Source organism: Callionymus lyra, chromosome 4 (genome assembly GCF_982586985.1).
Source record: "Callionymus lyra chromosome 4, fCalLyr1.hap1.1, whole genome shotgun sequence".
In the NCBI taxonomy this organism is placed as follows: domain Eukaryota; kingdom Metazoa; phylum Chordata; class Actinopteri; order Syngnathiformes; family Callionymidae; genus Callionymus; species Callionymus lyra.
The window spans coordinates 10,683,243-10,827,421 of NC_141821.1; the positions used below are offsets into that span (position 1 = coordinate 10,683,243).

At 41.0% G+C, this 144,179-nt stretch overlaps 3 protein-coding genes and 1 pseudogene across 14 annotated transcripts in view; all 4 read right to left on the minus strand.

Annotated features, from left to right (window-relative positions):
- Positions 1-17,547: 17,547 nt before the first annotated feature.
- On the minus strand, positions 17,548-76,331 carry arhgap12b (Rho GTPase activating protein 12b). 5 transcript variants are annotated; one of them, XM_087788745.1, is made up of 18 exons: positions 76,238-76,331; positions 70,441-71,217; positions 31,063-31,344; positions 29,698-29,838; positions 29,538-29,618; positions 28,396-28,518; positions 26,544-26,609; positions 26,260-26,321; positions 25,017-25,098; positions 24,787-24,879; positions 22,444-22,647; positions 21,705-21,807; positions 21,519-21,638; positions 21,340-21,438; positions 21,058-21,135; positions 20,064-20,198; positions 19,881-19,986; positions 17,912-18,612 (listed from the first exon to the last, which is right to left on the minus strand). In XM_087788745.1, the coding sequence occupies exons 2-18, from the start codon at positions 71,125-71,127 to the stop codon at positions 18,438-18,440; spliced, it is 2,637 nt and encodes an 878-aa protein (XP_087644871.1). In that variant the 5' UTR covers positions 71,128-71,217; positions 76,238-76,331; the 3' UTR covers positions 17,912-18,437. The 5 variants fall into 5 exon arrangements, with proteins under 5 accessions (XP_087644867.1, XP_087644871.1, XP_087644868.1 ...); XM_087788741.1 differs by lacking the exon at positions 24,787-24,879 and having other exon boundaries at positions 17,548-18,612; XM_087788742.1 differs by lacking the exon at positions 24,787-24,879 and having other exon boundaries at positions 22,444-22,644.
- Positions 76,332-78,370: 2,039 nt separating this feature from the next.
- On the minus strand, positions 78,371-95,411 carry LOC148081737 (kinesin-1 heavy chain-like; annotated as a pseudogene). Its single transcript, XR_015710882.1, has 24 exons — positions 95,254-95,411; positions 92,592-92,679; positions 92,457-92,530; positions 92,287-92,391; positions 92,177-92,225; positions 92,053-92,108; positions 90,281-90,368; positions 89,203-89,327; positions 89,021-89,125; positions 87,800-87,945; positions 86,807-86,955; positions 86,192-86,391; positions 84,587-84,655; positions 84,307-84,513; positions 84,089-84,232; positions 83,279-83,467; positions 81,984-82,101; positions 81,717-81,929; positions 81,547-81,648; positions 81,423-81,483; positions 79,906-79,977; positions 79,615-79,716; positions 79,319-79,532; positions 78,371-78,498 (listed from the first exon to the last, which is right to left on the minus strand). The product of XR_015710882.1 is annotated as a kinesin-1 heavy chain-like (transcript).
- Positions 95,412-99,520: 4,109 nt separating this feature from the next.
- Positions 99,521-118,042, minus strand: gfod1 (glucose-fructose oxidoreductase domain containing 1). Its single transcript, XM_087788746.1, has 3 exons — positions 117,376-118,042; positions 103,189-103,382; positions 99,521-102,278 (listed from the first exon to the last, which is right to left on the minus strand). Exons 1-3 carry the CDS (start codon positions 117,626-117,628, stop codon positions 101,544-101,546), a joined length of 1,182 nt encoding a protein of 393 aa, XP_087644872.1. The 5' UTR covers positions 117,629-118,042; the 3' UTR covers positions 99,521-101,543.
- Positions 118,043-119,890: 1,848 nt separating this feature from the next.
- The window catches only part of slc12a7b (solute carrier family 12 member 7b), a 51,953-nt gene continuing 27,664 nt past the window's right edge, over positions 119,891-144,179 (minus strand). For 3 of the 7 annotated variants that reach the window (XM_087788747.1, XM_087788749.1, XM_087788752.1), the window contains exons 3-26: positions 143,067-143,198; positions 142,427-142,573; positions 137,388-137,442; positions 137,123-137,253; positions 136,055-136,296; positions 134,736-134,947; positions 133,572-133,739; positions 133,256-133,354; positions 132,577-132,634; positions 132,329-132,503; positions 132,151-132,269; positions 131,982-132,080; positions 131,796-131,915; positions 131,615-131,719; positions 130,360-130,528; positions 129,383-129,578; positions 129,128-129,297; positions 128,934-129,065; positions 127,773-127,880; positions 127,515-127,631; positions 125,650-125,825; positions 124,503-124,517; positions 123,896-124,029; positions 120,349-121,702 (exon numbers count right to left, since the gene is read on the minus strand). In XM_087788747.1, the coding sequence (XP_087644873.1) occupies positions 121,611-121,702; positions 123,896-124,029; positions 124,503-124,517; positions 125,650-125,825; positions 127,515-127,631; positions 127,773-127,880; positions 128,934-129,065; positions 129,128-129,297; positions 129,383-129,578; positions 130,360-130,528; positions 131,615-131,719; positions 131,796-131,915; positions 131,982-132,080; positions 132,151-132,269; positions 132,329-132,503; positions 132,577-132,634; positions 133,256-133,354; positions 133,572-133,739; positions 134,736-134,947; positions 136,055-136,296; positions 137,123-137,253; positions 137,388-137,442; positions 142,427-142,573; positions 143,067-143,198 (3,171 nt within the window). In that variant the 3' untranslated portion in view covers positions 120,349-121,610. The other 4 variants (XR_015710881.1, XM_087788750.1, XM_087788748.1 and 1 more) reach the window with 4 other exon arrangements.

Genomic DNA, 144,179 nt, shown 5'->3' on the forward strand with positions numbered 1-144,179 from the left:
TGAGGGAGGACGTCTTTATCTCCGAGGGGGTTGATCGGATTGTCATTGCGCCGCATTTAGCTCCTAGCATGAACGTCGGCCGCGAAAGAATTACCCTTCAGCTCCAGAAACGCGAGACCGTCGCCGGAGATAGCCGAGCGTGGTGAGACCATTAGACCGCTAGTCACCTCTAACCAGTCGAACGTCCTTGCCTTTTGAAACGAGTGGTCTTAATGAAAGATATATTCCCTCTCACACAGACACAAACACACACACACACAGGTAGAGCGTATCTGGAGTTTGACACCGAGGTAGTTTTATGCTTTCCTTTCAGGGTGAGATTTAGGTCTGACTTTCACCACTTCCCCTCCCCGTTACCACATCGGGACTCGAGTTGCGCTATGAAAACATTCGGCTCGACCACAATCACCTCGCAACCCCTGCCTCTACAAACACACACACGCCGGAGACACATGTGTGTCCAGGACCCTGGGCCCGTCCAGGTACGGACCGGGCCCTCCCACGCCGCTGGGACAACACGGAGCCGCTCTCGGTCATGGCTGGAATAACAAAGAGCGGCCGAAGAATTCAATTAATCGCTCCGGTCTTTGAAAATCCACCACCCACCTACCTGAACACACAAACACACACACCCTCACCTCCCACTCCACTTTCGTCCTCCCACGTGCAAAGGAAAACACACACACACACACGGACATCAGTCCGTCCTCTCTGCTGGGTTTCGGTGTGTAATCCTGTTGTCCGGTCATCAACCCACCATCGCCTTCGAGGCGGCGCGTGATTGGCTGCAGCATATCGGCGAATAAGCCCATTAAAAAAAAAGTGCCGCATACCTTCAAACGTGGTTACAGTGATGATGTCAGATCACAAGGTAGGGCAGAGGTGCGCGGTAACATTTCTTCAAATCAATCAAATGCGTCTTTCTTTGTTCAACTCTGGGTCACCAGAGACATTCAGAACCTCCATCACAAATTAGTCGCACCGGATTATAATGCGCACCTTCAATGAATGGTTTATTTTTAGAACTGTTTTTAAATATTTTGCACCGGATTATAAGGCGCATAGAATAAAAGATACAGTCAAACGTGGGGTTGCGTTATGCATACACTAAAAAAAAACTGTGCTAAAGGGAACGTCAACAAAACAGTCAGACTTATTAAGCGTTCTGACAACTCCGTTCACTCCCATGGTAACGATGTTCAAATGATGTTTAAAAGGCCTTAAGCAGCAGCGCGTGAGACTGGTGTTGTGAGAAGACAAATGTTGAAAGAGCAGCAGAGAAGTTGAGCGCGTGCATGACAGCTAGAACGCACGTGTATGACTGGTTCAGTGATTTTGCGCAAAAAATAAATGTTTTGTGTACAACCAAGACACACTCGCTCAAACCGGTGGCAGTAATCTTACTCCATAGGCATGATGTGACGTGCATCGTTAATCCCACCCTGTGATGACACAATGACGTGATTCCGCCCATGGCGTGTCTGCTCAGAGTCATGAAAGTGTTTGTAAACAAGTCACCCACCAGGTAATGTTCATGTATAAGACGCTCCGGATTTTAAGGCGCACCGTCGTTTTTTGAGAAATTTAAAGGCTTTTAAGTTCGCCTTATAATGCGGAAAATACAGTAACTAGTTTTTAGTAATTTTTACATCTCGTATTGGAGACTACATATCGTGTCACATTTTCCAATCTAGGTGGGTCAAACTCAATTACACGAGGGGCCAAACTCTACAAAACAAAATGTATATTTTGTATGATTCATAGATGTTTCATTCTTGCCACCAACACACAAAACGTGTCCTACAACAAGAAAACCAAAGTACTATTTAAAAAAAAAAGGAAAATCCTCAACAAGATGCCCATTTATACTCGTATCATTATTCTCAGAGGTCTGTAGGTGGCGCTCTGAGTTTATAAACAAGACAAGGATTGTAGAAGGGTTGGTGAGGCCTAATAAAACAGCTGATGAAGAATCACAATGCAGTGTCTTCATTTTTAAAGACCACTAGATGGCACTCTCTGCTATTTAATCTTTATGTTTCGATCCAGCCATTCAATAATGACAGCGTATCATGATACCTCCTCAACTGCTTCATGAAACCTAATCAACTCGTCTCTACCAAACAGCAACCCCGCATTTACTTAAAGAAACAAAATCAACAATGTTAGGTTTTACCGAAATATTCAGAATCTAGGATGAAATGTACAAGTAGAAATCTTGGCGATCTACTTTCGAAGTTAATTGGGTCGATTTTAACTTGTGGAGCAGATTCTGGCTTCCTTTTATGAATTGTGCCTCGTTCCTCGTTGAAGTCCGGCTCGGTTTTCGGTGTGACTCGGACTTCACCGGGGCTGCCTCTCGTCGCAGGTCACGCCGATAATAATTACGGACAGATTTTCAAAGCGCGGCCAAGGCTGGCGAGGTTTTTTTGTTTTGCATCGATTCAAGATGTGTCAATGGAAGCGCCTGGCAACTTGTTGCTGGAGTCCATCATGCTGTTCCCCTAGTGGCAGTAACCAGTCATTACAACTGTTTATTTTCATGAGGCATTGTTGCAGTGTATCATAGTGTGTCATGGGTCCATCTGTGAGACTAATCCAATACCGGACCAGGAATCTTTCAGCACAAAAAAAGTGCAGTAGGTTTGTCGGAAAGTCCAACTTTTTCCACCTTTACAAAAGTGTCATGACGTGACGTGTATGACGGCGTTTATTACACAATGTTTTAGTTGGACTCCTTCTCCCAGTGCAGTCCCGGTCTCCGAGGACGGGAGTGCTCCGTGGACCAGGAGGGGAAGACGAGTCATGCAGAAAATATCCAGATGTGGTTCTGAAGCGGAGAGTCGACATCTGGACGCAGATAAACTCGCTCTGGTCCTTCACGTGCTCGCATCATCGCCGACTGACCCCCCAAACCACCCCCCCGGTCTCCACTACATCCTCAGGTTTACTAAGATGTGGCGTCTTGTGCTGACTCCGCAGAAAGGAGTTTGTGGCCGGTTCAGAATCTTCACCACAAAAACACTGTTGATTTAGCGCAGCAGTTTGTGTGGAACCGAATTTGGACTTTCTCAAGAACAGTATACATGTGACCGTGAAAGAATATTTACTTAATATTAATGTGGTTAAAAAAACCCGCTTACAATTCATGTATTCTCCGTAATAATATGACCGCAGAATGAATTAATCTGTGAAAAATAAAAGGAACTGTGCAAATGAGTTGTTTTAGGAAAAGATTCATGTTTTTAAAAGAAATTATTGGTCCAATCTTAACTCATTTATAGTCCTATTTCACATCACTTTTCATTTTGCCTTCACCTCATGGTGTCACTTTTTGTTTTCGGAAATGTCCCGATGTCCAAAATATACTTTTAACCTGCTGACCTAAGAGGTGTTGACGATGAGTTGAATACACTTGACCCTTTTTTAATCCTCACAGCAAAGACATGTAACTTAACATCTTTCTCTCGGACAGTCTTGGATCCATTTATTAGAGTCAAAATATTATCAAAACCACGTTTACAAGGTTAAGTTCACCCAAAATTCATCATTCACTAATTTTCTACTCATGACGACTAAAGGTTATTTTCCGATTAATCTGTTTATAGGCAAAAATGCAAGTCCATTTTAAAGTAGCGACTAGTGCTAAAATCACTCAAAGAGTATAAAGAAGTTTAACGTACATTCTGTCTATGTAGCAAGTTTAGAATGTACTCGGATACACGAGTAAACATCATGAGCGCTTCCACTCTACTGCTACTCTACTGTCTATTCGTGTTGTCGAGGAGTTAGTAAGTAGTAGTTATTTGTAAAGCTTCTTTCTAGACCAGGGTCACAAAGCGCTTGAACAATCGAAAGCAATACACAGTACAAAGAACTTGAAAGTTATAAAATAAAGTAATATCAACCAAATGGCAGCAGTTACCACATGCTACGCAGCTAAAGGAACAATGAAATCTCGCAATACCACAAGATCCAGGTCGATAACTGAGAATGAGAGGATACAGTGGACTCCAGCATCTTTTAAAGCTGATGTTTTGACATATTTTGGTTTGAAAACAAATATATGTAATATATGTTGTTTTTTTGTTTTGTTTGTAACAAAAATTGTGGAACTCCAGAGTATTTAATATCTAATCCTGGCCTCAATATGGTGAATTTGGTAACAGCGAACAACTCAGATGGACTCCATTTATCGATTAAAATATCACAATGGTTTTTGTTTGTTGCTTTTTGTGCTTTAAAATCACATATCATAGTTATAAAATAAACTAATATAAACTAAATGGCAGCAGTTACCAAATGCCACGCAGCTAAAGGAACAATGAAATCTCACAAATCCCACGAGATCCTGGTCGATAACTGAGGACGAGAGGATACAGTCGACTCCAGCATCTTTTAAAGGTGATGTTTGGACATATTTTTCTTTCCAAACAAATTAAACGCCTTGTCAAGAGCCATGTGGTTTGTAAATTCAACGCCAGAGTCAAGTACTCAAACAGTACTTCCACAGTATTGCATTATATTGCATCGTTGCCCCGGTAACATAATACGATGCGTATCACCAGATATTTTTGAGAGGTTATTGAAATATATTGAGCCTCCAAGAATAAAAAGATAGTATCACAATCAGACTCATACTTCAAAGATTGAGATTTCGTTGAGCCCGGGACTCTAAAGCGATTTGAGATCCTTTAGTAATCATTGAACCTCTGTGGGAGGAAACCGGAGTCCCAAGAGGAAAACCCAATGCAAACTTATTTTCGTTTTTTGTTCTTCTTTTAACTCTCCAAACAAAAGTTGGAACTCAAGACGCACCATTCCGACTTCTTCTTCTCCAGCTCATCCTGAAGCACTCCAGTACCTCAGTTAAGCAGCACTATTACTCCAAAGTGGATTCTCACCAAATCTCAAATGATCTCCAGACTCATCAGCACAAATCATCTCCGGGAACGCATTAGTGGCACGTCTCGCCCAGCCGAGGCGGGTGAGGAGTGTTTTCATATGTTTGTATTGAACCGCTGGGACGCCGCCGCCGCCGCCGGGAACCGAGCTTAAGAAAAGAAAATCACGGAAACAGGCGACTAAATCAAACACACTTTCATTTGCGCGTCTCATCACGATCAGTCAAAGCAGAAGCGAAGACGAGGGAGGGTCTTCGTCACGTCCCTTCTGTCCCGTCGTCAGCGTTTGTCTACATTTCCTCCTTTTATTAGGACACCCGAGGCCTCGTCCATCAGCGCCGCTGACCTCTTGATCCCTAGCCGAGCCCCCCGGTGTGCGGCTTTAGGACCCCCCCCTCACACTCCCCTCTGGGTCTGCTGCATCCCACAATCTTGCGGTTTGACTGAGAAGAGAGGGGGTGCGGGGGGGCCCAGAAAAAGACGCCAAGAATTAAGAAGGTGCGTGAGGAAACATGAGGCAGTGACCCCGAGAGAGCTTAATCCTCGCACACTTTACACCCGGAAAACATGCTGGAGTCTCGTCGCTCTCCGACAGATGGCTCAACATTGACAAATCAATTAAGCTCCACCTCATCATCAGGGGCACCGTCTCCACCCCCCACCCACCCCGGGGTCTCCTGGCTCGGCCACTCCTCCCCAACCCCCTGCTTCCAGGAAACAGTCAACTAGGGCAACGAGATGAAGATAAAAAGAAGAAGTAAAAAAAAAAAAAGGACTGGCAGCACATGAAGCGTCAACATGGAGGGCGTCCATGCGAACGTGGACCGGACCGGACGGGAAGCGATTCTGTGTGTGTTTATAAAAACCCAGTGGAGGCAGATCCGCCAGGTTCCGAGGAGCCAAGTGTCCTGGTGCGTTTCTCCAGCTCGGCGTGGAGGTGGAGAGGGAGGAAGAAGATGAGGAGGAGGAGGAGGAGGAGGAGGAGGGTGGACGTTATAGGAGAAGTTAATCCAAGGAGAATAAGCAGCACAGCCTACAGCAGGTAAGCATCTGGGTCATGGGAGAAATGAACAAGTGCTTGTTACTGCCCCCCAGTGGGCACGGGGGGGAACTGCATGCCCGGAGACACAACAAGGTCTAGTTTAATATAGATATTATTGTCAAGGACCAGCTTTAAAGGTGAGGCGGATAAATAAAGCACCGCTGGATTAAAACCAAATGTAAAAAACAACTGATTTACACTGGATTAGCACTAGTATTTATTGCTTTTATGTCTTGATGTGCATTTGTTTACAAAACAATGGCCCGTCAAGTTTTCTTTTCACTGCTACTCTGACGTCACCATCGTCTTCACCTCCACCGTGCCTTCACTCTCTTCCTCATATCTCCTGATCCGCGTCCATTTAGTCTGACATTTGTTTTATTTTTTCTCTATATCGTACCTTTGATCTGTTCCTGACAAAAATCGTCATCAACATCGATTCAATCTGTAATCCATCCATCGCCAGCAAACAAAAACAGCTCATCCCTGATGTAATCCTACCCTCACCTTGAATCCATCTAGAAACACGACCGTCCCAAGCATCACCGTCATAACCTCTGACCTCAACATTCCTGTCCAAGGATCTGATCATGCAAGTGACTCGACTCAAGCGACATTTACTTTTCTATAGAGTCGGCAACGACGGAGCACATGTTTGCTGTGGGATTAATGCAGGATCCATCAGTGGATATAATCCCACAGGCTCTGTATAGAATCACAAATAAAGCCTGGATTATCTGCTGCACTCTATAGTTTTATCTTCATCCTTTTGTTTTTTTGATGTCCATTTCGGAGACTCGTGACCCGCACATCACTTTTTACATCCATGAATCTAATACACAAATAAAAAATAAAAAAAATACAATATTTTTGAACAGTTGCAAAATGTCAAACCATCATTAAAAAAAAAAAAGGAATGACAAAAAAGCAGACTAAGTGTGATATAAATATGTATTTATATTATAATCCTCCCTGTGTGAGCCATTGTTGACGTTTGAATCCAAGTGTTTTGGACACAGCGCCATCTGTTTGAATACGACAGCAAAGGTTTATGCCTTTAAAAGCAAAATAATGTGAATTTATATTCATTTTTGCTCACCTTTATTACAGGATATTTTAGTTAAAGTTAAAGCGCTTAAACAATCACAACAAAACTCAATAAAATATCAACATAAAAGATCAAGATGACACTGAGAACAACACAGGAGTCTCAGAGAATCTCTGGTCCTGAACCGTGGTCAGGAACCATCAGTAGATTCTGATCCACAGACCTCAGAGCCCGAGCTGGGGTGTAATTCTGGATCAGATCACTGATGGAAGGTCTGACCATGAATAGATCTGAAAGTAAGAACCAGAATTTTAAAGTTGATCCTGAAAGAAACTGGCAGCCGGTGAAGAGGTTTAAGGATCGGAGAAATGTGAGTTCTTCTACTGGAGCAGCTCAGAATGGTCAAAAGTCCGATTTTTTTTTAAACATCATTTAGCATTAGATACCGGTTTTAACCCCAACAGTACTTGTATGTAAAGCGCTTGGATTTGGTTGAGTTTTACATATGCTTTCAGTAGCTAATCCAGTTAGTTATGTATGCTGTGATTAGAAAAGTAGAGCACCCTCTACTGGCCACTGGAAGTTAACGCCGATTCTTAATAAAGCTTCATAGCGACTGTGACGACATGATTTTGTCAACGTTAGCTGCCGGTGACAGTCGAGGAAGGTAGGAGGGAAGTTTGTCATTTGAGGGGAAGGGGGATGTGTGGGTGCCCTCCTGGCTCGACTCGATACCCCCCCCACACTTACTCATCCGATCTGGGGGCAGGAGCGAGAAGGAGAGAGCCGAGGGTTGGCGAGACCCCTGGGGAGAGATTAGCGCTGACAGCACAACAAAGAAGAAATATGCCGGGGGGGCCCTTTCGTCTACTCGCACAAACTCCGACGTAATGTACGGCTCTGGGCCGCGCCAAGCAGGATCAACGCAATATATGATCGACCCACTTTGCGGCTTGCTCCGCTGGCAGTGATGTAAAAGCGAATTATGCCCATAAAAATGTGCGAGCTAATTAAGTAAGACGTTGGCACCGCGGCAGATCCAATGAGCTTATGCGGGAGCTGGCAACGGCCGAGGAGGCCCCCGGCTCCGAGGAGTCCACCTGCACTCGGGGAGAAAGTTTTCTCGAACATCACTTCATGATGACACCTGAACCTGAGCGTCGAGGTCACTCGCGAGACTAGAACGATGTTGCGGTCTCAGCGGAGAGAGACCGGCACGCTGCTCACACTCCGGAGCCAAGAGCTGATTATACGACCGTGAGCGCATCCTTCTTCATCGCCATCCAGAAAACTTCACCACTAAAGAGAATCACAGTCATGTGAATCAGCTCCTGATCTACTCTGGATCAGAACCAAACACACTAACAGCTCCTCTACCGAGTTGAGGCTCCACATTCATTATGTTGGTTTGTGAAGGTAAACACACTTATTCATTTTATCAGCACATGGAACTCACAAATCCATAATACAAACACATAATGAAATAATAATACAATTTAAACATTTTTACAAATGCAAGTCAAAATGATGGATTTTTAAAAAACAGAAATGGTGTCATGAAAATATGCAACAATGTGATTCTTCCTTTTAATCTTATGATGTAAAATAAAAAAAACACTAACTATAATAATATAATAATAATAAGTATTTTTAATTGTATTATATTAAATGTATAGATTGAAATAAATATGAAGTACATTATTTTTTAATAATTAAAGATTGGAGTCATAGAAGGAGTCATAGAAGGAGTCATAGAAGGAGTCATAGAAGGAGTCATAGAAGGAGTCAAAGAAGGAGTCATAGAAGGAGTCATAGAAGGAGTCATAAAATGACTCATAGACAACAAGCTCAGACTTCAGAGCCACAGAAGTACTGAAGGCAGAATAATTCTCCTCCTCGTGTCATAACCAGGTGAAATCCTCTCATTAAAGGAACAGTAGTAGTTTGGGCTTCTTTCACTCTTGTATGCAAGGAGATAATTTCCCCAGACCCTGATAGCATCTGCAGGTGGACCCAGGAGTCGGGAAGATCCGAATGAAACTTGTTGCCGTGTGGTGAGGAGCATCCGTCAAGTGTGTGTGAGAGCAGCTGTATCTGTCCGCGGGTAAATAGATAGATCTCCTGGAGAGCAGCCATTATCTGTCACCGGCCGCTGATACAGTCTCTCCGTGTATTTATTGCAGACTTAATGGACCTGATTGTATTACCTCGGAGGACGAGAACATCCATCGGCGGGTGAGCAGCTACTCTCAGCATCCTGCAATTACCTTATGTAAATCCTGGCCCGGAATGTTGATCCACGGCTATTTAAAATGCATTGAATTTCCATGGAAAATGATCCATTCCTGACGCCCGCGGCTCATTAATAACAACCCGGAGCCACCGGTGACATTTGGAATCTACTCACAGGCTGGCTGGGCTGCAGGAACAAGGGTCTAGACGAGAGTGCTGGACTAAATGATGGACACGTGCCGTTGAGTCGCCCGGGATTTAAGGTCCTCTCTTCGGATCATAAAATTAGAGAGACTGGATTTACGTTCAGGTGGAATCTTGCTGCCGGTGTTAAGCGTCCTATAGAGAGAGGAGCATGTTTGTGGATCTCAAGAGTGATCGATGCTTCCTCGACTGACACCAGTGTTTCTGTTTGTTTGAACCTTCGAGTCTGAACCTTCAAGAAGCATCTTTATAAGGACCTTCTCTGAAGAGATTCAACTCCATGTCACTCAGTACGTTGTCACACGTCCATCCATTTATTTATTCATCCGTCCATCCTCACATCCTTCCATTCAACCACCTATCCATCCTTTTATCCATCCATCTATTCATTTATCCATCCATCTTTTCTTTTATCCATCCATCTATTCTTTTATCCATCCATCTATTCATTTATCCATCCATCCATCCATTTATCCATCCAACTATTAATTTATCCATCCATCTATTAATTTATCCATCCATCTATTAATTTATCCATCCACCTATCCATACATCTATTATTGTATCCATCCATCTATTCATTTATCCATCCATCCATCCATTTATTCATCCAACTATTAATTTATCCATCATCTATTAATTTATCCATCAATCTATTCATTTATCCATCCATCTATCCATCCATCTATTCATTTATCCATCCATCTATTAACTTATCTATCCATCCATCCATCCATCCATCCATCCATCCATCCATCCATCCATCCATCCATCCATTTATCCATCTATCCATCCATCTATTAATTTATCCATCTATTAATTTGTCCATCCAACTATTCATTTATCCATCCATCTATTCATTTATCCATCCATCTATTCATTTATCCATCCATCTATTCATTTATCCATCTATTCATTTGTCCATCCAACTATTCATTTATCCATCTATCCATCCATTTATTTATTCCTCCATCCATCCTCACATCCATCCATTCAACCACCTATCCATCCATTTATCCATCCATCTATTTATTTATTCATCGATCCGCACTTCCATACATCTATTCATCAATCCATCCATACATACATCCATCCATCTATTAATGTATTGATCCATCCACTCTTCCATACATCTGTTTATCAATCCATTCATCCATGTATCTATCCTTCCATCTATTCATTTATCCATCCATTCACATATATATTTATCAATCCATCCATCCATGTATTCAGTTATTCATTCATTCATCCATGTAACCACTTATCCATGCATTTACCAACCATCTGTTTACTATAATACTTTACTTTTTTATAAATCAATTTAGTTGGACAAAAAAACACAACAATATTAACCCCCTGCTGGTGAAGCTAAACTTTGCAACACTCTGGCCGTACGAAGCAGAATGTTTACGACTAGAAGTGTCATTGTGACTTGACATGAAGGTGTTCAGGTGATCTATGGAAGACTTTTGTTCGACTTACTTCTCAAACTCAAGAACTTTGAGCAGCTGTTTGTCCACCATCCTTCCTCCACCTGCTAATGTGGCGCAGGGAAGTGCTGAGTTCATCCATCTTTAATGTCCCATAATGGCTTGTTCTCATTACCTGCCCACACCTCAGCCTCAGATGAGTGGGCCGGACCAGACCAGAAAACCACCGGCAGCATATGGAGCACTTCAAACACTCACCGGCTCCTGCGGTGGCGCCCATGAATTATAGAAATGATCTAATTGTTTTCTCGTTTGGAAAATTTGGGGCGGGGGTGGGGTCTCCTTTTTGGTAGACTCAGATTTAAGAGGCCTGAGGTTTCCATGAGGGGGGGGAGGGGGGGTTGTTGGTCTGTGGAAGTGGTCTTGCCTGTCAAAACAGAGCCAGGGCTGGGAGTCAGACCTGTTGCAGTAGATGAACACGTGGGTCGGATGGGTGTGATGGGTGGGATGGGTGGGGGGACTTCAAAGAGCTCATGATCAGACGACCAGGGCGGACTTTGCAGATTCAGACATAAAGCTGAGATTCTTATTTTAGCAAGACTGAGAAGTTCAAACATTTTAGGCTTCAATCCTCTTATCTGGGGCTCTTGTTCTTAAGTAAGGGGGGAACCTGAGAGCCCGGAGTGAAGCCGGGATCAAGTCTTGCTGCAGTAGAGGCGTTAAGACGAAATAAGTGTTCTTGTGTAATCTAAACAGACGCTTACGTTTCTGTGAGGATTTCAATGTATCTGATTCCCTGCTCTTTAAATGACTGACCGTGGTCATGACCCAGAGTTCACTCACAGGTGAGTGAAGAAGACAAACGCTGATACTGAATCAACTCCAAACAAAACCTTCACAGCAAAGATTTAGCCTCGACCAGAGCGACCTCTGGTGGACACAAACAGCATCATATATTTCACCAGCGAGGACCCCAAGAGACCGCAGACCTAGAACAACACATAATTGTAATTTATTCCTTTGAATTTCATTGAATTATTTTCATCCGTTTTTGGGATGCTTCGTAGATGAACATAGATAATCGCAAGTTATGACTCGTGGGTTTAAATTGGGTGAGTCCAAGTCACATAAGGTCCAGCCCTCACTGAAGACTTGCCACTTTGACCACCGACACACCTTCTAGCCTGGACATAGAGCCCCTGCCCTGATTCTTACATGGGTAAGAATATGTATCTTTTAGGGCAGTCACTCCCAAATACTTAGCCAAGGACCAGAACCGGCCCACGAGCCATTGAATACGGGAAAGCACAAAAAGGAAAAGGAAATAATTAAATTTATTCAGAAAAAAGACAGGACTCTTGACATGACAACACGCTAATTTGGTCAAATTGACTCCAAAAAACGAGTAGTAAAGAAGGGTAAAAATAAAGTCTATATCGAACCATCTGGTTTCAGAAAAAACCTACCTAGAACTCGTGTTTATTTAGTCATAAAATGAATTGTATATTATACATTTAACATTTCCCATTTAATTTGTGTTGTGTCGGCTAATTTGAAGGCCGGTCTGTGAAAATAGTGCAGAAACTAAACCAGTTCAAGGTGCAACAATTTTTTTTTTGCTCTAGGCTTTCATTCACTATCTGTGCCAAACTAGTAATTTTTAAATGGTGCTCTGTATAAAGAACGACCTGAAAATGTGTAGAATAATGTAAATTACAGCTGAAATGTTTTAATAATAAGATTACAAATAGATACTGTATGATTGTTTAACGCTTCGTGAGTCTGGTCTGGAAAAGAGCTCGATAAATATAAATTACTTACTTACTTATTTACAGTTCTGAACGTATATTCTGGGTCCAAATTGTACATGAGAAACTTCGTCTGGCAAGTTTTGATGCAGAGTTGGTGCTGACAACTCACTGCCATGAATTTATTTTTAATAACTGTTGAAGCTTTTAGGAAACGAAAAAAAAAACATTAATGTAAATAATCAAATGGCACCAAACTCTATCTCCTCATTTACATATGTTGCCATTATTGTTTTTTTCAGAACCGGTGCCATTATGGTACCAAATGTCAGTTCCCACCGTTTCCTGGAGACTCCTCAATACCATCAATCAAATGTAGCTACAGGAAGTCAATAAGATGTTTCCTGAGTCTCTTTCTGTCCGAGGAAATGGATTGAGTGTAAATAAGTATTGATATCTGCTCTTCTCAGGATCCAGCAAGAGAGTCATCACACATATAGAACTTCATAACAAATCTAATGTTTTCTTGTCCGATTTTGAAATAAGTTAATAAAATCCTTGACTCAACACTGTTCTCTCAACAGCCTCCTCCTCTCAGCAGACCCGAGGATGTGCTCCGGTAGAACGGTGGGGCGTCAGAACCGAACAGAGCCGGGGCGTCCGTGAGCTTCTCGATCAAACGAGGCGCAGCAGCAATTACCTAATTACACATCAATTCACCCGCAGCAGCCCAGCTGACTCGCCCAGGCCCGACCCGACGCCCGCCCAGATCCAGATTGATGAGATCACGCGGCGTAGGCGGCACCGCCATCGAGAAAAATCACAGAAATATTCAGCAGCGCATTTGATGATTAACGCTGGAGAATCGATGGTTCAATCAGAGCAGATCACTACTGATTTCATTTTGTTAAGTGATCCAAGAGAGGTTGAGGTGAAAATGCAGACTCACCTTTTCTCGGCATCATTGAGGAAAACAAAAACACACACTGCCATTGTGTTAAGCATCAACAAGATCAAGTGCTGTTTTTCATCAAATCACAGATGATTTACTGAAAATGACAACTTTAGTAAATATCAGTTCAAGCTAACATCTGAAATTCAGACATTAAAGACCTAATGTGTACACATTTAAAAGAGGTTTCTAGCTCCCCCTTGCTTCAAAAAGGGTCACTGCAATGTCATAAATTGTCCCTTTTGTTGTTGTGTTTACATTTGTTTTACAAAACAAGACAAATGCTCTTGTCGCATGAGATTCTGGTTTTATCTTCCTGGTAACTTGAAAAGGTCTCTCAGTACCTCACTCACTCATCTTCTTAGTACAAGTAATAAATTAAAAAAAAAAGCTATACATAGAGTCTTGACTTTTTAGAATTCAAGAAATAACAGATATATGGGGGGGTGTCAACATTTACAATTATTTTCCGTATGTGTAGTCGAGGGTTTGGAACCGTTGCGTAAAAGGTACTTAATTATTGTCCACATAGCAGATCCATCACTTTAATTAATTTACCGTATTTTCCGGCCTATAAGGCGTACTTTAAATCCTTTTATTTTCTGAAAAATCAATGGTGCACCTTGATGCATTATTTTGGTTTTACATACTGACCACAAATCCTTTTTATGTGGCAGACAGCACTCAGAAATCCATTCAAATCATAAAAACTATGAAGCTGATCTGTGAGTCACTGTAGTATTCCTCCTTGAGGAGTGATACTACAAAACCGTACTACATTTACTTAGTAATTTATGAAGATTTGTAACCCTGTTTAAATACTATAAACACTCCTCTATGAACCAAAATCTTTCACTTGTCATATATTTTATCAATCATTTATAAAAATAAATTGTGTTGTTACACATGTCTCCAAACTTTATTGACATCGAGTCCGGCATCAAGTGACGAAAACCCCTCATTGGTCAAGAGCAGCATAGTGTCACTTGTAGGCATGAATACATCAGTGAGAAATGAAAGTGGAGGAGAAAAACAAACGGTGTAGAAAGTCATTGATTTATGATTTGATATCCTTGCAACTGTTTACACGCGTAGACGTTAACACCTTTGATTTACAAGTGTAAGAAGTTAAATATTCATTCAACAGTAACAACTTCTAACCCGAGTATTCCTCTTTCAATGACTTCAACAAATGCTTATTCACATATATATTTATCCTACACAGAACGTTTATTTTACAGAAACGGATGGTATTTATTAATATTTACTGTAAATAAGTTTAAGTATAGAGACTTTTATTTTGACCTACAATTTACAAGTTATTTTTCATTCGTGCTTTGTTTGTGACATCAGGAGTCTCTTCTACTTCTGCTGCAACAAATAAAGCAAAATAAATCTCCTTTTTTAATATAGTTTCTGATCATATCACGGCTTCAATTAAATCATTGCAATGCTTTTAGAAATAACATGTCAGTTCACCTTTTTTTTAATTAAGATAAAATAAAACAAGAAGTTCCTTCGATAATGAGCAAATGATAATAAACGAAAAAAGTGTGGACTGTATGAAATGCGTATTTAATTTCCCCGTTTTTTTATTGATAAAACAAATAATAATAATAACATTTTTTTTATCAGAAAGGTCTCCATCGACATGGTTCTCCTTTTCAGGCTGTGTGTATTTAAAAGTAAATAAATGTAACGTTGCAGTCTGACTTTGTGTATTTTGAATAACTTTATTGGAAAAGCTTGATTGACAGGAGAACAACATACCCGGAAACCAAACACCTTTCCTCAGCCAATCAGAGTCTAATGATGCCTTCACTTACCTGAATTTAAACTAAACACTAAAACTACCAGCCGTTACTAAACGTATATTAAAGGTGTTGTTAAAGCTTTCGTTCAACATAAATACACGTTGATAAAATGTTCATTCAAGCCAACACTTTGTGTTTGTGTCATATTAGTCACTTACCGAGACTCTTTCAACAGTCCGACCTGTTTTCTCTCCGCGTCATAGACGTGCGTCCATTGAATGAAAGGTGTGTTTAATCCAATAATCCGACATATTCCAGATTAAATGCTGCCAAACTTTTTTAAGAGTGTAGCTTTTTTTTGAGAGGTAAAATTCGTATACACCGCCGCTCGGCTGAGACACGATTGCGCATGTGCACAGATAGTGAACAGGTGAGATAAGCCGCTCACTGAAAAAAAAAAAAACTTTCAGGCCTACTAGCGATTATTTTTATCTATATTTCTGTTACGTAAATTTAGTAAAATTAAATAAATAATAAATATATATATACTCATACTGAAAATACAGCTGTAACACAGAGTAAAATATTTATTATATGTACTTTTCTGTTCATCAATTTAATGCCTTTCAAGTAAGTAAGTAAGTAATTTGTATTTATATAGCACTTTTCCAGTTATGATAGCTTTAAAAAAACAAAACCAGAATGCAAATAGTAGGTATTTTTGTTTTAAATCTTAAAATAAATGTGAATTTCACTGGACAACAATGATAATGACAATTTTTGAGGCTAGCATGCTAATACGCCTCAACAAGCACCTGCTGATGCTAAACTAAGCTTCTTCATGCATTTGTTCTCAACACAGCAGATTTTTTTTGTGTTTTTCAAATTCAGTCCCACGTGTGTTTGTGTTAATCGTTTAAGGCTGTAGCTCCCAGAAAAAACTATTTTGACAGAAACAACTAAAATACATTTGATCATAGTGTTTATCCCTCACGTCACCTTCCAGCAGTAACATCACACACTTATAACAATGTACATTAATACACAAACAAGTATTTTAAACCCACTTTCATCAATAAATATGTGCGATATTCGATATTCATGTCCTGAATTGTGATATCGATATTAATGCCATATTCTTTTCTTTCACCTACAAAAACAATTGCCCTGCACGCACAAGTACTGTAGGGTAGTCTGGGGGTGTAGAGAAGGAAAACGATGCGATATTTCCCTTTAGTTTATTTCTGCGGTTCGGTGCCGACGTGATCGGAGAAAAATATCACTTATAACGCTCAGTTTGGCGGGACTTGCATCAGTTTCCTGTGAAACTGAGCGACATCAGAGAGGAGCCGCCGGCGTGTCGCGATGTCATCAAATCAATAATAATTCCACCTCCTTGTACACGCATATATAACACTTTATAAATGACCTGATACTAACAACTTAGCTCATTAGCATATGGTGAAGACGGACAGGTTTACACTTGTTTGGAAGTTCACGATCTTATAAGAAAACAACTGAGACGAGAAGTTCTTACAATATGTTGCTTTATCAAAGGAGGTTGAAAGAGATGAGTGACTGGATCACTAGTGTTTAAGTAGATCATAAGTTAGTATAACTTCTGTGTATATACTGAGCTAAGTCAGCGTTCCGTCAAGATGCTTCACCATAGCAACCGAGTCTAGCAAGCTGCCCCGCATAGTTCACGGACAGACGGAGACGTAAACATCAACGAGACATAGAAGTACAAATTGACAACTTTATAGAACGTGAACCTGATTGGTCGAAGTGCGCATTTAAGAAATGCTTGATTTATACAACAATGATAAATTGTCTCACATGTTTTCTATATGCATATCGCACGTGCCAATATCGCGATATCTATATTTTTTCTATATATTGTGCAACCCTACTTTTAATCCGTGGACAATCATGTACAAATTTTACTTTTTTCAACTATTAATGTCAACTAGTGATGGGATGGTGAGGCTTCATGACACAGTTGATGCAGTATCATGATACAGTGTCTTCATTTTAAAATGGCCACTATAAATCTCTGCTTTATAATCTTTGGCTCTGATCTACTAATTTAATGAAACCTGGCATCAAATTCGAACCAAGACTGTAGGCACTGTATCATGAAGCCTCACTGACCCTTCCCTAATGTTAAATGTAGCTTCTTCCACCTGCTTTATTTCAAGTCATCATAAACAAAAACGCTTTGAAAAGACGATTCACAGTTTGAACATTTAGTTTCTTTATTTCTCACCAACAGCCTGAAAGTTACATTCGAATGTGCAGCCGAGACGCTCCGACACACGCGTGTGCAACAGTCTCGCTTTTTTTTGTCGTCTTCACGAGTGTGTGTTTGGAACTGAAATTTACAAAAGAGTCGAACCATCTATTCACATCTAGAACACGTTAACAACTAAGCTTCCGTTGCTGTACACTCGACCCCCCGAGAGCTCGCCCCCCCGTCCGGGTTTCCTCGCTCGCGCCCCCCGGATGCTAGTACATGTTAGTGGCGGGTGAGGGGCCGCGGCGTTGGGGGAAAAAAACCTTCGGACGACACGACAATTTTGAACGACGATGCTCAGTTGTTTTTTTTTGTAATTTCATGTAGCGGACACACACACACACAACACAGGTACGTCCTCACCCTCCAGGTGAGAGGTTTAACACTGGTCGATATGAGGGTGGGGGGTCAGGAGGGGGGTGACACCGTCTGTAATCCAGTTCGTTCAAGTGCAAAAAGACAACACTGATTAGGTTTCCCACAGAATCCAGAACCACGTGGGGGGCGGGGCCAAAAGAAGGGGGCGGGGCTTCACACACCACAAAGATCCAGTTCAGCTCGTAAGCGCCTTCAATACCACAGTAGTTGCACACTATCTCCACAAGAGGGCGCAGAGATGGCTCGAAGATGACCCTGCGAAGGGGGTGGGGAGGGGGGGGGGGGCGTCCAGTGAGACTGAGGGGTACTCCAGCATGAGGGCGGGACTTCACCTCCAGTGATGAATCCACCCCAAAACTATTAAGTGCAATGCCATGCTTGTGTAAACGGTCAATGTTTGGTCCACAGTCAGAGAGGAGGAGGAGAACCAGCCGCCGCCGCCGCCGCCTCTACCTGCCGAACACGCTCTCGTACTCCAGCAGGATCAGCTCCACGATCTGGTTCTGGTACACCATGTGGATGGCGATGTTGCCCGTCTCCGTCTCGGGCCGCAGCAGCGTGGGTCCGAACACGATGGCGACGCTCTGGGTGGTCATGCGGTTGGCCTCGCCGAGCTCGATCACCCTGGAACAAGAACGCCGTCGTTAAATCAGGAGACGTTCACAGAGAGGAACATCGAGTCCTGCAGCGTCAGCGAGGACATTTACAGCTCGCACGGCGAACAAGTTACAGCGCCGCCGCCGCCGTATAAATGCAAATCACTGCAGGCGCAAATGTCATCGTGAACAAACGACGCTGCAGATCAACCTTTGTGTGGAGGGAGAAGAGAAACTGTCACTGGTACCGGAGAGTTTATGATTCAGGAATTCAAACTGTCGAACTCTCAATCATGAAGGTGAATATTAAATAGACACACACACACACACACACACACACACACACACACACACACACACACACACACACACACACACACACACACACACACACACACACACACACACACACACACACACACACACACACACACACACACACACACACACACACACTAACCACTGTCCCAAAGTGTGCATTGTACAAGTGTTTTCTAACTAGCCTTAAAGTGTAGAAAATAAACATGCAAGTAGATATACTTATTTATTTATGTATAAAGTGCCATCAGAATATTGAATGGTTGAATTTAACATTTTAAATATTAAACAATTGTTGTTTATTTTATTATTCAACCATTTGTAAAACGAAAAGGTTAATTATTAGAATAATACATTTTTTTTTAAATCAAAGAGTTTAAATTTCAATAATTTCAAAATTATTTATAAGACTTATCCCAAAAGGTTTCAGTATTTTAAGTGTTAAATTCAACAATTCAATATTTCGGTGGAACTGATATACTTCCATAAATAAAACAAATATTCTTCTACAAAGTATCCGCCACCATGACTACAATTTTGTATTTAAAAAAGAATATTGTTAGCATGCTAATAAGAAACAACAAGAGCAGAATAAAAATGCGTCTTTGATTTTTTAAAATAGCAAAGCAAATGCTATACTATCATAGCTGCTGTTTCAAGCCTAAAATGAAGTTTAGGAAATATTCCACATGTTTTGCATCTTGACTTCGGAGTTTATTTATGCTAGCATGCTAACATGTCCCAGCGTACACAACACCGATAACAGAAATGCAGCTTTATTTTAAAAACTAACATATATACTTCCAACGCAAAATAAAAACATTCAAGTCTCAATACATATATTTTAGTTTTAAAATAATGGTGATAATGATCCATTTTAGATCACATATCTTCTACACCCTGTGTAAGTGAACAAGCTTGTCAATGTGCTTCCAAATAAAAATAAATAAAAGCGACCATCTTAAAAGTGCTCAGTACCTGCGCAGGTGTTTGAAGAGAACCTGCATCGTGTCCTGGTTCGGTTTTGGCAACTTCTTGATCAAGTCTCGGATTGAACCGACCCTCTGTTTGTAGTCGGAACACTCTGGAGGAGAGAAGGTGCGTCAGTGGCGCCATCTGGTGGACACACGTGTTCCTGCGTAAACATGCAGGAGAACTCACTGATGGCCTCGACGAAGTCCTCGAAGGAGTTGTAGGTGAAGAGAGGCTCGGACAGCTCTCTGAAGAACATCTTCAGAGCTCCGGTGGTGACGTGGATGTCCTCCCACTTACTGTCGTTCAGGTCCAACTGCTCATCTGAGCCACAGAAAGTATAGTTATATTTTCTGTTATTTAATAATTAATTAAATGTATGACCAAGATGATTTGCATGAAGAATATAGAATATTATAGCCCCTCATGTAAAAATAAATATACTAAATAATGCAGTAAATAAGTAATAGAATTAAAGTTATTTTCAGATAATATTTGAGGTAGAATTGTACAGTTCTTTTGATAAGAATTAATAAATTAATGACTATGTAATTAACAATTAATTAATAACTTTGATATTTAAACAAAAACTACATTTAAAAGACACAAACCCATAAAAGAGGTTTAGATATATTATATATATTAAATAATTACAAGACATTTTTAGATGGTTTAGATAATTAAATTGTTCTTGAAAATAAAAATAAATACATTTAGAAGTGTAAAATGAAACTAATGAAAATGACGTAAAATAAAAATAAATTACAAGAAACTAGAACAACAACAATAATAAAAATAATCATAATAATAATATGAATAGTAAATTCTAATAAAATATAGTTGACCAAAGTAATTATGGTTGTTGAAACTATTAAAACTGTTTAAAAATATATATATATTGAAAAGAGTTAGAGAAACAATATGTAAAAAGTTTAGCAAAATATTAAAAACTTAAATGTGGACGACTGTAACCAGGTATCACATTGAAGACCTTAAATCAAATATATTTAGATATTATTAATTAAAATACTTTTAGGTGTTTTCATCTTCGATGTATCCTTGAAGTAGATTTTAATACAGGTCTGCAATTATAACCCAACATTTACCTTTTCATCTCAACAAAAGATCTTTTGAATTCTTCATGACAATATCTTGAAGCACCAGGACTTCATCTGGGTCTCACCATGATTGACAGCAAAGCGGAGCTTCTGGATCACAGCCAGGTTCCCGCTGACTCGGTACAACCCGTCCACACTCAGACCTGCAGCACACACACACAAAATCCATCAGCATCTATGAAAGCAGCTAGAAATGGATGTTCCTGTTCTGACCGCAAGAGGGCAGCACCTGCGCACATACACACGATTCTGCTCGATCAGGTTAAATAAAGTAAACAAAATCTCACATGAATTAGAAGATTTTCAGACTCTTAAAAAGATCTTCAGATGCAGGTCCATGAACTCACCGGTGTTCTCCACGTGGTCGATACACATCGTGACAAAGTTCGGCACCGACGTGTTCTCGCGCTGACACAGGCTGGTCAGGCTGCAGCCGAACACCTGATCTGTGCACGGCAACAAACGCACAACTCGGTGATGAGCGACGACAACGATGACGACAACTCGAGAGATCTCCCGCTGGTACCTTTGATGTAGCCCTTGTCCCGGACCGCCTGGTAGGTGGGCCGTCGCGTCAGGAACTTCTTCAGCTTCAGTCTGGTCTTCTTCTGGTCGGACGCGTCCATGCTGACCGAGGTCTTCATGGCTGTGGGGGTACGTGTGCACGTGAGACACTCTGATCCTCCAGGACACCTTCGCTTAAGGGTCTCACCTCGGTTCTTCTTGGAGTCTCGGGGGTCCTTTTCTCTGTCCTGTTTCTCGGAGCCGGGGGAGTCGGGCATGTCCTCCTCGATGGCCTCGTCGGACTCCCACACCTGGGAACAAATCCGACTTGTTGGTGAGCAAGTATAGCGCCCCCTGTCTTTTTAGGGGAAAATATCCTTACACTCAAAAATCTAGAACTGTACACAGTCCAGTCTTGGATATCCATACACTCAAAAAAAATTCGCAATATTTTATCGCCTTTAAATCATTGCAAATGTTTTACCATATTTATTTTAAATTTTAAAACATTGTCTGTAAAATAAACAAAAAATATTTACTTTACAAATAACATGCGAATATTAACGGTGTATTCACATATTCGTTTTGCAATTACACTTCCGGACACTAGATGGCAGCAGTCGCTACGTCCTCCACAGCTACAGGAACAATGAAATACCGCTAAAAAACAAGCTATGACTGAGGACGAGAGGATACAGTGACTCCAGCGGCTTTTAAAGCTGACGTTTGGACATATTTTGGTTTGAGAACAAATTAACGTAGTTACGACTTCGTCAAGAGTCATGTGGTCTGTAAATACTGCAACACCAGAGTCAAGTACTCGACAATACTACACATATATATATAAAGTTGTCCGTATATATCGTGACACTTGTCGTATCGCAAGATTCTTTCCAACACACACTCCTACATCGATCTCTGGACGGTCCGGACTCGGGTCCACTCACGTGGGTGTTGATGGCCTCCGTCAGGGCCCGGTACCAGTCGCTGATGACGCTGTCAATCTCGGACTGGATCAGCAGGTCCGTTCCCTGCCGGGTCTTCAGCTCCATCACGTGCTTCTTGCTGGACTTGTCCTTGGACGCCCAGTCCACCGAGCCGCCGCGCAGATCCACCGTGAACTCCGGCTTGGACTGGTTCCCTCCGAACTTCTGAGGGGGAGCAAGAGGGACGTTAGTGAGGCGGTAGGGGGGAGAGAGAGAGAGAGAGAGGGGGAGAGAGAGAGAGAGGGGGAGAGAAAGAGAGGGGAGAGAGAGAGAGAGAGGGGGAAGAGAGGGGGGAGAGAGAGAGAGAGAGAGAGAGGGGGAGAGAGAGAGAGAGGGGGAGAGAGAGAGAGAGGGGGAGAGAAAGAGAGGGGAGAGAGAGAGAGAGAGGGGGAAGAGAGGGGGGAGAGAGAGAGAGAGAGAGAGGGGGAGAGAGAGATAGAGGGGGAGAGAAAGAGAGAGAGGGGGGAGAGAGAGAGAGATATAGAGGGGGAGAGAGAGAGAGGGGGGAGAGAGAGCGAGAGAGAAAGAGGGGGATAGAAAGAGGGGGAGAGAGAGAGAGAGAGTGAGAGAGGGGGGGTGAGGGGGAGAGAGAGAGAGAGAGGGGGGAGAGAGAGAGAAAGAGAGAGAGAGGGGGTGAGAGAGAGAGAGAGAGAGGGGGAGAGAAAGAGGGGGAGAGAAAGAGGGGGAGAGAGAGAGAGAGAGTGAGAGAGGGGGGGTGAGGGGGAGAGAGAGAGAGAGAGGGGGGAGAGAGAGAGAAAGAGAGAGAGAGGGGGTGAGAGAGAGAGATATAGAGGGGGAGAGAAAGAGGGGGAGAGAGAGAGGGGGGAGAGAGAGCGAGAGAGAAAGAGGGGGATAGAAAGATGGGGAGAGAGAGAGAGAGGGGGGAGAGAGAAGGGGGTGAGGGGGGAGAGAGAGAGGGGGGAGAGAGAGAGAGAGAGAGAGAAAGAGAGAGAGAGAGGGGGAGAGAGAGAGAGAGGGGGAGAGAGAGAAAGAGAGAGAGAGAGAGGAGAGGGGAGAGAGAGAGAGAGGGAGAGAGAGAGAGAGAGAGAGGGAGAGAGAGAGGGCGAGTGTTTGGTGCAGAGGAAGCAGCAGTACGACGTGGATAGTAAAGAACATCCATGTTTGCTCCTTGAAAACTCGGATTATTAGTGTTAAAAATCACACTAATGAACAATTAGTGAAGGAGAAATGATCAACACAATATATTAGTGTCATGCTCACTGCTGGCGTCACTGCTGTTGTCGTGGCAACGGAGGATGGCGTGTGTTGCGACCGCCGCAAGCTCACACCAAGCAAATTTACTTTAGATTTCTTTCAAATAACTTTAATTTTTTTAAATAAACTTCACTGAATAAAAACAAAAAACTCACCTAAGCTATGACAACGGCCAACAAACATTTTGTTTTTGTTATTTAATTCTCCTGAACCCCCTTCTTAATGTGCTTTTATGTTTAAATGCTCGAGTTTAAAAGTAGATTTAAAAACGTTTGATTAATAACAATAATTCACAATCCAAGACTGTGAATAGCTCGATAACTTTTATTTTATTATTTATCATTTCTAATCGATTGATAGTAAATAAGAAAAAAAAAAAAACACTTTTTAGTGGCGAGACAGTCAACGAGGCTTCATGAAACAGCAAACTTTCCAAATTTCTATTTTTAACCACATTTATATTCTTCCAATAACTTAAATTAACCAAACAATATATTTGAAAAAAAAGTTCTAGCTCTTCATATAGAAATACAAAGACTTTTAGACATCACTCATATCTTACAGGAGCCAAGGCCACAAGCAAGCTAGTTCTCACACTTTTTTAATGGGTTATTTAAGGTGAAGACCGTCGGTCAGAAGTCAACAGACGTGTTAATAGTTCACACGAGCAGACCTTCAGGAGCCTCATTACACAGGTGTCAAACTGGTCCAGAGGAGGGCAGAGCCGGTACAGGTTTTGGATCCAACCAGTCAAGCACATTATAGTTGAACCAATCAGGCGTCTGAAGACAGTAATCAATTGACTAACAGTCTGGTGTTGCTCTTTAAGCCGACGCCTGATTCGTTAACTCAGGTGCGCTTCACTTGGTTGGAACAAAAACCTGCACCGTCTCGGCCCTTTTCTGGACCAGTTTGACACCCCTGCAAGAATGAAAAAAAAAAAAAAGGCAGGAGCCAGAAAAAAGGAGGTCGAGTTAATCGTGAATATTTTTAAGGAGGAGCTTCGGAAGCGAGCCGGCAGAAGAACAGGCAGCAGCTCATGCAGAGAGAGGGACATACAGTGGCAGCCTGAACGGGCCCACAGTTCACAAAGGAGACGGCAGGACGGGGCTTGAGCGAGCGCTTCCAGCTGCTCAGCAGCGTGAGGAGCAGCTCCGGGATGGAGCCGCTGCGATAGTAAGACTTGAGGAGAGAAGCAGTAAACACAGGAACGACACAGTTCAGAGCCGCGGAAAGGTTTTTCCATGAAGACCAGGTAGAATCGTGGAGGAGGGGCTTCAGGGAGGGGGGGGAGAAGCCCGACGGGAGGAGGTACTTACCCAGCTGGTGCTCGCACCCTGACCCTTGGCGAAGAGCAGCGAGGAACCCTGGAGCACCGTCCACGCCGACGCCCAGTTCTTCCTGCAGGCACACGCCACAGCAGGTATCAGAGGAGGAAACATATATTTCTTTAAGAAACTTGGCTGCAGGGTCGGTTTTAACCTGGAATATTTGATCCACATTTGATTTTTTATTTAATGGTTTAAGGTTTTGTGGATTTCTTTAGTGGTTTTACTGTAAATTTGGGCCATTTTTTTAACAAATGTACAAGTTTCTTTCTTAATATGTTCCATCTTTACTATGTAATTAAAAGCCATATATATAATTACATGTCATGTGATGGTTCTCATTCATCTGACCTTTATGTTAATTGTTTATAACCTATTGTTTCTCCAACTCTTTTCATTATTAACCGTCTGACATTGTACGATAAACTAAAAAGTTTGAGACCCCTGCCCAAGAGCAAATCACTTTTGGGTTATTATTAGAAATTAATATATAATTATATTAAGTTTGTTTTAAACATCATTTTCATAATTACTGCTCTGTTTAAAATGGCAAAACTTGAAAAATGTCAATTACAAGTTAAATATTTACTTTTAAATTATTTATAAAAATGTAGGAATTATTTAAAGAGCATGTAATATGTTGATTTGTACTCATCACTATATGTATGTTTGTACAAAACTCTATTTTAATAATTCTTGTTTTTTCTGTAGATTAAATGTCGTTAACCATAACCACGAACACTCGGCTGTGATTGGTCAAACATTGAGTTCTGTCGCTGTGCGTCATCAATCGGGGAAGTTTTCACCTCTAAGAGACTCGTTGTATAAACAAAGCAGACGTTCTTCTCTGCTGTCCATTATCATGTCATGATTCAGTACGCTCTCATAACCCCTCGTTCGCCGAGATTTCAGACGGGGGTGAACTTTATAAAGTACACATTAGTTCCCCTTTAATAAATTTGTATTTCACATTTATTTTCACACATACATTATTTTATGTATTTTCTAATCATTTATCATGTAATTTTGAATTTTAAAATTCTACATAAAATTTAGAATCCAAACTCGAGTGTCATCTTTACACTCAGACCCTCTAGACATCACAGACCATCACTCTTTCTGAAGAATTGACCACATATTGTCTCATTTATACTTTAATATATATAAATATAGTTATTATATTTAAAAATGTTGCAACTCTTGAAAACATACTCAATCCGTTCAATCCTCTCACCTGACTTTCTTGCCGTTCTCCGTGATTTTGGTGACATTAAGAACCCCGCACTTCTCCGAAGGCTGTGAAGGAAGACGGGAGTAAATTAGTTACACGTTTAAACACAAACACACAAACACACGCAGTGAAGCTTCAGAAGCAGATGAGATAGATCGTATCACTGCTCCACCACTAGAGGGCGCCATGTGACTACAGAGATTCCCCCCAAAAGATGAGCGTGTGGCGGTGAGAGGACGCAGCAGCAGGTGGTCATGCACACAAACAAGAAGGTCTGGGATACTAACGGTCAGGGGAAGTTTAGGAGACGATGGGCAGGAGTCAGAGTCCGGAGAGCTCTGCTTCTGGACCTCCTGACAACGAGAGACACGTGTGAACACACTAGTGCAGGAGAGAGAAGTGATGCCGGTGGACATTAGTAGGATCTCATGGACCTCTGATCAACAGAGATGGTTCAGTTATTTCATCAGGATCTCATCTTAGAACCATGTTAGAGGAGATGTTAGTCAGAGAGAGAAGTTGGTATCGAAGAGAAGACGTTCATCATGAATCACCAGAGAGATGCGCGTCATTAAAACAACACATTTCTAAAAAAACAACAACTATCTGATCACGTTTCTTTGAGAGCGGTACCGACTTTACGGTGGTACAGAGACAGACGGACTCTCTTCTTATGTGGCTCGGAACCGAAGCGCCAGAGTTTGAACGACAACTGCAACAAAAACCACCAGAGCAGAGACAGACTTCAGACTACAGGTGGTCGTGGATTGTATTTGTTGTTCCTCGACTTTGCTATTGGCCAAAAATGTTAACAATTTTTGTTAAAAATTGGCAACGAGAAGACCACAATTTCATTTATGCTGCATGTCTTAATACATGCATATTTGACAATAAAGGAACTTGACTTGAACGGTAAGTATTTTTTGACGTTGTAGTTACAATGTTCAGACATGAGAGGGCGCCAGAAACAACATGTTTGAATCCCACAGAATTGATATCCATCAAAACATTGTGTAACGTTAGTTAAAACAAACCTGGAAAGTAGTACATTTATTCCAATATATATTTTTGAAGTATAACTTTTTAAAGGAAGCAAATATTAAACTAAAATATTGTTTCAAGAACATTCCGGCATTCAAATAAGCAATAAAATAATAAATAAAAACAAAATATTCTAACCAAACATCCTCTACTTTTCCTTTAACACGCTTTTATTTCATTTTCGCAGCGAGGGATTTTCAAGAGCTTCTTGTCGAAGCAGGATCGTCATTTAAACTCTGATCAACACACATCGGCTAATGCTGGCCGCGTGTCGAGCGACCACACGTGCGCTGACCCACACACGGGATTAAGTCTGGGATTACATCACAACGTCTATCCTGCCAATCTAGGAATTTTGTGAATCGCGTTTTTCTCGGAGTGAGTACTTTTTTGATGAATGGATTCGGATTTAAGTGACACAAGTCAACACAACTTTGTGTTTGTCAGTGTCACAAGCTTGTATGTTTTATCTTGTCTGCGCTTATGGATTGTGTGTCACCACACGTGTGTGTGATGTTGTGCATTAGTCAATGTACTTATTTTTGTGTATATTGTTGTCGTTTTGTGCATTTCTGCTGATGTTTCTTGAAGTGTTTTACTTGTATATTCAAGCAAAGAGAAATAAAGGGAAAAGCACTGTTGAGTTAAAGGCTACACTTGAAACATGTTGTATTTAAAATGTTGCATTACTTACTTCACCCTTGACTGTTAGACTCGCACACAAAAACACTATTATCGTGTATACATGATCTCTCTACTAAAACTTGAATAAAATTAAACAGTACACACTAAAACATTACTTCTATTATTATTTAGCATTAATATTATTATTATTTATTATCATCATTATTATTAATATTATTATTGCGCCTCGCATTTATGAGTTATATTTGGTTGCATGTTTTTCCTCAATTGTGTAGCAGTATAATCTACCAAAACTTGAATAAAATTAAACAGTACACACTAAAATATTACTTCTAATTGGATTCTTGTCACTCTAGTATTTTTTCTTCAGCGGCTTCTTAAGTCGACACAACTTCATCTGGGATTCCGGTTAAAATCCTTCTGTCCGAGAGTCTCAGACGGTCACAGGTTTACCTTGTCGTTGAGGTCCAGGACGTAGGTGCTGTGTCTCCACTTGGTCAGCACGATGGGCTCCGGCTGCTTCCTCTCCAGGCTGCGACTCTTGGGCGCCTCGTCCGGCTGAGGAGAGACGTTGTACTGCAGGAGAAAACCTCAGCGTTCAGAGCCGGTGCTAGTGATGGTTCACACAAGTGTGTTGTTGTAACTGTGTGCGGTGGGAACTTCTAGTCAGATCAGGTGTGCGCAGTTTGTCGATTGTGGGTCATTGTGACCCTTTTTGACAGCTTCCTTTGGCCATTTGTGTGACTTGGATGTTTGTGTGTAACTTTTACAGATTTTAAACATACGTTTTGTTCTACAGTGTATGATTTAGTGTGCGTCTGACTTGGACAGTGAATGTGTGTTAATATTTTTATGTTTTTTTGTATTTTTTGTATGGGTTTTGTTTTGTTTATTTGTGTGTTTTATTTTGTCTATTTGTATGCATGTGTTTTGTTTATTTGTAAGCATGTGTGTTTTGTTGCATTAATTTGTGTGTGCATGCGCATGTTGTTGTGTTTACTTGTATGTGTGTGTGTTTCGGTGTGTTTTTTTGTTTGTTTTGTTGCGTTTATTTGTATGTGTGTGTGTTTTGTTGTGTTTATTTGTAGGTATTTGTGTGTGTTTTGTTGTGTTTATTTGTATGCATGTTTTTTCTTGTTTATGTGTGCGTTTTATTTTGTTTATTTGTATGCATGTGTGTTTTGTTGCATTCATTTGTGTGTCCATGCGCATTTTGTTGTGTTTATTGTATGTGTGTGTGTGTGTTTTTTCTATGTTTGTTTTGTTGCGTTTACTTGTATGTGTGTGTGTTTTGTTGTGTTTATTTGTATGTGTGTGTGTCTTGTTGCGTTTATTTGTGTGTGTCTTGTTGCGTTTATTTGTGTGTGTGTGTGTTCTTGTGTATTTTGTTGTGTTTTTTGTATGTATGTGTGTGTGTGTTTGTGTGTGTGTGTGTCTAGTCTGTATGTCAACTTGGTTAAATGTATGCGTTCATGTCCTTGTGCTGGTGTGTGCGTTCAAATGTGTTTTTAGTGTGTGAATGTACTTGTATCGTGTGTAAAGGTGTGTGTTCTACAGGTAATGATAAGCACATTTACAAAAGCCGAGGGTCTTACTTTAGGCAGCTCCCACTCAGACCTGGATCCATCAGCGCTGTAGTAGTACGGTCGACCCTGTTCGTCCACGTGCTTGATCCACTGAACACAACAGTTCCAACATCAGCACACACACACACACACACACACACACACACAACAGTAAAGTAAACTGCAGCACCTTCTCCTGAGTGAACTCGGACACGAAGAGCGTGTGTCCATGCTCGTCCAGCTCCTCCGACCAGCCTCTAGGGGGCGATCCGTACTGGCTGTCGGACTGACTGGAGTGGGTGCTGTGGCAGTTCTCCTCCGAGGAGAGAGGCTGGAGAGAAATGAACAACTCATCAAATTGACGAACACATAGTTTGAAACGGATTAAATAAACTTCTACACTTAGCATAGACTCCTATAAATAGCAACAAAAATGAAATACAAAACTACTTATATTGGAAATGTAAAGAGCATCATGTATGTGACGCGTTATTCGTTCTCCAGCTGTGAGGTGTCCTTGAACGCAGCATATTTGTTTTTTATAATCAAAATAAACATAGTTTTACACATAATTACAAATAGAGTTAATACATTTAGCAGGTGGTTATTACAGCTAATGGTGTTAGCATTACCGCTATACGTTCCATCATCACACGACATGTTTAAAGACCATCAAGTTCAGCAAACATTTGATAATGTTCATTTCATGTTGTGGATCAATATATCAATGTCAGGATCAATAATGATTAGATCCCAACATGATGCTTAGTTATGACCTTTGACCAGACATTTGTAGTCTGTAGCTGTGCATTATTATTATTACTATTTATTATCATTATTATTATTTATCATTAATATTATTATTATTATTATTATCATTATTATTATTTATCATTAATATTATTATTTATTATCATCATTATTATTATTATTTATTATTATTATTGCGCCTCGCATTTATGAGTAATATTTGGCCGCAGGTGAAGTTTTTCCTCAATTGTGTAGCAGTATTATCTAATTATTATGTTATTAATTGCCATTTAAACTGTGACTGTGAATTCCTGGTATGTCATAATAAATCAAAAGAGAATTAATGAATTTTACAACTTTTTTATACAATTTTACATTGCCATGTTTGTTTGCTTGTATTTAAATATTCAGATTTGTTTCTAGATATTTGAATCTATGGAAAGTTACTTGCAATTGTTACTAAACATTTGTTAATAACATGTTTTGTTTTTTTTGGGGGGGGGGCACAACGGCGCATGAAATACTGATCCATGTTTTAAAGATTCTGACTTAAGTTTCTTTTTCTGATAATTCAAGGACGACAAATAGATGTTTATCCTCTTCGACTACAAGGCTGAACTAACGTGGTGTTGTTGGGCAGGAAATTGCAACATGAAAGGAAACTACAGCTTCCTCATATTGACACATGTACTTACTGCTGAATGATTGAAAAAAGTAAAATATATTTATATATATTTTAATGTCACTATAACACTTCAGACATCAATAACAAACCCTCAGGTTTGGTCTCATATCCATGACTCACCTCACTGTCCACGGTGCCTTGACTGTCCGCCCTGTTGCTGCTGCTGGTGCTGCTGCCGCCGTTGTTGTCCCGGGTCCGAGGAGGCTTCCAGGTCCGCTCCCCGGTGGCCCGGTTGTAGTAGAAGTGTCGGCCGCTCAGGTCCTTGTGCGTCTCCCAGTCGCCCAGGACGTGCAGGGGGGAGCCGGAGGGGACGGGCGGCAGGCTGGACTGAGAGATCTTTAGCTCCTGGAGGTTAGTGTAGACGGGGGAGTCGGAGCGACCTTGACCTGTGGGTGACGTCGTCTGAGGAAAAAAAACCAGGAGAGGAAATCCACGTTATTCCTATACATTCTGTCAAGGATTTTCAAGATCAAAGTCCACTATACCCGAGGCCACATGTTGACTGTATTCATTTGTGTTTTTAGTAGTAATAATTATATAATGAATTACATAATGAATTATATAATGAATTAGGGATCAATAAAGTTTTACCCTACCTTACCTTACCATTTCAACTCCAATTATAACATGTTAAAGTCACAGGACATATTTTTATATTTGAAAATTCCTAGTATCTCATAATAAATCAAAATAAATTGTAAAAAAAAAGGACTTTTTTTTTTTTTTTTTTTAATCACCTCAATATTACATTGTCATGTTAATTATTTGTTCCAAGGATATTTAAATAAAGTTTGCACACAATAAAAATGCTCTTATTGTTCCATCAGTCCAGCCCTGACAACTAGGGGTGTAAGAAAAAAAAAATCAATATGCATTTGAATGTTCAACAGCACTGTTTATATTTTTTTATATGTAATATTTTTTAATTGTTGGGTTCTTTTCTTTCTTTCTTGGCTTTCATATTATTTATTTTTTAATTTACAATTGAAATGCAAACATTCAAGGCTGACAGCTGAAGGAACAACAAAGTACGGCAAGAGATCCCCTCTTAATGACTGAGGACAAGGGGATACAGCTGATTCCTGCAGCTTTTAAAGCTGACGTTTTGACATATTTTGTTTTTTAAAACAAATGAAAGCAGTTACGACTTCAGTCAAAAGTCATGTGGTCTGTAAATTCTGCACCAGAGTCAAGTACTCGACAATACTACAAATATATACTTGGTACATTTCTAGGTTTTTAACGATACACACATATACTGACGACACCCTCGTATGTGGATGACATTGTAATCTCCACCCGTGAACTAGTTAAGAGAGTTCAACGTTGACAAAAAATGTGCCACATTAGTTTCAGGCTCAGTTCTTTACATCATTCCAAACAACAACAAAAAAACGAGCTCCTCAGATTCAACACAAGAAACCTGGCAGCTTTTCGAAGGTCACCGCATGATCGTCGGCAACCGTCACGGCGTCTCCATGGTTACCTCAAACTCTGCACATCATTTTGGATTCGTTGTTCCCCGAGCTTTGAAGCCAGAATGTGCACACAGTCAAATTAAACACGACCTCATGTTCGCTCGAAACCCGAGTTTCAACGGCGCCGACTGTTAAAAAAGCCTGATGTTGTCGCCTCATTAACGCATCACGGATCCAGTCGCAGCATTTTTTTTAAGAGGATGGAAAGAGAACCCGATGAGCTGCGAGGGACCGACATCCATCTCTTGTTGGCATCATTAAAACGATAAAGAACTGCACCTTGGACTGCACGCGGTCGGGCAGGAAGACATCGTCAGAACCCCTGCTGGTCCTTCTGCGACCGATCATCACGCGATGCATCCTCAGGTCTTCAACTTTCGCACACAAGACAGAGAATGTGGAAACTACACATTTAATAGCGGCTCTGTCGCAATAGGAAGTGGAAGATGTTGCTCAAAAAGAGGTGAAACTTGTGTTTACAGCTTTGGTGACCACAAGCTTCTGAGCTAAGCTAGCACTGTTATGGACTGACTAGCTTAGCTAGCACTGTTATGGACTGACTAGCTAAGCTAGCACTGTTATGGACTGACTAGCTTAGCTAGCACTGTTATCGACTGACTAGCTAAGCTAGCACTGTTATGGACTGAGTAGCTAAGCTAGCACTGTTATGGATTGACTAGCTTAGCTAGCACTGTTATGGCCTGACTAGCTAAGCTAGCACTGTTATGGACTGAGTAGCTAAGCTAGCACTGTTATGGACTGACTAGCTTAGCTAGCACTGTGATGGACTGACTAAGCTAGCACTGTTATGGACTGAGTAGCTAAGCTAGCACTGTTATGGACTGAGTAGCTAAGCTCGCACTGTTATGGACTGACTAGCTTAGCTAGTACTGTGATGGACTGACTAAGCTAGCACTGTTATGGACTGAGTAGCTAAGCTCGCACTGTTATGGACTGACTAGCTTAGCTAGTACTGTGATGGACTGACTAAGCTAGCACTGTTATGGACTGAGTAGCTAAGCTAGCACTGTGAAGGACTGACTAGCTAAGCTAGCACTGTTATGGACTGACTAGCTAAGCTAGCACTGTTATCGATTGACTGGCTAAGCTAGTACTGTGATGGACTGACTAGTTTAGCTAGTACTGTGATTAACTGACTAGCTAAGCTAGCATTGTTATCGACCAACTAGCTAAGCTAGCACTGTGATGGACTGGCTTGCTATGATAACACAGTGATGGACTGACTAGCTTAGCTAGTACTGTGATGGATTGACTACAAGCTTCTGATCCTCAGACTGGTGTGAAAGAAAAAAGTACCACAAAAATAAACCGCTTGTTAGCATCCACTTGCTAACCTGCGACTGTACTGAATATGTATTTACGGTCATTACACGTGCACTAGTTTGACACGGGTTGCATTAAAAGGGCATCCGAGCGCACGTGCGTCCATCAACTCAAGAGTCACTGGCGTTGAATATATTTAGATTGACAGATGGAGGGACTGGGTAACATGAGAGGTCGCAGCAGTGTTATGACGGCCGCCGGCGCCACAGACGCCTCATCGCTTCTTGCAGACTCCTCAGAGGTGCCTCGTGTTTATTTCTACCACGTTATGCAACAGCCTGGTGGACCTTAATGAAAATGTATTGTCTCCATTTAGAATAGTTTTTTTTACATTTATTTGAAAAAAAAAGGCATGAAAGAACACCTTAGATTGTTATGGACTGACTAGCTAAGATAGCACTGTTATCAACTGACTAGCTATGATAGCACTGTGATGGACTGAATAGCTTAGCTAGCATTGTTATCGACTGACTGGCTAACCTAGTACTGTGATGGTCTGACTAGTTAAGCTAGTTCTGTGATTGACTGACTAGCTAAACTAGCATTGTAATCGACCGACTAGCTAAGCTAACATTGTTATCGACTGACTGGCTAAGCTAGTACTGTGATGGACTGACCAGCTAAGCTAGCACTGTTATGGACTGACTAGCTAAGCTAGCAATGTTATGGACTGACTAGCTAAGCTAGCACTGTTATTGACAGACTAGCTGAGCTAGCACTTTGATGGACTGACTAGCTAAGCTAGCTTTGTTATGGACTGACAAGCTAGGCTAGAATTGTTATCGACTGACTGGCTTAGCTAGTACTGTAATGGACTGACAAGTTAAGATAGTATTGTGATTGACTGACTAGCTAACCTAGCATTTTTATCGACTGATTGGCTAAGCTAGTACTGTGATGGACTGACTAGCTAAGCTAGTGATGTGATAGACTGACTAGCTAATCTAACGTTGTTATCGACCGAATAGCTAAGCTAACATTGTTATCGACCAAGTAGCTAACATAGCACTGTGATGGACTGACTAGCTAAGCTAGCACTGTTATGGACGGACTAGCTGAGCTAGCACTGTTATGGACTGACTAGCTGAGCTAGCACTGTTGTCGACTGACTGGTTAAGCTAGTACTGTGATAGACTGACTAGTTATGATAACACTGTGAAGCACTGACTAGATAAGCTAGCACTGTTATCAAATTCCTTGCTATGCTTATATATTTAAAATATTAACTTTAGATTAGAAGTTGAATAAAATTAGATAAATAAAAGTCCCACCTCGGCTACTGCAAGAGTGACTCATTAAGCAACATTAAATGGTATTAAAAAAATAATCTAGCTTCATTAACTCGCTCAAACATGACCGATGCGTTCTGCGAGGATGTCACCCCTCCTTCCCACAATGCACTGCCTCTCCCCGAGTGAGGGGAATGCGAAGCAGGCGAGGAGTCCAGCAGGTAATTAAAAGTAGAAGGATATGTAGGAGTGCTGTGTATTGATAAAGGCCAGGAGTGAGGAGACGAGCGCGCCGCTGCATACAGATCAGCAGTGCGGCGGATCTGCAGCGCCGTGATGAATGACTTGCAGACTTCAGATCAGTGCGGGCGATTCAGACGAGTGGACGAAAAACCCGAGAGATGCCGTCGTCGCCTGGAATTGCTTTCTTCATGCTGGTCGGACTCATCCCTCAAGACCGAAACTGTCAATCAATTTACCCTGCAGGGGTCATCGCGAGGCCAGAGTTGACCTGCAGTTCCGCCGGATCACCTGTAGATGTCGGCCTCTGGTTAAGGTGGGTGTTGCTCCATTGGATGGATGTGGCCATGAGGGATGCAGCGTCGGGAGGAAGGGGGGGGGGGAGGGGTCTTTTATCCGAGCACACATGGCAACCCACGCTGCCGCAGTACCATGCTGCACTCTGACACAGTCTGCACTGAATCAGAGTCGGGGAAGAGCTGACGGGATTGGAACCTTTTTTTTTTTTCCTCGCCGTCCTGCTGACGTCAGCGTGATGCTGCTGGCACCACGACACGTTCGACACCGAGATTACGACCCGATTCACACCTTCTCTGAACCAGAACATTTTAAAGGGGAACAAGATTGGATCATTGGAACGACAAGAATATCTTGATAATCTCGTTGTATTTGTTGGCATTTCATTTGTTTTAGTCTCACCGGTTAATATCTTTATAGATTTATAATTAACAGAGGAGCGATGGCAGAAATAATGATAACACACCACAAGTGAGATTTCGACACAACATTATCGAGTATTAAAAATATCTGTAATTAATTTAAAAAAACACTCAAATGTGCCATTTAAAAAGATGAGTTCTAGTTCAACAGTGGGCGTAGATGACGGTGGTGATGGCGGTATAATTAAGTTCCGTCAGCCAATGAGAAGACCTCCTGCGGTGCGTGACAATTATGAGCGCGTGCTCGTCTCGCCTTTAGCAACGTTACGCAACCTAGTTGTGTAATTGTTTTTCTTAAAAATGTGGTTGAACGATGAAGGTGTCGCTGACCATGACTCGACCCGACCGCTCTCATCGTTGGTCATGTCACGACGACTGACGCCACTCGTCCATCTTCTGACTGTTCCTAGTGCTACAGTCGCCCTAAAGCCAACACCTCAACCCCCCCCTCACCCCCCACACACACACACACTCCAGGAGGAAGGATGCTGTTGATGATGCTCATGTCCATATGACCGGATTAACCTACATTTCCACCTCAGCGAGCATCAGTCGGACCACATCGGCCCACTCCCCATCATCACTTACTTTTGTGGCATTTCCACGCCACACCCCTCAACCCGGCTAACAGCGTGGACGGAAACATGCTTTAGCTCGTAGCAGCTCAGAGCCTGAAGATTAATGTCAACATCAGCTGTTTGTTCTGTGGCTTTAGAGGGTTGTCGAGGTGAAGCCGCCTCTCAACGAGACCTGCAGTTGATGGATCTGGACTATCGAAGAAGCACTAGGACACACATTTAATCGCATTTTACGTTGTTCGTTAGCTTCATTTCTAATTTGTCAACGTTGGTTTTTACGCGTTAATCTTTGAGAAAGGGTGTTTTAGTACGTGATTTAAATGTGCATGTTGTAATATCACACAAACAGCAACTCGTTCTTCTCAATAGGATTAACATCTTCGTCATTTAGACATCCTGATGTAGAGCCAAGAACTTTTCTGGCATTTTCACCTTCGTTTTCATAGTTGCCATCCATTGTGCTTTCCTGCTTCTTCCGCTTTTATTTTATTTATTAATGCATTTGTTCCCAACATTCTGAAACCCCTTTCTTAGGTTAAAGGTAACACTCTTAAGAACGCAGACATGTTTCCAGAGCTTCCTTACTGACTCCTTCAAGAAACATCTGAAGACACTTTTATTCGTTCAGACTTTTCCTTGGTTCTCTGAGACTCCTGTGTTGGTCTCGATGTTATCTTGACCTTTTAAGTATATCTTTTATTGGGTATCTTTTGATTGTTTAAGCGCTTTGTGACCTTGGTCTAGAAAAGCGCTCTACAAATATTACTTACTTACATTTTTGTCATATTGCGAAATGAGATTCTTTTGACAGAACGAAAGGTTTACGAGTCAAACTTAATAATTCTAGTCTCAATATTACTAAAATATCTGTAAACCGTGTTTACAAAACATTACCATTAAATTAGTTCCCTTCAGCATCGTTTTTATTCTTGTTTAAAGTCTCTGTATAATTATTGCCATAAAAAAATAGTGTTCTTTAACTAAGCTAACTCTTGCATCTTCATAGGTCACAATATTGACATTACTATAACGGAACAATAATCTATATTTGGCCACCAAAAATATATCTATATATACCTAAAAATATATATATAAATGCTCCTCCCATGATGCAACACTAATATACTCAGGGACTAGCTAAGCTAGCATTGTTATGGACCGACTAGCTAAGATAGCGCTGTGATGGACTGACTAGATTAGCCAGTCATTCTTATCGACTGACTGGCTAATCTAGTACTGTGATGGACTGAGTAGCTAAGAAGTTCTGAAGGAAATCTACAGAGGGATTCATTATTAAGATAGATTCATAATTAAGTCTATCAATCCATCGTTCCATCCATCCATCTATATAGAACCCCAATATTAAAAAAAAAAAAAAAGCGTCACCAGAAACCGGGGCGTCGCTGCACTTGTGTCAATAACAATAATCATTCATTTTCTACCGCTGTATCCCTTACCGGGGTCGCGGGGAGACTGGAGCCTATCCCAGTATCATAGGGCGAGAGGCAGGGGACACCCTGGACAGGACGTCAGTCTGTCTCAGGGCACACACAAAGACAGACAACTATTCATACACACTGTCATATCTACGGACAATTTCCCAAAGTTCTAAATCAACCTCTGTATGTTTTTGGTCTGTGGGAGGAAACCGGAGTCCCCGGAGTAAACCCACGCGACACACGGAGAACATAAACACTCCACAGGTTGCCTCGGCCTGGAATTGAACCAGCAACCTTCTTGCTGTGAGGCGACCGCGCCACCGTGCGCCCAACAATAACCATAAACATCAAAAATAATCAGAAAAACAGAAGATTTCCAACGTGATATCTGGCACGACAACAATAATGAGTTGGACACACTGATCTGGGAGAGAGCAAGTGAACACAAAATAAAAACATATAATGGTAGGTGTTGAACAGGGATGCCACTAGTTGGCCGCGATACGAGTGAAACCGCACTGAAGAAGTGCAAACTCAGGCAGTCCAGCTCTCAGGCGGTTGGAGGGTGAATGAGCCGAAAAGTTGAACAATGCCGGGCGCGAGTGAGTCAGCATCTTGTACTTTTGCATGGATGACGACAGCAACTTTCATTTCGCGCATCAGAGGATTCGCCGGGAACAGCAATTAACCTTTTGCTCCTCAACAGACTTTTCCTTCTACTTAAATGTCACATTTGTGTACGCGGGAGGTGCGGGGCTTAATAACTTCCGTCAGAGATAAGAGTTCGTCAAAAGATCGCCTCGACCGGTTTCTCAACTTCCTGAAACATTGATAAGCGACCGGAGGAGGCGGAGGATTCAGGGCCCGCGGCGTTGATCTCGCCTCGCGCACAATATGGGGGACGCTGTGGTTGGCCGGCGATCAATCTCCGAACGCCGGAGCTAAAAACTCGAGCGAGGAAAATCAAACCCTTAATATCTGGGACGAGATGTCCTCGCTGGTTTTTATAGACACCGGGAGATGACAGGGTAGATCTGGGGCTGAACTCCGGCGCGAAAGCCAAACGCCAGGCATCCAAAATTAAGCAGATATTTCCCTCTCAAAGCCGGAGCATAAGCCCACCATGGGCGTGTGCCAGTTCTGATCAGGGTTGGACAGAATCGGAGCGTGTTCTACTTCACATTCAGGTTATTTGTGGAACCGCGGCGGCACCGGAGTGGTTCCCTGACGTGTTGGTTTCTGGGTCCTCGCGGGACTCATCAGTTCTGCACAGTCTTTGAGGAACATGTGCGTGGGAAAGAGAAAATTAGGTCCTTTTTAATTCTTTTTTTAACCATCCACTTACTTCAGCGCCTCGAGTCAGAACCAAGTTCAAGTACTACAGTAAATCTACAACGGATCATCCATATTGTCGCTCACTAGCTGTTTTACCATCAAATTATTTTTGTGTACAGTCGTAGGTACAATTTCGGCCCCCCCACTTCCTACTTAAAATATTTTTTATGGGTTAAAGAAACGTCAACAGAATGTTTAGACGATACTTACCACACATAAAACATTTATATTGACAAAAAGACTTCGTCAAACCAATGACACCAATGGAAGTGCCCGCTCTACATGTGACGAAGCCACTGATTGGCTGAAGTTGTTTTACTAATAATAACGCACAACTGTACAATGCAATACAAACATTCGAGTTCCGAAATAATTTGCTTTTTAAATGACAACAATGTTGGAATATTCTCTTCTCTACAACTCATTCTACCAGTCTGTAGTTCGGATCATAAACACCTTATTTAGTTTTCATTTCGATTGTTTTTCCCGATTTAAATCAATTATTAAACGTATATACGCCCACTTTATTGAACAAGTCATTTTACCTTTACTTAATATGTTCGATTTGTATAATGTATGCACTACAAAAAAAAATTGTTTTTCTAATACTACTGTAAATAAACATTTTCTAATTTTCATGATATTATTACGTCCTCTTAACAAAAACGGTTGTAATAAATGAGGGTTTTATGGTCTTAATTGTAACATATAGCGGCTTCGTCACATGTGGCGCGGGAACTTCCGTTGGTGTCAAAGTCACATGTATCGTCAGACCACGAAATGAAAGAAAGTGATTATGTTGACGAAGATCGTCTTTTTGTCAACATAAATGTTCTATGTGGTAAAAATGATCATGTAAACTTTCTGTTGACGTTTCTTTAACCCATAAAAAATATTTTAAAGAGACGTTCGCATATGCGGGATGTGACGTTATCACGTAGGAAGTGGGGGGACGATATTGTAGCGGGGACCGAAATTGTAGCTACACGGTATCGTCTTCCACGGTTTTCCCATGATGCCTTTCTACACACTGATCTATTTAGCAAAAGCTGATTGGTCGCTTTAATTCAGAGTTGTAATTCTGCGTCTATGATGTTATGTCAAACGTAATCAACATCTGCGTATGCTCGGCTGGGCGGCAAAGCATTATGGGAGCTTGTTGAGAGTGGACACCTGAGAAGCTCCCATAATGCTTTGCCGCCCAGCCAAGCATACACTCTTATGCAAGGTTGAGTTTGAAAGTTCAAATAAATGTTTTTTTTAACCTTTAATAAGTTAGAAATTCGCAGATTCCTTTCATGCTTGGGGTTTTCGGAACGTAACCTTGTCAATAAACTGGAAACCACTGTATTTGAGTCTTGTTCTATGAAGGTTTCTGCATCGATAAATAGTGTCACTGGCCATGAGACTTTCCGTGTTCGTACACATGATATTTTTTAGTAAGATAAATTCGATCTCTGGTCAAGAGAACCGAAAAAAAGATGTACATTTTCAGAATATTCCTACTTCGAACTACTTCTACAGAAACAGGAAGTTCTTTGTCTTGTCATTTTTAGCTCTGTGGTTGGAATGAAGCTGGACTCACTGGTGACAGTTGCTGAGAGGAGATCATTGAACAAACTACTGTCCATCATGGATGATGACAGTCATCCTCTGAGCACTGTCATCAGTGAGCAGAGAAGCAGAATGAGTGCACGAATGCTCCTACCCAGGTGCAAAACAAATAGACTCAGGGACTCATTCATTCCTCGGGCTATTAAATTGTACAATTCTGAGTTTGGGGGCAGGAGTGGAGTGAGAGTATCTGGATGTTCTGTTCTATGTTAGTCTTTGTATCCTTTGTCTTTGTTGTTTTTCTTTGACCTATGTTCTTTGTCTTTATCTTTAGACTTAGATTGTGTCATCTTGTTCTTCCTCTTTATGTTCTTCTTATTATTTTATTTTTTATTTATTATTTTTTATTGTTTATGGAAAATTGCTGGCTATTGGTAAAAAACAATTTCGTCGTCTGAGGAAAAAAAACCAGGAGAGGAAATCCACGTTATTCCATTACATTCTGTCAAGGATTTTCAAGATCAAAGACTCTGAAGTCCACTATACCCGAGGCCACATGTTGACTGTATTCATTTGTGTTTTTAGTAGTAATAATTATATAATGAATTACATAATGAATTATATAATGAATTAGGGATCAATAAAGTTTTACCTTACCTTACCTTACCTTACCTTACCTATCTTTCCTCTGATCGCATTTACTAAAAACTTGTACGATATTGATAGTATTATTATCATAACGAAAAATCGTGTTTTGCAACACCAGAGTTACAACAGGAAATCAGTTCCTCAATTTTCATTTCCACAACGTCCTCCATCATCTCCCAAGATCAACATGCGACTGCGTGTATTATCAGAAATTCATACTGTCATAAGAAAGATTCTGATCTATTCAAAGCATGGTGTTGCAGACTGGTCTGGGGTCAGTAAATAACCCCCACGGGGTTTTACATGTGAAACACAGATTGCGTCTCTTGTAATTGTTGTGTTTCTCTGCAGCTCTTGTGGGTTCTGATGGCAGCAGCTTAGCAACATTCCTCGCTCACTGACAGCTGACAGCTAAGCCCCCCAGTTAATGACTAATCCCAACCTAATGCTCGCAGCACCATTGGCCGGAGCTAATTACACAAGCCCGGGCCCATGTGAGCCGGTTGGTTCGGCCCGGGAGTCGGGGGCGGAGGGAGGCCCAGGACCGCCACGGCGCTCGCCTCCGTGGCCAGGCACGGATTATTTTTCTGGCTCAACAACAGGCTGGAAAATGAGCAGAAACTTTTCTAAAATATTTCTGCTGGCAGAGACGACTGATAAATATCTTTGAGTAACTGAATAATACAACATGTATGTTGATATTAGATAGTATCTGCTTCAGATCACATCAGGCTTCATAGTACACAATACATTGTTTTGGTTTTACTTGTCAAAATCAAGATTTTCATCATGAAAAAATGGACTCAAGTTAAATAAACAATTACATTTAAATACTAATGATGGGGTTGATTCATGTAGCACCCTCTCAGTAGGTGGCGCTCTCAGTTGTGATAATGTGATGTTGCCATAGTTGTGGAAATGGACCTTAATGGAGTGCCATCTAGTGGTCTTCGAAAATAAGGACGCTGTCTACTGGAACATCATCGACTCATCAGTAGAAAATATGTGTGAAATGCTTTGGGAAATTATTTTTCTTTTCAACGAAGGCGTTTAATATTCCAGCTGACTTTTAATTATTTTCCACGCAGGTTTGAGAAAACAAAAGAAAAGTTATATTTACAAATTAGATTACAAAAATGTCTTTGCTTTTTCAGCACTTTACACCAAACTCTACCATTTATAGTCACACACTGACGGGAGTAGGCTGCGACGCAAGATTAAAATCGCCACAATCTAAATCACTCTACAGTCACAACTATGTTGACCATTATTATTAAATAATATTAACTATAGGGAGAAGCATGCTCCAAGGCATGTTCTGACAGTATTATTTTGGGGATTAATTTTGTTAATTGTAACAGACTGAGTACAATTTAATATCCATCATAACTATATTTATTAATGAATGTGTTCAATATAATTTCATTATCTCATTTCATACAACTCAACACACACAAAAAAAACTCAAGAATTGTATCGTTTCATGGACATGTTTTCTGACAATGAATCAAAATGAAAAAGTCTCGTCGAAAGCTTAATGACAAAACTATCCAACAATTGTCAAATCTTCATGGAACTAAAGAACACTAACAAAAACAATATTCCGTCCATAGAATAGAGGCTGGATACTGTCGAGGAGACAGTGTTTGGAGCTGGAATGTTGACGATATTAGGTTAAAAGAAAATAAGAAGAAAACAATAAGGTTCATGAATTAGCAGAATAAGACAGTTGTGACTAAAAAGGATGATCAAGGTGGAGGAAAAGCTACTGTCACTACTGATCTGAACATATTATTAATTTATATATAACCGTAAACGTATTTTAACATAAAATGTGAAAGAAAATAAAGTAATAATCATATGTAAAACATTATATTCTTTCAAAACTTCATCAATTTATCATGTATTTCCCCTCAAGATGAATAAAAAACAATATTTATATTTTGTAATTGTACGTTTTCAATCATAATTTCATCGTTTTTGAATAAAACTTTTATCCAGATGACTTCAGTAAAACACCTACACATATTATTGACAATCCTAAACAATAACACACTTTTATAATACACTTTGTTAATATCCTTATCGACACCATTCAACAATTCCTTGTTTTACTTTGACATCATGTTTGTTGTTTAGCATCTTAGCTTAGCATTGCTTATGCTGTGATTGCTGTATAAATCCATTTATACATTATAAATCCAAGATACAAGCAAAGTTTCTGCAACTCGTCAGATGAACGAGATTTGCTAACGTTTGTCCTCGACCACATGTCACACAGGAACAGTGAGCCTCTTGGTACCGACAACAATCCCTCGTCTTCTCCGACAGTGACGGAGGTGGGCGACGGAATTAAGACGAGGGTCACGCGGGTTGTTTTGACCCTCGAGGAGGGAGGGAAAAAGACGGGGAGAAGCTCGGACAATGGAGAGCAACAAAGGCTCGGCGAGGAGACTGGTTACCGTGGCGAGGGAGGGACGGGGCAGGAGGGGGGAGACGACAAGTCTGCTATAGGTTGTTACCATGTGACATCACTGCAGATGCAGAGGAACACACCCAGCATCACGAGAAACAAAGAAGCATGTCCACCACGGTGTCTCTACATCCGTCAAATCGTCCTCACGGATCTACACGATACATTCTCTGCAGAAGTTAAAAATAGAGGAAGAACCTATTCATTTATTCTGCTAAAATGTTAAACTTTCTTAAATCTATTTTTTTTTCAAATGGATCATTTTGAATATCTACAGCTTTTGCTCATAAACAGCAGGAACAGATTCTGACAAGGCTCTTGAACTATGTAAAGTAGTAGGGATTAAATATACTATATTTTTCTCCTATTCAATTATTGAAGGCTAATTTAGAATATTTACAGACTGGTTTTCTTCCTTAGATACGTCAACTTTTGGGAATATTCCATGTTAATTATTGTGGAGTTCACTCGCCTGTGAGGAATTAAATTTAAACAACAATATCTGGAGGTTCATCTGCTGACATTCTTTGTTAGAGATCTGTTTTTTTTGCTGCATTTTAACTGTAAAAAAATAAAATAACTCGACTTAACAGGCAGTATTTAGCCTTTGAGTTTTACATGTGTGGGTCAAAAAACACATTAAAAATGAGAATATGTAGAGTATGGTTTTTTTGTGCTGTTAAATAATGTTTTTCTGTTTTAATTCATCTTAAATATATGTATGAACTTGGATCCAATTGCATAAATCCATTGCATACTTCTTATAAATGTGTCTTTTTGAGCCATTTCTCGCTGCAAAAGTCAATATATGATAAACTTCCACAGGAGAAGGAGGGAACGCACAGGTTCGTGGAAATAAACACGAAAGATCTTCAAGAGTAAAAACATCAACCAGTGAATTCACGAGTGTTTCCTCCGTTCTATTTCGATTCCTCCAGAGTCACGCGACTGAAACCTCTTCCTCTACGACAAAGGAAAGTCTGACAGGTGTGTTTGCTCCGAGGGTCTCCGCCAGACTGTTGACACTGTAACACACACACGATCACGGCGGAGCCTGAAGGCACCGTCACATCCGACCACATCACTTTGGTTCACCGACACAGTGGCTCTGCGTCAACTGGTCGTTCGACTTGAGCTACAGTTTTTTTCTTCCCTCCAGAGAAGGTCAAGCTGCAGGTCTTAGTCTCTGATGCCTGGAGCAGCCACCGACACACTCGGCTGCAAGACGATGGGTTCTCATCCTACTTGGTGCTGCGATACACCAGGTCTTAAAATACATGAAAGTGACCTACTTCAGCTCCAGCTAACCTTCAGCAACCGCTAATGAAAAACATAATCATAATGTCATTAATTAGCTCAATAACCAATATTATTCTTATTAGTTTAATTCTAATAATGTACTGTCTATACATATCAAGTTCTTCTTAGCATTTGTAATTTGATATTGTCCAAAAAATTGGTGCAAAAAATGGGAGCGCATCATTTATATTATATGTATGTCTAGTTCATAGCAATTTCCCAATTTATATTGAATCTTTAAAGAAAGATGATATAAAAATAAACACTATTAAATCAACTTACTACTGAAGATCTACATGATATTCATCTTGTTTTTCTGTCCACAAATTAATATCTGTATCTGTATCGGAATAATGTTTCATAGCCTATACACCATACCTGGGCAAAGTTCATTCCTTTGTGTGGCCCTTTGACTGTATTCATGCGGCCCTCACGAGGTCAGAGTAGAACATAGACATTCTTTCCGACAGCTTACAATTTAATATAGCATTTATTATTGTATTAACTTTAAATATACAGTATATATACATTTTTTTCATTTCTGATATTTTTGGTTTTTACTTTTATAAAGAAATTTCTTGCCCATCGAAATGATTGACATCAAATTTAGTTTATTTTACATAAAAAGGTTTATAAATGTGTTTTGACATAGCCAGGTTTATTTTATGCTGATATTTCTTTCTTTACTATTTTTACTTGCTTTGTTCTTTCAAAGTTTTTTTTCTGTCATATTTTATTCCTTCTTTACTTCCTTCTCCTTTGGATTGACGGCCCCTCACAACAGTCACAGTATATAATGTGGCCCCTGAGGAAATGTAATTGCCCACCCCTGCTATACACTATGGCATCATCTGCATAGAGCTTCAACATGGTGACAACTGTACTGCAGTAGTGTTCGACCTTTTGATCCGGGTAGAAGGGCGGGAAATTAGGGGTTTGTTCATGGGATTTTTCCTCATTTTATTAAGGTAAGGTAAAACTTTATTGATTGAAATTGTTTATTCCTCCTCCTCATTATCAGTATTTAGACCTTTTTACTGTATTTTATTGTTATTTCTATTGTTTTCTCACCTTCAATTTGTGTTATCTTTCCACTCGACTGAATATTTAAAGTTGACTTGTATGTGCAATGTTGCTTTGTATGAATATTTATGTTAAAATCAATTTAAAAACAATGTAATAAAATTCAATTACAACTTAAGCTCTTTATTCTCTATATCTTTTTGGTTTTGTTTTCTTGGCGGCTCTTCCCAGCAGTCGCTGCAAATAATGCGTCCATTTAGTAAATATAATCGCAGAGCCGTAACATTTCAAATGTATTCTATTTTGATTTCAAATTGTATTATTAGGACAACTATTACATAAGTTACAGAAGCACACACTCACTTCACAAAGTGTGAAAAAGTTCACTTATCCCAAATAAATAACACAAATAAGTCAAATTTGGTCCAGTTTGAGGGAGGAAATTCCGTCTTTTCTAAAGTGCAAGTGTGGTTGCTAAGAGCTCACCTCACTTGTACAGCGAGAGTCAGTTTGAGCGACTGACACCTGCCCTACTTTTCCCTCCGCCAACTGGCTCAAGCCTCGTCACCGCCAGCCCTGGATGAAACTTAAACGGCTACTCACGATGTAATGTGGGCTCCTCAGGTATGAAAACATGATCCAAGAAAGATCCTGCTGGAGAGGTGGACCGGAGCAGGAAGCATCTACTGCGAGTGGCTTGTCGTCGCACCGAGGAGGCCTCAGTGGCCGATTAGAGGATCTTAACAGATCTATTTAGAGCTCTGGAGCGAAGCCGTAAATACCAGCTCTCATTAGCGCGACCCATTCGTACGGAGCGCTCGTAAAAAAAAGACATGAAATACAGTCGGATGAAGGGGAAGGGAGGAGAGGAGAGGTTCTGCCCGACGGGTGGCTGGTGTCAGAGTTCAGCCGGCAGGCCGTGAAAAAGGTCAGAGTTCCTGATCCCGAGCTGCTGAAGTCTGCGGTTCACACGCCGCGGTCTGAACATTACCGTTGAACAAAGACACAAGCTCAACGGCTTACCTAAAAAAAAAAAGAAATTGCGCTCCAGGAAAAACAACAACAATCGTGGTGAATTATTTTTCATCGTGCGGGAGATTATGGCGATGAGATTAACGTGGTTCGTGTCCAGCTGTGTGTGCAAACATCACAGATTATACCCGTCGCTGCGTAGAACCTCGCTGTCCATCAAGAGATCAAGCTTGTGAATGAAGCCGGGAGGAGAGTTCCTTGGCACTCATGAAGTTTTAATATAGTCAAGTGTGATGCTGAAAAGTGGTTTAATATGAAGTGAGAAATCCATTTGAAAAGACCGTCTCTCGCACGGAAAACCGACCGTAAATCCAGCTTGAGTGATGGAAATTAATCAGCGTAACCGAAGGCACCAACCTGAGGCATCATCATCATTTCTGACCAAACTGGAGAAAAAAAAGACCAATTAAATAAAAAGATAACTTCTATAATTGAAATGTAGTTTTTGACTCCCACCACTGCCCTATTTCCAAAAATCGGGGTCTTCCTCTACGGCAGCTCAAGTCCACAGAGTCTTTTAACATAAATCAATCCAGGATGATTGACGGTTCGCCAGCGATCTCCGAACATAAGGAAGAGCAAGGAAGTACTTTTTGGCTGTGATGGGCAAAACCTTTATCACCACAAAAGGAAAAATAAAAGGGTGCATTCATGTACAAAGAGCTGGGATACACCTGGACGTCACCCCAGACTGACCAGCAGAAGAGGTGATGGAGACGAGGACCAGGAAGACATGATTGACATCTCACACCTTCTTTTATGCCAGTGATGGACATTCAGTCAGACTCAAGCAGGAACATTTCTGACAGTCTTTTAAGTTAAAATGTCATTTTTAATGTCTTCATTTTGTATAGTTCAATATCACAATTCAAGTTTTCAAATGTTAATATATACTTATACTATCCAAATATTAAATGCCTATTATACCTTTATTTATTTCAGATTTATTGATGACACCAAGAAAAAAGAAAAATTAAAATGCCATCTCCATTTTTTTTTGTTATTTAAACTGTTGTTTCACATTGAAAAACTAAAGGATTAGGATATTAAAAATGTAACTTCTCCACAAAATCGTTCTCACCATCGAAATAAAAGAGTCAATGAACCCATGTATTAGCTGGAAAGAAAAGACGTAGGCTCTAGATTCAAACACATTTTAAATCAGAGTCGCTCCCCGGATGACTGTGGAGCTGTGAATTAGTGACAATGACTCGCTGTGTGAAAGTCGGCGTGATTGACGTGTTTGATCGGCGTGTGCAAATCAGGAAGCTGATGTCATGATGTTCACATCCCAACTGAAGGATCCTCCTCAGCAGCATGTGACCCAGATAGCAACATCACCACCCTGGAGCTTCAAGTGGAATAACTCCACACCTCTGTCTCTCTCTCCGCCTCCACACTTTAAACGCCGCTCTCAACCCTTCCACTCCCAGAAGTTTAGAAGCAACTTCCATCGATACAAAACATCCTTTGCTGTGTGTTCATGATCAGGAAGTCTCAAATCAAGAGGAATAAAACATGAGGACGACAAAGGATGTGTTTGGCAAAAGAAAAGCTCGGTGAACATTTTCCATCTTCAAGGACTTTACCTCGATGTCCTGCTGTGACTTTTGACTTCCAAAGGGAGTCACTTCCTGTAGTTATTGTGGTACTATCGTTTTTACATTTGGCCTCCGAGCCTAACTTTTTTTTTCCATCTTTGTGAATATTTCACTGGTCATGTTAATGAAGCTGAAGTAAACAACGTCAAGAGAATTTCTCCCGACGTCAATCAACTCCAAAGATCACCTCCAGCGACCAACAAACATTCTGATAACAAATAGGTCAACTGTGAGAGACGGAGAGAGAGACAGAGATACGTTAACAATTAACAATAAGTCGTTCATCCAATTCTACAGATTACTTGGCCTTTAAATGACTTTTGGTATTTTTGTTTTCTTTTATCACGTTAGAAGAGAGAGAGAGATATTTTAACAGTAAAATAAATGTTCCACCTGTAAGTTACACTTGTCAACTGCTTCATCAATATTAACTTCAATTAGAAGTAATTATTAATTACCAGTAACTTGTTAATTTCACCTCAGAATGAGTTTGGTTAGCACCGATCCTCCCTAAAAATATATTCTATTGATACCAATAAGAAATCCATTATAGTATGTATCTACCTATGGATAACTGAGGGATGGGTATTGATCGTTCTATGTAAAAAAAAAAACTAAAAAAAACTTAGTATATCAAGGAGCTAAATATAAAAATACATTTAACTAGAATTTGGTTTAAAGAACTATCCATTTTCTTAGCAAGAATTACCTCAAAATTATTTCATTTCAATTTACAAAGACATTAAACATGCTTTATGCAATTGAATTTATTCGCAGCTCATCACAGTTTTAATATATCAACAATACATTTCTAGGACAAATATATTAGAGAAAACGCTAAAGAGGAAAATATGGACCTGATTATTCAGAGTAGAGGTTGAACAACACATCCATGAAGTCATTCCTACAGGAAGCCAGTGGCTCAAGCTCTGAAGAACCGGACAGTTCAGCAATACTTGTCAACGTCGGTCAAACTAATATCGAAACCAATTGGAGCCCACTGGGCTGTGTAGGGTGCCAGGGTTATTCCCACCACTTAGGAAGTTCAACAGTCATGTTCAAAAATGTCATACCCCCAATATGAGTGAAAAAACGCACCGAAAGTAAACTTTGGTTAAACAGTTTGAAGCCACAGACCATTCTAAGAAGACGGGAGTTTCCAAATACAAATGAAACACCTTTAATGGTTGTATCTTGTATCTGTGACAAAGGTCCCGTCAACGGTAGTTGCTTTCATGTTGATGTGAAGAGAGATTTATTTTTAACAAGTGAATAATAATGAGCCGGAAAAGAAATCGAAAACACTTGCCTCCAGCTTTAGGCAGCGGAAGAGTTTCTTGGCTTGTTACTCACTTCTGAAATGAATTCTACTGTAAGAAAAATACCTTGTAATCTAGAAACACAGATTGCATCTAAATGGAGTCGCTTGCTTGAGAACCGTCTAGATCGGCAGTTAGCTCGATGGACTGCTGACTAGATGACTAAATGGATAGCTAGTTATTGAGATTTGCAGCTATATATATATACAGCATATATATATATATATATACAGTAGAATTCATTTCAGAAGTATATATATATATATATATATATATATATACATGTGTTATCAGTTTTATATGTGTTATCAGTTTTATCTTGCCCTTTAAAGTATATACTTTATTGAGTATTGTTTTGATTGTTTAAGCGCTTTGTGACCCTGGTCTGGAAAAGCGCTATGCAAATAAAAATTACTTACTTACTTACTATATAGATAACTAGAAAGGGATGGAATAATAGATTGATGGACGACAGGCTAGATTGATAGCTCGCTTGATAGATTCGTAGCTAGAAAACGAGATGAATTGAATAGATTTATTTAACTAGTACAAAGTTAGAAAATGCTATTTCCAGTTATAATTTTGGTCATTTGGCCATAAGTTTTTGAAAACATACATTTAGTTCAAAATAAACGAAAATAGTCAAAGTTATTCTGTGTTTGCACCTTGCAAACGGTGAACATGCTCTTCATTAACATCCAGCCTCATTCTGTGATACAAACACTGGACCAAAAAAAGAAAGAAAAGGATTACAAGTAATACAACCACTAACACATGAGTAGCTTTATTACACCAGAAGTATTGGTAATAATGAAGTGGTTGAAAAGACAACCAACAAAACAGTCAATCCCAGGTTTTAACTTTGTAGACTTCTTGAGAACCGCAAGACACAATTTTGTGGTACAACGGGCACAGAAAAGTTTCAATAATACGCTTAAAACAATTCAAGGTTTTGAAGAGATCTACGGGTACTTCGAGAACTGGAGGGTATACTTTTGTATACACAACATCCCATTTTGGATTCGTCAAGGACCCACTGCTTCAACTAAAAGTCATAAGCTTGTTCAAAGATATTAGTTGATACACAAGTTTCAGTTGCATCGTCCCCTCTAGTGACTACTTATAAAATAGTTATCAACCCTCCGTGTACTAGAATGGCTGCCAAGTGGGTTTGTTGGTGAATTGGAGGCCAACAAGGTAACAGTTGCAGCAAAAAACAGATTGCTGGGAGTGTTGGGTGAAGCGGCAGACGGTGCGAGGGCATCCGAGCCGACAGCAGGACCCCCCGCTGTGGGGGCTGCCACATTCACAGCTCATCCATAACGAGGAAATGGAATTACCACATGCAAACAGGGAGAGAGGAGGGAAGAAAAAAAAAAAACGAGAGCTCAGCAGGAAGCTTGGAAGACTCAACAAGGCTCGGCATGAGGAGATTGCGGAAGTAAATTCCATCTTTGATATCGTAAACGTTGATTTTAATTCAGTTTATTTTTCTAGAACAAGAGTCATTTGCCGTAACTTTGTTAAGGCTTCAGTTGCAATTACATTTCCTGACTATGAAAGCATGTAGACGTGGTAAACCTTTGCCAATGAGCTCATTTGAAAACCACTTCCACGACTATTGTGATCACAACAGAAACTACTCGTCTGTCTGACCTACAAACTCTCAAACATTGTTCCATTGCTGTGTTTTACCTTCAAGTCAAGTTTTCCTTCTTTTGCTAGTTGTGAACGGATTCTTAAAAACATTCTTATATGCAGATTGAACTATTACCACTGAACTTTCATTATCAGTTTCTCGTATAGGACTAGGTATCTTTCCATGTAGACACTGCTACCAATAATGATACTTTCACTTCGATAAAGGTTCCTAAACAATACAGTTCATCTTGTAAGAAAACAAAACAAAAAAACTACATATAGTTTAAATCTGAAGTTACATTTTTCAGCTTTGATCACTTTCAACTCCAAGCTGCTATCTTACAGGTAAAATAGGTAAAAACGATTTTTATATATACTGTATATTAATATATACTTATCTAAATACTATAGTCAGTAAGTAAGTAAGTAAGTAAAGTAAAGGTTATTTGTAAAGTGCCTTTCTAGACCAGGGTCACAAAGCGCTTTGACAAACAAAACAATAGACAGTTAAAATATATGCTTTAAAAGATCAAGACACATAAGACCAACACAGGAGTCTCAGAAAATCAGGGAAAAGCCTGAACAAATAAAAGATCTTAAGTCTTAAGATGTTTCTTGAAGGAGTCAGTAGATCATCACACAGAGGGAGAGGAAGATCGTTCCAGTCTGGATCAGATCACTGATGGAAGGTCTGACCATGAATAGCTCTGAAAGTAAGAACCAGAATTTTAAAGTTGATCCTGAAAGAAACTGGCAGCCAATGAAGACTTTTAAGGATCGGAGAAATGTGAGTTCTTCTACTAGAGCAGGTCAGATTTTTTTTATATTTACTGCAGGCGAGACAGCTCCTTCTTGTTTAGACACAAAGATAGACTGTTACAATAGTCTAGACAAAAATACACAAACACATGGATTATAAGGTCCAGATCATGTTGTGACAGCATTTCCCTAAATTTAGAGATTTTTCTCAGTTGAAGGAAACAGTTTCTGGTCAGCTATAGCTGAGCTGCAATCTTTACAACAATACAAGACTAAGTTTCTGAAATGAACCATTTCCTGCATCACACAATCACAACACATCTATACACTACTAGATTCTTCAACCCTCACTGGCGTGAAGACAAACATCATGGTCATGATATATGTGCGTAACCACAAAACGTCAAAGGTAACCACTAGGGTGTAAGAAAATATCGATATATCTCAATATTTTTATTCCAGAAGCTATATCGATATTCAATGTATCGATGTTTTGAAAAAACAAACTATATTTGTGCCTGCAGTGTTGCTGTGTGCAGATGTTTGAAGGTGAAATCCGTCCACAGGATTCAACACCACTCATTTTATTAAGTATCTAGAGAAGCATCACGACACAGAATATGAGCAGAAGAAACAAGAAAGGAGAATAAAAAAAAACAGTTAACGTTGCCGTTCTGTAGAGACGAGAGAAACCTTCAGTCGACGAATGAGAGTCAACAATAACAAACGTACTGGTGAGTATTAATGTTCTCTTCATCATTGGAAACTTTCTCAATTCAATAAATAGAGAGTTTGTGTTTAACTCTGGTTAAATAGAGACTGACAGAGTCCCGTGTGTGTGACGTCTGCGCTAAATTTAAACATCACAAACTTCAGGACGATCGATAATACGCACAAAAATACATTAAACAATACATTTTAGTCATAACACCGTTAAATGCTTTAATAACTAACTTTTGAATTGTGTAAATCACAGATCAAATAGGGTTTTTTCCCATAAAAATAGAATTAATTAAAGTAAAATGTTATTTCAAAGGTTAAATATATATTTAAAGCTGGTGTTTGGACAAATGTTTGCTTTAAAACGATGTTTAAAGCAAAGAAAATTGCACTTTGTTGTTCATATAAGTGCATAACATGCCTGTCTGAGATGTTTTGTAGACGGAATAATAGAAGACATGAAAGATGGTTGCCACGTTGCCAAGCATGACGCATGACAGTCCAGTGTCTGTGAGGAGCATTGTGTCCGCCTGCACGGGTCACGGGTCACAGAGTCTGCTGCCCCCCCCCCCCCCCCCCTGGCCACGCCCACCTTCCTATTTCTATCCAGAGAAAAGTTCCAGTAGCACTGAAAGCTCATTGTTGTGATGGTCACTGGCAGAGAGAGGGGCTGCCTTGTCATCCACACTGGCCCGGTCACATGCCGGTGGTCTCTAGAGAAATGAAGTGCACCATCAGCTGGCCACTCAAAACATGACCACACACTGAACCCTCCATCGTCTAGCACTCGCACACAAGTTCACTCGGAGCTCAACGTGACAAACCGGCGGACGAAGAAGCAGGTAAATAATCCAGCAGACCGGACCTCACACACGGGCTCACTTTCCCAAGCTCCAAGTGTTGGTTTTGTTCCGTCCTCCCCGTGACCCGTGCGAGGTATAAATTGATCATCACAGGACCCGCTTCTGTGGAAGGCAATTGAATTTTCCTAAATTAGCCGGAACAAGTCGTCGCTGTGTTGGACGAAGGCCAGCGTGAATCTAGCAGAAGATAACTAGATACTGTTACAGCCATTAGGTGATATTACCCAATCCAAGCCCGGGAGGCTCCTCTTGTTACTCACCTGAGGGTTCAACTCCGATGTCATTGACCCAGTTATTGACCCGGCTGTGAACGTGCCGCTCTGACGGCGTTCGAACCACCACAAGTACGGAACACACGTTAAAAGTGTGGTTTTAGAGCGACAGTAGGAAGTCGGTGCACGAACCATCACTCAACAGTCAGATGCAGAAGTATTTTTAACGATACTTACATGATTTTTGACAGAATTCCTAGGTAAAGTTATTTAAAATATTACTTTATTAAGAAGTATCACAAGATCTGACTTATATGGATGGATGTTGAATTAAAGGCTTACTATGAAGTGATGAAAAAGTTGAGGGTCATTTTCATTTTTTTGTTTAAAAAGAAAATATATTTATTTTTCTTTCAATTAAGCAACTTTCAAATACATTTTACAACACATAACCTTCAAAAATATTATGGCCTACCTATTAATATTAACACATTTATTATATTCTGTTTTAACCAACACTGTATCAGACATAAGAAATGTTTATAATCTAATTTCCTGTCATGAAAAATTAACTTGAAATTGTTATTTAATTGGTGATTTTACTCTTTAAATTATATAAAAGCATCAAGTGTTACAGGCGTATATTTCCCCCTTTAGAATGTCTTGCACCACTTTTGACTAGCTAAGCTAACACGTTTATTTCAATATTATTAATTTAATATTAACTTACATTTGTAATCATAATGTTTTCTTAAATTATTTAGTATACAGTTAATAAGGTGAAATATATAAACTATATAGATATGAGATATGTTATCCGCTGTCTGTGATTTCAGTCTAATAAAATTATTATAGCCATCAAACTAATATTATTATCATTATTATTGGAAAGAAAACAGTAGTATCAAAGACCCTTTTTTTGAAAGATTTTATTTTTTATTACATTTTCAAGAGCTCATGAAATGGATCGGACGCAAATCAGATTCACAGAAAAGCACCTGCTGTTCGGTATAAAGTGTGTGTAAAAATACCACGTGTTCCATTATCCTAAAGTGTGTGTGAAATATTCCACATTAAGCAAAACACTTTGATCAGACGGTGAAAATGCCTCTCGCTCTTCTTCAGCTTCACTTTAATGACGCGCCGACTGAACGAAGCTCCTCCACGTGAAGAGGCTTTCATCTTCGTGTTTTGAAACCCCAAAATAGTGTTACTGTGGTTACCAAAACAAACTCGGATCAGAGGATGACGGCAGGAGAAAGCAGACAGCGGACGGATGTCGTTCCGACGTCGTTTTAATTCAAATGAGCATTAGCTAATTAATAAATGATCCGACTCTTATAGAGATGCATTTTTACAATCATCTCCTGGCGGGAGGCAACAAAGACCATTGACCCATATACTGAAGAAAATTGCTATTGAGGTATTAAAAAAAATAAAAATGGGAGGGAATTTTCAACCAATTCTCGTAAAAGTGTGACCAGCTGTTACCAGTGAAAGCTGTCGGGTGGCCACTGAGGTATTCTGTCATGTATATTAGAGAAAAACATGTATATTATTGGTCACTTATGGAAGAAATGGGTCAAACAGTTGTTAAAATAAGTGCTCGCTTCCAAAAACACAACAGTTCAATCACTTAATGTGCTTGAAAACAAGTCTTGAGAAAATTAAGCCACACTCAATAGTTCCTCACTATATACGTTTTTTTAAAACAGCAGTGTAACAGGGAGGCACCAATTACCTCATTCAACTTACTTATGGTGCCAACTAAACAGAATTCCCATGATACCTTGCTACACGTTTTATAGTGAAGGCTGATTGGTCGCTACAGTACTGTATTTTTAAAATCTACGTCTATGTTTTCCACGTCAAAAGTCATTGACGGCTGCGATTGGTTGGCTGGGCGGCAAAGCATTGTGATGAGATGTTGAGGTTGACGTTTACCGGGAGGGGGTTGTTTAGAGGGATACCACCTCTTATACAATTTTGAGATCGCAAATATATCAAAATTATAAAATATCAAATACGTGTTGTTAATTTAGACTTGTTTTATTGTCAATCTAGTTTATTATGTCTTTTTTAAGGGTATAAACTGTAAGAATGTGGAACATTTTAATGTTTTTTTATTGGTTTATAACTAATGGGATACGAGGCCTCAACAATTGAATTATTTGACATTTGTAAATTAAAGACCCCTAAATTGTTTGTTAAAGTTCTTTAAACGCGGGACTGTTTTTCACAACGTTACCATGCAACAATCGCTCAACTGTTTTTTGGGGGTCCACACAAAAATACGTATCTCCTTTAGTTTCTTTTCAATATGATCGTTTACAAAAGAACCCATTTTAAAATGGTCACAACACAATGTCGATACACAACCACAATCTAATAACATGGCTTCAATATTGGGGGAGGGGACACCGTTTACAACAACGATTTATCATGTTGTTTTTTTTTTTTATTCCAATCATAATGAGGGTCATCCCCCAAATGCACGGAGCAGGTTGTTCTACCAAATTAAAAAGCTGGAAGTTGCAGTGGGATGAACAGGAGTTTGGGGGTAGACTGGGGGGGCTTAACCCAGGAATGTACTGTACACAACCCCTTAATCCTGAAATGTAAGAAGATTGAATTCTGGTATGTGTGTGTGTGTGTGTGTGTGTGTGTGTGTGTGTGTGTGTGTGTGTGTGTGTGTGTGTGTGTGTGTGTGTGTGTGTGTGTTGGAGGAGGGGGGCCGGTCTGTCCAGGGCTCAGGCCGACCTGTAAGCCCCTCTCTGTCCCGGAGTCGCTGGTGCGTGAAGGCGATTCAGTGAACACTTTTTCAATGATTATGGCACAGTCCGTCTGCGTGATTTAAGCGTGATTTAAGCGTGTAGCGACGTCTCTCGTCCGACCTCTCGACACCAACAGCAGCAGCAGCAGCAGCAGCAGCACGTTCATCCACGACACTAACGTACACATGATGTTGAATCCAGGGCCGACGGTCGCTCATCATCTCCGATGTAAAAACACAGGTTAATGGCCGACTGCAGGTGTCGGATCCCTCGATTATGACCACTCATGCGCTTCGTTTGGAATGAAAGGCTGATCACGTAACAATCATTCAAGTCCAGTGTGTGTGTGTGTGTGTGTGTGTGTGTGTGTGTGTGTGTGTGTGTGTCTGTGGGGTGGTTTGTCACAAACCGTGCCGAGCCGTTGTAATTAGAAACATTAGACGATGTCGCCCTAATCAGGAAGCGAACCCGAGCCAAAGAGAAGATGGCCGACACAAACAAAACACCAGTTGAATTATTCAAAGTGAATCAATGGAAAGTTCACTCGAGTTTTTTTTCCCCTCCGATATAACAGAATCAACAGATGGCAAAGAAGAAAAAAAAACACGAGTTCACTTTGTGTCAGTGTCGCCTCAGGTCGTTTTCTGCCGCTCATTAAAGCGACGGACTGGATTGAATCCCAGTTACCCAGGGAAATAAGGCAAGGGACACCCTGGACAGCTCGCCAGCCCTTCTCAGTTCAGACGTGCATTGAAACTATCCAGCCTTACAGCCGGGGATCACAGCAAGAGGCCGTTAACACTGTCTGGTTCTGCTCGAGGTTTCTGCCTTCTAAAAATAATATTTTCATCACCACTGTCATTCTCTCATGGTTGATCCGCTGGGATCTGTTATTTCTTTTCTCCAATATAGTCTTACTTAACCTGTAAAGTGTCTTTAGATAACTTGGTTAAGTGTCGGATAACTTTGTTACGACACTTTAAATACAATTTAAAGGAAGGGGTGTGGGGGGAGGGGCGTGGTTCTGACATATTCCTAATCCTCTTATATGCATTTTTAGTTAAGTATATTTATAAAGAACTTTGGACAAATCTTCGACTATTTATTTTTCTTTCAACATAAATACTCACTCAAAGGACAAACAAAGTAAAATAAAGTTGAGTTAAACTGTTGATAAATAACAGACACGATTATACAGTAAAGTAAAATATTGTGTTAAATGTCAAAACATTTCAATTCGATCCACATCAATAATCTGACCTTTGACCTAATAAGGGTCGCATAAATACCGACCAAACTTCCACCCAGGTCTGACCTGGTCATTTCTGCATGCACAGTGGGAGGAAAGCGGAGTGCCTGGAGGAAATTCTGGTCTTCTGAAGAAGACAAACCAGATTAAGCACGAAGGTCATGAGTCACTTCGGGCCTGTCCGTCTTATTATCGGACCCCAATAAAACCGTCAATCAAACGCAAGGACACCGAGCAACTGCTGGCCTTGGATCCGTTCATGGCGTGCAACAGAGAATGCGGATGTGTCAACCCTCCACGCACCGTGTACCCTTAAGAATTAAGTGGAAGACCCCCTGCTGAGTCATCCATGCATAATTATATTCGTCCGTGTTAAAACGGGGATTTGTTCTTTTCCAGCGACAGATTTGCTCGTCCCACGCGGCATGTGATGTTGAGATCATGACTCCGCTTTTATTCAATGACATTTCCTGAACGAGACGTTGTGGCAGCCGCACGTGAGAGCGCTTTTATCTCCCAGATTGTGAGCGCGTCGCTGTGATTCATACGACGCAGACAATACTTGCCCTTCAACGCTTGAAGTCGCCCACGCCTCGACACATCCACCAGCCCGCCCACACCTGCGACTAGAAACAGCTGTACCCTCAGGAGGGAGACGCGCAGAGTTCGGGAAATAACAGATTGTCTATCAAATACAGGTTTTTAAAATTGTTTCCCTTTTGATTGATGGGATCAGAGGCCGATCACAGCCGCCACGCTCGTGTCAAAAACTAGGGAAGGACTAACAGAAACTACAATGGCTGGATTCTTTTTTTTACAGGGGTTTGTAACCAAATAGACATCTTGAACTTTTGGTCATCAGTTAGTGATCAGTAGGCGAAAGTATCCATTTGCATCCTATAAATAAAAAATAAATCAAGTTTCATCCTTCTTTTAGTCGTAAACCACTGGCAAAGATACTCGGGAGGTTGTCAAACATATCTTTTTTATCCCACATTGTACCAAGGTCTCAGACTTGGAGGAGCTGATGCTCATACCGGGCCTAGATTGCGAGTCTATGGCTAAGCAAAAAAAAAAATGAATGGGTGAATCCCACACAGAACACATATAGCTAGAAAAGCACCGCTAGAGTACATACCTCTGTCAAGGGGCTAATTTACCAACTCCTTTTAAAAACACAGCAAATCGATAAAACATCCTCAGATGAATTTATGCTGGCTCAAAGTAAAAACCAATGATTTTCTTAAAATAGCTTTTTTTAAAACAGTAATAACTAGACAGTAGTTGATGTTAATTTGCAGCATAGTTGACATATACAAGTAGTAATAGTATGGGTGTGTATCAAGAATCTGCTGATACGATGGGCATACAATATATATTGTGATACTGTAGGAAGTATTTTCCGAGTACTTGATTTAAGCATTGCTAAATTTACACACTACATAAGTTTGGATGAATTAGAAACAATTTTTATATGTTTTGAAACCAAAATATCTCCAAATGCCAGCTTTCAAAAGCGCTGGAGTCAGTTGTATCCTCTAGTCCTCAGTCATTGATTTTTTTTTAAATGTATCCAGTGCAGTATAGCATCGATATGCTAAAGTATATGGATATTCAAGTCTATAGATATACACTTTTAACGTTACTACCCTAAGTAAAACCCTGAATAAAATGTGAATAGATAACACAACACAACTGAAAGTTCTATTAAAATACGATCAGACCGTATTAGTTATTTTACTATATATTATCAGATTATAATAACCTTGGGAGATTGAATAAAATATGTGTGATCATGATTTAAACAAATAAAAAAGAGCCAAGTATTTGATTTTGTTCAGATGAAAACATCAAAACAATTGATGAATATTTTCGAGCGTTCAGGACCGTCCTCCCTCTGTTTACCATGTTGTTGCTGCAGCCATGCGCATCCATCCCTCGCACAGAGATGAACATTGTTCTCCAGACTATGATCGCGGCCCACTGAGAGTTTGAGTGGAAGCATAGTTTAACCTGTCTGCTCATCCACAAGAAGAGGCCGCTCGGGGGGGAGAAGACGAGCAGCTGCTCAAAAGGCTCCGGACACAGTCAGTACCACGCTTATGTAACGGGGCACGAGAGCACGAGGCATCTTCGCTTGTGTTCAGACGCTCAGTGTGGGGGGGCGGGGGGTGAAAAATAAATCACAGGTACATTCATGAGGTCAAGAAATAAACAGACGGCCACGGAGCTACAAATAGTTTCTTGGTCAAAAACAATCCAAGGAGAACTGAAAGTAGACTTTCAGAAATAGATAAGGAACATGACACTGATGTTATTCTTCCTTTGTTTAGACTGTGCCTAACACTGTGTGTGTGTGTGTGTGTGTGTGTGTGTGTGTGTGTGTGTGTGTGTGTGTGTGTGTGTGTGTGTGTGTGTGTGTGTGTGTGTGTGTGTGTGTGTGTGTGTGTGTGTGTGTGTGTGTGTGTGTAGTCACTGCTAATCTCACAATTATGACTCCAGCAGGACATTAAAAAACCCTAAAAAGATCCTTTAAAATGTGTGTTCCTGTTCTGACTAACAAAAACAGGGATCTTTAAGCACATAAAACTGATATTTTCACTGTTAAAAAGTTTCTACTTAACTGCTGGATATATAAAGTCTTTCTAGGCTCAAATATCTTTCCACATCAAAACACTTTATTTGAAAGTATGCCAGAGGACAGTACACAGCTGGCTTCAGCTGCATTTAAAGCTGATTTTTGGAAATATGTTGTCCTTTAGTTCTGTGAATTTTACTGACATCTTGTGATTGTTTCCCCTTTTTTGGTTTGAATTAAGAGTCACATTAAAAAACATTACAAGTATTATGCAAGTATATAGAGATAAATCGAAATATTTTTATTATATATTGAAATATATCGTGAGCCGACTACATCGTATTGAAATATATCGTGAGCTGACTACATCGTATTGAAATATATCGTGAGCCGACTACATCGTATTGAAATATATCGTGAGCCGACTACATCGTATTGAAATAAATCGTGAGCCGACTACATCGTATTGAAATATATCGTGAGCCGACTACATCGTATTGAAATATATCTTGAGCTGACTACATCGTATTGAAATATATCGTGAGCCGACTACATCATATTGAAATAAATCGTGAGCCGACTACATCGTATTGAAATATATCGTGAGCCAACTACATCGTATTGAAATATATTGTGAGCCAACTACATCGTATTGAAATATATCGTGAGCCGACTTCATCGTATTGAAATATATCGTGAGCCGACTACATCGTATTGAAATATATCGTGAGCCGACTACATCGTATTGAAATATATCGTGAGCCGACTACATCGTATTGAAATATATCGTGAGCCGACTACATCGTATTGAAATATATCGTGAGCCGACTACATCGTATTGAAATATATCGTGAGCCGACTACATCGTATTGAAATATATCGTGAGCCGACTACATCGTATTGAAATATATCGTGAGCCAACTACATCGTATTGAAATAAATCGTGAGCCGACTTCATCGTATTGAAATATATCGTGAGCCGACTACATCGTATTGAAATATATCGTGATCCGACTACATCGTATTGAAATATATCGTGAGCCGACTACATCGTACTGAAATATATCGTAAGCGAACTATATAATATTGAAATATATCGTAAACTGACTACATCGTATTGAAATATATCGTGATCTGACTACATCGTATTGAAATATATCGTAAACTGACTACATCGTATTGAACTATATCGTAAACTGACTACATCGTATTGAAATATATCGTAAACTGACTACATTGTATTGAAATAAATTGTGAGCGGCATCTATTGTACTGAATCTGAATATTGTTAGCTGAAAATATCGCATCGTTTTTCAGCTGAGGTGGTGCATCACTATCATTAACTTTTCTTAATGAATCCTCTCTTATCTAAGAGCCACATCAAGACTAAATGTAAACATTAAAAACAACGTATAATGAGACGTTGTGGATGTGAATATACGTGAAGCCTGAGGAGTGTTTTATGTACGAAGTCCTTCTACTCGTCGTCGTGCGAGGACCAGAAGTGTCGGCCAGCGTTAACCACGATGCATCTCACTCCTTCTCTCACTCCTTCACTCACTCCCCGAAGGAACAGGTGCATAAGGTCGCTCCGAGAGGAAGCAGAAGAGACGAAAGGCGAGTCGCCGACGGCGACCAGACAGAGAAAGCGAGGAAGTGGAAAGAATGTGGTCACGAGGGCGTGCAGACGGTGGCGGATGCACGTTTTGCACAGATTTCTATTAGATCACTGAACAGTCTGCTGCTTGACTTTTGAGAGGACGCTAGGACTTTCATTGACTTCATGTGTGTGTGCGTGTGTGTGTGTGTGTGTGTAGGCACCGAGCTCAGGAATGTTAGGCACGCGGTAGGAAAAATAAGCAGGGGCCTCTCGGCGAGCCGGGTCGGGAGTCGGACTCTCGGTGCGGGTCCAGGTGACACGTGGTAAACAGACGAGATGTTAACGCTCGCCAGCGGCCCTCGTGTTCATTTGTGCTGCTATTTTTACCGCGGTTATGTAACAAGACATTCTTCGGCAGGAGATTTTCGAGATGTGATGCAAAAAGAAAAGCATATTTCTACAATGACGACGATCCATCCTCAACTATTGACACCTTCAGTCGACGCCGTTGACGTCGGTCTTGCCTCGTCAGCCACCGACGGGTCTCTTCCTTCCCCTTTAAACCCTCAAACAGGAAGTCAGACGACTTTCATCTGAGATGAATCGGCTTGTTCACACGTCGGCTCTGCTCCTGGTCTTACCACAAAAAAGTTTAAAAAAAAAAAGAAAAAGTAAAGTCTCTATACATTCAATTGCAAAACTTGTACTACTTTTATTTAGGAAAATAACAGCTAATAGAAAACAGGTATGGTTAGTTCTCAATTGAAACAGACTTTCAGTTGATGTTTTGTCAGAATGATTTGGGGTTAAGTTGTGTATTTTCTTTTAATATAAAGTGCAATAGAAAGATTTTTTTTTTTTTTTAAAAGGACCGAAATCTCTATTTTCAATCTAGTAACCATTTCTGCAAGCACAGGGTTTTGGAAAACCAACCATAATCCCAAGTAAAAAGGTGTTTTTATCCAACTTTTTACTCCATGTCTCGAGTGGTAGTTTGGTAGATTGACCGATTTATTTAGAAGAACCTTTCTAACTAGAATAATAAAGAATAATGTTATGTATATTTTAATTTTTTTTATTATTATATATACATACGTATATAATAATAATAATAATAATAATAGAAATAAGAGGTTATTGCCAGTGGAGCTTGTGAGCTGAACCATGTAGAAACAGAAATAGAAAAGAACTTGCTCACTTTCACCATTTCAATGTATTTACGCTTGTGATAATATTACTACATATTTACAAGGTCAATATTCTATTATACAGTGACTGAAGGAATTTCTTTTTACTATACAACGACTAAATAAAGATGTCAACATCAATTCATGCTTCAATGTGTCTCATTGCATCATAATGTGTCTAGTGGGAATAATAGTTTATATGTTGATTGAATCAAATGGTGTTACTTTATAATAATGTATTGCTTGTATCCAGTTAAGAGCTCCATACATGTTTAGGATTATTATGTGCTCCCTCTACACATGGTGTGAAGAGTGGGATGCTCAGATTTTCTACAAAGCTACCACAGAAATCTATTATCAATAACAAAAATCCAGTTTGTTCCATTGTAATTGAAGCTATGACATGTTTTTAATCGACACCAGGAACACATCTAGTCGTGCACAGTAGCAGACAATGGCTAAAATCTGGATAAGAAAGACGAAGAAAGCGCTCAAACGTGAATAATAAAAGTCCCATCACCGACTTTGCTTGAGTGTTAAGATACAATTTGGGAAAGGCTTAAATAAAAGATGCAACTGTTTTGAAGGACAAGTGGAGCGGCACAAAGCCCTGCATCTTCCCTCAAAAACAGCAAATCAGGGAACTGTTCTTCTTTTCCCCGACTTCTTTCTACACTACAGACTATCAATATCTGGCCCCTGACACGTCCCTGTGCTTCACACACCAGACAAAAGACAAGACACCACAGCCCAGCTGCTTCCTCTCGTGTGGAAACCCACCAGGATCCTCCTGCCTCCAACCATCTAAGCCACTTACAGCCACAGTGGTAATAAGCGTCTTTCAGTGGGAGACTTCTCTGAAAGGAGACGGCATTACGGGAAGATGGCTCATTTTCGAGGGCAGTGAAGGATCGGGCTCATAATCTGAGGGAATTACTCACGGTATATGCGGCAATAACACCAGAGCCGACTGTTACTCAACAGCACGGAGTGTGAGGACGGGCGATGGGAGGAGTGGGTTTGGTATTCGTATTTAGATCGCTCTGGTTCACAGTCAGACGGTGAGAACAAGAGCCAAACCACGGACACAAACACATGCTGGAGCTACCACATCCTTCTGTCATCGCCGCCTCTCGCCGTGTCTCCCAGAAGGCACTGCACACGGATTATGTCATTTGCTATGTTTACATGGAAGCCCCGACTATTACCACAGCGTTCGTCTTGCAGGCCTTTTTGGACCGACGTTGGTGAATCACGGGTCAGTCAGAGAAAACTGAAACTGTCGACAACCGCACATGATTTTAAACACAACTCACAGTTGACCAAAATCGAAACTGAATAACACTGCAGTTCAGGCTCCATTTCAATCCTTAAATGCTGATTTTAACATTTAAGATTCAAGTATTCTTCTTTCCCATCGCTTTCATTTAATCAAAGTTTCACTCATTGAAAGATTATGGTGTAAAATAAAAGCCTCAGGAACAGTTTAAAATATCCAAATAAATTAGAGGTGATCTGTTTTTAATGCATTTATATGACTATTCCTATCAAGTGTGCCAGTTATTGCGGAGTTTCCGTGAAGTTCTGAGACTGAAAGTGACTAATTTTCTTTTGACTTCTGTGGGTTTATTTTGAGAGAAAAAAGTCTGTCAGTTTGAAAAACTCCACATATTACTCATGAGAAGTGGAAATTTGGTCTGAGATTTCGGAGGGAGCTGCTTATTATTATTATTTTTTTCTAAATAAACACTAAGAAGACGTTTCTATTTGTTCAGGCTTTTCCTTGATTTTCTGGAACTCCTGTTGTGTTATCAGTTTTATCTTGATCTTTAAAATATATACTTTATTGAATATTGTTTTGATTGTTTAAGCACTTTGTGACCCTGGTCTGGAAAAGCGCTATATAAATAAAAATGACTTACTTACTTACTAAGAGATTCCTAGAAAGTTTTTTCGAGGCGAGTTTTTCAAGTGTTTTCAGCCGTCGTATACAATTGGATACAATTCAGAAATTGAATATCCAGTAAAGTTTACATCAGCGTAATCAATGAAAGTTGAGCTTTTTTTAAAATGTATATCAGGAAAGTTCCTCCGATACACACGTCTTCACAGTGACGACACTGAGCTGTGCCTGAGACGCCCACAGTAACTACTGAGCTCAACATCTGCATCCTCATTCAATATTTAGCGCCGCTCGGGTACATGTTTGTTTGTAAGTTTCTGTCGGTGCATGTTTGCCTAAGTGCCAGTTCTTATCGCGTCTCACTTTATTTGTAAGACAAATCATAAGTCCGGACCGAGAGCCAATCACAGCCCTTAACTTCTTAAGGTTTATAAACTGTAGTCGGTCAAAAATCAGTCTTGGATATCTTGACGTTATGTTTTCTTAATAAAATCTAAGCTTTTATATTGCATTTTAAATGAAAACACCAGAAAGTGAAGATGCTAAAATTATGATACCTATTACTGAATTCATTTTTCTGACCTTCTTTAAAGAAGTTCTCAAATAAGAGTTTGAATTTCTGGCAGCAGTGCTTCTGCACTATATATATATACATGAGTTGTGTAACGTTTAAACACATAAAAAGCTTAAACCCATCTTTATTAACAAGTATAAATATTCCAAAGAATATAAAAGGTCAATAAGGTTTTGATATTACTTTAAAAAATGATATTATTTTGCATGTCTCATTACACATTCTGACCTTTGCAAGGTTTGACTCATTTTCCCGCGAAAGTGAATCATCAATATTGAGTAGAAATCATATTTGATCCGAGGCGTCTCACTGCAGTTATCAAACCAAATCCAGCACTGCAGTGCAGTACATAAACATCATGGCACAATATCTCACCACAGCTGCGAAGACAAGGACATGTCATCGTGGAAAATCTAGTCAGTCACACAAGCAGAATAATCACAGCAATAAAGCCCTTAAATGGAGCCTGTCACACTCTCTATCCTTTATTTTTCCTTAAAACAAAAAGAGCAGAGTAAACAGAGCCGGAGTCGATTGTTAATAAACAGCATGTTGACATTACTGCAGCAATATCTTTGCGAGTAAACTACTCTGTGGTCTGAAGCCAACTTGGATAGATTATTATTTATTATTACTCGTCTGCGAGAGGTTTTAAAAGTTCAGCGAGTCCCCAGAGCTACCGTGTTCCGATTCAACATTAAAATACATATTTGTGCTTCGTTTTTTAAATGTATTCATGCAGGAATTCATAATGCATGAGTGTGACTGATCGTATGCGTCACCGTGTCTTTTAGAAAAGACTGAGGAAAAAAAAAAATCCAAATAATTGAACAAGCTGTCATTTTTCACAGCATAAATGCAAATAGAAAGCATGTGGAAACAGATTTGACTTTTTTTTTTATTGTCGTCTCCACAAAACGTTTTTCCAGTTAAGTTTTTGTTTATTTAGCATAAGGCTATGGGAGTCAGTCTTTAGCCATCACCGGACCTGTTCATGTCCTCCTTCCACAGATCCACAAATGTAATTGGTCGTCTTCTCCTCCCAGATTCCCTCGTTTCTTGTCGTTTCCAATGACCACGTCTGCCGACAGTCTTCATGTCAGACTAATAGACTCCTTAAAAACTTTGTTTTTTTTCTGCCAAAACTCATTAATGAAACAAGTTCAATGACCCCCAAAAATGCAATGACATCAACCATGTCTTTAACTCTTTAACTTCCAACATGATGCTAGCCCAGAGGCTTCAAAGATGGTCTGATCTGCTCTAAGAAAATCCAGAACAACAACGAAAGACAAACGATGGGGGATGACCCTGGAACAGGTTTAAAGTCCACCACAGGGAGCATTTAGACGCACAATTCTCCACACACCCGTAGACACACCAATGTGACCCAATCTTGTCGGAAGAAAAGATCCAAACCCTTGATAGTCAACCAATTAAAAAAACACAATTGGGTTAGCTTGATACGTTATGTTGAACCACTAAAATATCGATATAAAAAATATACCAAAATCTTTAAAAAAAAACATTACCCGTGTAGCTAGCCAATTTCTTAAGTAACGCTTTGAAAATTCTTGCCCATTTCCTCCCTCTATTCCTGGAGTAAAACGGTCATGTGACCAGGTTCATCAATAGCTAAGTTCAATAACTGCAAGTTGGTTGTTTCCATTAATGTTTCAATTTCCACATTCAAAAGGTGCTGATGTCTGTTAGCAGCTTTTTAACTCATCTAATGATCGGGCGCAGGTTGTTGATGGCGTCCAGGCGAGGAAAGACGGATCAGATCGGCTCGCTCGCCGACGCAGCTTGTTGGCACTCGAGTAATGACAGGAAGCAAAGTTGAAAGAATCTGGGTTTTTTTCGCAGGGTCACCGACTGGGCTGGCAGCTGGCCAAACAGGCCCGAGCTGACACTGGACCAGAGCGCTTCAAAAACATGTTCCACGTGCCAGATGAATCACCAAAGCTAGGACACGCTTTCCCAGTGTTTTTTAGGTCTGAACGCGTCTGCTAGTTCTGCAGAAGAAACTCCCAGAATACAGCAGGGAAACTACAGGAGGCCACAAATAGAAGGATTTCAACAGAAAATAGTTTTTTTTTTTTCATATGTTCCTTCTTTGAAGGTGACGCCCGTCAATCTGGACCTGCCACACTCGCTCTCACTTTCTACTGCTGCCGGAGCAGACGCCACATTCCCACTCTGTCACACAGTGGTCCCATCAGAGGGGCGACTTGGGGCTACAGACGGATCCTCGCCATGTATGACCTACTTTCCATTCAGCCCCGTCTCCCTTTGTTTGGCTCCACGGAGGAGGAGGTTTCTGCTGCTGCAGCCCGAAGAACAAAGAACCCCAAGTAGGATTTTGGGGACAATCTGACCCTCCCCGGCCCTCCCCAAAAAAAAATGACTCAAGCCAGAGGCACAGTTTGAACTCCCACCATTTTTTTTTTATACCTCGATCTCTAGGTGCAGACGAGCAGGAAAGAGATCTTTCCGTCGGCTCAGTGATGCTTTCAAGGAATTCTCTCAAAGAATCAAAGGCGTTGAACCAGCAACAGTAATACAACGAAACACTGGAACTACAAACAGAACAAGTATTCAAACCATCTCCAGGTCTGTATAAGTACACAGTCCACTTTAAATCCAACAGTTTATTCATATAAATTAAGAGACATCTAAAGTGAACCTGCAACCACTTCACTTATTTATTTTTAATGTAGCCATTAGTGCAATAACCCTTATCGCGTTAGGAAATAATTAATATATAATATAAAATAAGGTAATTCAACTTAAATAAAACAACTGTTTGTTGAACTTTGGTCATGGAAGGTTTGTTCTTAGGATTTCAAACGGAAATTTAATGCCATGCAACGGATCAAAGAATATTCATAAGAAAAGCAGAACTCTGCCAAGCAGCTCATTCAAAACGTTATTGTGATTCATCATTTTACCCTCTGTTTCTACCCTTAATTCATTTCATCCAAAATATCAGATGGTAATACCACAGCAGGTGTCAGTGTTTGAGAACTCAATTGCAGAACACACACAGAATCAAGAATATATATGTTTTACAGCTAATAATAATCCATTCCTTCCCATCATAAACTTTTTCCTAATGTTTTATTAAAATCGATTTATCTGCTTTCGATTTCGGAAACTACAGTCTGCGTTTGGCAGTGAAAGCATTTCACAGCGAGGTAAGAATCTCGGGGTAAACATCTGTGGAGTCGATACATAAACACAGCTAAGGTTTGCTCGGGAGCTTAAAGATTAGTCTCTTGTTTAATCAAAGCTGCTCATTTCTGCCGCCGTTCCTGTTCCAAACTCAAGTGTTCCGTCACGTGCACTGGACTCGCGTCGAACCCGAGCGGGTCATCACAGAGTGCAGCGTCAGATCAGTCTGTGATTTACTGGTCGTTGGAAAAAGTCACTGTTTTCAGTTTCATTTTTAGCTCCTGAGCAAGAGAGTCCGTGAACACAACAGGTGAAAACACTGCAGTGCAGCATCTCAACACTGGCATTCAGAAGATAGATTTGATCAAAAGATTTAAGAGCTTTCACTTTCAATTCACGACTACAAAAGCACCAGAAACTGACTCGGAATCAACCACGAAGGAGACTTCATTAATGCACCAGCTAGTAGCCAGGTCAGTGGTTTTCCTGGTAAACTCTTTTATAAACATTTAACTTTTTCAAAGCCTGATCGATGACTCAGTCAAATGCTTTGATACACATTTTTTAACATTATACCCACCTGTATTTTTATGTAGTCAATTTGACTTTATATTATTTTAATTTAATAATATACTCAATATGATATAAATATTGCATTTAATGCATCTAATTCATTCTTTTTTATTCTATACCATCTTCAATTCCATAAGAATTCAGGGTTAAATATGTTGAACGATTCGATGGCTTCAACTCAGTCAAACATAACTACCATTCGCCATGCACCCCCAATATTTTGAGGATCATCAACCCCACCTTGAACAGCACATGCACCCCAGTAGTCTCAGGGAAGTTCATTTATTTAAAATGTTTTTTTTGTCGCATTTTAAAATCATCCATGTGACAAACGTTACACACGTTATTAAACAACGTGACTCGACTTGAACGCTTCTTACCTGCATGTGTTCCGTCGAGCTGCTGCTCAACTCGTCTCCGGACTCGGAGTCGTTGCGTAGCTTATGAAGACCGTTTCCTGCCGAGTCGCCCGGCGGCGGCGGCGACGACTTGTCCGCGTCCGGCCTCCCGTCGTTGTTGTCGACGACCTTCGGCGGCGGCGAGTCGGCTCTGAGCCGAGGCAGAGTGGAGTTGTTGCTGAGGTGATGGTTGTTGTTGTTGTGGAGCAGGACCAGTTCAGCTACCACCTTACAGTGATGGGGGCTCCCCAGGTTGTGGTTGCCGTCCTTGGACAGCGCCGGAGGGGTGACGCGATCCGAGGACGGCGAAGGCGTGGACGAGGGAGAGGGGCGCCCGAAGCTGGACATCTCCAGCGGCGGTCGGTTGAGGTTCTCGTGAGAAGACGCCCGGCAAATATCCAACACGGTGGGCTTGGCCCGGACGGCGGGCTTCTGCGGCGGCATGAGGGCCCGCCGGACCTCCCGGACGTACTGGGCCGGCACGTAAAAGGCCTTGGCGCCCTCGTCCTTCTTCACCTGCCACCAGTCCTCGTTGGTCTTCTTCACTAGCATGTAGCACTCCCCCTGCCGGATGCTCACCATCTTGTCTTTGGCCTTGTACTCGTAGTCGTACTCCACCTCGATGTAGACCTGGCCCGGGGCGATAGGAAGCGCCTCTCGGTCGGCCATGACTCCCGGGAAACGAGCGCTTGCACTTTGACCTGTTCAGTGACCCGGGCCCGCGGGGCTCTTCATGTCACGGCCCTGGACTCCACCGGGCTGTAAGCACACAGGCAGACGGGGTTAGGTTTCACCGTAAAAAGTAAGTAAGTAAGTAAGTAAGTAATATTTATATAGCGCTTTTCGAGACCAGGGTCACAAAGCGCTTAAACAATCAAAACAATACTCAAAAAAGTACATACTTTAAAGATCAAGATAATACTGAGAACAACACAGGAGTTCCAGAAAATCAAGGAAAAGCCTGAACAAATAGAAACGTCTTAAGATGTTTCTTAAAGGAGTCAGTAGATCCATCAAGCGCAAAGAGAGAGGAAGATCATTCCAAATCTTAGGAGCAACAGCCTGAAAAGATTTCTCTCCTCTGGTCCTGAACCGTGTGCGTGGAACCATAAGTAGATTCTGATCCACAGACCTCAGAGCCCGAGCTGGGGTGTAAGGCTGGATCAGATCACTGATGTAAGGAGGAGCCTGACAATGAATAGATCTGAAAGTAAGAACCAGAATTTTAAAGTTGATCCTGAAAGAAACTGGAAGCCAGTGAAGAGTTTTAAGGACCGGAGAAATGTGAGTTCTTCTACTAGAGCGGGTCAGAATTCTCGCTGCAGAGTTCTAAATCAACTGCAGACGAGACAGATCCTTCCTGAGCCCCCACACCCCCCCCCCCACGCCATACATTTTACAACCGACATTGTTCCTCGACAACCTCTAATTACCTCCCAATTAACACGCCCGACTATACATGACACCCAGTCAGATAGGACAAGATAACGTGGTGCCCGTGGGCAACACTTCTCTTAAACCGTCAAAAAAAAAAAAAGGCGGCAGCAGGGATTTGCTTCGTAAAGCGATCCTGCATCTCAGGACACCCCGCTTCGGTAATTTGATCACTCCACGGAGCAAAAGGGGTGACGACAACTTGACCCCTGCACGCTCGGCTCAAAGAAACCGCTGGAGCTCTCGCTCCGGGAACGACATCCAAAAATAAAAGCTGCAGTTTTAAGAAACCAGCTGCGCGGCCATTATTAATTGATCGCAATTACACGAGCGGAGACGGCGTTTAAAAAAAAAAAAAGCCTTAAAAAGGTCTTTGGATCATTTACACGCCACCGAAGTGTGATCGAGCGACGGGTCATTCCGGGACGACGACCAGAATACCGTAGTTTCCTTTACATCATCGTTGCGATTCCCCGATATATAAAAGCGGGGGGGTTCTTCCGCATCAGAGCCTCATATCTTATTCTGTGTTCGTCCCCCGAAATAGCAGCCTCTGTTGACGTCGAGGGGGAAAAAGCAGGTGCTTTTAGCGAGAGGACTGCAGGTCTATAAGAGGCGTGTTATGTAAAGCAATACACGGCTCAGACTGACGGACGCACGCCCGGAATAGGGTCGTTGGGGTCCAACCGGGCCCCTCTCTCCCTCTCTCTCTCTGCACACCATGTTTAGATGGATTCTTCTGCTTTACACATCAACAGAAAATTACACGAGCAGCCGTTACGAGCTTCGGCCATGATGTCAGCCTAAACGTTCCCGTCACGACGCATTCAGATTCACTCGGGAGCCAAGAATCCTTGGAGAGGTCGCTGGCATGATGACAGCAGCGTCTGAGCAGAGATCTCTTGGATCGAGTCACGTTTACAGCATTTTAAACGGCCAGAAACCGCTGAAACTAATGAGTATTTGGAGAGTAATTCCCCTTTTTGGAGTTCCTCAGAGTGAAATGAAAGTGAAAATAACTTTGGAAGTTTTTCCTCACCAAATAGTTTTTTTTTTTTTTACTTGCCTAACATCACACTATATTGACCCATGATTTTTCTATCAGGATATTTGTAATTGTATCTGAAAACTCCCTAAAAAAACAACTAAATACTGATGGAATTTAACACAATGCGCTATATAAATACAAATTACTCACAATATTTGAATGTATGTTTGTATTATGAGATAGTCGCTTGTGAAAAGATGATTCATGTCATTAAACTTCCAGAGATGTAGCATCCTCATTTTAGGGATTATTAATTAAGTGACGACATTATCTTGTTGTGATGTCACAACACAAGTCACTACAATGAAAGAACAGTGGCAAGAATGTCAGCGAAAGACTTCTACAGCAGCAAACAAATGAAAAGTTGAAACTTTCCAACTGATTTTTAAGAATGTCCATTATAACAAAACATTCTACATTAAAACAATTATACACCGTTAAAGTTGTATTTCTACTAAACTTGTATTTTAAATTTGGCCCCTTTGTGTTGACCCCTGAGACCCCTGAACCAGGACCACCGACGTGTGAGAAAAACCAGCTCAAGATAAGTGTTGAACGACCAGGATCCTGAGATAAGAAATCCAAAACAGGAAAACCCGTTTGATGGATTGGATCAAGTTGCAGACCTGACAGACTCCAGTTGGGTTTAATCCCAAGTGTGGTTTGGTTGACGGATGTTCACGAACTCGCATGAATGGAGGGGAAAAAAAAGAAAAACGAGTCTGAATCTCCTACTGGGCTCAGAGTCGTGTCAGGTTTTCACCGTTCTGCTCAATTTAACTTGGAACATCTTCATGACTCACATCGTGACCTTAGTGAAGGTCAAAATGTGAGTCTAATATTTGGAATCAAAGCCACAGACTTCAGGATCAAAGCTGAGCGACGATCTACGAAAGTATGGACGAGCTGTGGTTCTGAGCAAGTCCAGCATCACACCAGGGTTCTGACACAAAGTTCCTCCTCATACGTGTGTGTGCAGGATTTGATTTATTTATTTGGCACAATAAAAACCCTGCGAGGAGGCGTGTGAGACCAGAGGGCTCGTTCCAGACCGTTACACATCAAAGCCGACACGACAATACAAACGAATAATCATCGAGGCGGACGACGACGTAACGTTTGATGATGGCGACCAAACACATTGGATTCATGGGTAAGAAATATATCATCATCGACATATTTGTCAGGGAGCTTTTTTCTCACGAGATTTCTAAACACAACATGTTTAATTAGATTGAATTAGCGCGATTTAATGTGAGTTATTTGGACACAAAATCAAAAATGTTGAAGAAATAGTGGCTAATTTTTCTGTGCAGTACTGAAGGTATTTTCTTGATTCAATTCGATGTATGATAGCGTTTAAAATACCCTTCAAACTTTTGCGAGTGATTAAAAACACAATGTTGATATTCAACTTGCTGTTAGAACAGGTGTTTGAAAAAGCTGAAGACATTAAAGGGTGACAATCAAGAATCGGAAATAATTTCTTCAATCGTAAATTAAATTTTCAAATCCTGGGTCGGGAGCTAAACCCACACAATAATCGAAAGGCATGTAAGAGATTGAACCAGTGGAGACGCCAGAAGCATCACACTTGTGACACCAGTTGCAGCGTAACCTTCATTTCATGAATGCATGATTCTGATGTGTCATATTTTGATGAACTTTCTTTGTTTTTTTATCAAAATGATAAGATTGTAATAAGCTTTGAAAGCGAGTAAAGTCAAGGTTATTTGTAAAGCGCCTTTTCTAGACCAGGGTCACAAAGCGCTTTAACAAACAAAAACAATACACAGTTAAAATACAGACCAAGACACATAAGACAAACACATAAGTCTCCGAAAATCAGTGAAAAGCACGAATAACTATGTCTTGAAGGAGTCAGTAGATCATCAAACACAGAGATCGTTCTAAAGCTTAGGAGCAACAGTCTGGAAGGATTTCTCTCCTCTGGTCCTGAACCGTGTTCAGGAACCATCAGTAGATTCTGATCCACAGACCTCAGAGCCCGAGCTGGGGTGTAAGTCTGGATCAGATCACTGATGGAAGGTCTGACCATGAATAGATCTGAAAGTAAGAACCAGAATTTTAAAGTTGATCCTGAAAGAAACTGGCAGCCAGTGAAGAGTTTTAAGGATCGGAGAAATGTGAGTTCTTCTACTAGAGCGGCTCAGAATTCTCGCTGCAGAGTTTTGTATTAACTGCAGGCGAGACAGATCCTTCTTGTTAAGACATGAAAATAAACTGTTACAATAGTCTAAACGAAAAGACACAAACACATGGATTACAAGCTCCAGATCATGATGTGACTTAATTTTCCTAAATTTAGAGATTTTTCTCCTCACATTCTTCGTCACTCTTTCATCGGCGCTCTTGCATTTCTCGCACTGAAGATTATGGTTCAATTCTTCAAGATTACAAACGATCTAAATGGCGAAAAAGGATTTCGGTGCCGTCGCAAAATGCATCTCAATCGGAGGGTTACGCTCGGCGTTATCCAAACAACCCCTAAGGAAAGAGAAGGAGGAGGAGGATCTGTCGCATGAACAACATCTTCATGACGCTCATGGCTTCCAGATGTGAGCCGAGTACAAATCTCTCTTCCTTAAGGTGAGCGATGGATCAGGGGGGCGGCGGTGGAGTGGGGTCTGGGGTGGGGGTCTGCTAGCATGATGGTGGCACATAAATCAGTGTGAGGAAACACACTTGTGGAGATGGTCTCACATCTGCAGCAGCAGGACCTCTTTGTCCCTGAGCAGCTTCATCCAAACCAGATGTGGCTCGAGCAGCTTCATGTGCTGCCACTGCAGAGCATCTGTAGGAGCACATGTGGACCCCAATGTGTCCAGGATCCTACTGAGACAGGGGTGGAGTGAGGGGTCTGGAGAACCCCCGCGGCGGGAGGTGATGGGTGAGGAGGGGATGATGATGGAGGGAGTGTATGGGGGGTTTGTGGGGTCTCTATCGGTGCATGGAAACAACACAAAGAAGTTGTGAATTAATTACGAGTGAGGACTTGAAAGAGGTTCTGAGGCGACGAGCCCGCGGGCGAACCCCGCGCTAATGTCTACATTTAAAAAAAAAACGTTGGAAGACGTTTTTTTTAAAAGAAAAGAGTAAACCTGAGCCTGTAAACAAGTAGATCCCATGTGACAGTTGAGGAGACCCGGACAAAAGCTGCGCAGGTTCACCGCAACAGCGTGCATAGCAACAAAAGTACGAGCACGACACGAGCACGAGCGTCTCCCCGCAGCGGGAACCCGCGTCGCGCCGGAGAACCACGAGCTACTCACGAACCTCCAAGAACGGTCTCTCTCCAAAGGTGCCTCCGAAGTGACCCTTGCACGCCGAGCTGAGCGTCTCCGGTCCGGGGTCGGTGTGTGTGTGTGTGTGTGTGTGTGTGTGCTGCAGTGTGTTCACAATCCCCCGCCTCACTGCGAACTGTCAAGTTGGCGCGTCTCCATCGGTCACATCCGGTGTGGTTTTAAACACTTAAACACCAGAAGATACTTTCTGTTTATATTTAAGAACATTTTATTAATCGTAAACTTCAAGTCTTACTATCAAAGCGTTCAATATATGGTATTCTTAGTGAGCACCTTGAGGCAATTGGATTTATCGATTAAAAAAACAAACTGTAAGTTGCATTTTACTTTTATTTTGAAATCAGTCCGTTGACATCCGGTCTTTATGAGGTTTAACATATCTCTTTCATCCAGCAGACGGTGGTCTGTCGCTCCCACCCCGCCCGTCTGTCACCGCCGATAGTCGGGGGTCCAGGCCTGGAGACCCCCTTTGTTTACCTCGGAACTCAGAGGACGTCGGAATCTCTCCAGTATAAACATCCGGTGCATGCAATTGATCACCGATACATAGAGTTTTTACTAATAAGTTGTTGCTGATATTGAGTTTATTCAACTTTTATTTTATTAATCTCAACTGGAATTTTGTTTTATGATCGAACATTTTAATCGTAAAATAGTTTGAAGTAGAAAAAGCGCTGCAACACTTAAATATTCAGGATTTTAGTTTAATTTAATGTGTCTTCATATACAGACATAAGAACTTAATGTCATTGAAACACTATTGTCGAACCATTTCTAACATACATTTACTTTTATAGCAAGACACACTTTTTCATGATTAAATAGATGCTTATAAATACATTTTTATTAGGCGAGTTTTAGAATATTTTTAAAGCTCCACTCGTTTATTCATAAAAACAAATGAATTCCAGTAGATTGTATAGTGTTGTAGCGAAGCGCCCCCTGCTGCTGGAAAGTGTCACTTGCCTGATAATAACATTTTTCATAGCAGCTCTGGTTTGTTTGAAACAGAGAATGGATCCGAAATTATTCGTGAATATGAACTAACCCACACATGGGTTTTTGAATGATATACCAGGTTATTGTTCATAAATAAGGGGGTTAAATAGTAAAATATAATCCAGGATGAGTCAATAACTGGCAACAACATCTACAACATTCCCTCTCGAAATAATAATTTATACATATCAACTATACATCACAAGGTTGATTGTGTTTCTGGTTTAAAGATATCTGGTATTACATTTTTTCTCCCTCAAAGATTCAGATCAAATAAATGTAAACTACTGTAGAAATTTTGGATCGGAGGAGAAGGAAGATATTCTTATTCCAGCACCTGAAGAAGAGCCATTTGCAGTTGTAGTAAAATGTCCTGCCATTATTTAAAACTATAAATATTGAATTTAATTTGGTGTTTTTTAAGCTTTAATGGACCATATACAAAGTACGGTGATTTGTTTTTGACACATTATAATAGCATAAATAAGTCAATTTAATTACTATACGGTACAAACTATGAATGTAAGTCTCGTATTCAAACAGTATTTTATGTTATTCTTCCACAAAAATATCACCTTTTAAATGAAACTCCACATCCAGCTTCCATATTGATTTATTTCTTCACAACTGAAAAAAAAGCTGAGGACGCACATCTCTTCATTTATATATTATAATAAGTACATTTGATATTTGTTAAAGTCAAAAGAGTGAGGATTTAAAATCATAGAGTGCAATAAATATATATTCAATTATTTTGGAACAAAATGTAAAGACCTTTTATACATTCATGGTAATATTCAAAGGGCTCATGCAGTAAATATGCAGGTGATCGAAGCAGGAAATGTTTTTAAATATAGTTCATCTTTTTGGGTGAAACATCTACAAAACATGTGTGGTTTGCTGGGATTGTCATAAAATGTAATTGCAACAGTACATAATGAAATATGGAGGAGCCGTGGAAAGAAAGCGTGACTATATATACAAACATTTACACACAGCAGCTGCAGCCGCAGGCGACTGACACGTCTCTGGACTCAGTAGTTACTGAAAAGAACGAGGAAACATGTAAACAAAGCAGCTGACGGGGTAGAATCCGGCGAGTGTGTCAAAGGCTGTTGTTCTCTTGCCTGTTGTTGCCTCCTTTGATGCCCCCGGACTGGTTGTTCTGGATGATGTTGGACCGGGAGTTCATGGGGGAAGCTCCGGGCAGCTGGCCTGGTCGGATGGGTTTGGCTGCGGATCAAACGCTGAGTTATTGTATTTAAGAGTCACTGACTCACAAGTCACTGTGTGCGACTCACAGTTTCCTCACACAAACAGGACGACCCTCGATCACACCTGGACCAGGTGCGACCCTTCCATCATATTTATGTGGCCCTCAGGGTGCCGGACGAAATGATTGAACTGACATTAAATGTTCCTTCAAGTCTACTCTAAATATAACCAGTTAAAGTTACCTGTATCTTGTTTTTATAAATAAGTATATCTTGCTCATAAAAAACTAACTTGTTCTTCGATGTCAAAGGAGGATATTTGAATGAAACTTATATAACATGAAAACAAATATACTAACTGATTATGATTTAAGATTTTTTTTAATTTAAATCTTGTTTAATGTAAGAATTAAATGCATTTTTGGAATAATTGAATAATTACTTTATTGAAAGGTATTTTTTTTATTAATAATTAAATTAAATTATTTGTAAAGGTTTCGTTTTTTTATTTTTATAATTTATTAAAAAATAAAGTATTTTCAAAAGTATTCTACACACATAGAGTTGGATAAACTAATTGCAATAATTCAGAAATAAATGTTTTAAATTCAAGATAATAATGTTTGTATAATAGTGACACAAGACATTATTAAGGACATGAAACAGTCGATGAGGTTTCATGAAACAGTCTCCACTAGATGGCACTCTCTGCTCTGCAATCTTGAGCTCTGAACTATTCAATCAGAAAAAGTACCATGAAAGACACTGTATCATGAAGCCTCATCAGCTGTTTCATGAAACCTCATCACCATCATGAAGCCTCTTCTTCTCGTGGTCACCTATCTGAGCCGACATCCTTCTGCCCATGTTCTTGGGTCTGGCGGCGTCCTTGATCCTCTCCATCTCCTGCTGGTAGCGCTTGCTCTCCCGGGCCGCGATCTCCTTGGCCTCCTTGAGGGCCGACTCCAGAGCCTTGACCCTCTCGGCCGTGGCCCGGAGGCGCTTCTCCATCTTGGGGATCTCGGACCTGAGGTCGGCGTTGTCCCTCAGCAGCTGCAGCGACGACACGGAGAGAAGAAAAAAAAGGGTGTTTGAACCAGCAACCTCCAGGGCGGTGGACGGTCTGGGGGCGCACCTGCTTGTGGACTTTGGTCAGCTGCTCCAGGTTGCTCTCCAGGAAGCAGATCTTCTGCTTGTTGGCCGCGCTGACCTCAGAGTCGGAGTCTGCGTTGGCGTTCTGCTCGTGGAAACATCACTTGTTAAACATCACTAGAGGAACACAAACATCTCTTGTCCAGGATTTTGCAGCCAGATATTGTGATTGACAGCTGCTGCCTGAACCAGACCAGACGGTCTTATCGTCGCCGTGGTTTCTCACTGGAGCCGTCAATCAAAAAAAGAGTCAGATCCAGAGATGATGTCTTACCTTCCTGACTCGTGTGGCCAAGTCCTGGACAAACAGCCTCCTGAGGTTGTGAAGCGTCTGCAGCTCTCGAGACTACAGGAGCACAAAAAAAAAGAAAGATCAGAAACATGTTTATACTTTATACCGACCCCTCAGGGGACATTTAGAAGAAAACTAATCTCAAGATCCAGACTTCCCAGGATCATGAGATCCTGAGATAACATCGAGAGTTCACTTGTGACTTTTGTAATCGTGTCCAACACTCGTTTCCTAACCACGACCACGACTGCTCACGCAAACCTGGAAGCATCTGATGGAATAAATCATTTCCTGATCACACATGTATCTTTGTTTATGTATTTAAAATTCATTTCAACCATTTAATTAAGTTAGTTTGCCGCTTGAGAAGTGAGAAGTAATTTAGCGCAAATATTTGCAGATATATTTAAGCAATCTAGAGATTTTAACAACGTGTAGAGATCTTTAAAGATTTAGTTTCACCATCACATGCATGATTGAAGAGAAATGTTTATAGTTTTTTATCATTTATTGATTGACATTTGGTGCCTTTCGTATCACGATCATCTATTTTGTCTTTCTTGTAAGATTATTTATTGTATTTCAAAAGGATTAGTTTCAATAAAACATATATTAAATGAAAATACATAAAGAATTATATATAAAAAAAGGTTTAGCTTAGTTCATGATTTCATTTTTATATATGTTTATCGTATGATTCAAAACAGTTCAAATTTAGTTTTTTAAATTAAAATGTTTAGAATGTAAGTAAGTAAGTAAGTCATTTTTATTTGTATAGCGCTTTTCTAGACCAGGGTCACAAAGCAATGTGTTTGTAATAGAGTGAGTCTGTTTTGTCGTTTCAAGAAAACCACGACTAAGTCCAAGTGTTTAAGAGAATAACATCTAGAGTTCTAGAACATCTAGAACAACTAGAGTTAAGAGTGATCGTGAGCATCATAATAACACAGTTGTTCCTGCAACAAAGTTCTTCTTAAAAGTTCCTAATATATCACAGTGTCTGTATTTAAAGCCAAACTCAAAGTAAAAATCAATCAAGCTCTTCATCCTGTCGGCTCTGGATTTCTATTTCCCCCATATGTCCACTAGAGGGCTCTGCAAGGAAACTGACAAAAAAAAAAATCGATTTTTTTTAGTTTTAAGGATCACAGGTTTTGTAAATGGAGCCAAGAAACAATGAATCACATGTTCAGGTTCGACTTGAATTTCACTTTAAAAAAGACAAACAATATTAAAGTACACATAAGTGTTTTTGTTTGTTTTAACTTTTAACATAACATCACTTCAGATCTTAGATTAGATAGACTTTATTGATAAATTATTAATCTTGACCGATGATGAATCGATGCTTCTTGGCTCGATTTATAATGCCTTGAGTGGCCTTTATTATACCACCCTTTAATGTTTTAACTAGCACGGTTTATTTTGTGCACAGATCAAAACTCATGTTTGTAACTGAGTCGAGAACCAGGGGTCTAGTCTAGGACGAAGTCACTGACCACAGTCTCCTCCAGTCCCTTTATGTCTTGCCGGGCTTGTTCACTCCGGTCCTGCATGGCCCTGCGTTGCATGAGAACGGAGTCAACAAAAGCATCGGTGGTCAGTGTCGGTGAACATCTTTACGTGAGCTCCTGCAGCTGCCGGCTCTTGTCCTGGTCGGCGGCCTTCAGCTTCTCGTGCTCCACCTTCAGCAGGTCCTGCTCCAGCATGATCTTCTGGTTCAGGCTGGACAGAGGTCAGATAGTGAGCCGTGCTGCGGTCCCGCCCAGATGGTGCGAGAACTTCGCGCTTACTCCTGGATCTCAATGATGAGTTTCTCTTTGGTGTCCAGCTCGTCCCTCAGGCTGCTGATCTGCTTGAGGTGGGCTTCTCTGTGGGAGAGGACCTGCGTGTCCTGCAGCGACACACACTCATGCTGAACACCGCACACACATCACCTCATCTACACACCTTCACTTCTTTAACCGACTGGATCTCGTCCTCTTTCTCCGTCTCACCGACTTTGTCTGGGAGTTACAACGAAGGCTCAGTCTGGACATGATTCTAGGAGAAAGACTCACCTTCAGCTCTGACTCTCCCGATCTCCTCGTGGAGAGCGTCGACCTTCTCTTCCAGCTGACGCTTCTTCTGCTCCGCGTTCTGAAGGCATTCTGTCAGAGACTTGATTTTAGCGTCTTGCTGCAGAACACAGAGAGAAAGAAACAGTCAATAACTATTGATAACCAAACAGTAGTGACTAGAGACTCATGAGGCTTCATGAAACAGTTGACGACACAGTGTCTATATTTCGAGACGACTAGATGGTACGCTCTAAACTACTCATTCAATAAAACCTGGAATCATTTTAAAACTTAGTAAGTAAGTAAGTAAGTAATTTTTATTTATAGAGCGCTTTTCCAGACCAGGGTCACAAAGCGCTTAAACAATCAAAACAATATTCAATAAAATATATACTTTAAAGGTCAAGATAAAACTGATAACACAACAGGAGTTCCAGAAAATCAAGGAAAAGCCTGAACAAATAAAAACATCTTAAGATGTTTCTTGAAGGAGTCAGTAGATCATCAAACACAGGAAGATCGTTCCAAAGCTTAGGAGCAACAGTCTGGAAGGATTTCTCTCCTCTGGTCCTAAACCGTGTGCGAGGAACCATCGGTAGATTCTGAACCACAGACCTCAGAGCCCGAGCTGGGGTGTAAGTCTGGATCAGTCTAGTGGCAATTCAAAATGTAGATACTGTATCATGATACATGAACCTCTCACTAGGAGCGACCAGAAGAAAAGTATTGAGGGTGAATTGAGTTTTGAGGCTCGGAGAAGAGTCGAAAGAAACGTCTGGGGCCCCCTGCTGGTGACACTGAAGAATAACCATAACCGTATATTTTCTTTTAAGTCGCCAGGTGTGTCAGTGACACAGTAGTATGATGGGGGAAAAGTACATGCTAAAACTATAGATTTTTTAAATTGTATTCAATATTATATAATTCTTTAATATATACACTTTATATAAAATCATTTTCAGGGACAATACATTCTCTCAGGAAGGAAAAATGGGGGAAAAAATGGGTAAAAAGCCAAGAGTTGAGCTTGTGATGAATAATACAAGTTAAAAACCAAATAAGAAATTGTTAGCTGACATTTTTTAATAATTGTCTTCATGAGGGCCATAAGAATACAATGAAAGGGCCACACATGGCCCACATGCCGCTGTTGACATATGATGATAAGATTGCTTTGTTATTTATCTCTTCGTTTATATAAAACACATTAGCCTGAAGTGTTGATTCAAAGGGTTATTTTCTTCCTCGGTCGGTGGCAGCGTGTCGTGGACGTACGATGGTTGACGGACGGTTACCTGGGAAACACGCAGCTGGAAGGCGCTCAGATCTCGCTCCATTTCGTCGAACTTCTGCGAGCTCTCGGCCTGCGAGCTCTCCAGGAGTTTGCTGCGCTTCACCATGGTCTTCACCTCCGACTTCATCTTGCTGATGTAGAGCCGAGCCATCGTGAACTCCTCGTCCACCAGGCCGGAGCTCTCCTGTTGCTGTGGAGACAACATATTATTTTATTTTAGGCCTCATTAAGCAGCTGTATCATGATACAGTGTCTTCATTTTAAAAGGCCACTAGAGGGCACTCTCTGCTTTTTAATCTTTGGTTCTGATTTACTAATTAAATAAAAGCTGAAATATTTTTTAAACTCAAAGAGTGCCATCTAGTGGTCTTTCAAAATGAAGACAACGTATCATGAAGCCTCATCGACCCGTTATCAGTTATTAGAATCATGCAATTGATACTACCTGGTATCTTCTTTTTTCAATGAAGTATAACTTCTTATATATCCATCCTGATTGATGCCCATCCACCACCCAACAGTTTCAACATTGTAAAAAACAGTGTCTTCGTAATAACAGGATCCTTTCGTCGTTTCTCTACAAACGATTGTTATTTTACTTGTTAGCTTAGCTAGCTAGTACAATCAAGTCTGAGGGAAAACATACCACATAATTCTACTTTGTTTTGCAGGACACATTTGTATACAAGGATTAAATGTCTTTATGAAAAAAATGTTTTACATAATTCCTCAAAAATTAAGTCCTGCATGATTTTAATTTAGCTACAAACTCGCTCAGTTTTTGTCTTATTGACACGTAAAAAAAATCCACCTTCACGTCGTTGCTCCCCACAGCGATGCCGATCTCGGCCAGGTCTTTGAGCAGTGATGACATCATCTCCGTGACCCTCTTCTTCTGGTGGTTGGTCATCTCCTTGAGCTTCTGCAGCTCGGTGTCGATGGAGGCGAGGGAGGTCTGACGAAAAGAGAGTGAAGACCTCAGAGCAGATCCATCCACGGTCACCGTTGAGGTTTCCTCAGCTGCCTTACAGATTTCTGGTTCAGCTCCTCGCTGAGAGCCTCAAACTCCAGGGCCTTGTCCTCCACCTCTTGGCTCTTCTGGTCGTAGTTCATGGCCAGCTCCTCCAGAGCTTGGAGAACTTCCTTCACCTCCTCCTTCGATGCCTCGTTCTCAGAGAGCAGACGGTTCAGCTCGGTCTGCAGGATGCCGTGGTCTCGCCGGGACGACGCCAGGAGCTGCAGGTGAAGAGACGACTCAGCGGCTGCAGGAGAAGACCGTGGAGAAGAAGAAGTGTGTGGAGTTCCTCACCTCCTCCTGGTCCAACATCTGCTGGTTCAGCGTCTCCGCCAACTGGGATTGTTGGTTTATCTCCTCATCCTGGTTTTGACAGGAACAAACACCAACTTATACAAACATTAACACAAACCATTTACACCCAAATATGTCGAACAAAGCTGTCCCAGTAGAACAATATTTACGGTAATAGTTTGAGCAGAAGTTCTGGTTAGAGCTACACAAATATCAGTGGTAGAATAAAACCTACATTTACAGAGCGAGGACCATAATAAAAAATATCTTAACTCAGGTTCAGCAATGAGTAGCAGTTTTAGTAACGTTTTGCATTTGAAAAATTATATATTTTTTATCAACTTTTCATGAGATCTTCAGGAGAATAAATCACATATTTCAAGTTATTTACAAGTGTTGGATTAAAAATGATTATACACTATACGTATACGCCATACTTAAATTAATGCTAAAAGATAATCAAAATATAAAGTATAAATTACTCGCTTCATCTAAGAGCTTAAACGTTTGAATACACATTCACAATCAACATTTGACTCAGACTGATTTACACTGTCTCAAGGCAAGCTTGGAACAGACGTAGAGTCATGACAACGGTTATTTAAAAGTCTTTTTTTTCTGCCCTTTTCACACCTTTGGTCGTGGATCAAAAGAACAAAGCAGGGACACATCTGTGAGGGGGGGCTAGGAGACAGGAACTCCCACCCAAGAACATTTGAATGATTAGAAAAGGAAACAAAGTAGGAAGAACTCTCCACATGAGATCGTGACACAGGGAGTTTGAAGGAACCAATAGGGCGATAGGTGGAGGACCTCTCGGCCCGGAAATTTGCCTTAAATATAGCGATGTTTCTACAGTTCGAGACCATCTTTACCGGAGCTATCGACCTGAAGAGCTGCCGGCAAAGAGCGCGTTCGATCGATCGTAAAAGCTTGTGTTTTGTTTGACTTGAAGCTGCGAATTAACGACCCGTTACACTCTGCATTGACCATTTGTCTCCATAAAGCAAAGTATAAGACCCGAATGTGACCGCGTGTTGGATCCCCCGGAACGGACCCTAGTTCTGACCGTATAACTAGATAAAGTGATTTGTTCTTCTGAGGAAGTCATGGAATAATGTACAGTATATTTCAAATATATATCCTTACTACAACTATTTAACCTCACATGTTTCACATCTTTTTTTAAGGGGGGTGTGGGAGGAGAGGGGCTGGGGTTATCATGAAGCAAGACCTCCCAGTGAACACCCCTGGGGGGCTTGATTTCTCCACCACAGCAGTGGGTTGAGCTCAAGTTTTTGAATCATCAATTACTTTCTAAAAGACTGCGACAAGCAAATATTTCAGCCCTTCCGAGTCAAAAAACACTAACAGATAATATTATTTTCTGCAAAAGAGTTAACCTCAAACTCTCTTGCTAACTTTATTCAGCACCAAAAGTTTGTCCTGTGAAGCTTTTCTTGTCACCATCCAGAAGGAGCTTTTTAATATACAGCGGTGCAACACTTTCTAGTGAAAATAAGAAAATCTTATTCATTTTAATAGCTCTACATAATCTCTACTATCTTGTTTTATCTGTAGCAGGTAAAGGTAAGTGTGCGTGACCTTGTCGTCCAGCTCCTTGTAGAGTTTGGTGACCTCCGCCTCCAGCTGGCTCTTCTCGCCGCTGCTGAGTTGGACCCCGGGAAGAGCTCCGGCGGCGGGGGCCGCTGAAGCCTTCTCATTGGCCGGCTGGGCCTCCAGGGCCTGGACGGCAGCTTTGGCCTTCTCTTTGTCCACCTGCTCCTCGACAGGTACGCTCTCACCTGCGGACACGACACAGGAGTGTATGGTGTAGACCTGTCCCATGGGGGCTAGATTTGGCCCCCCCAGGGTGATTTTAGGCGGCCCTCCGGGCGGTAGCTCAGATAAATGTTTATGTCGACGGATAAAACTTCTGATAAAAGTAAAACCGAAGCCATTTTTTAGGTGTTTTTTTTCCACGTGAACACTTTTTCTAACTTCTAAAAAAACGACTGTAAACTGACGTGAACATACTGAGGTCCGAGACAAAGACTTCTTTCTCCTACAGATGTGTGAACATAGCTTCTGTGATGAGGCAGAAACAACTGATCAAGATTCTCATAACCTTTATCTGATCCGAGCTCCCATTTTATAACACGGCCATGTGTCTGAAACACCACATGACGGAGCATGTTTGGACGAGACTGATCTCCTCACCAATGCGCCACCGATTCAGCTCCGTCTCCAAAATGGTGACGGTGCCCCTCAGCGTCTTGTTCTTCTCCTTCTCCTTGTCGAACTTGCTCTTCCACTGCTCTGCCGTCAGCTCCATGTTGAGACACACCGTGTTCTTCACGGTCTTCGCTCTGGAAGGTCACACGTGAGACACTGTCAAATAATTCAAGATATTTTGTCGCGTCTACTCACATCGTCAGTCATTTACAAACCTGTGATTTACTTTCTCGACCACTTATCAGATAATTCCAGTCATTTTAAAGACAATTTGATGACTTTCAATACATATAAATGGCTTAAATAATGCGAGCATAAAATCCAGATCACATCTAATGCACATCATTGTCATGCCCCATTTACATTAAAGTGTTTAAAGTGTTTTGTTTTTTTTGAAGGTAGTTTTGTTTCTTTAATATTCAATCACATATAAAGCTGCTTCAATTAAAAAAAGCAAAAAAAATGTCAAGCCAAAAAAAAGTTGAGTTTGAAAATATTTAATTTCGTTAGAGGCAACTTTTTATTGAGTGAAAATATTTTTGTATTATTTAGGAAAGTTTGTTTTTTTCAAGCAACTTTATTTTTGGACTGAAAGTTGTTCCTTTTTACTACTGCTACTTTTTATTTCCAACATTCTTTTAATTTTAATAATAAAGAAACAATACTACCGTCATAGTTTCGGGCAACGATTCAAAATGTAAAATACTGTATGTATTTCAAATCTGTGTGTGATTGAAGGAGAAAAACATTGTTTGAATATATCAACACATGTGTGATATATGTGTGGTTCAAAGTTGAACTACAGTTGCAGAATGCTAAAATAAATGTAGGATAATTCAAAGGGAAATTGAAGTTACATTTTCTTCCACTTCTGAAATTACTTTTTAATAAAAAATGTTTTTTAAAAATACCTACTACTTTCCATGTTGGCCTCTGATTTACCACACGTTTGGATGTTCAAAAAGCATGTCTCCGTACCTCTGACCGAACAGCAGAGTGGTCCTGGTCTCAGCGTCGTTGAAGGCCGAAGGCGAACAGCAGATGACCATGGTGGTCCGGCAGTTTCCGCCCAGCGAGTCCTGCAGGATCCTGGTCATCTTGCTGTCTCTGTACGGCACGTAGGTCTGACACAGGAGGTTCAGTTCGATGAGAGCAAATGATGATACGAGTTGAATCTACATGTGTGTTGCAATTAATCTTGGCCACGTTATGGACATGTGTCAGGCGTGTGACACACATTAGTGCAAATACATTTGTTGACATAGATTTGATTTCCTGTTTAGTTGATGCTTCATCAAGATCAAAACTAGTTAAACCGTTAATCATTTTGTTTTAAATAAATAGAAATTGTGCCTTTGCTGGAATTAATTATTTCCTACTGGTTAGAAAAGAACTTAAAAGGGAGAATTTATTTACTTTTTTTTTTTTTTTACAAATAGTAAGTAAGTAAATAAGTAATATTTAAAGAGCGCTTTTCTAGACCAGGGTCACAAAGCGCTTAAACAATCAAAACAATAATTGATAAAATAGATGCTTAAAAGGTCAAGACCGAGAACAACACAGGAGTCTCAGAGAATCAAGGAAAAAACGATAAGTTCCAAAGCTTAGGAGCAACAGCCTGGAAGGATTTCTCTCCTCTGGTCCTGAACCGTGTTCAGGAACCATCAGTAGATTCTGATCCACAGACCTCAGAGCCCGAGCTGGGGTGTAAGGCTGGATCAGATCACTGATGGAAGGTCAGACCATGAATAGATCTGAAAGTAAGAACCAGAATTTTAAATTTGATCCTGAAAGAAACTGGCAGCCAGTGAAGAGATTTAAGGATCAGAGAAATGTGAGTTCTTCTACTAGAGCGGCTCAGAAGTAGAATGAGTTTCATTATCTTGTTAAAATGGTTACTGAACAAAATCAACAAATGAATTTACTGGAAAAACTACATAAACGGAAGAACTTTCTTACTTTACTAAGACATTTATTTGTTAATTGTTGTTTAAATTATTTTTATTAAAGAAGAACCTTTGGTAGAAAGAGTTTTAGAATATTGCTTAAATGGTTACTGACTAGAAAATTTACTTAAAAGAGAAAAAAAACTATTTTAATTCTATTTCCTGTTTGATTGTTGTTTGAAAAAAACAACATTATCGAAGACGTATGAGATGGTTGTTGCCCTTCAGCAGTGACAACAACCGAGTCACTCACGGATCCCTCAGCCAGGGCCGAGATCACGTTCCCCAGAGACGACAGCGACTTGTTGATCATCTTGGCCTCGTCCAGCACCGTCCCCTCAGCTCCGGTCTTCCCCACCTGTGGACAGAGTCACCCGGAGAGTCGGACGACGATGTTGCCGAGCCGATGGACCCGACAGAGCGAGAGAGTCTGACCTTCTCACTGCCGGCAAGGTCGACCAGGTACAGCTTTCCCGTGAGCTTCTGCTCCGTCTTATTGTTCTCCTGCTTGATGTTGATCTGGAAGATGCTGTGGCTTCTGGAGCTGTGTTCGTTCATGTCTGAGGTCCAGAGACACAAGTTCACTCACATTTAAATCAAGACAAACTACTCATCTTTAAATTTCTAAAAGATAACTAATATGACCTCATTCCTTATATATATTTAATTAAAGAAGATAGAGGATAAAATGTATTTCATTTAAGGAACAGCAAGAAAGAAACTATATGAAGTGAATCTCCAAACACAGGTTGATAGGACTAAAGTTTAATATTATATCACCACCTGTAAAAAGAATAATGATGGATAAAATGAAAACTTCAAAGTTTAATAACTATTTTTTTTAATGTTAAGTATTTTACACGGTTTGTTACTCCAACTTTACTCCTACTTTACTTACATAGCTGTGAAAAAAGAGATTTTAACTTACTTCTTAATTTTCTTATGTAGTTTTTAGATTTATGAATTGGTTCTTTTTATTCCCCTGGTGTATTGAACGCATTTATTAAAATTATGCCTTGAGCCAATATTTTTTCTATGTTTTTCTACCATTAAAAACATTGATTTGATGATTGACCACGGCCGCATAAACGAAGCCTATGTCTGGCGCCATCTAGCGGTGAGGTCAGGACTTGTAGGGTAACAGTGTTCAGTGGCTGTCATTGATATGATGATGTCAACTCCTTTCTCTTTGTGTATGAGTAATTTTACTTTAAAATATATATATACATATATATATATATATATATATATATATATATATATATATATATATTAGATGAATGTATTTAGTTCTTCTTTCTCGTTTAACACTGCATATTTTAGTGTGTGATTACATTACATTTCAAGAGACATGAAAGTACAAAAGAAAATAAACATTAAATCTGTGTTTCATGATGGCTTCTGTCGCTGCTGTGTGAAAGCTCTTCTGCCGCCGCAGTCTCGCCGCAGTCAGGAGACTCTGTGATGTCGAACCCATGAGAGGCCGCCCCCCCCACTCAGCACATGAACTCACTTGTGACAGCCACGCTTCGGCTGTTTTTGCCCTCGTCTATGGCGTCCATGACCTCATCCGGGCAGCACACGAAACGCTCGGTAGCACCCTGGGGGACACAAGGACGCATCACAAGGAGACCCTGTGTTTCGAACGTCTCGGAGGCTCACAGAGATTCATTCATTCTTTCCTTTAATAGGAGCTTTATCAGCGGCGCCGGAGCGTAGCATATTCTATCAGGCTGACGCTTTCACGGAGGCCCAGAATACACCGTTTGACCTGCTTTGGTTTGAAACCGTCTTACGGTTCTTACGTACTGTACTCCCTTACATTTCCTGGTACGACTGACAAAAGTTTGGTTCAAAGAGTCTGTGAAGAAGAGAAACCCGAAGGGGTCCCGGGGGGGAGTAGGCCGAACAAATGTTACACAAATAAATATTACTTACTTACTTACAAACCAGACTCTCTTAACGATAAAGTATCAAATTACTATCAAATATCTTTTCTTCAACCTTGTTTTTTCTGCCACAGAAAATGATTTGATTGAAATCATTTTATCAAAGGCATTTTTTATCGGCCATCTTGGTATGAGCCAGATTCTGGACAAGAGGCGGAGTTTGGACAGGCTGGACTGTGATTGGGCGATCAAACCACGGTCCTTTAGTCGATGCTTCAGCGGGGAATGAGCGATGTAATTATGCTGATTCAGGGAAACTGATGGATAGGAAAATCATCGAAGGAAAACGTTAGACCGAAAAATCCCCCCCCCCAGTATTTTGACTTTAGACTTTAGTCTCTCTTTTATTGTCATTGCACAGAAAATCACTGAAGTGAGACTGGCAACGAAATGTCATTGCATGGCAACCGTTAAAAAACACAGCATAGAGTGAACGTATATAAAAAAGTATAAATATAAATATTAATAAGTTAAAAATAGTGCAATATAGTATAAATATATTGAAATATTACAAAGCTCGAAGTCATATTTCAGTTAACAGTCTGATGGCAATGTGTGCTGATTGTAAATGTGCTGTAAAAGTTATTTGACTCGCGATTAATCAACATTTTGTTTTCTGCACCTCTGCCTCACTTTCAATACCACATGTTGCCCTTTCCTTGATATTGAGTTTTTGTTCGTTGCACTCGTTCGTAGTTTGAGACCCCTGGCGTTAACCATGAAGAACTAATCTAAAAAAAAATAAATACACAACATAATGGAATACTGCTTTTACTGATAGAAAATTGCTCCGATACTAGTTCAATATTGCACTCGGTCATTCTGTAGATCAACTACAGTCAAAGAATAACATGGCAGGACGTCAATGGTGGAAAATAAAGTTGCTTTATATAAAAAAAAAAGGCGAGAACAAATAAAGGGTACAGACACTCAGTGGTACTTAACTTGGCCTTCACTCATTCATTCACATGTATCTAATTCATCTGCGACTTCCGGTCTTTATCTGTGTCACAACATCTGGGTCATAAATCAACATAAATCAACTAATGTAACCCAAATAAGTTACGACACATTAATTCCCAGGCCATTGCACCAGTTTAAAAAGACCACCCTTCAGTTTAGGGGTCTCAGGAGTTTCAAAAGTTGCTTTAAGATGCAATCAAACCATCAAACTCATTGCTACGAGGCAATAATCAAATGTTTTTAAATGATGTTCTACCGCCAACAAAAACAAAAAAAATCAAATAAATGCAGACAAACTTCTTGTATCTCTTTCTTGACTACCTGAAGGGGAACGAGCCGACACACATCGCTACACACTTGGTGTTGGACTCACCTTGACATAAGGAACCCTGTTCTTGTCCTCGTGCACCGACAGGTTGGTCTTGGTCACTGGGGAACACAAGACCATCATCAAGTGAGAAGGTACGAGCAGAAACGCGAGTAAAAGCAACTCTCACCGTCCAACAGGTCCTTGATTTTGTCCAAGTAGATTTCGAAGTACGAGACCTGAAAGACACGAGGACCGTCAATCGTCATGGAGACGAGACGCAGTTGTGTGGACGCTCACTTTAATGTGAAACTCCAGGTTTTCATCCATGGAATAAATGTAGTTGAAGATGTCGTCCACAATCCTGGGGATGATTCCCATCATGTCGGGGTCATGGAGTTTCCCCTTTGAGACCACAACAACACAAAATCAACCTGAAGCCACTTCTTGAAACAACACAAACCACCCACCTCCATGGTGTGCGTCTTCCCTGAGGACGTCTGCCCGTAGGCGAAGATGGTACCGTTGTAACCCTCCAGAACATCTGCAGCACAGCGTTTGAAGCGTGAAGATGTGTTTTTTTTTATCCGAGAAGAGATGCTCACCCTTGACGATCTGCTGCGCCACAGCGTTGTAGAACTGAACCTGAGTCGTGGTGGAGCCGAAGACTCTGTCAAAGTGGTACGGTTTACCCTGTGGGACCAGGATTCATCAGGGTCGGTCTTTTACAAAGAATTACCGCGAGGATGACGCTGGCGTACGGGCACTCGGCACACACACATAGTAAAGATTCCTATCACTGTAAATGTGATTAACATTAATATGTTTCAGTTTAAGTTCAGTTAGGTTCAGTTTAATTGTCACGGACCACATTCAGTAAATCATAAAGACCTTTTGTTTTACTTCTTTGCAATAGTTTACAGGTTTATTTTTAGAGTAATCTTTACAGTCACAGAGCAAGTTACATTATAAAAAAACCAAACTATTTTCAAGACAAAGACCCTTCAGACCATAATAATCAAAAGAACAGAAATTACATATATTATTTGTTCAGTAACAAATTCTTCACTCCCTGGACCAGAAGCAAGTTTAAATTGTATTCTTCGTCATATTCTTTTGACCATGCGTCATTGATCAAATGTGTTCTGGGATGTTATTGGATTATGTTGTACTTTTATCAGTTCCATACAACTAACGTGATCTAAGCTATAAAGCTATGATACGTGATGTTTGTTATTCCTTAACCATCTGATATTGTTCAAAGTGGTTGTGCTCGGACCACATTCAAACTTGTGTCTCCTCGTTTAGACTATTATAACAGTTTATTTCCGTGTCTAAACAAGAAGCCTGCAGTTAATACAAAACTCTTCTGAGAATTCTGACCTGCTCTAGTAGAAGAACTCACATTTCCCCCGATCCTTGAAACTCTTCACTGGCTGCCAGTTTCTTTCAGGATCATTTTAAAATTCTGCTTCTTACTTTCAGATCTATTCATGGTCAGACCTTCCATCAGTGATCTGATCCAGACTTACACCCCAGCTCGGGCTCTGAGGTCTGTGGATCAGAATCTACTGATGGTTCCTGAACACGGTTCAGGACCAGGGGAGAGAAATCCTTCCAGGCTGTTGCTCCTAAGCTTTGGAACGATCTCTGTGTTTGATGATCTACGGATTCCTTCAAGAAACATCTTAAGACATTCTTATTCTAGCTTTCCCCTGATTTCCTGGGACTCCTGTGTTTTAACTGGGTATTGTTTTGACTGTTTAAGCGCTTTGTGACCCTGGTCTAGAAAGGCGCTTTACGAATAACTATTACTTACTTACTTACTAACTTGGACATTAACTAGAGGGCCACAGACTATCATTACTACACAGAAAATGTTCGCGACCCCGGCCATTCAATGTCGACGACAGATGTTTTCTTAAAATATCGTGAACATCGAGAAAACAACCAGAAAAGTATAGAAAAGAGATTCCAGTAACATTATTATGATAAGATTATTCATGCTACTGATAATTCGATGTGACTGAACAGTAAACTGGTCTTCTGCTGGAAACACCGAGAAAATTATTTCTTATCATTTATCTCCCATGGCGATCATAGGAACTATAGTGAAGAGGGTTCATGCCTCAGGAGTGTGAAGTGAGATGTGTCGTCCATCGACACACATTCTAGCAGCAGCTGATCAGTTTTGGGACAAAGTGTCTGAAAAACATGTGATCTTTCATGTCTCTTAAAGAAGCTCAACAGCCCGGGGCGGATCATCAATGACTGTCTTCTTCTGGCTTCTTCTCAGTAATTACTTTAATTCATTTCTTGGTTCGAATCGTTCCATTTCGAACGCTTTTAAAGACTCAACCTCAACTCTAGTTTGACAATATTTCTTAGTAAGCAGGAAATCAAACCAAAATGATCACATAAATGAAAGTGTAAACAAGCAAACAGTCCGAATAAATATTTTCCTGTTAAGCTATAAATCATTAATGTTTACATTCACTGGTTAGTGATAAAAAATAATAAGGGTTAACTGGCTGTAAGAAAAACAACTGCTGACATTCTTGCTAGCTTATAACTCTTGACATTCAGTGATTCTTTCGTTCGAATACAAGACTAAAGTTAGAAAAAAATAAGCTTATCTTAGCTTAACTCATATCTTGGATCATTGACTTGTTTTATGAACCACAGCAAACAGCATTTTAAGACGCATCCATTTCTGTTTGCTAGCAAGCCTTAGCCGAGTCATCTGTTAGCTTATTTCTGCATTAGCGTGCTATTGTACGAGCTGCAAATATGGGACTTTCGCACACGTTACTCATGGCAATTACTTTAAAATCCACAATGTGGACTTTGTTTAACATCAGTTAAGAAGTGACACCATTTTGTATATATTTCTCACACTATATTTCCACTTTTATTTAAACTAAAGAGCCATCTGAGAAGTGATGCTATTTATATCTCTTCAGAGAGCGTGACTTCACATGCTCTCTTCTTATACAATCCCTTTTAAAAAACAAATCAGGGTTTAATTCATAATTTTGTATTAAAAAACATGTTTTATATTTTCGTGTTAATCTGCTCTGATCATATTTAGAATTTAATTTCAAAATATTTTCAATCACTGCTTTGATTTTTGTGGAAGTGTCTCTTTAAATATCGTGTCATTAAAAAATGAATACACGTTTTGTGAGTGAGCTACATTATTTTAAGGGTATTATAAACACACCTACAGAACTAAAACATGTTTAATTCTCAGCATCTCCGACTCACCGCGATAGTCACACAGTCTTCCCCCTGAAATTTTGGGATGTACTTGTCTCCCCTGGCCAGCTCCGACTTGTTCAGAGGCCTGAAGCGACAGACCACCTTGATGGTGGTCTGTGCCGGGTCCGCCATGTGTGCCGCTCCGCGGGGGATGAAGATCCTAATCCAACAGAATCCAGTCCCTGCTGACCCTCTACCACAGCTCAGGAAGAACCCCTAAAGGACCTAAAAACACCAGTCATTCCTGTCTGACCTTCAAATCAGAACATAATTCAGATTAAATTGAACCGGACTGAGATTATTTGGTGTAAACTCAACTGCTCATCGCAGAAAATGGTAAGAGAAGAAAATGGTGAATGGTGTGGAGAGCAGGAGGGACTAGTTGGATGTCACATGAAGTCAAAAGTCACATGTGTAGGAGCTCGGAGTTATGTGAGAAAAGGTCTTCTCCAGGACTACCCCTGAGGGTCAGAGGTTGAGGAAGTTATGAGCAGTTATTCATTTTTGTTTATGTATAAGTAAATATTATTTGCAAGTAGTTCTATAGGGATATTAAGTACATCCTAATCCTAATTACAGCTTTATTTACAGGATGCATAAAAGTGTTTCAAGCGCAAAAGTACTCACTTTGCTCTGCTGCCCTCTTGTGTCACAAATCTGCTCGTGCAATGGTTCATGGTTACCTTTGGAGTGCAGTGAGGTTGCCAAGAGGGGTATGGAAGTCCTGGAGCCCCGGTTTATTTATCAGGGGCCCTGAGATGATGGGAATCATCAGAAGGATCGTAGATTACATCTTTTACTTATTTCTGTAACCAGCATATTTAAAGGTTCATGGGAGTTGGCTCACCCACTTGATGCTTGCATTGAGGACTCGAGAGAAGTTATGAGAGTGTAGTCCTAGGTAGGTAGGTGAGCATGAAGGAAGGTAGGTGAGTAGGGTGGCTGGTGGGTATGTTTTTAGGTAGCAGTTTTTGTAGGTAGGTAGGTATGTTTGTAGGAACACAGGTACCAAAGTAAGTAACGTGGTAAGTTGCTATGTTTGTAGTAAATAGCCATGTTTTTAGGTAGCTATTTTCTTAGATAAGTTTAGGAGACCTCCTGAGGGAACAATAAAGTTCTACCTAACCTAACCTAGGTACGTAGGTGCGTAAGTAGTTAGGGTGGTAGGTAGCTATGTTTGCAGGTAGGTATGTTCGTAGGTACATAGGTAAGTAGGTAGGGTGGAATGTAGGTACGTTCATAGATAAGTAGGTACGTAGGTAGGTAGGGTGGTAGGTAGCTGTTTGTAGTTAGGTAGGTAGGTTCGTAGATAGGTAGGTTAATACAGCAATTAGGTAGGGTGGTAGGTAGCTTTTTGTTGGTACGTATTTCTTTAGGTAGGTAGGTATGTACACAAGTACGTAAGTAGGTAGGGTTGTAAGTATCTGTTTGTAGGTAGGTAGGTATGTTTTTAGGTAGCTATTTTCTTAGGTAAGTAGGAAAGTTTGTAGGTGTGTAAGTAGGTAGGGTGGTAGGTAGCTATGTTTGTAGATAGGTAGGTATGTTCTTCGGTACAAAGATACATAGGTAGGTAGGGTGGAAGGTAGCTGTTTGTAGGTAGGTATGTTTTTAGGTAGCTATGTTTGTAGGTAGGTATGTTCGCTGGTACATGGGTACATAAGTAGGTAGGGTGGTGGGTAGGTACGTTCGTAGATAGGTAAATACAGTAAGTAGGTAGAGTGGTAGGTAGCTTTTTGTAGGTAGGTATGTCTTTCGGTAGGTAGGTATGTGCATAAGTACATAAGGAGGTAGGGTGGTAAGTAGCTGTTTGTAGGTAGGTAGGTATGTTTGTAGGTACACAGGTACCAAAGTAGGTAAGGTGGTAGGTAGCTATGTTTGTCTAAGGTATGTTTTTAAGTAGCCATTTTCTTAGGTAAGTAGGTAAGTTTGTAGGTAAATAGGTGCGTAAGTAGGTAGGGTGGTAGGTAGCTATGTTTGTAGGTGGGTAGGTATGTTTTAGTAGCTTTTTCTTTCTTTACACCTCTGTGTTTCAGTGGTTTTAATTAGCCCTGTGTGTATTTTTATTAGACCACAAGTTAACACAATAGTTCACGATACAAACTGGAGCCGCACTCAAAATATCTTTAACTTGGTCAATCATTTTTGGCAAAGAGGAAAAGTCGATATTCCATGATGAGGGTATATCATGTGGGAGACACCTTGGGTGAACGTTTGGGCTAAATATTTCTGAACGAAAACAAAGAACAAAAAATGCTCTGGAGTTCTTTTCTCCAGAAATCTCTGGTCGAAGCTCGTCTGAAGAGCTTCTCGGAGTGCCTCCTGATGTGGAAACACAGCGTGCGCACAACGGCCTCGTCCACAGCAGGATCCTGCAACGTGATCACGGACTCCAGGATGTGTCGCCCACAGAAGTACCGCTCCAGGTCTCTCAACGCCGCCTTGCAAATCCCTTTGGCATCCTTCAAATCCGGTGTGAATCCCTCACACAGAGTCACCCTCCTCATGATGAGGCAGACCAGCTTGTTGTTGTGTGCCACCCACTGCTCAATGTTCTGCCAGGATTTACACTTGGTGGACAACAGACCCATGAGGAGGGTCACGAATATCCTCAGAGAGTCGTCGCTCTCGGCTTCATGGGGGACACCGATGGACTCGCCAGCATTTGGGTTGTCAGGACTTTGGGACTCCATGGATTGGTTTGAAGTGGATACAGACTCAGCCTCAGAGGTTTCATGGCTCTGAACCGCTGCTTCTAACGCAACATCATTGTTGGTTAAGGATGGACCCTCCGTGTGTCGGTGGTCTTGTCTGGGGACATTTACAGGGCCCTCCTTTTTATTGGGGCTAGATGACGTTCCTGTGTCTTTACCGGTGGTTTCTTTTTGGTCATCCACAACCTGGTCCTCGCCTGGATCGGTCTCTGCCTCTGTTTTCGTTGACTCTTGAAGGTAGGCGTCGGGTACTGGTTTCATGGAGGCTTCCTGAGACTCGGATGTCTCTTGTTTTTGGAACACGGTTGGGGAAGATTGTGTTTCTTCTTGTTGTGTGTTTGTGGAGTTCGTCTGCTGCATGTGGTCTGAGTCAGCGTCAGAGTTTGCCACGTTTTGTTTGGATGTTTTGACTTCAAGCTGATCGATGGTCTCGTCTCTCTCTTTCTGCTGCGACTCGATGACAGAAACTAGAAACTTCAATTTCGACGTCTTCCTGACGTTTGGATCGACAACATCCAGTTGTTCTTTCAAGGCTTTCGTGGATATTTCAAGATGGTCAGGCGGCGCCACCTGCTTCTTTTTTTTCGGTACGATATAGACGACTACCACTCCTGGATTTTCGGTCTGGTTTGAGTCGCCTTCCGAGTTTCGGTTCGAGTGATCTTGTGGATTTACAACGGCGACAAATTTAGGGGATTTCTTGTTTTTCTCAAGAACAGCTTGGACGATGGAGGACTCTTGTTGATACGGGTTTGTTAAACCCTTGTTTGTCGCCACCGAGTCTTTTGGCGTCGCTTCCGTTTCCGCCTCCACAGGTAAAGCCTCCTGGTCCTCTTGAGGAGCATTGTTGGAGGTCAGCGCTTGAGCGGAGGCTTCAACCGGCACATCCGATCGGTCCAGTTCGGTTCCTCTGCCTTGTGTCTCAGGCTGGACGGCAGCAGGAACTGTCCTCGAGTCTTCCTCAGACACGTCCGGTTGGTTGGAAACCGTCATGGAATCTTCAGCCAGAGCTTCTTGTTGGCTGAGAACATTTCCACAGTCTGTTTTCTCGTGCTTGTTAGTGACCGACATCGTGCCGAAGATCACAGTCTTGACTTTTATTCACTTAGACACGGTGAACTCACGACCGTGTGGTGGAAACGACGAGTCATTCCACGGGGACAGCAAAGAACCTCTTGAGGTACGTTAGCCGTTGGTGAGCTCAGTGACGAAACGCCGCCTAGATTTCTTTTATATCATATTTGAATCGCACGGAATCACACGTGTTGCTTTGAAGATGTGAAGACGCCTTTGATGTCGTCCATCTTCAATGACTTGATCATTTTTTAAAAGACTCGTCGATAAAGCTTCTGAAAAATCTAATTCACCACAACAAAGGTTATTTTGTGGTGGCAATAAGAGAATAAATAACACAAAAATAAGAAATAAATAATCAGAACAAGGCTAATATGTTGTTGTTTTGTTCAAGAACTTCTGTCCTATTGTGACAAAACAGTGACACAAACTGGCTTTTTAAATGTGTTAATGAGTTGATGAAATTATTAATAAAAAAGTAGAAAAAATGCAGCTTTAGGACAACTTTATTCAACGTGTAGTTCGACCTCCATTTGGCTCAAATCTTGGTTTCATTAAAAGAGCGGGAATTGAGCGAGAAACGGACAGAAGGGGGCGCTAAAGACACAACAGTGATCTCGTCACACACACACACAGGAGAAGCCATTACATCGACAGTAAACTTAAATAAAAATTTGGCAAGAGATCGAACAGCACACAGGACGGTTTTTTTTGTTGTTTTTTTAAAACTCCAAATAGAAATACATTTGGGAAAACAGTGAGAAGCATAAACAACAACACAAGTCAGTCCTCGAAGCTCCAGCAGCAGCAGCAGCAGCAGTAATAAATACAAACATTTGAAATAAAATACAGTACTTGTTCATTTATCGCAAACATGTTGTTCTTTTATATTATTTCCATATGTACAGCTTTCAGTAGTCGTCACCATGAGGCGCTCGAAGAGGCAACTTAAAAACAGGGCATTGTGGGTAGACGGCGCAGCAGGACATGCAGGAGTTGATGGTTCTCATCCTCACACAGGAAGTCAAGTCTGTTCAAGTTATTTTCAAGGTTAGTCATCGAACAAACAAAAAAAAATGCAAAGTTCAGTCTTGACTGAATTAAACAGAAACTTTTTAATTTGTGATACATTTTTGGGTTCATTTTCACGGTCTTTAAAGATTATTCAACTGCAGGTTTATTTTTTATTACAATTAATGAAGCTGTATTAGTTCTACTTTAATTCTTCCAAGTATCCACTTGGCAAAAGTTCAGATATAATGAACAAATATTGAAGTCAATTTGAGTCATTTTAAGAACAATATATTGAATTTGTTGAAAATAAATGGATGCTTGTGCTTTAAAAAAAACATTTTGGTAAAAGAGTTAATAAGATAATTGAAGGTTAATAACATTAGGCTTGAATTACATAAACGGGTACACAATGTGTTTTACTATTCAAGACTGTTTAATATATAAAAATATTGTTTGCCTTGTGACTTTAGTTTAACATGTTGATCCTGATTATGTTTAATCAAGTTATTAATAAAAGTATTAATGAATAAAAGTCCCATAATTTGATAAGATTTAGGGCTTTTTAATTGTTATTCAATCACAATTGGAGGAGTTATTATTTTAATAACACACTAACTTTACGTCCAATATTTGTGCTCCTCTATATCTATATTAAAATAAATATCACAAATATAAATACGATCCTGTATTCAATTGTCCAAACAGAGCAGCAGCCATTTTTCTTCACAAAAATGGATTCACATGAATCTGAACCAGAAGTCGAGAGAAACGCTTCACGGCAAGTAAATAAATCCTAGATCAGTTCGGAACCTAAAATGAGCGAGAATCTAATTATTTGATTCAAATGTGATATTGTTGAGGATTGAAACGTAGTAAATCTAAATGCCTTAACAGACGGGTGATTTCATGAATTGTATCTTTGTATCAAAATGTTTTGTTTTCATAACAAACCAGGGAATCAGATTAAAAAAAACGAACAAAACCAGAACGGCTCAAATCATCAGAATGAGGGTCTTTTAAAATCCTACCTAGAGCAGGGGTGTCGAGTACATAGACACGGAGCTTCTAGTGAAGCATGACAGGACAAGAAAACCACAAACATTGTTTTTTAAACTACCTTAACTTTGGTATTTGAGTCCTTCAGATGGAGCCGTGTGTGAAAGAGCTTGATGAGCACGAACACCCCTGATCTAGGTTTTCCTGCCGAGTCCATGTGTGAGCAGAAGAACCTTTTTCTTACATAGAAATATTTTTTATAAATGATCTTTTTTTTGTTTAAAGTCCTTTTGGAGCTTTGAATGACTTTTTGAATGAACGTGAAAACATCATTTTTCCACACCATGAAGAAAAGCTTCTGTTGACGTGAGAGTTTGTATCCACCTGTCCTCAGCGGCAGAACTTTCTCTCTCAGAAAGAATAAATTAATCTCCGTCCCGGGGCGTGTTTTTTTGTGACATTGTAACAGCAGATCAAAGCCGGCGTTCCGAGGGTCTGGGTTCAACAGTAGAGCGACATCCGGCTGCGCCTCATGGCCTCGCTGATCAGGTACGCCGGGCTGACCTCGGGCTCCTCCGTCATGACCACGATGTTCTGCCACTCTCCGCACTGGTTGGACTTCTTGATGGTGTCCACCACACACAGAGCGTACAGACAATCCTCAAAGGTGGCCGCCATGGTCAGGGGTCTCCCGTCCCACGTCCGACGATCCTCCTGGCCCTGGAAGGCCTGCCGGACCGCCTGGATCATGCGGATGGTCCCGATGAGATACGGCGCCGGAATGTCGCTGAAGGCTTTCTCGGGGAGCGAGGACTCCTCGAGGGGCGGGCTGTCTTTGAGCAGGAGTTCGGGACCGGACCCCCGCCCGCCGCTGTTCTTCTGCCCGTACAGGTCGGACCCCGTGACCGTCAGCCGGCCCACCGTGCCCACCACGATGACCTCCTGCCGGAACTCCCCGGGGACGTTGAAGTTGAGGGTGACGGTGCAGCAGGCTCCGCCCTCCAGCACCATCTGGAAGGTGCAGAAGTCGTCGCTGGTGATCTGACGGATGCCTCGGATGTGATCCGTCTGCTTGACGAACGTCTTCAGGAAGCCGTGGACTTTGGCGGCGCGTTGTCCCGTCAGGAAGGTGAACAGGTCGATGATGTAGCTGCCCACGGAGTGGAGACCCCCGCCCCCCATCAGGTCGTCGCAGCTCCAGTTGTACTTCTTGCCCAGTAAACTTCCACTGTGGACCTGCAGGACCAGAGACATGATCAGTCGACGTCTTTCAACAATTTATGTTTTGAGGCTTTAAGAGAAACAGTCAAATGATAACCAAACAAACATCATTTATACACACAATTACAACACACAACACATTGATTTGTGTGCATCCATCAGGTGAGAAAACATTAACACACACCACCCCAATCTACACACAAAGACACACACATCACCCCATCTTACAAAGATAGACACACACCACCCCAACTTACACACAGAGACACACCACCCCAATCTACACACAGAAAGACACACACACCACCCCAATTTACACAGAAAAAGACACACACACCACCCCAATCTACACACAGAAAGACACACACACCACCCCAACTTACACAAAGATAGACACACACACCACCCCAATCTACACACAGAAAGACACACACACACACACTAACACAAAAACCAACACACAACCAACAACCGACAACACCGATGTATAAACAAAACACACACACTAACCTCAACACATAAATGATAACACACACAGAGACACACACACTTACACACCACCCCAAAACAGAAACACCCACATACCCCAAAAAAATGAACACACACATGACCCAAGACACAACAGCAGCACACAAACACACATGCCACCTAACCACACAAAACCAAAATAAATACAACCCCAACAAACCAAACAACACAACCTGACAAAGAAACGACAACATTCACACCACCCCGAAACAGAAACACACACATTTACAGCACCCCAACAACCCATACACACACACACACACACACATGCAGACACACACACACATGCAGACACGCACGCACGCACACACACACACACAGTAAATGTCTAAAAAAACCGTCAGTAAAGAGATGTTTTGTGGCTTCACGAGCAAACCTTCACGTCCGCCTCACATACCTGAGCCTCACAGACCAGCAGTTCACCCACATATCCTTCCTCCAGCAGCTCTTTCATCCGAACGAAGGCTGGCAGGAACCTCAGCACATTTCCCATGATGCTCAGCAGTTTTGGATAGTACTGCGCCGCTGACATCATCCTGAAGGCATCCAAAGGTGTGGCTGCTCGATCGCAGATCACATTCTTCCCGATTCCTGGAAAAAAAAAGGAAAAGAAAAACTGGAATCAAAGATAATGTTCACACAGGACGTTTCTTCAGCCGCGGCTTGTGCAAGACTTTTCTGGGATGTTATGTCATCTTTGGTCAACAGTTGCCACAAAACTCTTGCAGACAAAACATCCTCCGGTGAAAACATCGCCTGAAGAAACACGGCCAGACGGCGACGTGTGGAAACACCCGTCGATCCAGAACCATCTGATGATCGACAGGAAAGAGTTTCAACATCATCAAGAGTTTTGAAATCATCCATAGTTTCAAAATCAACCTCGTGTTGTTCTTCAACTACAGGTCGCAGGCGCAGCAGGTGGAGTCAAGAGGCCCAGAGTTACTGAATTAATACAAGATCAACTGAGGTATATGATCTAATCCTGTCCTGGGGTGGCTCCGGGGACATCCCAGGAACATCCAAGCAAGAACGCATCCTTACAAGCAACCTCACTGAGCACCAGATTCATTTGTCAATAGTTAGTAAGTGTTTGGATTTTTATTTTGTAATTTATGTCAGAAAACTGCTGGAAACTTAACTTCAAAATGCTTGCTGTGTGAAAAATGTTTTGTAAGAATTTATCTTTTATAAAAGTGGTTTAGAAATGAGTATAGTTCAGGAATTAAAAGTGAAGATATCGGTTTATCTACTGGTTATCATTTTTTTTAATCAACCAAGCTTTAGACAAATGAAGAGATTATAAATTCATCAAGAAAAAAATGATGCTCCTCTGAAGGTTCTTTTGGATCCAGAGCTGGTTATGGTTGAATGATGTAGTTTTTCATTGTATCCACTTGACATCAAAATGACAATCCTGACTCTCTTATCCCCCATTTTGACTCTACACTAGCTTTAGACCCCAAACCCTGTTTGGTTTGAACTCCACCCTCATGACCATTTCCTGGTATCAACATTCTTAATCAAAACAGAATTTTATTGTTGCTGTGCGACATTTTCCTTGTATCTTATCTCAAGTCTTTTTTTCTCCAAACACGAACGTCCTTTAAAGACCACATGAGCAGAATGGCAGTTAAATTATCTTTAATCATAAGTGTAATTATTTAAACTGAGAGACTGGTTTGAACTATTTGGCAAGTTGACTTTGTGACAACACCCTCCTGGATTCTAAATGAAAACTAACAACATTTAAATAGAGACTAATCTGTGTTTGATGAACTTCTTCAAGAAACATCTCAAGACACTTTTATTCTTGCAGGCTTTTCCTTGACTTTATGACACGCCTGTGTTCGCCTCGTTGTTTTTTGACATTTAAAGTATATATTTTATTGGGTATTGTTTTGATTGTTTAAGCGCTTTGTGACCCTGGTCTGGAAAAGCGTTCTTTAAATATTACGGACTTACTATGATTTTCATGACACCTGCATCAACATAAAAAAAAACATGTTGAACATATCGTTCGTAGTGGCATGAACTATAATCTACATTCCAGAAAAGGCTTATCGTATTCACGCAGTACACGTTGATCTGATCATGAATTAGACATGAAAACACTTTTTAAAAAAACAAAACACAAAGTTTTCTTCAGCAAATAAGAAAACAATCCAATGAAAGCTACAAATATAAAGAAACGCATTAAGACATTTTTATTTGTTCAGGCTTTTCCTTGATTTTCTGGAACTCCTGTGTTGTTCTCTGTGTTATCTTGATCTTTAAAGTATATATTTTATTGAATATTGTTTTGATTGTTTAAGTGCTTTGTGACCCTGGTCTGCAAAAGCGCTATAAAAAATATTACTGACTTACTTACTTACTTATGAAACTTGTGGGACAGTATTACTGCTGTCTTTTCTTCTCCATTCATTTAACATACTGTATATTTATTTAAAAAACAAGTGTCCAGACAGTGGGACCCCCACATTTTAAAATAGGTCATCATTTTTAAAGATGTCACCATCAATCCACATCCGTCTGAGCCTGAATCCTAAACCAAGTCCAGTTTTCACAATCAATAAAGTCAAAAGGCAAGTTTGTAAAATCCCCGTCAGTGGAAGAGCCGATGACAGACTGAGGTGTGAGTGTGGCGACGAGTAAGACTGAGGCCGTAATCACCAGACGTTCAATATGAGGATGACGACACACAGTGTCACAGCAGCAGAGACCACCACAGATTTCTTCAGTTTCTTCTTTTTTTTTCTACAAGCGAAACTCCCCTCTCTAATCTACCGGAAACTAATCCTTCTGACCCACTTCTGAGGGAGAAACCAAAAACCCACCCGGGCCAGGACACACACACACACACACGCACACCCCCCCCCCCACACACACACACACACACACAGACGAGAAACAACCTCTTCCTTCGTCGTGCGTCGACAGTAGAACCCCAAACACTGCGAGGAAGGAACGCCGGTGGAACGACGCCTCAGGGCGAGAGTGCATCAAACATTCAACAGCGATCCTGAAGGATTTCGTGCGACGTCATTATTCGCCGCCGACTGAAGCGTCAAGTCAGGCCGCGGGGATTCCCTCAGTCGGGATGAAAATAGCTGCCGGGAACCCCCGAGTAACAAAACACACCAGAGCTGCTGTGGAGAGGATTTTTTTTTAATGGAGACGACGACTACAGTTTCTAAGTGGTGTCACATGACTTGAACCAAACATCAGAAAATATTATGTTTTTACTTTTAAGTGAACGTCTCGATTATCTTTAGCATCAGCAGTTCCCGTGGCAACAACATAGAAGGAAAGAAAAGTGATAACTGTTATTCTAAGAAGAGGAATTTAAATGAAACATTTAAACTTTTGCTCATCGAAGTAGAACGCTAACCATTACCATCACTAGCGAAAAGGGAACCTATTGTTATGTGTCAATAGCACGAGTAAGACTTCATTTCAAACTAATTTACCGCTAATGAAACTTTTAAAATGGATGTTTTAATACAAAAACCACTGAGATCTAGATTTCCTAACTTTAAGCATTACTAGCAATTAGCACAGTTCCAACATTAGTTTTGGTTTACCCTTACCCTAAGTAAGTAAATCATTTATATTTGTATAGCGCTTTTCCAGACCGGGGTCACAAAGCACTTAAACAATCAAAACAATATTCAATAAAGTGTATATTTTAACGATCAAGATAAAACTGATAACACAACAGGAGTTCCAGAAAATTAAGGAAAAGCCTGAACAAATAAAAATGTCTTAAGATGTTTCTTGAAGGAGTCAGTAGATCCATCAAGCGCAAAGATGCATCTAAGAGATGTTTTTATCTTAACAGTCCGTGCTTTTTACATTAGTTAAAGTATTTCTAAATAGTTGAATTATGTTTCTCCGCATTTTATTGGAGAACTTGTGGATGATGGAGCTTGTAGAAGTAACTGCTAAATAAACAATCAAATGTACTCACTTTACTATTATTGTATTTTAGTTTCATCGTTTGTTATCTTTATGCTTCATACTTATTAGGGGGGCGGTCTATCCCAGCTAGATAGGGGAAGAGGTGAAATTTGAAGCATACATTATTAATGTGGGTCCAAATGCTGACATTTTCCTGTATTAAAGTGGCCCTTAAGAGGCCACAGGGAAACTCTAAAAGTGACCATTAATCACTTAAAAAATAAGTTATTTTAAACATTTTTAAATTTTAAATGTTGTCGCACAAACTTCTTGTTGTCCTGTTAAATTATTATTATTACGCCGACTGCTCCCGACTACAGATCTACTGGACAACGTAGCTCTTAGGAATTTCACATTTCGAGAAATCTATTAATGAATGGATGGTCGGAGAAAAAAGGGTAAATCTCCACTCAAAAGTTGAAGGTAGGTCTAGGTGACATCATCAGGATTTGTGGCACATGTTGCTCTCCACGACACGTCTCAGGTTTCAAGTCGCCCTCCAGTCTAAGTGCGAGGTAATTTAATGACGCGCCGTTATCTGGTTACTACGGGAGACGGCGGAGATCAGAGCGAACGTCCGTCTTCATCATGACAGGAAGACGAGGCGAAGTGGAGCAGGATTGTTTCCGTGGACCGTCCACACAATGGAGCTCCGAGGGCCAGGAATAGCAGATCCAGGGAAACAGGTCGGTGCTGATTTCCATCCGGACGCCCTCTGAGCACGTGCAGATGATGATCATGATGGTGATGAAATTGAGCTAAAAATAAGTTAAGTCCTGGCTTAACTGTTTATCCAGGCAGCAGGGTGGAGACACAACCCCATAACAAAGGTTCATGGTTTGATTCCTGTCTGAGTCTATTGCCTCTTGACATGACATTTTAACTCTCCCATGACTTTAGACCTCCCCCAGCAGACTGACCAACTTTTTATTAGACTAACTGTATTTGTCAGCTCATCAATGAACAGTAATACCACAGAGCCTAGAGGACTATTACTACAAATCCTAGCAGTAAAACTAAAGAGCCCCCGGGGGTGATGATTCACAGCCTGGCTAAGTAATACTACAGAGTCTAGAGGAGTAATACTACAGAGCCTCAGGGAGTAATAATACAGAGCCTTGTGGAGTAATACTATGGAGCCCTGTTCAGTAATACTACAGAGTCTTGTGGAGTAATACTACGAATCCTAGCAAAGTAAAACTATAGAGCCTCCAGGGGGTAAATAATTCTGGCTAAGTAATACTACAGAGCCTAGTGGAGTTATACTACAGAACATAGTGGAGTAATACTACAGAGCCTCTAGAACTAATACTACGGTGCCTTCCGGAATAATACTACAAAGCCTCCTGGAGTAATACTACAGAGCCCCGGGGAGTAATAATACAGAGCCTTGTGGAGTAATACTACAAATCCTAGCGAAGTAAAACTATATAGAGCCTCCAGGGGGGTCATAATTCAGAGCCTGGCTAAGTAATACTATGGAGCCTAGAGTAGTAATACTACAGAGCATAGAGGAGTAATACTACAGAGCATAGAGGAATAATACTACAGAGCCTGGTGGAGTAATACTACAGAGCCACCAGGACTAATACTACGGTGCCTTCTGGAATAATACTACAAAGCCTCCTGGAGTAATACTACCGAGCCTGGCGAAGAATACTACAGAGTCTTGGGGAGTAATAATACATCGCCATGTGGAGTAATGCCAAGGGGCTCCGTGTTGAGGTGGAGCATTGCGGATGAATACTATGGAGCGTAGCTGTGCGATACTATGGAGCTTAGCTAAGTTATAATACAGAGCCTAGTGGAGTAACACTAAGATGCCTAGTGGGTAATATAACAGAGCCTCTCAAAATAATGCTACAGAGCCTCACAGAGTAACTAGATAAAACCGGTTACAAGGTCAGTAATTCTGACTTGAATGAATACATACGGCGCACTATAAGGTGTCAGTTTTTGACCGACACCATGATTCCAAGAGCACCTGACAGTCTGAATAAGGAGTTAGTTAAAAACTCAATGGTGTCTTATGATGGACTGACAACCTGTCCTCTGTGTACGTTGCCTATCACCCTGGGTAGATGGGATGGGCTCCCGTTTATAAGCTTTAAAAAAAAAGTCCCTTCCAGCCTGCTTCACACACAAACTCATCCCATCCTGAACCACAACAGCTGGTGTTTTCATGGCCTTTATAGTTTCCACGTCCATTAGTGAAACAGCAGGTCCAGTTCTGAAGGACAACAAGAGCCTCCTGCCGTCGACAGGCTGCTCAGGATTCATAAAAGTGCTGCCATTAGAGCCGGAGCAGACACTTGGGATGAATAATGAGCCGTCGAGTAGTTTCTCGCCGATGCTGATGCGAGTCGCTAAAGTGCTCGCTAACTGCCGACAGGAAGGAGAGGATGTGGGTTAGAACCCGGTGCTGAAGTGAGGACGCATGGTTGACACAAAGAGGAAGTGACTTTTTTCAGTCAGTGTTACGATGTTAGATCCGATGATTTCGTTCACGTTAAATCCAAATACATTAGACAAATTCACGCCTTTCTAGTGAAGTCTCATGTTGTCAAAATCAACGTTGAGTACTCGGGTTTACAAATTCCCAGCCCCTGTTGCATTATGGGAAAAGGTTAAGCTTGAAATTCAAGCCTCACTTTCTTCCCTAAGAAATAAAATATCAACAACAAACTCATGTTTCGGACGATATTCTCTGGGCATAAAGATGTCAAGGATTTTGGGAATAAAATGTGAAAAGTTGAAGTATGGAAGTTTATCAGCGTCATCAGAATATTGATTGGTGGAAATGAACATTACAAATGTTAAATCTTTAAAAATATTTTTTTTGAAGGTTATTTTATGCATTAAACATTTAAAACAATTCTAAAGGATTGAAGTCAATAATATGTTTTTTGAAAGTATTTTTGTGTATTATGATATTTTAATTCAATAAATTCTATATTAATAGCTCGTTTTTTCTAATAATTGATTTAATTAAATATATATACAGTATATTAAAAAAAGTAGTCCGTTTTCAAAAAGATTTTAATACTTTAATAATTTTAATCCAAAATAATTATTTTTTTAATTCACAGCCTTTTGAATTCAATGTAAAAATGTTGGTAAAAAAGTAACAACATGATCGACTAAAAGTTTGATCGAGTAGCTTTGTTTCTTTTTTGGTATTGTTTCAATAACTACTATTAAATAAACATTTTTTTATATCGAATTTAGCTTCAAATTAAAACATATTGAATTTAGAAAAATGTATTTTTGAATAAGAATAGCAAACTGTGAAAATAAATCATTCATTTTCAAAATGTGTGTTTAAAAGTTGAATTAATAATAAAAATAATTGTAAGTTTATACAATCAACGATGACAAAATTCAAAGTCGTTGTTTGAAATGTTAAATGTAACAATTTAATATTGTGATGACATTGATTTACTGTCATAGTGGAGCAGAAAACTAATTTTCTTAACACTTCTGATCTAAAGGTCAACGAAGAACACGATCAACCTCACACTTATGGATGAAGACGTCTGGAGGCTCCATGGCTGAGTTCTCGTCACATAATCTTTCCACTCGATGAAAAGAAAAGAAAGAAGAGGAGGTGGAGAAAGAGGGGACAACAAAAAAAATCCTGACTGTTGTCATGGTGACGACAGCCCCCCCGACACCCTTTGTGTCTGTCCGGCAGTAAGTCAAAGGAGGAGCCGGGTTGAAGGTCGACTTCACATCGGATCAGAACCCTCGACATTGTTCCGGTCGGTCACACAAACGTCGCTCTCTCTTCGAGTCCAGCTCGGGTGTGTTTGTGTCCGATCACCAAAAACATCAGCTGGTCGCGGCGCGACCGTGATGTCGGCGCTTTAGGAATGACACCAGATTAAAATCGATGTTACGTAACTCACTCCCACAGAGTATTGATGGATTCCTGCAGCGTTCCTGCAGCGAGAGCCAATGAAGCGTCTCCTGCATGAGCTTTTATCAGCTCTAGGATCTGGCTCAGCTCAGTCGGTCTGCTCACTGGAGGAGACATATCAGGGAGCTTTGTTACACACTATACCTCCATATTGAGAGTATATCAGTCTCATCTGCATATTAATATGTTGAATTTTACACTTTATATGTTGTCATTAGTACTTATTTTTGCATTACATTCTTTTTTTTTAAATTATTAAATTAAAAGGTTTATATATTTTAATTTGTTTTTGTTGTTTTAAATAATTGTAGATAAAATATATATATATATATATATTTTAAATAATTATTATTTGGATGTTGACACTTATTATTATTATTATTATTATTATTCATATGTTGACACTTATTATTATTATTATTATTCGTATGTTGACACTTATTATTATTATTCGGATGTTGACACTTATTATTATTATTATTTTTCGGGTGTATATTTAAAATATCAAACTAAACATGTAAATAATAATTTAATTTTAGAATTTTTGAATTTATTTTAATCAAATTATTATTTTAAAAAAATGTACTCTTGGTTTGTTGTATCCATTGTGTCGTCTCCGGGTCAAAGGTCATAGGTATTATTATGTAAGCCAGGGAGGTCGTTCACCTTGACCCCGAGACAACACAAGGGATAACTCGAACACATTTGTTTTTCACCCAGCGGGTCACCTTGATCCAGAGACATCACAAGGTATACCTCAAACACATTTGTTTTTCACCCAGCGGGTCACCTTGACCCAGAGACAACACAAGGAATACCTCGAGCACATTTGTTTTTCACCCAACGGGTCACCTTGACCCAGAGACATCACAAGGTATACCTCAAACACATTTGTTTTTCACCCAGCGGGTCAGTTTGACCCAGAGAGAACACAGGGGACACCTTGAACACATTTGTTTTTTACCCAGGGGGTCACCTTGACCCAGAGACAACACAAGGATTAGTAAAGAGTAGAGCGTAGGATTAAATCATTAATTTCAAGAAATATATGTTAAACATTTAAATGCAAACACATGTGTTTAAAAGGGAAAAATAAAGAGTTCACCAAGGTCAAGGTCAATAAAGGTTGGTGGTCATAATGTTATGGTTAATAAAAAAAACATAGTTGTGTCATCTTTTGTGTTTCCCGTTTTTGTCATCATTCTGCGTTCTAAACTCCCGCCCACTCCACCGCGTCTTCACTCTGGTCTTCGCTTCTCAGCACTTTTTGTGTCGTCGCTTAAAAACCCACAGTTGGTAGGAAGTGAAGAGAAGATCGTCATCGTTCGCTCATCGTCCCTCACAGACAGGAAGTGTGTCATCTATCAGAGATCTGTATGACTTACACTTGTGCACTCTTGACAGGAAACCTTTCCTGCTGTGACCTGATCAACAATCTCTCTCTCCCTCTCCCTCTTTATCTCTCTCTCTCCCTCCCTCCCTCATCTGCTGCTCTCGTCTCCGGAGACCAATTAGGTTTTTTGGCGGCGAGGAGGAAAAACGTTGATGAAGCCGAGAAGAGGTGATGAAGAGCTGCAGTCAGCAGCGAGAACACATGTGGTCATGAGGTTGAGGTGAAGACACAAACACTAACCTGATTTATAAACCCACGTTAGCTAAAACGTTGTCCTTTTTCACACAACGACAATCAATTTATCATCATTTAAATTGTATCAAGGTGACAAAGTCAGCCCATGTCAAATGTGTCTTCATCTTTGAGGACTTTTGCATCGTGAAGCATCCATTTAAGACCATGAACATTGTCATTAAATGTCCAGAAACTGTTTATTTCTAGACAAAAACTCACTCATTTTTCAACTGGAGCCGTCGAAGGTATCGTCACATCGAACACCGTATCAGTACACGATACTAGTTTGTCACACACACACGCACAACACACTTACACACACACACATGCACAACTCTGACAGGTTAGTAAAGGTTAATTCATCACTAACTATACTATATTAATCTGATTATTTATGTTAGTCCGGTCTGCGATAATGTTGCTGGTTGTGTTATTAGCTGCAGTAATTTCAATGTGTAATAACGCAGAAGAAAAGTAGTATCTCGGGGTCAAGGTGACCCGAAGGCCCGAAAACAAATGTGTTTCGGGTCACCTTGACCCCGAGATAACACAAGGGTTAACTGTTTAACATTAAAAAAGGGCCTTTCAGGAGGAAAAACAACTCCTTATTTCACTCCAGGATTAAACGCACAATGTGATCCCTGGAGCAGAACCAGCGCTCCGGCCCGGGTCCCCGGTCACAGCTGATCCCTGGTGGATCTACATGGAGCTGGCGTGGATTTTTTAAAAAAGTGGGCGGGAACGTGTCCATCTTCCTCAAGACCTTCTCCAGGAATGCCTGAGCTTCGCCGCCTCTCGTCGGACCATTCATCTCACGCACAAAGACAATTTCACAGCCATCCATCCTCCCCGGTCGTGGACTCGCAGACTTGGTGCTGGATTAGCATGTGAAAGGAGCGGAACCGCTGAGAACGCCTGGTTCTAGAACCTCGGGAACGATCCTACGGGAGAGACGGTTCGTGGCGTGGAAGCTCAGTTGTGCAACGGCGTCATGAATTTATGATGACACCTGCTCGCCCTTTGAAATCTGGCTAAAAATAGACCTTGACGGCAGGTGAGAGTCCACACCTCATAACTTGATGAAGCTCTCGCTCTGAACGTTCGTTTTCATTTGAACATTCGCTCCCGCAGGAGTGAGTTTAATCCACACCTGATGAGCGAGTGTGTGCGAGAAAATGTCAAACCGTGTGTGACTTAGTGCTTTATCTCTTTATAAGAACATAAAGATGAGTCGCTGTGAATATAGACACACAAAAGCAAACACAAAACAACAAAACAAGACCTTTTCACTTCCCCTGTGGTTTCACTGAAACTTCAACACAAAAAACTTGACGTTAGTTTATTCTGCACAAGCTTTAAAACAGGCTTTAATATGCGTTTAGGTTTGTTCTAGTACATTCATTTATAAATACTGTTTTTGTTTTGACTTAACACACAGATAATACTTTAAGCAAATAATGAGATTATAATCCGGTTTTTAGCTTTAAGCAAAACATGCTAGCAGTGAGCTAGCTTAGCTCAAGCTTCCGTTTTGTAGCAGTTATCTTATTTAATGTTTCTCATTCTTTTCTAGTCATTTGTTACAAATGTGTTGTGTTTAAACAGCAAAACTTCTTATTCTACTGTCATCTTTTATTATTTTATTTATTCATTTTTGTGTTGCAATTTAACTTCTGGATGCTATATGGCAGCAGTCATTACGGCCGCCACAGCTTAAGGAACAAAGAAATCCAGCGAGATCCCTGTGATGACTGAGGATGAGAGGATACAGTCGACTGTAGCAGCTTTTTAAAGCTGTTGTTTTGGACATATTTCGGTTTCAAAAGCAGTTACGACTTCGTCAAGAGTCACGTGGTCTAGAGTATCACAACACCAGAGTCAAGTACTCAACAATACTACACATATATCATTGTTACTAGAGTATCACAACACCAGAGTCCGGTACTCGACAATACTACACATATATACTTGTTACTACACTATCACAACACCAGAGTCAAGTACTCAACAATACTACACATATATCATTGTTACTAGAGTATCACAACACCAGAGTCAAGTACTGGACAATACTACACATATATTCTTTTTACTACACTATCACAACACCAGATTAAAGTACTCCACAATACTACACATATATCCTTGTTACTACACTATCACAACACCAGAGTCAAGTACTCCACAATACTTCAAATATATACTTGTTACTACAGTGTTGCCATATAGCGTATCTTTGCCCCTGTATCATGATAAGTATCACCAGGTTCTTGCCAATGAAAAATAAGAAACATTTAAAAAATGACTTCCTTCCTCTCTTATCAAGGTTTGCTACTCAAGATGTACTTTATTTCAGGTTTTATCTCGCACCGGGAACCGAAGTTTTTATGTAGGTATTCGAGTGACTCGGCAGACAAGGTCACGCGTGAGGTTAAGGTGAGTCGAGAGAAAGTGTGTGAGGACGAGTGACACGAGACACCTTCAGGAATCAAGAGTAAATCCTGCTGGAAAGAGAGACGTCGCACAACCTGACGGACAGGTTCGAGCGGCTGATGGTTCTGGAGGAGCAGCAGCAGAACCTGATGCGCGACATGTCGGTTCCTCAATCGAGATCTCGCTCCCGCAGGTCCGACCGCATTTCAACAGCAGAGTTCAAAATTTGTCTCGAACTTATCGAGGCGGCCCACGTTGGGAGATTAGCATCAGCTCACACACACCCTGAGGGAAGAGGAAGTGAGTGTGTGACACTACGGGCCCGAAACACACACACCCACGAGAGGTTACTTCATTCTGTGAAAACCAGTGACGGACTTGAAACCCGAGGCGGATTTTCCTGGTCCCGGAGACAACCTCTCAGGACAGGACTCCCATCGTATGACCGGTCAATATAGGAAATTCCCCCTCATTCGCTCCAATAAAGCTCATTTCTTTCACTACGTTTTTTTTAAAATTCAGCACCATCTCTCGCTCTCTCTACCGGACCGGAACATGGAGCGGAGCCAGCGTTCTGAAGGGAGGTGGGGAAGGAACCCGGCGACACAATGAAGCCCCGAGCCGAGAGGAAGCGGAGGGTTGATGCCGTTGTTGCGAGTCTGGATCAGAACACCACCCCCTTCAGACCTGGTCCACTAAGGCTGCACCAAGTCTTCTAAGAAATTAATCTATAGACGACCCAGACAAGGTGACGTTGAGGAGTCTTATCTGATTTTTATGCGGGATTTGGCAACGGAGCTTGTTGACATTGCGATGAACTTGCTACATCGTTTGCTCACGCTTGACTGACGCAAACATCTGAGGTATGAAGTCGCACGAACGTCATCACCAGATCCAGACGATTCCTCAGACAAGAGACTCGGCCCAGAGACTCGGCCCAGAGACTCGGTCCACAGACTCAGTCCATCACAGGAAAAAGGTGGCCCGGACAGATCAGTCTATTGCAGGGACAGTGAACCCAAAATATAAATAATAAAATATACATATGTTCTTGATTGTTGAACGTAGCCATTAGCTCAGCCATGCCATTCTAGTAACGCAGTTGGGTACAACAAATTACTCACATGTACCTTAAGTCCTTGAGACAGACAACGTTATTATACCAACAGTTTTGAACAGGTTCTGGTTAAAAAAGTTGGTGACCTGGTCAAAATGAAAGCGGTAGTAACAATCAGTAGTAACACATTGTTAGGTTATTTAATTAAAAGGTATTAATAAGTTGTAAAAGTCCACAATATTACACCTATAACTTATATAAAACAGGCTCTACACCCTTGGTGGGCAGTTACATTTCCAGGGGCCACATTTTATCCAATGACTGTTGTAAAGGGCCAACAAGCAAGAATACATCCTTAACACAATGTGAACACTAATAGTAATAATAAAAGAAAGAATGATCTCCTTAAATGTTTTGATGGACGAAAATAACAAAAGCCCCCTCGTCATGTTTATTGTTGCACTAGAAATGACTGGACCGGAGGAATGTTTCTTCTACTTCTACTTGAGCGGGTCAGAAATTCTCGCTGCAGAGTTCTGGAAAAGAGCTCTATAAATATTACTTACTTACTTAATACATTAATATAAAAGTTTCTACATGATCTGTCTGATGAGTTTTGAGCTCAGGTCTGCTCTACGCCGAGTATCAGGTCAACATCAAAAACCTTGCAGAGATCTCAAACCAGTATCATCCATCCATACATCAAATATACTCCAGCAGGACTCAAGGGTGACAAGAGGCTCCACCAGGTGACCAGAGGCTCCACCAGAGGCTCCACCAGGTGACCAGAGGCTCCACCAGAGGCTCCACCAGAGGCTCCACCAGAGGCTCCACCAGAGGCTCCACCAGAGGCTCCACCAGGTGACCAGAGGCTCCATCAGAGGCTCCACCAGAGGCTCCGCAAGGAGACCAGAGGCTCCACCAGAGGCTCCACCAGAGGCTCCACCAGGTGACCAGAGGCTCCACCAGGTGACCAGAGGCTCCACAAGGAAACCAGAGGCTCCACCAGGTGACCAGAGGCTCCACCAGAGGCTCCACCAGAGGCTCCACCAGAGGCTCCACCAGGTGACCAGAGGCTCCACCAGAGGCTCCACCAGGTGACCAGAGGCTCCACCAGGCACCAGGTGACCAGAGGCTCCACCAGGCACCAGGTGACCAGAGGCTCCACCAGGTGACTGACCAGAGACTCCACCAGGTGACCAGAGGCTCCACCAGGCACCAGGTGACCAGAGGCTCCACCAGGTGACTGACCAGAGACTCCACCAGGTGACCAGAGGCTCCACCAGGTGACTGACCAGAGGCTCCACCAGGTGACTGACCAGAGGCTCCACCAGGTGACTGACCAGAGACTCCACCAGGTGACCAGAGGCTCCACCAGGCACCAGGTGACCAGAGGCTCCACCAGGTGACTGACCAGAGACTCCACCAGGTGACCAGAGGCTCCACCAGGTGACTGACCAGAGACTCCACCAGGTGACTGACCAGAGGCTCCACCAGGTGACCAGAGGCTCCACACCAGGCCCCCCCCCTCCCTCCCTTCCTCCCTCCCGCAGCAGAAACAGCATCATCAACCGCAACAACAACTCACCCAGCGTCTTGACGGCGATCTGCCGGGTGAGGGGCGGCGGCAGGTTGATGCACACCAGGTCCACGTCCTGGTGCAGCAGCACGTCGTCGATGCGGCTGGTGTAGAAGGGCACGTCCATCTCCAGGGCCAGCTCCTCCGCCTCCTCCGGCGTGCGGCCCCACAGCGCCTTGACGGCGAAGCCCTCGGTCTTCAGCAGCGGGATGATCACCCGCGAGGTGAGGCTGGTGCCGAACACGCCGACCCCGGGAAGCATGGCTCTTGTCTTTTTTATTTTTTATTATCTGGTTCGATCTCCGGAGCGTCACGTCTCACATCCACCTGCAGCCGAGGCGCCGCCGCGCTGCTGCTGCTTCATGTCGCCGCCGCCCCGCCTCTGCGCGCCCGCAGACGCCGCCGCTAGAATCCGCCGAAAATAATCCCGCAAACACGGAGGAGAGACCGAAGCATTCCGCTCGTGAAGCACCGCGGCTCATGTCCGTCAAGTCCTCCTTCTCCTCCTCCTCCTTCTCCTCCTCCGGTCCGTGTGAGAGCCGCCGGGGAAACGCTGGACCTTCAAGCCGAGGAAGGAGCTTCATGTGACGGAGGCGCAGCGAGGAACACTCCGCTGCGGCAACCGTCAAGCGGAACTCGCTTACCGGAAGTAGAGAGGAAGGCACTCAAAAGTAAAACCATAGTTGTTTTTTTTTGTTGTTGAAATCCTCGGAGATAATGTTAAAAAAGATTATTAATGAGAAACGACAAAAACAAGTAAATTAATAAATACATAACTAGAATAAACACCTTTATTTTTGTTTTTGTTTTACTGCATCTACGTTTGTAATTCAGTTTCCGGTTCACGCCGTCATTGACGAGAGGAGGATATAACCATCTGAATTAACCCTTTAACTCTCGAGCAGAAAAAGTGATCTTTAACCTTTGGTGTTGTAACCTCCCTGGCTTTCTGAATATAATATATATGCAGCAGTGGAGGTCGTTCACCTTGAAAAAGAGACAACACAAGGGATACAACAAAACACGTTTGCTTTCGGGGACTCGGGGTCACCGTGGAAGCTGAGATAACAGGAGGGTTAAATTCAGTGAAATTACGATGTTATTATGGTTATTATATTTGAACAAGGACTGTATGTTCAAAGACATCTATAAAATAATAACACACATTTTCATTATTGCAACACAACCTTTTGTAATGAAGCAGCAGGGCCGGGTCTAGGCAGGGGCAAGAGGGGGCCTTTGCCCCCTCAAATAAATGTTGTGCCCCCTCAAACTTACATGTAAGTAAGTAAGTAACAGCACAATGCCCCCTCAAGATTTGTGGCTGCCCCCTCATACATGCCTGTCTAGACCCGGCCCTGTGAACTAGCAATAGAGTAATGACCCTATTTACAAATTAATTCATGAATAAGAAACAACAAACAATCGTGTAGAAGTTACTTAAGTTAACATTAATTTAATTTATTTCCTTTTTTAAAATTCTTACATTTATACATATAATTAATACTTCATAAGAGATCCTTTTTATCAAACATTTTTAAAACATTTATAAATGATACGTGGATAAATTATAACTTTTTTCTTAACATTTTTTGTTTATTATAAGATACTTGTAAGTGAGAATAATGTTTCCAGTGTTGTAAACATAATATGTACATTTTTCTTGTGTTGTCAGTTCAGAATAACACAATGAAACATGACAACACACAAAATAAGCAAAATAAAAACTTTAAACTATTCATATTAAAACATCTATTTTTTAAATAATTGAATAAGCAATTGAACGACAAAGTGTGTCATGTGTTACTTGAAGAACCAAACAGTGATTTAAGATAAACACAAAAACCTGCTAGTTGTTAGTTTACATATTATTTCAGGAAGTTCTCTCATCTTCTCTCTTTACACAAACATCTCTGAGGCACGTTTGCGAGGATTTGGTTCGACGGACATTTAACGTCAGTCGCACACCGTGTTGCAACATTATTGATTCGGTCAACGAGGAGATACAAAGTCAACGGAGCTGAACTTTGATCAAAAAAGTTGTGCTGGAAAACACACACAGATCCAGATTATCTGTGGAATCTTCGCCGTCACACTGATTCAGAATAATCCGGTTATATCGGTCGCACAAACTTCTTGTTTACCGCTCGACGTGTCATGTGACCTGAGCTCTTATCGAGATCAAACACATAGAGAAGTTTGTGTCACATTCTCGTCCAGGTCTTCTGGAGGAAAAACCGAGGCGTTCCCAGGGTCAACAGAGAGACAACATTTATGTAACGTGACTGTTGTGGGTCAGCCCCGGGGCCTCCACTTAATAATACCCATCATGCCTCATTGGGACAAAAAACTGTCAACTCATCAATCAAGGAGACGAAGAAGAAGAACTAATCGAAGCTCGTCACCTCAACACCTCAACTTATTTTAGCATTTGAAATATGGTCGATATCCATGAGCTCATTGGGACGGCAGGTGGCACGGTTTTGCCGACAGACAGAAGCAGACGATCACAGATCAACCTCCTTGGCAGAGGTAATAATCGCCATCGTTCCCTCCTGGAATGTGATTGGATGCCAGAGTTTTTTTTATGTTAATGTCTTTATTCTTTTCAAAGTGCATTTAATTTACAAACTGCTAGAAGATTCGGATGAAACAACAATTCGGTCCGAATTCAAAGACGGGGTAGATGTTCTTCAAAACGTTAAACATTTAGAAAAGGAGGGGGGGGAGGGGGACTGCCAGGTGAGTTTGATTGACAAAAAAATAAAAGTTTTTTTTGTGGTGCAGGTTTGACAAAAATGTTTTACACTTATAGAGCATGGATGTGGGAGGAAACCTGGAGTGAAGAGACTAAAGCACAAAGAGAAAACATAAGGTTTCAGGAGCTGGAATCGAACCCATGACGCTCTTCCACAGTCAAAGTGTGAGCATCATCATCATCATCATCATCATCATCATCCGTGAGGCTCTGGAGAGAGAACGATGAGTCAGCAGGATTTATTTCAGCACTTTTTTTTAATAATGACCCAGAGAGGCACGGATATACTTTACAGGACTAGCGTCTCTACACGTGCTCCCACCAGTGACTCGTCCTCGGCCCGGGACCCTCATCAGCGACACCTTGAGGTAGTTTTCTGTCTCTGCGCTGACCTCCACCCGCACACTCTTCTTCTTCATCTTCAAGGTTCATTGACGGCGACGTGTCGTACAGGTGCGATAATGGAGTTGAAAAACTAAACATTTATTTCATGATGAGCTCAAAACAGAGTCGGCCGGGGCGTCACACACACACACTCGCACACACACACACACACAGACTCACACAGCCTCTCTGACGGTTTTTTTTTTAAAAACACAAATCAAACACGTAACTGGTATAACACAGCAGAACTACACAATAACACAACAAGAGACAGGGATGTTGCATCACTGACCGGCCATCTTTTTTCTTTCCTTCCAGGAAATAAAACACTTAAAAAAAAAAAAAAAAAAATACTGCACAGCTAATCGGCGAAGAAACTGTGGAGGTGACGCTTCGTGGAACTTCCACAGTTTCTTCCGCCTTTTGGCACTTTTTTTTTTCTTCCCTCCCTACACTCGTCAGTTTTGGGGACTCGAAAGCGAAAACGATGCTCGACAGTAAGGACGGGGTTCGACAGTGCAGAGTCCACAGTGTTGGAGCTACAGTCGGAGAACTATGTGTACGATCACAAGATACTTGTGCTTTGTCTTTCCATTACAGGTCGTGAAGGCGAGTGTTCGAGACGACGAAGCTGAACTAGTGAAGTACAAAACTAGCAGGTGCTGTCAGACAGCTGGAACACCGTGTATTCGTCCTCGTGTCCCGCGGCACTTGAACGCCGCACCAGAAACTATCCTCTTCCTACCTTTGCCTTTTGACTTTTTTTACACAGCGAGCAACAACATGGACACAAGAGGGACAGACAGATACACAGGTGAGAAATATAAAGTGTCTCTATGCTCTAGCGTCTGTTCATCGCGGCGGCGGCGGAGGCGGAGGCGGCGCCCCCCCGGCGTGGACGATCGCCGCACTCGTGGCGTCCGGCGCCAACGTCCTCCTTCCTCCCTGAAGTAGCCGGGATCAGCTGTCAATCACGAGTGTCGCCTTCCTTTTTCCAACCCCGTCAGCAAAAAAAACGCAGACGGGCTCCTTTTGCCTCTTAAAAAAGAAAAGATGGGGTATCCATGGCAACAGCCTGGGGGTGTGCACGCGGAGAGGGTTCCTAGGAGTAGATGGTGATGACCTCGCGGCCGCCGCCCCGGACCAGCATGGCTCGGTTCAGGCCCTCGAGCAGAACCTCCAGGAACTCCATGTCTGTGAGTGTCGGTCAAGGGCGCAATGAACACCAGTCACATGGTTACCTCAACCAATCACAGAGACCAATCCGTCACGCTGATCACATGTCAGCTTCAGTCCGTCACGTCGACGTTTTATCATCAGAACGAGCCACAAAAAGAGATGAGTGACTGAACACAGTCACATGACACTGTTCCAGCATCATAACCTGGTGCGTCAAGATGTCTGAAAACTTTCTAAATACAGTCCAACGATCATTTCATTCACTACAAGTATCACATGACTCTGTCTACCAATCACATGTCATCCATAACATGACAATACCCAACAATCACATGATATCGTATAATATTCATTCACTCTACGAATCACATGAAACATCGTTTTTTGATCGAATGACAATATCGCATGACATTATCTATCAATCACATGACACCAGCTATCACATGACACCAACAATCACATTACACTAACTTTTAAAGGACACCAACTATCACATGACACCAACACTCGCATGACACCAACACTCACATGACACCAACTATCACATGACACCAACACTCGCATGACACCAACACTCACATGACACCAACACTCACATGACACCAACACTCGCATGACACCAACACTCGCATGACACCAACAATCACATGACACCAACTATCACATGACACCAACACTCGCATGACACCAACACTCACATGACACCAACACTCGCATGACACCAACAATCACATGACACAAACTATCACATGACACCAACAATCACATGACACCAACAATCACATGATACCAACACTCACATGACACCAACACTCAAATGACACCAACACTCACATGACACCAACACTCACATGACACCAACACTCACATGACACCAACTATCACATGACACCAACACTCGCATGACACCAACACTCACATGACACCAACACTCGCATGACACCAACACTCGCATGACACCAACAATCACATGACACCAACTATCACATGACACCAACACTCGCATGACACCAACACTCACATGACACCAACACTCGCATGACACCAACAATCACATGACACCAACAATCACATGACACCAACAATCACATGACACCAACACTCACATGACACCAACACTCACATGACACCAACACTCACATGACACCAACACTCACATGACACCAACTATCACATGACACCAACAATCACATGACACCAACAAACAATCACATGACACCAACTATCACATGACACCAACAATCACATGACACCAACAATCACATGACACCAACAATCACATGACACCAACAATCACATGACACCAACAATCACATGACACCAACTATCACATGACACCAACAATCACATGACACCAACAATCACATGACACCAACAATCACATGACACCAACTATCACATGACACCAACAATCACATGACACCAACTATCACATGACACCAACCATCACATGACACCCACTATCACACAACACCCACTATCACATGACACCAACAATCACATGACACCAACAATCACATGACACCAACACTCACATGACACCAACTATCACATGACACCAACATTCACATGACACCGGCTATCACATGACACCGGCTATCACATGACACCAACTATCACATGACGCCAACTATCACATGAAACCAACAATCACATGACACCAACTATCACATGACACCAACCATCACATGACACCAACACTCACATGACACCAACAATCACATGACACCAAAAATCACATGACACCAGCTATCACATGACACCAGCTATCACATGACACCAACAATCACATGACACCAGCTATCACATGACACCAACAATCACATGACACCCACAATCACATGACACCCACAATCACATGACACCAACAATTACATGACTCCAGCTATCACATGACACCAACAATCACATGACACCAGCTATCACATGACACCAACAATCACATGACACCAGCTATCACATGACACCAACAATCACATGACACCAGCTATCACATGACACCAACAATCACATGACACCAGCTATCACATGACACCAACAATCACATGACACCAGCTATCACATGACACCAACAATCACATGACACCCACAATCACATGACACTAAACATCACATGGGGCAGCGTCCACCAGGCACATGTCACGGCACACTGACCCGGCGACACGGACAACAGTCTCATGACAGTCATTCGAGACACATGAAGGATACAGTTCTCGTCGCCTCCTCTGTTCTTGGGTGGTCCGGGCATGTTGAGCAGCACCAGCTGAGCCCCCTGAGACCGGTTGACCACCACCTCGTTCAGCTTGATGGCCGTGTGCATGCGACGCACGTTGGACTGGTTCCTGGCGGGAGAAGAGTCTCAGCATGAAGACGCCGCGGCAGCGTTTATCTCCGAAGACATCGTGGCTCAGAACGAAGTGACTTATGCTTCTAGTCGGTGAAATCTACATGAGCCACGATATCATCTGGAGAGTGTCACGGTATCTGACGTCGGGAAAGAGGCGTCTGTCAAGAGGATTGTTGCTCTTCATTGTGTTATCATGCCGCCTCTTTCCCGACAGAGAAGCAAACGCACACAAACACGACACAGCCGTAGTATTACCAGGAATTAACACAAAAGTCTGCTTTCCATTCCCAATGAAATAACATGTTCACGTTTCATTGACTCAGATTTTTGGATGGAAAGCACAGCTTTGCTCGGGATCAGAAGCAGGTCACACCTAGCAAACATGGACGCGCACACACACACAAACACACACACACACACGAAGAAAGCGACGAACATGTAGCAGAGGCTGAATGGAATGCAACTTACAGACTCTCCCACTCTCTAGAAGGAGAAAACAGGACAGAACAACAGAAACAGGCTTAGATGCGTCTACATCAGCGGGTGATTCAGTGGCCAAACCCTGCCTTCAACCCTGGCTTGCTTACAGCGTGTTAGTGTTTCTGAAGTCGTCCATCAACGAGGCCTTGTTGTCAAGTTGTCGGTTACGATAAAAGGTAATCGGTCGTTCAAGTCACGGTCAGGCTAGTGACATAACCAGGTGTCAACGTCGCCTCTTACGACCCACCTTCACCTCTGACCCTCCCGAGTACGTCCAGATGTTTATGACTCATGGTCATGCAATATTCCCGCTCACGCCTTTTTCATGGAGGATTGAGGAATGACGTGGATGTGGACGCTTCGACAATCCATTCAATTCTAAACTTTATCTAATTTTGCTGAAGTGAACTTTTCAATTTAGCTTTAATAATTTAAAGAAACATCTTGCTCAGCTCTATCTTTAAATGGTAAACCAGGGGTTCTTAAGTTGACTACAAAAGTTTGTAATTCTATAATTATTTTATTATTATTTTCATGATATTTAGACTCTTTTTATTTAAGTGTTTTACCCACTAATGACCAAAATACCACAAATTATTTTATTCAAAGGTTAAAAAGAAAAAAAATCGTAACTGGAAATTCTAGTCCCTTCAAAAAATTATTTATTTTCTTAGAATAAGCATGAGTCACTGTTTACTGTTCTCTTTTTCTATTCAAAGAAAAAAGATTAAATATATTTTTTCACATTAAGATGTCTGTTGAACTTGTAAGGTGGTAAAAAGAAAACGTATTAAGTGTGATTTTCTGGAACTCCTGTGTTGTTCTCGATGTTATCTTGACCTTTTAAGTTTATATTTTATTGATTATTGTTTTGATTGTTTAAGCGCTTTGTGACCCTGGTCTGGAAAAGCGCTCTATAAATATAAATTACTTACTTACTTTTTAGGTGTGTTTTAAATATCCAACTTACTAAACAGCGCCATCTATCGAGCTACGAAAGTAAAGCCGCTGCCTGACGAGGCTTGATTTCACACACCATGCAGACACTTCCTGACACGTGCAGTTATGCTCCGAACTTAAGTAGGATTCACACCGACAACCCTTCGTCAGGGGCGAACAATGGACGTGGACTTACGGCTTCATGTTGAAGAGGTCGCGCACCACCATGTTGGTGTTGGCCTCGCGGTTCCGGTTGCGCTCCGTGAAGAGCTTGTCCTTGGTCCAGGTCATGTGGACGCGCTCCGGGCCCGTCTCCGCCTTGTCGTTGGCGGCCGCGTGAGACGCCGTGTTCCGGTCGTGGATCAGCTGAGCCTGGAAGGACGGCGAAAGGTCAGGAGGGTGAACGGCGTGAGAGTAAGTGAGGGAGGGAAGCTGAGCGAATACAGCATCACCACAGTCAAGGGTCAAGAAGAGTTGGCGATGGAAAGAATAAATAAATAAAGAGGTGCATTAAAGGAATAGAAAATACAGTGGAACGTCACAAAGACAAAACAAGGAAATGACACAGTTGAGGATCGACCACAGAAGGAGGGACGACTACTAGAGAACGTGCCGTGAGACTGAATCAAGGTTGTGTGAGACATAAGTGAAGATCATCAGGAAAACCAGCAGAAGCTAAAGGCTATATAATACATTTGCGCTTAAATATGCGACATGTTTGACTGCGTACATTCCAGGAAAAAAATATTTTACTTCTTTTTTTTCATACTTACAATATTAAAAGAGTCAATTCTCCTTGATCCGCCATTTTGACTTTCCACCAACCTTAGACCCCCCCCCCCGCAGATAGACCTAATCCTTAAGATGGTGTAATGTAATTTTTCTCTCTGGAAAACACTCCTAAAAAACTGTGTTTATTGTGAACGCATGAGTAATATTACGACGCACAAATGTATAATCCTCCGTTTACAAGTGCTTAGTAAGCATGGTGCAAGGGATCATGGGACCTCGGTGTGGTCTCATTATACAGACATTCTATTGTAACTTCTTTTCTGCCGTTACTATGAGTAGGAATATATCGCAGTCGTACAGTAGCTGCACTGAACAAAAAGATCGCCTTAGCTGTAGCAAGTGCGCATTACTGCCCCCTACAGGTCATGGTTGGCGTTTTAAAAAAAATGATTTAATTTTATAGGCTGAGATCTTCTAGCACAGGGGCCACCAACGTGGTGCCCTCAGGAGAATTTTTATTATTTAATTTTTTAAATATTCAGTTTATATATTAATATATAATAAAAATAGAAAATTTGATTAAATGATGAGTTTAGATTCCAGTTCATGACATTATTCCACACACAGTGGTCAGTGTTTGTTTGTTCTGTCAGTTGTTTACATCTATGTCATATTTGGTTGTATGATTATGATGATGTACTGTGTATTGTTTTTACCTTTGTGTGTTTTAACTAAACTTTCTTTTATGTCACTGTACAGCACTTCGTAACGACTGTTGTGGTTTTTAAAGCGCTTTATAAATAAAGTTGAGTTGAGTTAAGTGTGTGTGTGTGTGTGTGTGTGTCTCTAAGCTTGAATAGCATTCGTGCCACTGCGTAGGCAAGTCTGCGTTCAAGCATTATTTATACGAAACAAGGAGAGAAATGTGAAATAAGTGGTGAAATGCAGATTTTGTCTGGACGTGTCTTCTGATCACGAGACCCTCTGTCTGATCCTGAACAGTGTAAAAAATAAACAGTGTGGAACACAAGAAGTCCGTGGAAGAAAAGAAAATCTACTTCATCGACAGAGATGACAAGAGGTGAGATATTAACAAATCATCTTCTGACAGCTGGATTAGCAACAGTGCAGAAGTGTCTCTGTGGGAACCACATGCAAAAGTATAAAGGGTCGAGTCGGCATTTCTGTGTGGTGGAGACGGTCGGGGGGTTCTGAGGGGAGCTACGGTGAAGTGACAGGTTTCATTCCGTGTGCAGAAACATACACTTGCTGGGACGGGGCCGGTGGGAACATGGATGGGGGACAGTGGGAGGATGAAAGTGGGACTACCTCGTCCTCCTGAACGTCCTCCGCCGAAGAGGACTGCCGGCTGAGGTTGGTGGCCGGGCCCGGCTCCGGGTTCTTCCTCCGGATTGAGCTACGCGACTCGTCAGTGATACTCTGAATCTGAGCGTGGCGGGTGCGGTCGAGAGAGGTGGACAGACGACCAGGTGTCATTGAAGATTTAAATCTAACCAGAACCACCGACACAACAACCAAACGCAGACGGACAGACAGGACGCCTGGAGGACGGCGGGCGCTCCTTACCTCTCGCTCTCGCTCCGTCCTGGACAACTGCATCTGCTTCAACATCTGCGACCGCTGCTCCATCACCAGGGTCTTCTCGTACGTGAAGGCAGAGATGTCGTTGTCGTGCTGCCGGGAGGAGGAATTATTATTATTGTCTTGTTATAGTCTTGTTTTGTTAACAGATACAAATGTGTTATGAGGATTATAGCAACAGCGGTTCACTCTTCTGACACATGGGGGAGACAAAATCATTTTCAGGTTTCATATTGTTGCTTTAATATAAGTCAATTCAGAAGATTCCTTTACTGAATCAATCATCATACAGTTGGTTTAGTTTTTTCAAAAACAGAATTATTTTGCTTAAAATAAATAGATTATTACTTCTAATACGTTTATTATTCTTTAATTTTTACACCAAATATAAAAATATTTTATCGAGACTTAATAAAAAAATAAAATAAAAATAAAATATTTATTATTATTAAAATAAATGAGGAAATCAGATTTATAGAAAAGTATAATAAAAACAAACCCCACAGAGAATGTGTGCATGAACTAACTTTTTAAATATGTATTTAATTTATATATTGAATCAAAAAGGGTCGTCCCATAAATTGTGACATAATTTAACAGCCAATCATTTTGGGAATTCTTGTTGAAACTCCAAAGAATGTATAGAAACAGATCCAGATTTTGTTTTATTTTCCGTTTTTAGGTTAAGCCATCGACAATGAGAGACAGTGTTTATTGAATGAACTTCAATCATGCAAAAGTGGAGAATATGAAAGAGAAAAAATGGTTCTTTATATTTATGCCTTCATTATTATAGAGTTTGTTATTTTCATTACAGGGAAAAGATGTGATCAAATAAATACAGTATATATTAGCATTATTATTATTATTATCATAACAATACATTTAAAACATACATAATGTTTACTGGCTAATGTTACTCTTACCAGGAAAGAAGCGTCCAATTCATTCATTTAATTTTGCTCTTTTAAGACAAAACAATGCTTCAATGTATTTGTGTTAAACATTCAAGTGCTCTCTGCTGACACCTTGAGGTGAGGTGAATGAACCGCTTCATTGAAGGTTTAACTCACTTTTATATGTTTTCATCTAATGAGTTTGAGAAATTCATTTTGTCCTTAAGATTAGTTTATCAAGATCATTTACCATTTCAACCACTTCCACCTCTGCGTTGAGCCGCAGGTGGTAGAGAAACATCTGCAGGTCTTTCTTCATCTGGATGCTGTTGTCGTCCATCTGAGCCACGGTGAAGATGCGCATCTTGCATTTCCTCCAGACCTGCAAAGACACGCCCGTTGAAGATGGACCCGCGTTTTCGAGAAGAAGCTCGGGAGACTCGCCTTGTGTTGTCGCAGCAGGAAGGGCAGCAGCATCAACATCCCTCCATCGTGCACCACCCACCACACGTCGATGGTGCCCTCGGCCAGACGGTCCTGGTTGGTGGGGAAGTTGTCCACGTTCTTCGCCACCAGCAGGGCGTGATTGGCGGACGTCGTCTCACGAACCGTCTCTGGAAGGACAGACGAGGAGGAGGAGGAAGCGTCAGTTTGGCGTCACGACCAGGAAGTTCGGGGGGAACGTTTTCGAAACCGCACCGATGAAGTTCTTCCACGACTGCCTGTCGTTGGACTGCCTCCAGTTCCCGGGCCAGGCCATCAGCACCGTGTTGTGCTTCATCCCTCCCAGACCCGCCGACTGGACCAGGTGAGAGACGCCGTCCCGGAGGTTGGAGGACACGACGACGTGGCAGAAGCCCTTCGTGCGTTCTGCCGTCATGACGGCTTTGATGTTCTGTGGAGACGAGGGACGGTTGTCCGTGTTACAATATCCTGAAGCCTCACGTTTAAGGTTAAAGGTCATTATGAAGGGACTCCATCTTTGTACCAGATGGTTCACAAATAAAGATCATCACCTTAGCATTTAACCAATGTTGCACATGAAATATGAATAGATTTCCAATAAATAACACATAATATTCTCACTCATTTTAGTGTCACGACACAAAAATGCTAAACCCTTCCAGTTCCAATCAAACAAACTTGTGAACCAGCTCTTCAACAGATTTTCAACTACAGATCGGTTCTGGACGACAGTATTGCTTGAACCCCTGAGTCCAAGAGAGTTTTGCCGGAAAGTTGGTGTGTGTCCACTGAGAAAATTTTGCTTTAAAATATTTATTCCGGTCCCTTTTGCATGAATTCATCACATTCTTGAATTTTAAAGCCAGAAAAAAAATACCTTTAGAGCTCAGTAGATGGCGCTCTCTAGTTTAAAAATAACAAGAGATTTCATTAAAAAATAGTTGAGGGCTAGAGGACTTCGTCAGTCCTTCTGTTGTGTATAATTGCCGACCGGCACTTGAACGCATCACTCATTGCAATGTTCTATGAAAACCAACATGATTGCTTTCGTGGAAAAAAAAATTAATCCGGGGATTAAAATGCTGTTGAGGGCAGATTGAAATCCGCCGGCACATGTTGGTGAGTCACCAGAGCGCTGCTGCATATGCTATGAAGCTTCAGCCGAATACTGTACATGTCACACTGAACCTCTCTCTCAAAAATAAAATCACCTGCTCAGCTTTTTTGGCCTCGGCGTCTTTGGTCAGGTACGTTCCTTCGATGACGTTTCCCACGATGGTGAGGCCTTTCCCCGCCTTCAGCTGGCTGGTGATGGACAGCAGACGCGGGTGTTTGACTGCCTGCTCCGGGTCCAGGTTGAGGAGGACCAAGAGTTGAGGCCTGGAATAAGAGTGAAGAAGACAAACTTAAATTATCCGAGGCCTTCGTCCGTCCATGTGAAGTTAATATGGAGCTCAGTAGGTGGCGCTATTGCTTTTGAAAAAAAAAGGCGTTTAATGAAGCTAGTTGTAGGACTGTAGAGTATAATGTGTGATCAAAACAATAACAAAAGCACAATTAAGTGAAAGCAAACATCTACACAAGTGAAAGCACAAAGGAGATGAAATATTAAGTTATTTTTTAACAGTGGGAAACACAGTTTTGGTGTTTTTATTGAAAACATTCCTGTTTTTTTAGGAGTTGCCTCTATCGTTCTTTACTTTAACACACAGTTCACTGGGATATAAGCAGCGTTTCCCGTCAAGTATTTACTTTTCTTTTCTTGATAGTATACTAGGGATTTTTGAATGTAGCTAAATGTACATTTTTCTCTTTAAACTGTTTAATATGGAGGTATACGAGTGGCATCAGAATATTTAATGGTTTATTTTCATTTTTTTTTAAGCATGCATTTTTTTTATTTTGAAAAGAAAGCTTTGTTGCATTTTTCTGATGTTGAAGAAAAACATTGAGATATGTTGAGATGATGAGTATTTAATATTGTGATTGCAATGATTCAAATTTTGATTTTTACTTCTAATTTAAAAATGGTAGCCTTTTAAATGCAATATATAATTGTTGGCACTATTATACCAACAACATTTTAAATGTTAAATCCAACTATTAAATATTCTAATGGCACTGACTTACTTCTAAATTCCCAACTCTTTTACAAGCTGCATTACCTTTTGTATTACATGCTGCCCCTCAATTAGAAACTTCCCATGATGACCAAATACAAAAGCAAACATAAAAATATATATTTTATATTAAGGGTTAAACCATACACCATCACACAATACTCTAAGTTTAAACACTTTCAAAGAACGTCACTATTTAGCGTTAAAAAAATAAATAAAGGGCTATTTTATCTCAGCATATAACTGCATTTTATTTAATCATTACATTTGGTGACTTAGTTGAAAAATAAATAATGAATTTTACATGTTAATTTAAGTGAAAGTTCAAGTAGGTTCACGGATGTACCTCCAGTTCTTGGTGTGTGGTGGCGCCTCCTCCAGGCGGATGAGAGCATAGCGGGCAGCGTTTAGAGACAGTCCCCGGATTCCGTCGCCCCACTCCTTCTCCGCGCTGCAAACAAAGACAGAAAATGTATTTTATAATCCAACCTCCATGTTTCTCAGCGAACACAACAACTCTTTCTCACCCTCGGTACTCGATGTACTTGTAGATGCAGCTGGCGATCACCATGGCGACGATGGCGTAGTACCAGGAGGAGATGAACATGAGCGCCAGACACAAGCTCATTCCCAGGAAGGACAGCGCCCTGCAGGGGGGAGAGCGGCGAGAAGTTGAGCTCACCTAACAGGGAGTTGAACCCTCACTCACGTACCAGTGGTAGAACTTGAAGCGCGGCCTCCAGTTGGGGGTGCGCAGCAGGGTCTGGACCGCGCAGGCCAGGTTCACGAACAGGTAACACATCAGGAAGAACCTGCGAAGACGACTTTTTCAACAACGGATCTGGTTTCATGGAGACAATATTTACGCAGCAAGACACCGACATGGAGAGGATGGGCGCCACGGCGTCCAGAGAAGCGATGAGGATTCCGATCTCGCAGATCCCAGCGGTCATCAGCAGAGCCCAGGTGGGTTCTCCGTTCGCTTTGCCGTGACCGAACACCTGGTGGACGAACGTTTTAGACGGAAAACAGACAAAAAAACACACTCTTTGAGTCAGACCTGTAAGAAGGGAACGATCCCGTCGCGAGCGATGGCCTGCAGCAGCCGGGGGGCGCCGGTGAGACTCTGTAGTCCGGCGCCGCAGCACGAGAAGAAGGAGCCGATCACGATGACCCACGGCGACGGCCAGGACAGCGTCCCGATGACCAGGTTGCCTTTGACGGAGTCTCCGAATCTTGACGCGGAAGCACAAAGATCTTAGAACATTTTGAAACAACGTTTCCGTTACCGTCGGAGCAGGAACTCACTTGTCTCGCAGCAGAACACCTTCGATGCAGCCGCCGAACAGCACCACACAGGTCACGTCTGCCCAGACGTTAAGAAAACAATTCTGCTCTAATATTGAACTGACCTACTTAATAGTCGGGGTGTGAGAAAATATTGATGCACCTAAATATCACATTATTTTCTTAAGAATACCAATACTGATCAGAACTGTATCGATTTATTAAATAAATAAATTATTACGCTTTCTTGCTGGTAAATCATATATTTTCTATTACAGTTCTGTTCTGATTTTAATTCCAATAAAGGGTGAATAAAATTAAATAATTATATATATTTTTTAATATATTTTTGTGCACTTAAACTTTCCACCGCTAGGTGGCGGTAGTCTTTACGACCTCAGCCAAAGAAACGATGAAATCCTGTGAGCTGACTGAGGATAAGAGGATACAGACGAAGCTTTCAAAGCTGATTTTTGGACATATTAAAAAGAATTAAGCGGTTACAACTTAGTCAAGAGTCATGTGGTCTGTAAATTCTGCGACACCACAAGTACTAGACAATACTACAAATATATCTTTGTCACTACAGTATCGCAATATAAAGTGATACGCATCACCAGATTCTTGCCTATACAATAATACTGATTAGTGACAAGAAGTGACATATGTACAATCATGGATTATAGCCGAGCGAGGATACAGATGAAGGAGGTCGTGGTGATCGCCAAGATGGTCCCGACCGGGATGGACTTTTGAGCGTCGCGTAAATCTCCAGAGCGGTTGGATCCGGCCATGATTCCTGACAGAGAGAGACAATAAATCCAGATCATTAAGAGGAATTCTGTTCCAATATATATCACATCCGGTGATAGGTTGATGAGGTTTCATGAAACAGAAGCATCATTTCTGCATTATAACCTTACTTTTAAATGGAGAGCGCCACCTAGTGTGCTCTGAAAACATTACAATATAATCATGAAACCCTCATCGACACACGACTAGTCGCAGGTGCTCACCGGTGACGGACGGGAAGTAGATGCCGACCAGCAAGGTGAAGAAGGTGGTGATGTCGTTGACCACGTATGGCAGGTACTTGTCCGTCGCCGCGTCACTGCCAGGCAGTGAAGACATCCTGCTGTCCTCCACCAGCTGGTCCAGAGGGCCGTACACGGACCACATGTTCTCTGGAGGAGGTGAACCAAAGGAGCATGAGAAAATAATGCAAAAAAAACCAACAAGATTTGGGATTTGGACTTGGAGCATGCAGTTCAAACCATGTAGCGATATAATAAATAAGATAATTTGAGACGCTTATAAAACTAGTGTAGGGTAAACTACAATAACTCCTGAATGAGAGTTTAAAAAGTAAAAATTAATTATACATATTTATAATATATACAGTATATGCCAAACAAATTAATTTAAGATTAAATTAGATTATTTTATTTTTATTTTATTTGTTTAATCTAAAGTAAAATAAAATAAAATAAAATAAAATAATCAATAAAAAAATAAAATAAAAATAAAAATCCCATAAGATACTAAAAAGCTTCTTTGCAAACCACTATCTGGGCCCAATCATTGAATGTCAGAAAACTTTGTGAAAGTTAGTTACATTTCAGATTTAAAGTTTGTTGGACAGCCTTTCCCCCATTTTTGAGAAACATGATAGGACTCTACTTTCTTCCATTTGCTTCCTTTTGTCAGTTTTTGAAAAAGAAAAGCCCAGAAGTGAAACGTGTTATTTTAAAGAACATAAAACAAAATTCACTCATTTAACATTTTGTTTAATGTTGTAAAGTAAAAGAATACATAGCGTATTGTACATAGTGTGTTAATTTTTTTTATTTGTTTTAACAATTATTAACAAAAAAGCTATAAAAGGGGATGAAATAAAGGGTGAGGTGAAAGAAAGTGTCTCAGGAATAGGAAAGTTAGTGATAAAACTAGTTTTTCTTAGTTTGAATGACGACGTCAATGAAATGTAATGAAACATAATTGTGCAACAAAAGTGATTGCTGAATCATTTCTTGACACAACTACCCCCAACAGTACCTCTCCTCTTCTCAAGTCCACACCATCTTTAACTTTCCCACTTCAATGACTCTCCCAGTGACATTGTCAGAATCTTATATGACACTTCTAACCGTACATCATCACTACACTTTTGATCCGGTCACCTGAGATGACGCCGCTGATGAGTCCGGGGATGCCCTGGACCAGCGTCACGTTGTTGTTTTCGAAGTACTCGTTGCAGGTGGCGTTGAGCTCGGGTCCCTCACAGAACAGCGCCCACAGCTGCGTGGTGACGGTGATGTTGTCGATCACCTCCGTTTTAAGACACTTGTCGAAGCCGCGGTTCTGTAGAGTGCGATTCCCCAGCATGCAGACGCTGAGAAGACAAAAGTAGCACAGGCATGAATACACATGACACTCAGGTCTTTAGCTGCAGGTGAAGGTACTGATGGTGGAAAGTGAACAAGTGTGTTGTATGATGAAACTCTATACGGTTCTTAGATGAACACAAACATTAAGTAATGCATTAAGTTGAAGAACTACGGTGAAAATACAAAAAGACACAGTGAGTGTTTTATTTGAATGCTGTGTTTGTTTCTCGGGGGTTGGGGTGGCGTGTGTTTTTTTGTGTTTGAATAATTTGTGTGTTTCTGTGTTCAGGTGGTGTGCTAGTTTCTGTTATGAGGTGGTCTGTGTGCTCTGTGTTGGGGTGGTGTGCTAGTTTCTGTTATGAGGTGGTCTGTTTGCTCTGTGTTGGGGTGGTGTGCTAGTTTCTGTTATGAGGTGGTCTGTGTGCTCTGTGTTGGGGTGGTGTGCTAGTTTCTGTTATGAGGTGGTCTGTGTGCTCTGTGTTGGGTAGGTCTGTGTTGGGCTGGTGTGCTTCTGTGTTGGGGTGGTCTGTGTTGGAGTGGTGTGCTAGTTTATGTTATGAGGTGGTCTGTGTGCTCTGTGTTGGGGTGGTGTGCAAGTTTCTGTTATGAGGTGGTCTGAGTGCTCTGTGTTGGGGTGGTGTGCTAGTTTCTGTTATGAGGTGGTCTGTGTGCTCTGTGTTGGAGTGGTGTGCTAGTTTATGTTATGAGGTAGTCTGTGTGCTCTGTGTTGGGGTGGTGTGCTAGTTTCTGTTATGAGGTGATATCTGAGTGCTCTGTGTTGGGGTGGTCTATGTTGGGGTGGTGTGCTTCTGTGTTGGGGTGGTCTCTGTGTTCTGTGTTGGGGTGGTGTGTGTATGTTGCTTTGGTAAGGTGTATGTTTGTTTGTTGGGGTGGTGTGTGTGTTTGTGTTGGTGGTGTGTGTGTTTTCTAAGCGAGATATTAAATATTGATTAATTCATTGAATCAACATTTCATTGGGGGTCACATGACCGGGGAAACCTAAGGTATAACAAGGTCGAGTAAATCCCCCAAAATCCATTGAAGGATGATTTTATAATGTTAGACGTAACACAAACACAACAGGGACGTCAAACACTAAAGTCTCCACTCACGGGAAGTCAGGGGGTTCAAAGATGGTCTTGATGACGCCGGCGTAGATGGCCAGGATGGACAGAATGACGCAGGCCAGGAAGACCAGAGCCAGTTTGTTGACGTACTTCACGCCGACGAACACCACGATGGCCATGAGCGCGAGGCAGCAGGTGCCGTACACGCGCATGTTGTTGAGCAGAGCAGCCACCTCGCCGTCCTTCGTCTCCGCCACAAAGATGGCTGCCTTTGGCACGATGTAGGTCTGCGGCACAGAGGTTTAATTCAAACTTTATTTTGTTCTTAGAAGCTAAACAACAGCAGGTAAACAACTATTATTTAACTGCACCTTTCTTGTTATTTTTGTAAATATGATTGTGAATATATAATATAGTGCAGATTTATTTTCTATTCTATTTAGATTTTCTTTTTTTTTTCTTTTTATTATTTTTATTTCTGGGTGTTTTATTTTCTTGGTATATTGCTCTTGCTGTTGTTGATCCGAATTTCCCCTCGCGGGACAAATAAAGGATTCTGATTCTGATTCTAGTGTTGGATGAAGAGCTAGTTTGTCAACTGACAGTTTTGAATAACATTTTATTAGACAATTACAACCGTTTTGGTTCCATCAGTTAATAAGAGATTAACTTTCTCGACAGATTCTTCTTCACAACAGTCCAATAATAAAGGTATGTTTATTCTGTGTTCCTTTCTTTAATCCGAATTACTGTGAAACTCTTCTCTAATTAACCTTATTAGTGGCACAATATCGTTTAATAATTAAAAAAAATATATTCTGGATTTATTTAAGAGATATTCAATCCTAAATAATGTACTATTTTGCATTTTGTAAGTATTACTTTGGGAATAAATTGTGTGAGGGCTTTTGCCAGGTGACTACAGAGAGAGTTGGTGTTCCTAATCTGTTTTTGTTAAAGTTTTAAATACATAAAACTGAAATGAAGCACCAAAATCTGTACTGCTTTCGTTTCCAGTGTATTCCAGAAGCTGGTACATAAATACTACAGTAATCTGTACCAATACATTCACATGCTTGTAAAAAGGGATTCAGTTCCTTTTGTTTCCCTCACCAGCAGAATCTCTATAGTACCCAAGATGTACATGGAGCCGGCAAATGTGGTTCCTAGGTAGAAGCAGAGACCAACGGCGCCACCAAACTCTGGACCAAGAGATCTGGAGATCATGTAGTAGGAGCCTCCGGCTGTGGATCGAAGCAACAGTTAGAGTTCAACTCTACTGTGACAGAAGCTCAAATGTTTGTCCAAGAAGACGCCGGCTTGTGTGCTTTTACGACATACGTCTGGGCGACGGTTAAACTCTGAGCATGAATCTTACCTGGGACGACACCGTTGGTAGCAATTGCACTCATGGATATAGCCGTCAGCATGGTCTGAGGACAGAGTGCACGGAAGTTAGCTGTGATGAAACCAGAACTTACGAAAGACAAATAAACCAAACACTGTTGCACTTATATTCTCAACGATACAGCACCAGAGAAAGCATTCACCGTTGCAATATTTAAAGGAGGAGAAAAAGTTAGTACATTCAGGATCGTTGTTAAATAAAGTAGGGACGACACGCAACATGTACTTTTTGTAATTTTCCTCATCGCTTGTTGCATCGTACAGATGGTGAGAAATAAAGCCAAAATAAAGACGGCAAAACATCCGACCAACACCGGATCCCTCCGAAAAATGAAGATTTTGCCATTTTATTTTCATTATCTGGTGAGGCTATACCCGCGGCCATTTTGCGTTTGGTATATTTTATATAGTTTTCTCTACAATAAAGCATTTAAACGTTGAACTGGTCATCATAGATCTTCTTTTTGACACTTCCCTGCGTCATGTACTAACACTCTTTAACACAGGGGTGTCAAACTGGTCCAGAAAAGGGCCGAGACGTTACAGGTTTTTGTTCCAACCAGTCAAGCCCACATGAGTTAACGAATCAGGTGTCGGCTTAAACAAGCAACACCCACTGTTAATAATTGATTACTGTCTTCAGACGCCTGATTGGTTCAACTATAATGTGCTTGACCGGTTGGATCCAAAACCTGCACTGGCTCAGCCCTTTTCTGGACCAATTTGACACCTGTCCCCCACCAGTTGTTGCCAGTAGTAACCAACACAGAGTCATGGTTACAATAGTGAGGATGTTGAAGCAGGGATGTGTTTGAAATATATTTGGTTGTTATCCTGAATTATGTTTTTGCCAAATTATTATAACTAATGTTCTGTGTAATTTTCACTTATAATACCGTCTTGTAAGGACACATCTGGAGACATACGACTGTATATATATGACTCAATGTTTTCCTGTTATTTAGGTGGCATTATGACGGTATCGTGGTGATCATGTGATGCAATAAAACCCATAAATCTTGCCGATTCTGTCACCCTCTCTTCCTTTTGTCAATTCCTGTCCGAAACACTGGTGAAAAAGCGTAACCAACGCCAAAGTTTTACCTTACCTTATAGAATAGAATAAGGCAATTACACTTAGTATTGATCTTATCGCCGAATATCCAGTCCAAGTAGTTATTGTTGTGATTATTAACTTCTATCCTGGAGCATCAACATTAAAAGATTGTCCTTCGATCTCATCCGTCATCTTTATGATTTATAAATAAAATATTAAAGTTTCATCAAATCATCTATTCGCTTATTAAAGTATTCTAATTGTGAAGCAAAAAAACTGCCGACTCATTTAAAACCATCCATCACCGGCTTTGACATGATCGACTCGCAGAGAAGCTGGTAGACTATGTTTATCTGAGGACGTAGAGGAGGGTCGACCTAGACCGGGTCGGAAGGAAGGTGTCAATAACATGGGACAGGAAGTCTGTGACCGTACATGGTCAGATGGACCTCCTGTCCTCTGGTTTAAAGTGACAGACAATCTGGAGAAAAGCCAATTAGCTGTTAATTTTACCCGTCCACGGTAAGCTAAAGTCATAATGCGTAACCTACTCTTCACCTTAACTCAGGTGACAGGAAGCAGTAGTTGGCGGCACATTTTTATAAACAATAAATATTCAGTAGTTCCTGAACAATTTACAAAATAATAGTCAATTAAGGTCCAAAATGTTGTTACTGGTGATGAAGTCAATTGGGAGAAAAGTTGTAAATGTTTTAAAAGCCGAGTCAAAGGTTACTTTGATTTATTAGTCAAATACTTCATTGAACAAGTGGCATTATTTCACTCTGATTTCTTCCCAGAGCTCACACGTAAGGCTCATTTTGAATAAAAATAAAACAATGAATTCAGCAGAACCTGGATGAACCAGCTGTAACAAGAGGTTACTTAACCTAGCATAACCACGACCATACGAATTGAACGACATAACATCACGGCATAGAAAAATGTTAAAAGCCTTTTGGTTGATTTGAAACCATTCCACACGTTCAAGATGAAAATATCTGGAGCGTGTCGTGCGTTTAATGTTTTACAACAACGCGGTGAGACTCGTGTCAGAGTGTAGATGTGGCCAAAGAAGACGATTAATCTCCACTAATCTCTTCGCTGCAGCGTTGCGTAACATCAGTGATGCAGCGAGGGCTCAATCAATTAGAAGCAGCTCGCCATGACTCGGGCCGGATAGGTCACGTCTGTTCGTGCGATATCCCTAATAAATACGTTTGGCTTCCCTCTTTTAACGGCCGGGGCCGAACTCAATGTTTATTTAAGAGCAGGGGTCTCTTCAATCCTGTCGTTGTTTAAGGATTTGTGGATTTTAGACTTGTTTCACCGTGAATTTGAGCCATATTTGTCTAACTTTATGGGTTATTTTACAAATATGTTTCATTTTAACTGTAAAATCAAAGCTAAAATAAAAATGGCCTTTTGCTGCCTGCACTAACCTCAACAATTAAGTAGAAGAGGAATAGTTTATCCATCATCCATCCATCTATCCATCTATCCAACGATCCGTCTATTTATCCATCCATCCATCTATCTATCCATCTATCCTTCTATCTATCATCTATCTATCCATCCTTCTATCCATCTATTTATCCATCCATCTATCCATATATCCTTCTATCCATATATCCTTCTATCTATCCATATATCCTTCTGTCTATCCATCTATCCATCCATATATCCTTCCATCCATCCATCCATCTATCCATCTATCCATATATCCTTCTATCTATCCATTCATCCATCCATCTATCTATCCATATATCCTTCTATCTATCCATTCATCCATCCATCCATCCATCTATCTAGCCATACATTCATCTATCCTTCCATCTATCCATCTATCCATCCATCCATCTACCCATCCTTCTATCCATCCATCCATCCATCCATCCATCCATCCATCCATCCATCCATCCATATACCCATCCTTCTATCCATCCATCCATCCATCTATCCATCCATCTATCCATCTATCCATCTATCCATCTATCCATCCATCTATATTATGTTACTGGCAGCAACAATCAAAGCAAACAATAATAAAAATAATAATAGTAATGATCAATAAGTGAGACTCATTTAGATTCTACATAATGTTCGACTACTAAAAGATTATGGCCACTTATGTGATTTAGTTTGAACACCCTGTTCCAGAGTTTTTTTTTTATCTCCAACTTTATAGTTTTCTGTTTACAAGTTGCCTCTTTGGTATATTGTCCTTTCATTCTCGGAGACTCAATATCAAACAATTATTTTCAATTTTATCAAACATTCCCTGGTTCCTCTTGATAGTTTCACTCTTACAAGTAGTCTTTTGCTAAACTGTTGACTCGCAGACCTTATCTAAGATTAAACACTGGCATAATTATAGGTGACAACATCGAGATCATCATGAACATAAATGTTGGGTGTGCAACCTTTTAAAATGAAGGTTGTGGATCACTTTAGGATACAAACGACAACTTTCCAGACAGAACACATCTGAGCTGGTTCGCCTTTTTCTATCTGTGAAGATGTAAACCTGTTGCCTAAAAGCTCTATTTTGGAGGATGAACTAAAGTCATGATCCAATCAAAATCATTCAGTTGTGAACACATGCACGGCTGGTTCTACTCTCCTGATGAAGCTGAACTAATCCATTGTCTGCTCCACGTCCGACACAGATGTCAGGATCACCAGGTACCATTTGATGATTCTCCTCCAACCCAACAGGAAGTGACCGCTCTAAAGATAGCCATGATCCCGGGCCATGTGTAAACCAACTGGTCACTCGTGACTATTTGTGATGCAACATGTGTTCTGGATTACTGTAGATGAAGATTCTACCACATACTCATGGATGCAGAAATCTTCTTAACTCTCATTTGTTAATGGATCTTTAATGCCTGATATGTGTGGATGAAGTAGATTAGAACGTAATCTTTCACGCTATGTAATAACTCTTTGATGGAATCAAAGCACGACCTCCTGAACAAGCTGGGAGATAATATTTTTTTCTCCTCATCACAATATTAAACCACATTTTTTTGTAGGATTTGAGGAAAAGTAATACATATGTATTCTATGTAAATTAGTTTGAAGGCGTCAAGAAAACAATAAACAGACCAATCGAATATAGAAAGTCCTAATTCTCAAACCTAGATTCTACATGAAGCATCGTCATCAATACAAAAAAGGGTAATCTGTGTTTCAGAGAACATTTTATAGTCGGCACTGTTGGTTCTGCTGTAACAATGACCTTTAACCTGAGAACAGGAGAGCGTGAACATGGCTAATATCACGTAGCATCAGTAGCACTTTCGGATTTGAACCCGTTCTTATCCATGGTTTATATTATATTCTTCCATTCTACCTTCACAGCAGTTTGTTTACAGAACGTGCTCACATCATGCTCTGTGATTGGCTGACTAGGACAAGCAGTTAACCAAACAGGAAGTTGCAGTGAAGCGATCCGGCACTTGCTGACTGTGTTTTTTTTTTTTGTGGTAACAAATTATCATTTAAGCAGCCAAAACCACATTTTATAGAATGATACATTTTAAATAAAAATCAATAAAATGCAAAAACAGTTTATATTTACTTAATTTCCCGAATCAATCCATCCATACATCTATCCACCTATCCACCTATTTATTCTTGTGGATATTAATGTTTCATGTTCACAAAAAATGATTTCATAAAGTTAACTTGAAGTGCATAATTAAAGAGTCAATATAATCCTGTGATGTCATCAACAGGCGACAGGGCAAGCATGTTCTGTACTTACACAGCCATGTTTGCATCCATTCACAGTTGGGGTTGGAGTCAAACCTCAAAAACAAATATGACCCTATTTCTATATTTGTTCACCATCTAGAGCGTATTATTTTGTCACCAAACGTTACTTCCTGACCATCCACTTCTTATGAATTTTGATAAAATAGTGAATATGTGTTCTGAGCACTCACACAGGAGCAGCACAAGCCGACAATAGCCAGTGATTCCAAGATGCCAGCTGTGCCGACGATCCAGGTAAGGCGGAGAAATAGGATGACCCCCAGAATGTTCTGAAGGCAGGGCAGGTAGACGCCCATGAAGGTTCCCATCTGAGGGCTCTGGAAGAGAAAACATAAACATTAGCAACTCTATAAGAGCAGTTCCACACACCTGCAGAAGCTACAACATAAGATTTAAATGTATCTAATGGTCACTTTAAACACAATTGTTTGTGTCTCCAGACACCCGTCCATTATAACCACACACAATATTCATTTAACCTACACTGAACAAAATTAGCTCGGAATGGAAAAAAAACCTAAATATATTGTTTAACCTTTTCTCTGGATCTAGATGTGACAGATTTAATTTGAAAAAGTAAGTGAAACACCTACAACAACCTCAGATATTCCTCCCATCAAAGGTCAAAGTTCAAACATGAGCTTTATATGGAAAATACCTTGTGATAAATGACATTACAGGTCCTAATGCTGCTCAGTTGTCAGCAAAAAAACAAACATTTCCTTGCAAAAATTATTTTGCCTAATGGTAATAAAGTCAACAAAAATTTGTCTAGTTTTTAAATTATTTTTTTGCAAGTGATATGGATACCTTGACAGCTTTCTTTTTGGGCTCCTCCTCATCGTCTGCCTCTTCGTGGTCTTGCGCCCCCTGTGTTAGATTGGTGTAATTCGCAAGTTTGTTGAGGAGCGACGACACCATGGGATTGCTGTCCATCTCCTCCTGCAAAACAGATGGGATGGCGTCACATGCAGACACTTCAACTTTTGACCGGACCTATTTCTCTTAATCCAAGGCCTTTACAAAATTTAAACCTCATCAACATGAGTAAATCTTGCGAAATACAAGATAAGCTGAGTCATTAATTTATTTTGAGATGCTTGTACAGTAGCAAATGTGGTTGTTTTTAAAATTTTATAATTTAAATCTCATTGTTTACTTAACATTGACCCAAAGTTTTTTTTTTACGTTTTATATAATTGTACAACAATAGCAAATTTTGGTTTTGTATACACCATACAAGTGTACTTACATGCAGAATTCCCACCTGTTACTTTTACAACTGTGATCAAAGTATTTCTGATTGTTATTAAAACTATTTCTATCTGTAATTAAACAATTTTCAACTATAATCAAACAATTAAAAAATTATAATCAAACAATTTTCAAATAAAATAATTTTCAACTAATATCAATCAATTTTAAACTCTCATCAAATAATTTTAAATGAAATAAAACAATTCTGAACTGTAATCCAACATTTTTCAACTATAATAAAAGAAATTTAAACTGTAATCCAAAAATTATTTACTGTAATCAAACAATTTTAAACTCTCATCAATTTTGATCTCTAATCGAATAATTTTCAACTGAAATCCAACAATTCTTTACTGTAATCAATCTATTTTAAGACATTAAAACAAGATATTTTTATATATATTAAAAATGAGCAGAAATAAGAAAAGTTTGTATTATTTCTGTCCCTTTTTCATCCTTTTATTTTTCACTCAGCGTAATATTTACTTCATACTTAAAGTCATGTTGTTATGACTTATTTTTTATTGATGTTAGTGAATGCTGACTTGTATTGATCGCATGTGTGTCATGTGAACAATATGTGTTTTTTGAATTCTTAAATACTCATGAAAGTTTTATTTATCTTTAAAAAAAATTTATCAAAAAAAAGAACTATTAATCTAATTT

Coding starts and splice junctions, on each gene's coding strand:
- arhgap12b (XM_087788745.1), bottom strand. CDS start 71,127: ATGGCCGACCGAGAGGCGCTTCCTATCGCCCCGGGCCAGGTCTACATC. Junction 29,839..31,062: donor AAGGCACCGTGGACAGTGAG/GTGAGTCATGGA, acceptor ATTTCTCTCCAG/CCTCTCTCCTCGGAGGAGAA. Junction 20,199..21,057: donor CCGCTTTGCTGTCAATCATG/GTGAGACCCAGA, acceptor TCTGTGGCTCAG/ATGAGCAGTTGGACCTGAAC.
- gfod1 (XM_087788746.1), bottom strand. CDS start 117,628: ATGCTTCCCGGGGTCGGCGTGTTCGGCACCAGCCTCACCTCGCGGGTG. Junction 103,383..117,375: donor GATCGCCGTCAAGACGCTGG/GTGAGTTGTTGT, acceptor TTTTTTTTCCAG/GAATCGGGAAGAATGTGATC. Junction 102,279..103,188: donor TGCTGGTCTGTGAGGCTCAG/GTATGTGAGGCG, acceptor CTGGTCCTGCAG/GTCCACAGTGGAAGTTTACT.